This window comes from Lingula anatina, chromosome 4, assembly GCF_051362555.1.
Source record: "Lingula anatina isolate TDL-2025a chromosome 4, LinAna3.0, whole genome shotgun sequence".
In the NCBI taxonomy this organism is placed as follows: Eukaryota; Metazoa; Brachiopoda; class Lingulata; order Lingulida; family Lingulidae; genus Lingula; species Lingula anatina.
Window position 1 is genome coordinate 14,796,066 of NC_141770.1, and position 108,283 is coordinate 14,904,348.

The window sequence follows — 108,283 nt, forward strand, 5'->3', positions numbered from 1 at the left end:
ACCATGGATATATGAGAAGATGGCTATTATTGTTATGCATGGACTTGTGATTTACATAACAACAGTATAGTGACGCCCATTCAAGACTCCCCCATTTAAAGTCACTCCGTGCATCTCAAATTGCTCTGTCTCAGTTGCTGTTATCCTCTTTTTAAAGTGAGATTTTTTTTCATTAGATTCATTACATTAATCATAGAATGAACAATATTAAACTAAAAGCATCCAATGTCAACAAGTAATGTCTCACCTGCTCACCCCTGTCATGTAAAAGGTTAAATATCGAGTTGACAGTTTGATGTCCAGTTGACGATCTATACATCTCAGGCGTATCAGAATATTGGTCATTCACCCTGTATTATCTTCTTGTTCAAAATTAAAAAAATACGAACAGCTCTGCACATTTACAGCTTTATTACCATTTAAAGTTTGGTGTTTTGTAACATACATTCTGTTAAGTTGAGAGTATTTATAAAACCGTTATTTCATTGAAGATGGTGTATTTGCAACCTATTTTATTTTGATCTTTTTTCATTAGCAGTTTATTTTATTTTATTTTATTTTATTTTATTTTATTTTATTTTGAATCAGTTCTACATCACCTTTCTGTAAGTACACTGCACTAAACAAAATATCGAGCATCTTATTTTGAGGCATAACAATCGAATTAGGAATACCCCGGGTTAATAAGACGGTACTTAGTTATAAATCCTTATTCTTTCACCAACGATTACATGTTCCACACTGCCGTATGTAACAAATACTAACGCCCGTTTAAGTGAGAAAAAAAAGTGATTAAACGCGTGGTTACACGTTTCATATCAGTTTTAACTTAAAAGAATACCGGACATCATTAGACCACCTGATCACTTAGCATTAATTAGGTCCGCTTCACGAAAATAAATTGAGCAAAAAAACATTCGGACCAAAATTTAAGTTTCCTTTGGTCCAGTATAAATTTGAACATTTATTAGTCGAATCAAACGATTTTTGTTTTATATCAAGAAAGACATGGCTGATCTTTAAAACCCAGTGATATAGAAGTCTTAGCCGCCCTAGGGAACAATTACACTTTCCTCCGGTCTATTTTAGACAAGTTGTGGGCACGTTTATTGAAGTGCACAGAATAGTGAATACGCTGAGGTCGGTTAACACGTCATATGATGAGCAAAGTCAGCAGTGCAGAACGCATCTTTCTTTCCATTTGAAAAGGCCTTGTACATTATACCAGATCCTTTTCATGAGACTCAGGATATTCAGCTTTGTGGTTGACACGAAAAATGGCGACGAGGAGATAGAGTGGTCGCGAAAAGAGATTGTTAGAACAGCTGTTTGACAAATAGACTTCACTAAAGTGCACCCATCTCATATCCGAGTTTGGAAGAAGCGTTACGTTGAGAAACAGAAGATGTAGATGCGTTTTTGAAGAGATGACGGTATATCGAATATAGAACTTATAGGCAACAGGTGTGTCTTCATTGCACAAGATGACACTGGGGATTCGATTCTAGGAATACGACTTGTCAGTTATCAGGAGTTTAAATCACACAACGTACAGACATCTAGTCATAGGAACTACAAAGCACAGATTTTAGAAATGAGGCCCGGTGTGGTAATTCTTAACGTATGTGTTTTGGTGGCGCTGTGTGGGGAAAGCATATGTATCCCAACATCACGAGTGGGCGACAAAGAGAAAAAAGTTGTAAACACATTGGAAAAAATTCTCCTTCATCTGAATTTGGGGACTAATTCTGACGTTTCAACGGGTAAACGGTCTGATGAAAACACAGCTAAGCTAAAGAAGGCGGAAAAAGAACTGAGTGAATTATTGGCAGACGACAAAGCTGTAGCAGACGACAAGTCCCAAAAGCTTAACACTGTAGACGAGAGTGAAAAGACGGACAAACTGTCACTTGATTTTGACAATATTGCTCAGGATAAGGACATAACCTTTAAAGATGTTCGTCTCAATACGAAAGCTGATATTGAAATGTCGGGAAAGGAAAAGGTAATGTTTAAACATATCAAGATGGCAAAATGGCTGGGCCTTATAACAATTGGTATCAGTGATTTGCTGTAAAGAGGTGTGGGTATATGTACACTTCGGAGACACGTTCATCTTTTACTAAATAGATAGGGGGGAAGTTGAAGGCTATATTATTGTTAGTTATTTCATTCATTGTCTTCTGTTGGCCTACCCTCTGATATCAGGGGTTCTAATATAGTGCGCAAAATTACAGTATGCCATACAACATTTTTTGTAACAGGTTATTACTAGAACACCCTATGTTCAGAGAGTAATGTTGACCCAGAAAAAACGAAACGCAGGTCTCTCTCTCTCTCTCTCTCTCTCTCTCTCCATAAATTGTCTTCAGACGTGCTTTTTTTTCGGGAAATGTGAATCCCCCCAATCCCCAATCCTTTATACTCATTTAATTAATTCCAAGGTCAAATCAAAGATGTGAAAGGTCTTCTTTCCATTTCCGGAGAACGTAGAGGTGGCCATATTACGTATTTACGCCCATTTATTACATTATCATTGTGGAATAATTACCCAACGAATTACACTTCTACGTGGCGTGAAGGAATACCTGAATTCTTTAAAGGCGTATATTTTTAGGTTGAATAGCTGGCAGTATATTTCTCATGTATTTTAAGATAATTAATAAAGTTAGTATTTTTAAGGTAAACGTGGCTTTATTAATAACGCACTGATCAGAAAATAAGTATAAGTCTTATGTAACTGGTGATTTCACATTTTATTTTACTCACGTACAAACACTTGACATACATGGCTTAGAATTGTTCACATTGATAACAAGCCATGGAATACTAGTACTATGCTTAGCACAGAGAAAATGAAAACCATAACTGAGAACTAAAATGCAGCTACTTACAGACCAGCTGTGAATTTTAATGGTGGTATATCTTTCAACAAGTAAATTTTCTGAATTATTTCAAACTGTAAAAGTGATCTGTTGGAGGGCATTGTTTGTCCACAGAAGTCGCTGATTATATGGGTTTCACAAAGGTCAGTTTTTTGCATTATTCGGGGAAGGGGGAGGGGGAGGGCACATCCACAGCAAGAAGCGGAACATTTAGAGTGTATGCATTATATCATTTCGTCGCCTGGGGGGGGGGGTCTTAAATCAAGATAATACAAGATAATTAAAGCCCCATGAATTTCAGACTTCGCATCTCCGTGTGATGTATAATTACGTTGTGAGGAGGCGGTATCACGTCAAGAAAGCCCCCTGTAATACAGGGTGCAGTTCCCATTTATTTGAGCAGCTGACCCCCGACCAAATCACTTATCCTAACCTGTTTGTATAGTATTTATTTATTAACGTGGCATGTGAATATATAAATATATTATATATCAATCACCTGGCTTCATGGGCCTACCAGTCACTGAACTTTGTACATATATTGATATATATAAACAAAAAAAAACAGACGAAGAATGAATATAATGAAAGGTGGACCCTCTGTTGCTCTAAACCCATGTTTCTTTACAGCTGTCTACTACCGCAATTTTAAAAATAATGATATTTGAAAATTGTGTATTATAGGCGGCATTTCTCAGTGACTTGGAGGAGTACCTGCACGGGCAGACGCTAGAGGAGCGTATGAAGGTATGGGAGGGGATGGCCAACCTCCGGGATAAGATGCTGGAGAAGAAAGGCGGAGTAGTAAAGGTAATTAAAAAATGAATATTTTTAAGGGGGGGGGGGGGGGGAGGGGTTAAAATTAGTCCCAAGATGAGTTACTCAAAAAACAAGGTATGAAATTTCTGAATCATCGAGAATATGTTGACTAATTATATACATCTAACACACATTCAAGTTTTAAAACTGACTTATACGTGTATCAAAGATAACATAATTTGTTTGGACTTTTCTGCAAAATGTTTGAATTAAAGCAACAGCCTGCCAGCTTATGAGGAATAAATTCTATCTTGCCATATTTCTTAGACAAGTATTTTTGCTGGTTTTCCGATAACATTTGTGTAGGGAGGACTGCTACTTATATTTTTGTACTAATTACATGCACATCCAATATATTAATGATGGTAATTTAAGTTCTTTCTACGTTTTGTTAACCATTTACGGTATTATTAATTCTAGAAACAGCTTGGTACATTCGACATTGAGGATAACGATCTCTTCGAGGGTGACATTGTTCTCGATACAAAAGATATCAATGATATAGAAGACAATCTAGAGCAAGAAAGGCTTGCAGAAGACCCCAATGCTATATTAAAAACAAAGGTCAGAGCATTAGTGAAAAAACTGACGAGCGGTGACTTAAATGACAAGGAAGAAAAGCTGCTGCAAAGCTTACGCGAAGCAGAAAAACACACCCACTCGGAAAAATACAAAGACGCTGCAAGAAAACGGGACTTTCTGGATGACGATGTTTCGGAAGAGGACGCTTTGGCGGACACTTTAGAAACCGTTTTATTGTCAACTGCAAAATTTATGGACGCTAGAGATGAGCGCGCAGCAGACGATATTGACAAAAAGATGTACCCCGAGGAAAAATGGGATATGCCAATACGATATCGTTTTGACGGGACCCATAGTAAGTATTGGAAATCTGGCTGATGCTTTAAACTAACAATCTGCCTTATGCAGAAGCAACTTTGCCAGAAAAAAATAAACATGTAGTTTGTAACATTAGACAGTCTTTTCGATGTAATCTGCTCAATTTACATTGTCTCCCACCCACTGTATCTGTATTGGAGATCTAAGGCCTGTTGGAAGTATTCGGTTACCCATCCGCCCCTAGTATTAACTTACCTGCTTTAGTTCGTGTGGTAGGGCATAAAGATAAAATGAGAAAAAAAACAGTTGACGATGGTCATTTTGCTATAAGTGTAGGCTACAGGTTTGAAATAATTGCTTGGTTTTGTCTCGGCCCGTTATACTATTTTTTTATTTATTTTTGAAGGAGTGATATACATAATTGAAGGAACGGGGTACCTTTGAAACCTAAATGCCCGGTGTGCTCCCGGCCCCCTCCCTCCCATTAGCCGTAGTCTGAGCCTGCTGTGACTGAAGAGTAGCAGTTTGGCGCTATCGTGTTTCCTTTTGATTCCATCAAAATCGATCATCCTAATTTCATGTGTAATGCTGATACCGTCCAAAATTCGTTGAAAATGATCATATTACTATAATATTTAAATTTGAGCCTAGTGAAAAACACGCCAGTTCTTTTGTTCTAGGATTGTTATCAGTTGGTGAATTTAGAGGCTGTAGGAATCATATGTCAATTTACAATGATTGATGTATTTACTTGTGGTTTGCTTTCATCAACAAGTCTTTAAATAATTCCTGTGAAAAAAGCGTTTTTTGGTGTGATGTCCGTGTTAATGGTGGGTGTATTTGTATACGTATAAAACATTATTTAAAATAAGTATTTGGAAAATAAATGACACCATATCTTTCTAGACGAAAAAGAACAGCATATTATCCACCTGGGCATCCAACTTTGGGAAAACAACACGTGTGTACGGTTCAAGTTTGAAGAAGGCACTGATCATATACCGGGGGACAATATAAGGTTTCACAAGGGAAAGGGGTAAGTACGATGAAATTTTCGGTTAACTTACTGACTTAGCCCAGGTCTTTTCTCACAGATGCACTTATATAGAACCGACAATTTAGTCAACTTTGACCCGAGATAAATCAGTTGTCCACTTAAACCAAATATTGTACCTGTTATGTGAACTATGACAGCTATTATACTGGACAACATACAGGGTCAAACAGAAATGAGTCCGTCAACACTTAATTCCTGAAGGACGGCAAATGCAAAGGAAACTTTCTTAAATTTGAGATGGTATACTTCGGATTTCCATAAAAGTTTTCAGTCTAAAATGTGAGGCAAACCTTTGATTCTCGTGAATCTGGCAGCAGATTGCTCAACATAAGGTAATGATTGTAAAGACATGAGCGCTTCTCTGGGAAAGCCTGTCGCCTGGTGGCGTCATTTAGTCTGTATCCGGTCATAGTTAGAACTTTCGTGAAAACCACCATGGTATAACTGAGGGAAGGGCAGCCAGTAACGTGGTCTTAGCAAACTGGAGTTAATTGAGCAAAAACAACCTGCCAGAAAGTTGGTCGTATTCAACTCCACTGTGATTATATCCAATTTTAAAGAAATGTCGCATCGCCTCGTTGCAGAAAGGGTTTATGGTTTCAGACCTTCACCCCGATTGTTCTTCATATTCGAGCCTCATTGCACGTGTAAACAAGGCCACTTGGCCAAACGATCTTGCCAACAACCGTTGCATGTTGCTGGCTTTTTTTCAATTTGAAACATTAAGTCCACTTCTTATGATGGTGTGTTTTATTCCATTTTTTTATAGGTGCTCATCATCGGTTGGTGAAAAATCGGGAAGTAACCACATTACACTGGGCGAAGGATGCTTCTTGGTAAATCTATAAAATCATTCCTTTTTATAGTGTTCGAAATATCTTATACAGAAAAAAATGAATCTAGGAATATATTATTGTTTTATTGGTTGCTTCTATAACACAAAAAAACTCGATCTATAATTACTACCCAGTAATTACCATAAGACAACAGCAGCGTCTTACATTTGTATTATATCTCCAGCCGGCGAGAGTTGCCCACGAGATCGGCCACACCCTGGGGTTCTGGCACGAGCAGAGTCGCCCCGACAGGGACAAATACGTTTCCGTCAACACGGACATCCTGAAGGACGACAAGTACGAGATCAACTTCCTAAAAATGTCCTGGAAGATGGAAGACCCGAAGGGTGTCGAGTACGACATGTCGTCTGTCATGCATTACGGTGGAAATGTTAGTATATATAAACCACTTAATTGGTTGAATATATATTTATTCTTTATATCTGTAGTCGATTAACACACGGCAGTAAATATTTAAGTTCCGGTTCTGAGTAGATAATTCTCCGTTCATCCCTTATGTAATAACGAGATTAAGACCCCATTCCCAGAGATTAGATCGATCCAAACTAGATCGACCTAACTCCCTGGGGGTTCACGCTAAATAGATGTCAGCCGACCGGCCCCAAAAATTAATTACCCCCTTACAGCTTGTAGTAGGCGGGACGGACATTTAAGCCGGATTATCTGACAGTAATTTAGTGAGACTCCCCACGGGGATAGATCGATCTAAATGTCTGGGAATACGCCCTTAAACTACTCAACTTTAAATGCGATAGTTAAATCATTCTGCGCTATAGATCACTGCCATTGTCTGTAAATGTATTAGGATGAAGAGTTGTCAACCTCCTAATGATGACCTTCACTGGCCATGGATCTGTTGTTTAATGCACATTTTATCAACAACAGCATTTACATGTAAATAATACCTGCCAAAAGAAATTAATGAGAAAGTTCGGTTGCACTGACGTCACATTAGATACATTGTAGAAATAGAACATATCATTTAAAGTTTCATAAGTCCTAAAATGGAAGAATAAAAATGACAATCGTTGAGGGAAATGTAAAGAGAGATTACTTACACTTGTATATCTACTATATTTCAGTACTTTATAAAGCCCGGTGCTCGAGGCTTTACCCTGGAAACCAAGAACCCGGATATGCAGAAAGTGATTGGTCAGCGGTTTTACCTATCCTTCCTGGATGTAAAGGCAGTAAACTACCGATACTGCTCAGGTAAAGTGTGTGATTTGAGATTTGCATAGATAATAAAAACCAAAGAAAGTTAACCAGTACTGCATTTGATGGACATGTTACTACTACAGGGGTATGAACAAGATTCCCCTTACGCCTTCGCTATAAGTGTTTGATTACAAATCTTATTGAATTTATACTTATAAACTGATTAAATCGGGATTTTTAGATTGAAAACAAAGAATCACACTTACAAACACGCACTCGCACGCGAGCACACATACACAAACACACACACACACACACACACAATCACATACTAGTCACGGAGAGTTGACCTATATTCCTAGACACGTGCAGTACTCCCAGTCTGATATGGGACAAGTGTGAGCACGAGGGCTACCGTGACCCAAAGAACTGTGACCAGTGCAGATGTCCGCAGGGATGGACTGGAAAGTACTGCCAGGACGTGGACAGCGGTCAGTAGAAAATTGAGATGAATATCTAGTAACATGGTATTGCTTGTAACGAATCAAACTGTTATTCATTTTCGTACGTATATTTATTTCCTTGATGTCCCGTGTTCATGACAAAGCATTTAACCATCAGAATGTATTGACACTTTTGTCACTGTATAATCCCAATGATTTAAATGATTGTAATCCCAGTGATTTACCCAAAAATATGCAGTATTACTAAGTTGTCATATCCGGATTTTCCTCTTTGAGTTCTTTAGTCGTATATTCATTTTCTTGACAAAAATATATATCTACATACAACAGCAGTCTTATATAATCATATAATACTAGATCACAACCATGTTTTTTACTCAGAATGGCTTGTTTTATCTTCCACTTAGGCTCATGCTCTGACACTTCATTGATTGCTACAACAGAACCCAAGTTTCTGACGTCCCCTGGGTATCACGACAGCGGCTATTCTAAAGGGCAGTACTGTGCCTGGTTGATTACGGTAATATCACTTCTTTCCAGAAATCGTAACTTAGTTGATCACTTTTGTTTATCACGTCGGTCTGATCATCAAATCATCTAGGGACAACATTTCATTATTTCGCAGGTCACTGTTGTTGTGCCTACTTATTTTCAGTAACTTTTTGATGTTATCCATAACTGCATTTTAAACACTAGAAATACTTACAAGTAAAACCCCAGTAGTGTTAAAATACAATGGTTCATGTGTGTACCTTTTAAAGAAAGGTATAAATATCAACAAAAATAATTAGATCAAGCTTCTTATCCAATGTCTTTTAGTAACGTCACTAACCACGTTCTTTTACTAAGGCTCCAGAAGGCATGCGCGTGACCGCCAAGTTTGTTGGAGATTTCGCTGTCCGCTCTGACTCCAACCTGAGCTGCGAACACCCTTTCTGCCAGGACTGGGTGGAGGTGAGATACCTGTCTCTGGCGCAGACAGGACCAAGGTAGGGCCTGCCAGTATTACACCGCTCTTATTAACTTAATCCATGATTAATTGCACTGAGAAAAAATACAAAAAACACGGAAAACGGAGAGTTCCAAGTAAAAGTTAACTGATCATTTGGGAATGATTATAGTTGACAATACCTTAGGTTTGGGTTTCTTAAATGACATTTTGATTTTTTCATTTATAACTCTCCACATCAACTGAAACCCGCAACCGCTCCTGCGTTGTGCAGCCTAGGGTGCATTGTTATAACCTTTTATTTTTCACAGATTACTATATACAGTGTTTCGCTCCTTTCTACATTGGCTGGGCATATCTATTCCTCCACTGACTGGCGCCAAGTTGTCTTAAGCCACCCTGGCCTTTCTCTCTGTCCACTGCCAAATAGCAATTCTTTTTCTAAATGAAGTTTGTTCACAAGAAACAGAGGCAAAATACAAGAAAATTAGCAACACCAACAGAAATTCTCCTTAGGCTATAATCACATTGACTTCTACAATAGGTTCTGCTGTAACGAGGCCCCCGAACACAGCTTCCGGTCAGCTGGCAACCAAATGATGGTGGTATTCAAATCATTCCTGGGCGACAACATCAAAGGTTTCAAATTGGAATACAAAGCAGGTGGGTGAATTCAGAGGAGAATTCCAGAGATATTTTCTTTTAGTCTTCCAAATTATCTCTATTGATCCATCCTCCATTTTTGACCGTCTCCCGACAGAAAAAATTAGATGCCTGTCACTGTAAACTTTAAAATCTAACCGTCTTCTGGAAGACCCAGAAGATGGTCTCAATCCCCCATGAGAATTTCATCAGCTGTGTTATGTTATAAAAATTAAGTAATTTTTTATCAATCAGCAGCTCAATATTGAAATAGTTTGCCTACAATATTTCGATGTCTAACAGAACATCTTCATCGATAATAAACTGATGATTGAAGAAAAATTACGTAATTCTTATAGGAGGGTGAATTAAAATAGATTCATCAACAGTTACTGGGGCGGGAGGAAACTTGTTTCATTTAATTATGTTGTCATGATTTCTACACAATATTCAATCTTATTTCTGGACATTAAGGTGTTTTGTCTGAAAATAATTTCATCAGCTGTGTTATGTTATAAGAATAAAGTAATTTTTTCTTCAATGAAAATATTGGAGGCTAACTATTTCATTATAAGCCGTTGATTGAAGAAAAGGTTACTTTATTCTTATTAAGGTGTTTTACGTGTACGCGCTCCAGTAGTTCTGATTAGGTAGATAACTTTTAACTAAGCGATCTGTAACTTCAGAAAGATGTGGTGGGTGTTGGGAGGAGAAAAAGGACCTGGAAAAAACGTGTAGCAAGATCGTGAAACACGACTGCTCTGGAGTTTATTATGTGAAGTGTGGGCTGCTACACTGGGCTAGATGTAGCCGGTAAGTAACCTCTCTCCCTCTCTCTCTCTCTCTTTCTCTTGCTCTCTCTCTCTCGCACATACACACAGACACGCGTGCACACAAGCACACACACTCTCTCACACAATCATCCTCACGGACACGCACAGGCACACACACACACACGCTACATATAAGCGTCCGTTAATCAGTTTTAATAGATATTGCATAACTTAACTATAACTTCCATAACATGATAATGTGCAACTGTAGAACATGAGTGGTAAAGGTTTCGAAAATATTTGTTGAGATTCATTGAAACAAAATTGGAAGTAAAATAGTGAAATAGATAACATATCGCTTTTGATCTTTTTTCAGAAAAAGGCTGGATTACTGTTACAAGGAACATGAATTTTGTTGTGAAGGATACAAGAAAGTTGGATCACATTGTATCAGCGATGATGCCAGATTAGAACTGAATGAACTAATGAAAAAAATTGATTAACCCATTAACCACTTTAAGACTTAACCAGTATCCTATGTCCAGTATCCGAAGGGTTTGGGTGTTGGTGAGCACGACTTAAGAGTCACAGTTAGTTATTACATTCAGAATGCTTTTGATGTTACAACGTAATTCTGGGACCGAAGGGAAGGATTCTACAAACATACACGTCTTTGTCAAATTGCGAAACCGTGCACCCCCACCAAGAAGGGGTCCCGCACCCTATTGAACCTAATGGTATTCGGACCTTAAATTAATTACTTCGATTAAAACCTACTTATATATTTGGAATTGTCAAGGGATGAAAACAAAGTATTCAGATGTCAATTAATTCGCGTTTATAGTTTGTTATAAAGGCTTTTTCGAATATGACATATTGAACGAAAAAAAGATATTCAGAAAGGCACTGATTGCATTTAAATATGTATTAGATCTAGGAGAAAAGGCACAATTCGACATAATATAAGATTGATATATTCGGTCACGCAAACGGACAAAAGGTGGCGGTTCAATCGTTTTATGATTATTCCCGATACAGACTGGGCATGTGCAATAGTTTAACGTAATTATATACTCATGCAGACACCTAATATAGAGAGAATGAAATAGAATAAACGTAAATAAAACAAGATAAAACAAGTCTTTTATTGTGCGTATCTATGGACAAAGGACTTAATACTGTTTTCGTGTAAAGTTAAATGTTGACAATGTGTATTTAAATTTTATCTACTTGGAAAACTGAATTTTCATAAATAAAATTTGAGAATTATCTAAGCATACATGTTTCACAGACCATAAAGATCACAAACGCCAGAAATCAAAGCTAAAAGATGCGTTCCCAAACCTAGATCGATCTAGCAGGATCGACCCATCTCCGTGTGGTTTCTCGCTACGGCGAAATCCACATGATTCCATTGTTATGCCCGAAACCGCTATTAGATCCTAGTCCACTGCAGAAGTAGTCGGCGGTACTGCTCTATCGACAGAGGCTTCCTCAGAGGTCGTCTTGCACAGCCTAGTTGAAATTTTGTTTCATTATCTGAAGTTTTTTTAATGAAATATATCAGTACGGTACATGCATGTTTTTTTTTCTTTTCAATTCGGTTAAAATACTAGCACTTGGCCACATTTGATAGTTTATCTTTTCACTTTTCATCTATTCAGTTCTATTTTAATAATGGGTTTATTTATTTTATCATAACATTTTTACATTATGGTAGACTGGTGTAGTATTTTATGGTCGTTTTCGGATTCATATAATGAACAGATCAAAAATTACAGCTGACCGTGAGCAGAGGTGATGCCCATACAGTTTGTAGATAACATACATTGGTGTTATTTTCATAAATGACTAGTACTTTATTTGTATATGTGCCAGATCGAATTACATTATTATCGCCATTTCTGTGGTGCCAAAGATTAAGCGCGCGCGCGCGCGCGCACACACACACACACACACACACACACACTAAATCAATTTGCTAAGCTATCGATTGCAGCAGAGAAGATAATTTCTGTTCCCCTCCAGATGGCGCTATAGAACGGTTTGGTTTGTCAAACCTGGCAAAAACTGCTCATATTGCAGCATGCAGTAGACCATATAAGGAAGAACCAGTGACCTACATAATGTCATTTTACTTTGGGGTGTGTAAGGGTCTGAAGCTTAATTTAATTTATTTAATCTAGTGAATTTTGAAATATGCGGGAAGCAAAAGCTTCCTGTGCATTACTATTTTAGTACATTGCTAAGCAAATTTTGTCTGTCAAATTATGATAATTGATAAATAGAAAGGGCGGCCACCTAGCTCTTCCTGCCTCCTACCCAGATGGATCATTTGAAGACTGAACCTTTGAAAGAGATGTCACTTCTTCTTCAGTTCTGAGTGACCTGGGTGTGGATGCGAGGCATGAGGATACATGTACAGTACTAAGTATATGGATATTTCAGTTTTAACCTATTCAACGAAATGTCCTTTAAGACAATGAGTTTAGGTATTTGTCGGTAACTTATCTTTGATGCATTTAAAAATGGGTTTGACGCCTGCATGTTGAACACTGGGCTTTGCCATCCACCAGTATTTTCCCCACGTATTTTATGGCTTCCATGCCTCCTTCATTTCATCACGTACACGGTACCTCTTGACAGTGATACTTGCAGTTGTGCCTCATGTTAACTACACAGAATTTTAAACTACATCGGTAGAATTAGTAGTGGCAGTAAAGTTGTACATGTGAAATAGTCAAGATGGGGGAAATTCTGTTGAATGGCTCTTAAAAATTTGGCTGTTGAAATTAAGAGAGAGAATTTTGTGTTTGTGTTATGTGTTATAATTGTAGTAGAGCAAATTAGTCACAATTGAAAATTAAAGAACAGGATAAAGGCTTGTTGATATACTTCCATTTCTAATTCTCGCATGTTTTCACAAATAATACCATTAAATGTAATATTTCGATCCAGTGGAGTATGTGACCTAGTTAATAGTTTCACTGCTTCCTGCGTAACTGTTAATGAAAGCAGTCATTTTCAAGGCATAGGGGGGGATTGCTATATCCAATTTGCAAGTAATGCTTGAACGTAATTTTGATATTTCTTATTTATGGCTAATGCCAATATCATGTTATCTAATCAAAACGCTCTTTCCAAAGCAATTTTTCATGATTTTTTACCTCCAAATTTAAAAGTCTGTAAAATATCAAAACGCAGCAAATTTAGCACCGCATAGTCATTAATAACAAAACTTGTTTTATATCGCCAAATAATCCCCCCCCATTTCGATTTCTGAAAAAAATTACACAGATATTCCCTTTTGAAATTAGAATTTTGACTAGCTGAATCATAATTCTAAATCGTACCAAATGGCACCGTTTGCCCTCCAAAAGACCAAAATTTCCGTGCCCCGAATCCCACGACAAGGGGGATCGACTTCCCATCCGCGGACCCCCCTTCAAAAATCGTGTATCCGCCTCAGCCCCCCTCCCCTTATGCCTTTACATGCGTTTTTCTATAATAATATAAGTTTCAGTTTTCCTCCGTGGTGTTTGTAAAACTATTTGCGATATTCTTCAGCAAGACAGCAAATTGTTACTTTACGTTAATTTCAATGCAAATATAATGCTCAAAATACGGAAAACTTGTTTTTTTTTAGTCCAGGAAAACTGACAAATGAAGCTCAATTTGACCTCTTCATCAAAAGACGAAAGAAGGCTACCTTGAAAACTCTGTTCACGTAAGTTTGCACATTTGTTGATTTATGTTACTTTTTCATGTCCTTTACCGGTAAAATAATTGAAGAGAAATAAATCGTACTGAAGCAGTCTTACGTTTTTGATCTTACAAATAATACATAATCAATGCAATCCATTTTAAAAATTGTTAAATGCTTAGTTGCCAATATTCTTTCAAAAGATTAAAATTTCTCAGTTTCTAAATTTCTCAATTTCTAAATAGCAAGCATTTCACTCGTCACTTGGAACTTAGCATTTACAATATTTTCACTCGCTCCTGGAATTAAATTCTTAATTTTGAAGGCATGCAATTCGGGTTAGACCAAAGCAAAAAATCGGAAAATTTCAGCAATTTTCCTTTTAGGTTTAATTTATTCAAAACCGTTACGAAAACTACGATCTAAAAACCCATTTGGGTTTCCAAATTTCTATTATTCTATCGCCACGTGTGAAAGTCACAAGCCTTTATCTCCATAGCGAGATTACTTAACACGTATCTGCATCATCTTTTGGACTTAAAAACATAAATGCAAAGTGTTAAAAGTACCACCATGATTTGTCCCTCCATTTTGTCTAAGTTTGATAATAACACACGTTGTAATTAAATTGCTAAAATGCATTTTTTCAATAATCATTGTCTCTAGAGGATTATTTCTTTCACATTCCTCACTGAAGTTTATCTCTAGTAGAGTATTTGAACGTATTGGTTTCTGTTAAATGTTGATTTAATATGTAAAGGTATGGTAAAATTTAAATTAAAATTGAGACAGTGGTGGATTTTTGTTCGATACACATATATGTTTAAAAAATTGAATACAACTTTGAATTAACTCAGTTTTATTTTTGGACACTTCAGCATGTGAAATGCACCTCTATATTGGATTTGGATGTAAAGCGTTGTCTTCAGGGCAGATTCCACTAAATAGACCAATCACGAATGTAGTGCTGTGAGAAAAATTAATAATTTTTTTCCAATTTTTCCTGATATTTCTTGTGTGTTTTGCTATGGTTACTTCTGGTGTCAATTAGCAGGCTAAGATGTTAACTATGCATTTTTTTTTCAGAACCAGACATGGGTGTCGTGCAATGTGGGTCCTCTGGCGGAGGGAGCTACTGACTGTGAGCGGTGCAGTGGTTTGTTTACAAACAAGAGGGCTCCACGTGATCAAGTACTGCCGGTAAGAAAAGAAGCTTTTCAACAGTAAATATTTGTGCCATTGGGAGTTATGTAAGTGTGTCTGCTGTCCATGGTGTTAGGAAATATTTCATTAAATTATTTTGTTCATGCAGTTTTGCAGGCATTTCTTAGTATGGCCGTCAAAGGGAAATTATTTGGTGGTTTCTGCCCTAAATTCCGAGGGCGTGATGCATAGCGATAACATTCAATAGTATGCGTTTTTTCATATGATTTTTAAGCAAGATATTCCTAAATGCCTTCTGCATATTTTGATGAAATTTTCAAGAGGCACATATATTCAGATGAGAAAGAAATTATTACAATTTCGAATGAATCTGGGTTTCCTCGTATTTATATATATATATATATTTATTATTATTATTATTATAATTATTATTTACCATTAGCTTAGAGGTCTGCATTCTAGGAGTACTCTAAGAATATTATTCATTCATTTTGGATCATGTTTAAGATAAGACAACCTCGACTTATTTCCTGCTTGCCTATATTTTGGACAAGCCAATGCGTGCTTAAATCACTATATCCCGTTTGATTTATTATTCATTGGTGAAAATTTAAGAGCCGTTCAAATTAAATGAAAAATTGCTAAAAATAATTTTCTCATTTCAGAAACCCACCAAGGTACAGTTCAACATGCGTCTGCTAGCAGCCTTACCTTTGGTTCACATTCAGGAACTCTACGCCTATTCAGGCATTTATTTTATGAGAATTGAATAAATATATTTGTCTGGGATTTCTTTTTTATATTTTTACATGAAAAATTATGATAATGATAATAGTAATAGATAGAAAAGGAGTACGAAGATATAAATATAATAACTGTTTCAGCAATTTCAAATTCAATCTACCTAATAAAATCTGTAAATATTGCCCTTGGTATTGCTCTGACAATTTGCTTTGGTACATGGTATTTGAAAGTGAAATGGTTTAAAAGCTTTGCAATTGTACCTTGTATTAAAAAACGATAGTGTTTGAGTACTTAAAATTCGAAAGTCTGCTGCAAGGCTGTAGACGAACCAAAAGATTTTCTATAAACACACACAAAGTGTAAATACAAACCAGCTTTTTGAAGTTAAATTTTGTTTCTAAATTTTTTCCATATTTTCAATGTACTTTAGAACAAATTTGACCATCCTCTGGAATATCATTTCCTCACTTTTCATGATGTAATTCATAGCTTTTTTTATAGTTTATTTTTTTTACTACCGCCAATTTGACTATCCAAATACTTATATATATAATTCAATTACAAATCTGAATAAAATGATCAAGTGAAAAAGACTCTGCCGCTTTTTAGTAAATGACTGGCTGTTCCAGGAATTGGGACGTTTTATTTGATGATATAGAACTGAACGAATGCTTCCGAGTCCTATTTTTTTAAAATAATTTTTTGTTTATATTTTGCTTGGTCTATGCAAAATAATATTCAAATTATTTTCAATTCCTTCATGTATTTTAAACCAATTGCGAATTCCAATGGGTCCTATACAGTAAATGCTCTTACAATCTTTGTCTCACTTATCACCCCTTAAAATGTAATTGACTGGCCCCACCTGTCACCCCTCAAAACGTAATAGACTCTTCCAACCTGGCACCCCTTAAATTTAAATGGACTCTCCCCACCTGTCGCCCCTTTAATTTGAATGGGCTAGCCCCACCTGTCACCCCTTGAAAACAATGGACTCTTTCAACCTGTCACCCCTTAAAATCTAATGGACTCATCCCACCTGTCACCCCTCAACAACAAAATGGACTCTTCCCACCTGTCACCCCTTAATTTGAATGGACTCGCCCCACCTGTCACCCCTCAAAAACAAAATGGACTCTTCCCACCTGTCACCCCTTAAATTTGAATGGACTCGCCCCACCTGTCACCCCTCAAAAACAAAATGGACTCTTCCCACCTGTCACCCCTTAAATTTGAATGGACTCGCCCCACCTGTCACCCCTCAATAACAAAATGGACTCTTCCCACCTGTCACCCCTTAAATTTGAATGGACTCGCCCCACCTGTCACCCCTCAAAAACAAAATGGACTCTTCCCACCTGTCACCCCTTAAATTTGAATGGAATCGTCCCACCTGTCATCCCTCAAAAACAAAATGGACTCTTCCCACCTGTCACCCCTCGAAGACATAATGGACTCTTCCCACCTGTCACCCCTCAGAAACAAAATGAACTTGCCCCACCTGTTACCCCTCGTAAACATAATAGACTCTTCCCATCTGTCATCCCTTAAAATTGAATGGACTCGACCTACCTGTCACCCCTCAAAAACAAATGGACCCACCCATGTTCCAAATAGAGTACTTAAAATCCAGAGCATATCAATGCTACTACTTTCACTTCTGTATCTATAAGATCAAACTGAAAAACGTTCTCAAAAAGCGTATTTATTCAGGCAAAAATGATTGTCGTTCACAAATGTCACAGTTACAAATGATAAAATAAAATTTTCTTTTACAGTGTTCATCATAACAACGAATAATACAGTATTAAATTATAATAAATAATCGTACTTTCAACTTGTGATCTGATAAATTGCAACTTTACCTTTAAATTAGAAAGTTGTGATATGTTAGCACTTTTCATATTATAGTATAGCTTTTTATTATGAAACATAACATAACCGACTGGTCAAGTGGAATCAAATTAAAATTTTATCAAAAAATCATATTTTATTATTCATATTGATCAATCCTTATGGTATAATTTGATAATTAAAACAAGGCAGCAAAGCTGTCAAATGTACAGACAAAAAGCAGAAAATAACGCACAAAATAGGATACTGTCAATTCTGATACAATAATACATTATGCTTAACCCCATAGTCAACATCAAATTTTAATTATGCACAACTGATAATACTGATGAAAATAAAAGCATAAGGCTTCAGGCCCAAGAGAGTTCAAGTTCACAGAAAATGCCAGAATGAGAAAAATGAAAATTTCACAAAAAAAAAAAAAAAAAAAAAAAAAAAAAAAAAAAAAAAAAAAAAAATGTATGTCACTCCTAAGAATCATTCTTGTAGGTTAAAAAAAAAATAAGTAACACAGTTTTCTTTTTGTTTTACTTTTGTGGTGACAGTGCACGAAGTAGGTTTTTTGTCAATTTTGATGCAATATTACATAATGATTAACTGTATAATTACCACCAATTTCTAATTCTCTACTATTAATAACATGGACATTTTGTAAATTTGCTGATTACTGGGCTCATGCCCGTGGAAATTGTAAGTCCCCCATTGAAAATGCCAAAATGTGAAAGATTAAAAATTCACAAAAATGTACAACAGAAAAAGAAGCCAATTTGACTGCTTTTCCAACTCAGGCTGCCTTTTAGACCTATGTTTCTTTCCTGTAAGTTTAAGAAAAGTAAGTGATATGGTTTTTATTTAATGGTCACTATGGAGGCAGTGCACAAAATAGTGTTTTCTTCAATTTTGATGCAACATTACATTGTGTTTAAGAGCATAATGACAATCAATTTTTAATCATAAAATAAGAAATACATGGATGTTCAGAAAATGTGACAAGCAAAAGTCTTCAGGGCCATGGAAGTTCACAGTCACACCTTGAAAATGCCAAAATGTAAACAAGAGATATCTGTACTGAAATGGTTTTATTTCCATTTTCAACACCTTTTTTGCATAAAACAATATAATCAATTTACTGTTTGCAATTTACTGTTTTTATATGATCAACTAAGAAAATTGTTGACATAGGAAATATATCAATAGAACAATTTTAAATGTCCAATTTGCTCCATTCTGAGATTCTGAATATAGTGAATGATTGAATCTGGAAAACTGCAATGCTATGTCTTTCCATTTTTGACACTTTATTACACAATATATAATAACAGGTTTACCATCATTTTAACTAACAATATTGTTAAGATGCAGAGAATGTTTTAAGAACACTTTCACATATCTAATTGGCTCAATAATGAGACTGTTAACATGCCTAAGAATCAAATCTGATGAAAAACTTTATCAAAACTTAATCGATCAGGCTGATTTTCAAACTCAACCTGTATTTTAGTAAGATTGATCACTCCAGTAATTTTCAAGACAATAGGCCTATCAGTTTCCCCTAAAATGTGTTATTAGTGTTGCATATATGCTGAAAATAAAACGAAAAAACATGCTGATTTTCAAACTCGACCTGCGTTTCATGAATGTTTATCAGTTCTGTAAGTTTAAAGCCAAAAGGTAAAACGGTTTTCCACTTATCGGGTTATCGGTGAAGTGCACGGCGACAGCGACGACAGACGCAGGTGACGGCTATATGTATAGACACATCTGTGTCTGTACATAATGACTGATGCCTGATTTTAAGGAAAATGAAACACGATCAATCTTAGTGCGCCATTTCAGTATGCAGAAAATTTAATATAAAGCTATCATTTTGAAAACCATGAAAGATTGTCAACATGTAACTTTCGCATGTGCCAGTCCGTGTCCTGTTCCAACATACGGAAGACTAGGGCAGCTTCTATCAGTCGTTTGCGCATTTTGCAGTATCTTGGCAAAGGGAATGGCAGTGTTCTGAAATATGAAACTATCACAGGTTAATGGCATAATTAAATATCGCCATGTCATTTAAACTTAGTTTAGGTAAAACGGTAATGGAATAGGCATGCAGTTCAAGATCCAAAATTCTCCGATATTTCACAAATTTCAATAGATGTTGTACAGCCATTTCTATTACACTACGAGAATGACACGGAAAACACGACCAATATTATTGGAAAGCTTTCTCAAAGTAAAGGTTAAATGAATACGAATAATTCCGTCAAGGAACTGAATATATAACTGAACAGAGTAAAGGGTTTATAGAAGGCAAATGACAATGCATAACTTAGTTTTCTCGTGAACAATTAACAGATCTAATCATGTTTGTAAGATTTCTGGAAGTTTGCCAATCGATATTTTTAATCTTTGCTTTCTTTGCACTAAATCCGAAAACAAATATACAGTATGTAATTGGGGTGAAAATTTACATTTGCAAAGCATAGGAATCAGGAGCGACTTAAAGACATGGTTTACAAGATTATCCAAGTCTTAGCCAAATTCAGAATAATACACAAACAAAACTGAAAAGAGTACTCTTGGCTTTTCATATTCACTTAAAATTTACTCTGGTTCTCGGTTTTCAGTGATGACACTAAGCACAAATAACACAGCATGGGAATACAGGACTGATATCTAACCAAGCCTGTCTTTCTCAATCACTCTTTGCTCCCCAAAATAAATCAAAATATATTAGAATACAAAACAATTTTAATTAGAACGCTCCTCTGCACGTTTTAGGCATTTTTTTTACTTTAAAATCAAAACGTACAATTAGGTTGAATATCGAAATTAGCGATTAGAGGAACAAAATATTTTGTAACAACATTTTTAGATGATAATTCCGTAACTTTCTTAAATAAGTGACCAAACGGTAATAATGGACTTTAGTATAACAGGTCATTTAATAAACCCTATAATCTGATATTTAAAAAATCCATAGATTTTTTAAAAATAATGAATTGTTCACTATCTTTTTGAGCAAAATTGACAAAAGTTGAAGGTCTAAAATTTCATTTAATCCTTTCAGATCACTCATTACCTCTCGAAAATGGGGTTTTGCGACAGCTCAAGTGATTTTCAAAATATGGAATGCAAATTAATGTCAGTCCTACAAAAAAATCTTAATGGACAAATGATATCTAAATGCCATTTCCGTATTTGTTTTTCGACACTACTGTTTTTTAATAGAAGTCATAAACGGCATATTAATGATCCCAATCCTGGGAAGTTTTTGTACCCAACTATAGGAATTGTTTTCTTATCTTATGTACAACAAACATTTCCATCCTACTACTGCAATATTAAATTAATTTTTATTTCGGGTGGCAATCTTTACCCCACCCCATGGTTTAACTTTGTTTCAGAAAACAGATGTTTGAGCCCCACCTAACACTGAAAACATGGAGAACCAGAGGAAGTTTATTCACAACCACAGTGCCAGATTCATAATTGTGAAAAATCGTTACAGTAAATGTAGACAATTCGGCAGTAACGTGGGTACATTTTGCCGCTATATATTGTTGGGATTTCTAAGGAGTTGTGCGTTTTATTAACAGTGTTAATTGTAGATTTACATTTCTTCCTCTTTTTCGGCTGAGCACACGATAAGTGTAATAAAAAATGGCCTATATGCATTTTACGAAACGGGGTTACCAGAAATCAACATCATTTAGAATGAATAAGAGTATACCTTCAAGTATATGATAATTCTAAAACAATCACTTTATCATTTTTATACAGGCATAAGCACTGTTGAATAAGAAATTCAAATCTAACGTTTCTGGTTCGAAAAAGAACAGGTATTAAACCCGACACAACAGTATACATAAATAACCCTCATAACACCATGATCAGATAGAGCACTGTACTATAACACAGTAATATTATAATTACCAAAAAAGAGCAAACCAGCGACATGCAGGGTTGACGCGTAGTACAGAGGTAATTACTGGCAGAAGTTTCATAAATAAAAAAGCTCATTTTATTCGACTTTAAATTTGATATACGTTATGGAGCAGAATGCTACAACAAAAAGCAAGCATAAAATTCCTTACTATTGTCGTCACTGCAAATTAACGAGCAGACAAACGTTGACAGGGGAATCAATCTTGGCATGGGTATGGGGCTGCATGTGTCGAACACGAAACGTATCTCTGAGTAGGACGCTTCTTGTTTTCACTGGAAATAAAGGATATGATTCCCATTCATGAACCAATATCTAAACATCTGATGAAGCAGCACATGTTCATTGCAGCTACATGTATTCATGTCAGTATCCTTTGCGTTATAATTAACAAATCGCAATTAAAATTATACAAATATATATTCATATTGAACCCTCATGGAAAGCTAATGGTATCAATAACAAAAGGGTGCCCAAAAGACCATGAGGGAAAGCTAAGAGAAAGTATACTTCACGTCAGTTAGATGTCCACATAGTCATTATGCCTAGAGTGCACCATATCGGGAAAATATCGTCAATGTAAAACATGGGAATGGGGCTGCATGTGTCGAACACGAAACGTGTCTCTGAGTAGGACGCTTCTGGTATCTTCGTAAACGGTACTTAGAGTCACTGGAAATAAAGGATATAATTCCCATTCATGAACCAATATCTAAACATCTGATGAAGAAGCACATGTTCATTGCAGCTACATGTATTCATGTCAGTATCCTTTGCGTTATAATTAACAAATCGCAATTAAAATTATACAAATATATATTCATATTGAACCCTCATGGAAAGCTAATGGTATCAATAACAAAAGGGTGCCCAAAAGACCATGAGGGAAAGCTAAGAGAAAGTATACTTCACGTCAGTTAGATGTCCACATAGTCATTATGCCTAGAGTGCACCATATCGGGAAAATATCGTCAATGTAAAACATGGGTATGGGGCTGCATGTGTCGAACACGAAACGTGTCTCTGAGTAGGACGCTTCTGGTATCTTCGTAAACGGTACTTAGAGTCACTGGAAATAAAGGATATAATTCCCATTCATGAACCAATATCTAAACATCTGATGAAGAAGCACATGTTCATTGCAACTACATGTATTCATGTCAGTATCCTTTGCGTTATAATTAACAAATCGCAATTAAAATTATACAAATATATATTCATATTGAACCCTCATGGAAAGCTAATGGTATCAAAAACAAAAGGGTGCCCAAAAGACCATGAGGGAAAGCTAAGAGAAAGTATACTTTACGTCAGTTAGATGTCCACATAGCCATTATGCCTAGAGTGCACCATATCGGGAAAATGTCGTCAATGCATAACAAAGAAATGCTACAATTCATTTTCTATCATCAGTAGGGAACTTACGATATAGTGCAGCCGGTTTCAATGCAAACTTTTCGGCCTACATGTGGCAGTAGCAGTAATATGGCATTTCCTTCCTCTCCATCTTCTACTGACCTCGGTCTTATCTGAACGCCTATCACCAAAATGGTCACCTGATTTACATAATAATGAAGAGGTCATCTACTTTCCGTCCGGATGCTTCGTTTTGAATTATAGTCTAGTATGGTTGATGAGCAGGCAGAAGAGTCTCCATCTCGAAAAGGAGGATTGGGGTTTGATAAAGTCATAATGATACACAAAGACAACAAAAATAAATAGATAAAAATAAAAACGCATTTTAAAAGTCAACATAGTTTATATTGCGTATCTGGGCATATAAATCAGCTTTCATAGGTCGAATGAACGAACTGGGGTGGGATTGTGATAGATAAGACAGGATTTTCATTCAATCTTACGGTACAGCGTAACCGTTAGGTTATTGATATTTCTTTCTTTCTTTCTCTCTCTCTTTCTTTCTTTCTACTTCTTCAAACAACGATGGACACTTTTAAAGGAAAACCTTTTAGTTACATGTTTATTGAATTGTCTTGTATGTTACACTCATTGGTAAACTCTACAGAATTGATTTTTTAACTGCAGGAAACAAACATATAAAAACTGAGTAAAATACCTGGTCAGTCGCCTAACCCTCCGTCCACTCCTGTTTCCCTCCTCAAAAACGATTCTGGCTTCTCAGAATCGTTTTTCTAAAAACGACACTTGTTTCTGGTTTCCCCCTTCTCACCCTCATACCCTGGTACACAATAATATTCACAGTCATGTCATGTATTTGTAGTACTTTTAGTTTGATAATTACCCACGCTATCACAGTGATCTGCTAAAGGCATTTCACATCCAATAGGGAAATAGTAGTGACAGCTCAATAATTATAAATTCGGGCAAGAATGTAATAAAGCAGTAAAATACTCTATAAATAGTGTCAAAAGGAACACCACGCTGGCTAGTACTATCAGTTAATATACTTAAGAACATATACGCCAATATCGGCAATATCACATGTAAACTCAGTGGTCACCACCAAAATATCACAGTTTGTAACCCAAGATGACAGGGTCGTTGTCAAAAGGGCAAAGGTTTAAATGCACAAAAAATGTAATAATACGACCATGGTTTAAAAGCTGCATATGTGTTTAAAAACTGGCGCTTGTGTTTTAATTATAAGAAACTTATGTCATATTCGTACGCATTTACTCTCTTTAAAAATAAATGTCACAACGTTTAAGCAACGGTGTATTTGAGTAAGCCCGTGAAGGAAGAATCCGTTTTCTTGTAAACGCTGACATCTCCTTTGACGCCAGCTGTCTGAAGAGTTCCCTCCCAGATGTCGTCTGCCCCCTTTTCCAGATGGTTCCAATTATTCCCTGCAACCACGGCGACGTCTTCCGTGTTTGGAACACGGATTCTGAACTTTACTTCAGAATCTGCAGGTAATTGACCTGTCATTGGCTCGAGGAGTTGACATTCATTGAACGCTGTGTAGGTATCTGGAAATGTCGCTGGCGTTGTAGGCGTGACATTGCTATCAATCAGAAAATCGCCGACATGCTCGTAAGAGGCACCTCCCTGGTCGTCGGCTGGTTTGGCAAAAAGAGTGAACTTATAGTACTCTGCAGCAGGAACCGCTGCAAGATACGCAAAGCCGTCTTCGGTTTCGGTTCTCATTCCACCGTTACCCACTACCGAATTTTCAGCCGACTTCACAGAAAACGTAGTTAACAGGGGCACGTTCTTATTGGATTTAAACTCCAGTTTTGCAATGCCCGAGTTGTCTGGTGTTACGATTGGCTTGGTTCCTTTAAATGTCAATCCCATGTTTATCCCCTTGGCGGTGAGACCCCAAACAAAACTTGTTGGGAAAGGCCCTTTGGTGTTAGCCACAACGGATGTGCATCTCAAAAGGAATTCTCCCATCCAACCGTATTGGCCATCCTCGTCCACCTCTTTGGCAAACAAAGTCAATTTATAATCTCCGGGAGAGGGTGGGTTTATCAAGACCGTTGCGTGTTTAAAGTCCTCCTGGTCCATGTAACAACACGTGAACTGTTTATAGTCCTGTCCAGAGGCTTTATCAACGAGAGTACACATGAGGGCCAGAGCCCTGTCGGCCTTGAAACAAAATTCAATGGGACCCTCAAACTCCACGACAGCATTGTGGTGTGACATGCTCGCGGGGTCAATGCCAAGGTCAAAGAATGACGGTTTCAGCATTGGAGATTCTTGAAATTGTGTCAAGGTCCATGGAGAAGCAAGTAGCTGCCAGTCGTCGCTGTTGCTTCTGGTCTTCTCGTGTGGGAAATGGCTGTATACAAATGCCTCCGGATCCGTTAGGAAGTAAAACTCTTGGAACTTGAACTGTACAGAAAAAAAGGGTCTTTGATAATTTCATGAAAGAGTTGTACTTCAGTCTGTTGGGATTAAGGTTTAAATGAGGGAATTAGTCAATATTGTCCCCTGTATTTAAGGTTCTAATAAAACCGCTTTTACGATAGGAATTAAATATGAACAGTTATTATGTATCTATCAAATAAAGCATGGTAACTTATAGAGGTATATAAAACACATATTTATATATATGTAGAAGTAAACTAGTTTTTGACGCCACCGGCTTGCGTAAGTTATTTAAAAAAGTGCTGCGGTCCAGTGGGAGATCACCTGGATAGGTTGGCTCATAACAATGACGTCAAGAATCCTAGCTACTGTTTAGTTTAGCGTTTACCAACGTAAATTCACCGGGTCCTATTTCAAAATGAAATTTTACATTTCCTATTCGTTTTGATTATTTGGCTACTTTAAACCTACTGTAAACTGATAGTCCCCGCTGAGATTCCCCGTGGCCCAGGTACAGTCCACCAGACGCCAGGCGTTATCCAGATAGATGGCGTTCCAGGCGTGGTTGGTGTCTTTACCCTCGAGTTGGTCGTCTGGAGTACTGCCGAAACCCTTGGCGTATCCCGATATCACCTCGCAAGGGATATCTGCAATTCTATAAATATAAAACACACACATATGTATTTGTATATGTACCAGCATCTCTCTCTCTCTCTCTCTCTCTCTCTTTGTGTGTGTGTGTGTGTGTGTGTGTGTGAGTGTGAGTGTGAGTAAACAGGAGAGAGAGAGAGATAGAGAGGGGAGAGATAATGCTTGATAGCAAAGCTAAATGGATGGAGCTTTTGTATTATGGCGATTCAGGGTGCAATGGAAGTTAAAAAATACTATATACAGTCAGACATTTATCGCTAGTACATGTAAAATGAGGTAATATGGTCAAATTATGCAATAAGAGCTTTATTTGTTTGTTTTATTCGAAGAAATTTTGAATAAATGGTCAAAGTGAAAACATCAAGGTGATAATAAATATGCATTTTCACATATTTACAGTCAAGTACAAGATAAAAAAACTTGCTTACCTGCACATGGCCTGATACAACTTGGCATATCCAGTGCACACTGCACGTCTCCCCTTCAACGCGCCCTCGGCTGAACAATTTTCATCGCCTGAAACACCGTTTTTGAAACCCTCCCCGTCATACCTACGACAAGAAATTGAATTTCCAAGTTATTGACAAGTCTTCCCTCTTATTTATTTGCTAACATGTATCTGTTTGCCTTTAACACAGAACATTTTAATTGAACATTTTCTTTCCACTTTAATACCATTACTTAACTTTAAATCTGATGTAATCCTTTCAACTTCGTATTTCATTTGTAAAGTCTACGGAACATACTTTTGTGGATTTTATTCTCTAAATAAATACATTATTATCATTGTTTTGAATTCAAGGTGTGTCTCAATAAATCGATTTTCGTTTCTATTTGTTTTATTCATCAAGTGTGTTCTTACATCATGTTGACAGTATACCAAAGTCGTCTATATTTTTATTATCAAAATCAATTAGAGATATTTCGATTAGGTTCTAGCCCTATTCTACGAAACTCTTAATATAATTTTCAGCTCGCCAATTTCTCAACCTTTTTTCATTTCAAATTTGCATTGACTTTTTTTTTTATTTTAAATTTGTTTTGAATTTTTTTTTTATTTGGCCCTCCTGGGATTCCGTAGATTACAGTCTAATTAAAAATAAAATTTTCAGTTCACCCACTTACTGGATATTGTTGCTGATCCATCGGAACAAAACACGCGCCTTCTCCAAGTTGTTACAACACACCGGTGTCAAATACTGGACCAAGCTTTCCATGGAGTCAGCTGCTGACTCCGGTGCCTGATAAGAAGACATCATAAGACAAAAGTTAAACAAAATCCTACTGCAATGAATATCCGACACAAAAATGATGATAAATAGGCCTACAACAAGGAATTATATGGAAATCTCAAAAGTACAACGTTATTTAAATTTTTATAAATTGTGGTGGATGCAACAAGTGGATACATTTTTTAACCCGTGAGAGATTGTCAACTTTCGTAAGCATTATTTCTTGTGAATTCCACGCATATGTTTATCAACTATTGTTCACAACTTGGTCAGTCGTATATTGACCGGCAACTAATTATTTTCAATCATCCGTACTTTAAAAATTGATTCAACATATACTCACCTGTAGTGCATGTTGATCAATGGTATTGAATATGGTCAAATCTGGGATGTACTCTTTCTTCTTGGTGGCTGGTGGACAGGGTTCGGGCGGGGACCCGCTCTCGTTTGACGTCGAAATGTTCCCTACCGTCACCGGTAAAGATCCCACGTCATTTTTGACAACAGCCGTGTCAGAAGTGGTGGTCAGGGGTTGTTGTTGTTGTTGCTGTTGTTGTTGCTGTTGTTGTTGCTGCTGTTGTTGTTGTTGTTGCTGCTGCTGTTGTTGTTGTTGTTTTTGCTGATCTCGTCTTTGCTCTGCCTTTTGATAATGAGTGAGCTGTCGCCCAGCATTTTCATCGGCTGTGGTTTTAGACGCTCCACACCCCATTGCTGTGGTGCTACAACCCTACACTGAAAGAGAAAATCCCTCTGAGAAGCAATGTATTGACAAACCCTTATATACAGCATGTCTTGAAACCACTGTTCTTTATCTGCCCTCTCTCTCTCTCAACCCCCACCCCCCCCCCCCCCCACACACACACTCACCTACATATTGTACATGTACATCTACATGTAGATAAGGTTTACAAAATAAACCTATGATCGTCTGTACCACACAAAACAAATCCACACAACATACCTCGTAATTCTTATCAAATTGACGCTGTTGCCAGTCAGTTTATCTTAAAAACCAAGTATAAAAACTGCTGCAGATATAACCCACACCCCGTTATAACCACAGCAGATTTGACAGCCTGTGCTCAGGCCAAGTACTACTAAGACCCTGCTAATACGATAGCGCATGGAAACTGCTTACAACAAAGACTGGCCGTCACAATGCCCACAACCGATACGTTATTAGTAACCACAGGTTACATATGCTACGTTTGACCTGTACAATTGTTGTTGATATAATATCAAGAACGTGTAGCACGACCTAGAGACCGTGTAAACAGAGAGTCGGTGAACTCTCTGTTTCAGAAACCAGGGTCGTGTTTCTGAAATTAGGTGTCCTCATAATATTACCCCCCCCCCCCCCGACATGACACAGTCCGTGTTATTCAGAGTTCAGGGGGGGGGGGAGGGGGGGGGGGCTTTTGTTATAGAAGAGTAGGAGAGATTAACCAACCATTTTGGATAGCATTCGCACGCTATTTTAATATTAATATTAATTTTTAATATTTTATTTGTTAGTATTAAAATACTTACAAAATTTTGACTGACCCGGTACTTAAGGGGTATTTTACGTTATTTTACTGATTCATTTTGCCTTCAATATCAAGTACATTTTTCACAATGTCTGATGCATGCATAACCCAGGGTTTTTTTCCATCAAGGGCTCTAAAATAATTTGTACTCTTTAAACATCATGTTTATAGAGCACAAAATTATCTTAGTTTTATATGATAACAGTTAATAGCTTGAGAGGGCTATATTACTAGAACCAAAGTCGTATCTGATATGAGACAATTATTGAAAATGAAGATTTACAGTAGTCGTAGCACTGTCCAAGATTTTTGTTAATTTAAAACCAAACAGCGCTTTAAAGGTTGAGAAATTGGACTTAATACTCAAACCCTCTGATGTGCAAGCGGTTACGCAAACTACTGGACGAATATATCGGATCCCAACTACAGCAATCAAATAATATTGTACGACATACATAGCATCAGGAGAAAGAGCGAGCGATGCGATTCAGACGTTACGCGCGAGAGGGTATGAAAGGGCTTCTGATATAAGTCTTGTATTTGCATAGAATAAATAAATAATATGCTCATCTATTGAAGAGCTGCTATACACATGCGAAGGGATACTTTGTTCCGCCTGGGGTTCCCCATCTAGATGCTGATTGAATGAAACGCAAGCGATGCTTGGTGGAATAGGAGAAAGGGAAAGGTTTACACTTTATAGAGATCAATTTATTCACCCAAATCTCTTGGTTGGGAAAATTATCACGGGCATAGGTTGACTGCAATAATTTTGGCCTTTTCCCAAACTGACAGAATTAATAAATGCCGTCTTTCAAGGATACGTGTGACTACAGTACTGATAGGTTCATTTTTGGATTAAATTCTATAAATATAAAAATAAACAGTGATATTCTCGTGTTTTATTACCATAGCCTATTAGTAACATGTTTCACACACACATCTGAATAACTCTTTACTACTGCTTTAAAATAAACACCGTTTCTGAATACCACATTTGAACCCATTTAACTTCTGAACCAATCTTTGGCAATTCTGCTGATTACGACAATTTTCCTGTTTCTGAATACGTTATATCTTAAGTTTTAGCCAGAATATATGAACGGGTAGGTTTAAGTATTTTAATATAAATTCCCCACACATTTTAAAAGCAACTGTTTTAGTTCAAAACAAGTGTCACTTTTACTTGGTTTTCTACATATTCATCTAACCAGCACCTCTGAACAAATAAAATTATGAAATATTAGAAACATTTGCTAAAAAATTCTAAAATATATAACCACATATAACTTCCACAGTTTGAAACCTGTATTAAGGATGGGAAAATACCACCACTTTCTGTCAACAAACATTAAGTTTCTACTCTCTCTCTCTCTCTGCATAAAAAGATCTTTCTCAAGATCTCGAGATGTTTACATTCTAATTTGTAAACCTTCATAACGATTAGAAATACATTTAGTCTCCTTTATTACATATGGAAGCCTTAGAATGCAATATATTAATTATAACCTGAATATTGCACAGTGCATTGCATAAGCATATTATAGGCCTGCACCTCCCACCGCCCTAAAAAAAATATGAAATTTGTTGGGGGAAATTAACTACTGTAACAGTTTTTATATATATATATATATATATGAAACGCAAGCGATGCCTGGTGGAACAGGAGAAAGGGAAAGGTTTACACTTTATAGAGATCAATTTATATATATATATATGATTTTAAAGAAAATTAAAATTCTTCAATATTTTCTAAGTAAGGGCATAGAAAGGAAACTAGGAGGGAGTGCAAATTAATCGTCCTTATTTTTTTTATCCTATATCCCTTTACGATATTATATTATGAAAACTTAAAAAATAAACAGTTCTCTTAATTTACAACTGCCAGCTACTGTAACAAAATATAGATATAATTTGACAAGTTATATCTAATGTAAAGGATCAAATTCTACCAACATACATAATGCATATGTTCCAAATACACACAATCACACACACATTATTTCTAACATTTAAGTTTATGACAAATAGAAATTAAGATGAAAAAGTATTTGGGTTATGTTCAGTTAAATATGTATAGAATATAAGGAAAATACACATTTACAGCTGCATAAACACAAACAAAATTGTGGATTTCAAAAAAAAAAAAAAATTAACATCAAGGTCAACATGACACAAACAGAAAAAATTCAAAATGAAAACTGAGGAAGCCCTTTCAAATAAAATTTACACATTTTGTTTACAAATAAAACTTGGCATTGAATACAAGTTCAGAAACTCAAAACAATGACAAAGCCACTTCTTAGATTAAAAACTATGAAAATATAATACTATATTCTCACATCCAAAAACAACTTGATACTTTGTTGACCTAATTATCAGATCACATCACATTATTGACTGTTAAGTCTGTATGCTATTTAGATTTTGAGATTCTGCATTTTCTAATTTTGGCGGGATATATATTTTTTTATTTGTGAAAACTCAGAGATATTATGACCACTTTCTTTCTAAACACTTTGATACTTTATCACTACCTATTGGTAAATAACAGCACTCTTACTGTCTTTATTCAATAAATTCAAACAACATAAATCAGATAATAAACTATTAACCTACCCCAACCAAAATTGTAGGTGATACTTAAAATGTAGATCCAAGAGTTGTGAAAAATTAGTTGGCAATATGTTAAAAATGGACAATGTTGTAAGCATTTGGAATTCAAATTTTGTAAAGTAAGAAATATTAGTAACAGTGAGATGATTCAACATATTGAATAATTACCATAAATTTGAGTGCATAACTTGAAATTTGCAATTTCATCAGTAACACTTCTTTGCCTATACTATTCAACACTGCCCTATCCCAGGAACTTGGAAATCATTTCTATTATTACACTTCTTCTTATAAATAATAAGGAACGGTTGTAAGGCATCAAATAGCAACCAAATTCCTGTTAATCTTTTGAAACATCATTGCTCTTCATCGCTATTTACTGATAAACAAAACGGACGTGGTTTAATTGCTTATCTTACACCTGATCAAATAGAAAATCTTTCCAAATAAATGTGGCCAGGCAAATTATGCATTTTTTTTAAATAAGTTATCAAAATAATATCATAATGCTGTAACCATACTGTCACATGACCATGAAGTATTGACTTCATTAAATCATACAGCATCTATACCATGCTTAACATGGTGAAAAATAACAAATAAAAAGCTTGCTAACACAAAAATTTAAAATCAGATTGCAGTCCCTCCTACAGAAACTTTTAATGCTTTCTGCAAGAAGGCTGCAAGTCAACTGTATGTTTGCAATATGAAGACATATCCACCAGTTTGTATAAATATGTCTCATCTTTTCCTTTGGAATGTTTTTAACATTGGGTTTAGTCAAACTCTGACCCGATTGTGATGCTCATGTCGCTGCCTTCGATCAAAGTGGAGTGAAACCAGGCATTTGTGTCCAGGACAACTGAAATATAAATTAAAGATTTGAGTTGATTTTTAACTTACATTTAACACTATACAGGATTGTTACTTTATATTTACACTTTCTACCTAAACTGGCAAAAAAGTAATGTAAACTGGTATAGCTAAGTGGATAAAGAAAAATTGATAAAATTTCCTAGAAAATTATCCTTTTATTTCATTTAATTAATTTTATTATAATTTTATTATTTTCATTTTAATGATTTTTTTTTGCTTTATAAAGTCTAATGTGAACAGTATGCCACTACTAGTAACATTTTTAACTACAAAATGTGTACAGAGAAATATTATTCAAATATGATATGAGGTAACAATAAGGATATGTACATAGCAGTAAAAATCTTAAGTAGTAGAAGATATCGATATCTGTTAACTATGCGTGTGCATGTGCCTGTATGCGTGCGTCTGTCCCTGGGTGGATGTGTTTCACTTATTTCAACGTAGTAATTAACTCACTGATGTCTCCTGGTTTGACGACCACCTCTATTCGGGGAACGCACTCCTTGTAACACTCAGGAGGAGGCTCCAGGGTCCACCGCTTGGTCCCCGTAATCTGGGCCTGCCATGACGGGTTCCCCACATTATCAATCTGAAATACAAAACATAGACACTTAGTTACTGTTTCTCTTAAAAGAGGACGCCACTATCCAGTGACACTGTACACAATGACATCAGCAAAGTACCTGGACTGATTACCAAATTAATCAGAGTGAAAGACTTATTTGACACTCTTTTAAAAAACATCATGAAAATTCAAGTACCCAAGGCCATAGCTCTTTATCCAGTCCAGGAGAATTTCGATTCTTATTAACATCACTCAAAGATTTGTCAACAGACAAGTTCATGATGAAAGATGGCATCTTTAAGGATAGTTTCTCTTCAATGTGGGCACCAGTATCTGGTATCAAGTAATGCTAACACAAGGCTATTGACTTCTTTATTCTCCTTTTATTGTACTTCCAGACTGTTTACATTATCATGAGGTTGCCCACAACGTAAAGCATGATTTGGCTCACCAACATAATTACCTGAAACTATCCCTCCCTTTCCAGTGCTTAAACTTAAAATGTAAATGAAATTGATTAAACCCGTGAATTCAGGTACAGAATTGTTTATGGCAATGTCATTTTACTTTTCTAATAATAATCAGAACTGAAATGAAGCAGATACTGTACAGGTTTGAGACAGACACCACCGCCATCTTTTCCCAAAAATTGCGAAGAAATATCTCGGCAGGTTTAGTGCTTGTCAACACGTTTCCCCTTTCACTGACAACATATTATTAGGTAAACAAAGAGAATGTCCCTTTAACAGCAGCATGTGGGTCACAGACTGGTGGAGAAGAGAGTGGAAGTATAATAATAACAACTGTGGATAGAATTTAGCTGCCATTTTCACACTATACATTCAGTCGGCTTATTCAGGGTCAGTCATGCATCCGCTGAGGTGTTCATCTTCGCATTCAGGCATTCAGCCTCACCATCAGTGTGTATGTCAATACCTGGTACTTCACCATGTTAAAAGACCCAGAGGACACTGCTATATTATGGGGGCATACTGTATTTTTTTTTAATTATTCTTAGACTGTTTTATAACTAGGAAATTGACAGTTGCAAAAGTCCTGTTTTCAGGACGCCTAAATAATCCCTTCATGTTATTATAATTAAATCTTTATTTGTTACTTCTTATGAACAATCAGCACAGCTTTTTTTCACAAAAAAGTTTTTGGTCGAACTAGGCACCAGCATCACATTGTGCAACCACTTAAAAACACAACCGATTATCATACCGCGGTATATTGACAAAACCATGAACCTCCTACATGATCTTTTTTTGAAGCATACCTGTAAAAGCTTACATCCTGACTTCATCAGTCACACTGATGTCAAAAGAATGCCCATTGTGACCAGTGACCATCTAGTGAGAATTGCACTCGGACTAGAAACAGGTTGCAATTCCCAACACCTTACCCAGGCCTACCCAACTACCAGACTCGGCACATAAGGATCCTGAATTAACCGGTATATTGGACCACACTACCCATTTTCAAGGTGTGTGTCAGATCGCATTTCGGAGTATCAGTCAGAACACCGACAGGATGAGCCTGCAGTCGTCCTACAAAAATTGTTCTAGGGTATGATACTCCGAAATGCGATCTGACACACACCTTGAAAACAGGTAGTGTGGTCCGATATACCGGTCAATTCAGGATCCTTATATGCCGAGTCTGGTAGTTGGGTAGGCCTGTTACCCCCACCCTCCTTGTTCAGAGATGGTCATATTTTTCTAAATATGATTGACAATACTACACAGATTAACATCCATCAGAACAACAGAATATCTTCTCCCAGTCAATACTAAAACATTCTTGATTAAAACAGACCTGACAACGGCCTTTGTCCATGATACCATATGGTGTACGTAGTATTGTACTGGTAAGTGAATAACTTTGTTTCACCATTCTAAACAAAGAGACCATTGTAGCTTAAATGTCATTTTTATTTGCTGTCTAGCTCACAAAACACTAGAAATCATAACATTCAAAACTTGCTCAAACTTGTTATAATTATAATAACTATGCCTTCATTATGTGATGCTTTCTTTACTTATGATTTACTACTGATTAATATCTCCTGAAGCTCAAAAGTAGACAAAACACAAATGACTTTGGTTATGAACAGTAAAGAATCCATGGCTGTTGTGGCAAACACTTCTATGTCTTAATTTACACTGATTAACACAACATCATAATGCCAAATTTAGAGGAGTTCTTATCTGCAGCTACATGTATCTTTGATTACTTTACTGCATGCTTCTGAGGAAACAACAAAAAGACAACTTCAAAGAGTCAAATTTCTTTTTTGGAATCTTCTATTTTTTCTATTCATATCTTTCCCTTGAAATACTTGATATCAATTATTTATCATATTTCCTCCTTGGAAAATGTAAAATCAGTTAATATTTCTCAAGTTTTCCATAGAATACTTAACAAACAGTATTCTCAGGTATCAGAAAGTGTGTGTGTGTGTGTGTGTGTGTGTGTGTATGTGTTCAACAACATATGCCTAAAATATTTTTTTTAACTTAATGTTTAAAAATATAATTTCTTTCACCATCATTTATTCTTTTCAAAATAGAATCACAAAAACAGTTTTAAAATACCACTGCTTTCATAATTTGATTCAAAAGACAGTTTTTGAAAAATTAAATGTCTTCCTTTTAACCTTGGCTTAAAATATACCCCAAAAGTGAGTAGAAAATACTCAGCCCAGACAAAACTTAATTGAAATTTCACACCTTCATCTTTACAGGTAATTTCCGCTACTTTAACTGCAATCAATAACAGCACAGAGATGGTGCCCCGATCTACTTCTGCTCACATATCGTGTTTAAAACCAATAATGAGTTTTTTGTGTGACTCTAGTACTTGAAACAGTGTGGGATATTTTGGCTGTCAATTTCTCCAAAATATTTTCCAAAATTGACTGAAAACCTTTAATTATTAATAAATAGCGGGTTTTCCACTGAGGTAATCCAAAATAAAGATTGGTATTTCCAAATGGAGAAAAAAGCTACAGAAAATATTCATATATAAATGAGCTATAATATATCAAGAAGGTGCAAATGTAAAGGAGCAAAAGTTTCAGATCCAAATGGACCCAGCTCATTTACAGGTTTTCGTTTTATGCCTGCTTAGATTGAGATATTGATATATGAAGGAATCTTGCATGTGTTAGAGTATGGTTGAGCTTAAAAGCACTTCTATCCACATTTAAGTGCACTAGCACATTATTTCAAGCAAAAGAACGTTGGGATTTATTGAAACGTGATGAGTATGTACAATTTGTGAATCTGAAGTTAATTGAAATAACCCCAAGATAAAAAACACATTTACTTTTTTACAAATATGCAAAAAGTACATTAATTTTTTTTATAAATATGTAACAAAATGCATATCAAAACATAACATCACTGATTGGTGTCAGATACTTAGGGATCTACTTTTAGTTACACAACTGAATCCACAGTGCATCATACACATAATAACCAATACAAACACTGCCATTTCAAGAAATAAAAAAGCAACTTTTATTAGTAACATATAGAGCAGAGACTATGGTCAAAAAAAGTCGTAGAACTTTCGGTTTTCAAAAGAAGGTGCATGTGACAGTGAAAGTAGTGGACATATATGCATTCCATTACATTTAATTAATATAAGCACCATTTTCTAGGTTTTGGGGTGTGTGAAAAATCCATGATTCTCTACCCCCAGTGAAGTGTTATTATAATATATACACGGGTTTCTAAATTTGCAATATTATCATTCATTTTTGACAGAATGGGGTTTTGACCCCCAACCCTCTCTCATTCACGTTACACCCCTCCCCTTCAGACCCTTCACAAAGAATTATCTTAACATAGAGACGTGAAAATATAGTAGAGTCTGCCTTAATCTTCACTTGACACAAAAAATTAATTGTTTATCTTAAACAAAATCTTGCAGCAAGGGTGTTTTCTCTGGCATAAGTGGAAACATTTTGCCTGACATAAGCTACAGAACTCTAGCAAATGTTCTGGTCTTAAAGTGCCTGTATTAACCCCATAGAGCCTGACAGCATCTGACCTAGAAAGTGCTCCTGGTCCTGAGCCCTCTACCATGATGCACTCAATTTTATAGGCGGTCTCATTTAATCAAAGATAATGTATTCACTTGTCTAGAGAACGCCCAAGAACTGTACATTTTTAGAAAGCTAAGATTGTAAGCTTTAAAGTCATATCAGTTTTATTCACATTTGCCAACTTAGGTAGAAAAAGCAGGAGTTTAAATATGAAAATTGTTTTTCTCGAAGAGAAGTAAAAACCAAAACTTTAATTTCAGCATGCACATTCTTTTTCATTTTACCAAATAATTTGTTGAAATTTTCTCATAAACATCTGAAATATGTTTTAAACAATGTCAGAAATTTTCAGAAAGATATCTTATTTAGTTTTTGAGTTATAATAAATTTCCTGGCATGCGTACTGTACCTAAAAAACCTGCATCACGTCAGAGAGTTGCTGACTAGAAGACTTCCACCTAATTACTTTTATAATTACAAATGGATTGTAAATTAAGTGCCTTTTTCAATGGTTTTTCATAGTTTTTTTTTTTAATCAACTGAACCAGTATACTCAAAAAATTTTGTTTTGCACTCAAATCATATACAAGACTACAGACATTGTCATGAGCAAATATTACACTTTCATGAATAAAAATTGCATCATAAAAATACGAGTAAACGTGGCATTTGTATTAATACACAAGCAGGAAAAGACATGTTGATACAGCACACAAGTAAACATTTGTCATTTGTACTTATACATAAGCAGGAAAAGACATGTTGATGCAATATAACGCAACATATGACATTTGTATTTATGCACAAGCAGGAAAAGACATGTTGATGCAGCACACAGGCAACATTCAGCTTGACTTGTGCCACGGTTACAGTCATTTTATCAGCAATATAGCCATTCCAATTACTATTGTCGTCTGCCTGGTTACTGCCATTAGTGTCATCAGCGTTTTGCATAAATTAAGCCCCCCGTCCGAATCTGCTCTCTGACAATTATATATATAGCCAAAGGTGTATCATCTCTGAAGTTATCGGAGTATCAAAATCTATCAAAGACTCTTCCCCGAAGTCTGAATTTTCTAACAAATCTAGAACATTTCTCAACCCATAACTTCCGCTGACTTCGCGCCGCCATTTTGACTTCTTAGCGCCTTGACAATGGTTGAAATAAATCGCTTTTTCATTATCTAATTCTCGCTACACGTCTTTCAAAAGCAGGTAGTAAACAAAAAACTAACATTAAGTTAGTCTTGTGACAGAAGCAGGAATTGTTACAAACGATAGGGGACAGTACAAGCATGTAAACACAGAAACCGCGTATATGCGGTTCCCGGCACTGAGGACTTTTTGAAATGAACTGCATATGTGCGGTTCCCGGCGCTATGGGGTTAATATGCAGAGTAAAATGGAGTTGTAAATCTAATTTTTAAATATTTTGACTGAAGGGGGTGGGTGCAGAACCCCTCCCATCTTGGAACCCAAACCCTTCCCCACCCACACACCATAACAGTAATGTTCCCTTACATGCATGTTTGCTCCATAGCCTGGGCTGCCCATGAATATCCAATCTGTCTTGCTGGACTCAGCCAGCTTGGGGAGAAAATAGGGTCTTGAGTAGTGCTTCCTTAATATGTTGGCTGCCATTGGGTCGCAATTACTCCTGCAAAAATAAACAATATAAAGTGTGAAATACATTCAGATCACAAATAAATTAAACAAACTTCATTTTTTCAGCAAAATGTTTATCTAGCAACATTTGCAATAATGTGATAAAAATGCACAGATCTAAAAAGTAATGTTGTGGTGGGTTGTGGTAAACTGGTAAAAAAAAAAACAACAAATCACCACCATATAACATGCATCTACAATATGCCAAGATAATTGTCAACAGGAAATTGCACCCAACAATTTTCTTTTACTATTGCTGAATTTCTAAAAAGACTTTTTATTTAAAACAGATTTTTTCACTATAAAAGGTGAAGTCGGCACAATATTCAGGCTCTTTTAAAAAGAGAATTACTCAGAAAACACAAACACTGTGCTTGCCTCAATGCATATTACACCTTAACGTTTATATATAAAAATAAACATTTGCTAAAAAAGATCTGATGCTCATTGTGTCTTTGACTTCAATTACTAGCACTTTCTTCAGTTTCTTTTTGGCTGGAACCTCTTTTTCTTTATGCAGTCATTTAATCATCTTTTTCAAAAGTAACTAACAAAAACACTGTTCCATTCATTAGTAACAAATCAGTTTGCTCAAATTCAGGGAACAATTACAGTTATTGCATTCAAATCTGGTAACTACAGGCTAAATAATTTAATTATCTTTTGCTAACAAAGTTATGGTATTGAGTTTCTGTTTCGTTCTCATCAAACATCTTCTTCAAGTCTTTTGGGAAATATTAGTGGGCTCAAACAGATGTCTTCACACCAACTGAGACATGGCTGTGGTGAAAAGTGAATTAACTGCTCTCTCTCTCTCTCTCTCTCTCGTTCTATTCTCTCTCTCTCTCTCTCTCTCTCTCTCTCATTCAATTCTCTCTCTCTCTCTCTCTCTCTCTCTCTCTCTCTCTCTCTCTCAAACAGTTCCATTCTCTTTCTCTCTCGCTATCTACTACTTCTCTCTCTTTCGAACCCACTGTATAATTGCAAAGACCAACAATATTTAAGATCAAAATACTGAAAACCAGGCCCCCTCTCTACTGCATATACATACAGGTACATGTACTACACAACTTGACAAGGTGTGCATTTAGTTTGTTCAATGTGTGTTTTGTGGAGAGACAAATCTTTTGGTGATCAGCAAACCATGACACATTGAAGCCATACTTTTGTTGAAAAGGTATAATATTAAACTTACTTCATTTAAATGAACCTCACAGCATGCCACAAAAAAGCATTCTTTATGTGCTTTATATATATATATATATATATATATATATATATATATAAAATTCATGGCTGGTTTTCTATTTATAAATAAATATTCTCTTGGGTGATTAAATACACAGGTAGGACTTTCCAGGTCAACAAACAGGCAATTAAGATACTCAGTAAAGAAGAAAGCAAAAGAATTACAGAATTTAATGAGATGTTTATAATTTATTTTCTCAATATTTAACTCAACTAAAAAAAAACAGGGACTTAAGACAATGGACAGGGATCTAAGACAATGCTATTTAAACAGGTGAAAAACTTTTACATGTTAGGTGACATATGGTACTTGGTGAAAAAAATATGTTGCCATTGAGATGATCTTTAAATATATTGAACATTGTAGTTGTGTACATTCTAGTGGAACAAAGTCATCATACTTGGTCAATAAAAATGTACCCTTAATAAGTTTTATGTCTTCCCCTTTAAAAAGCCATCTAGAATTAACAATCAGATTCTGAGAATAATTTACACATTAGGGTTAAAAAGGCTTCCTTGTACAAATAAGAACAAAAACATGGGGATTTCAAAAGGTCTCATAACTATAACTTAGATGGAAAACGGGTAAATGTTTGTGTGTATGTGGGGGTGCATTAAACCTCCGTATGTTGAATACCAAATGTGGTGGCCTTAATTGAAAAAAATTAAAAAGTGAAGACGGGGGGGGGGGGGGGGGGGGGGGGGGGGGGGGGATTGCGCTGAAAGGGGTAAGATAGACAGACAGTCAGAGAGACAGACAGACAGACATCAAAGTATAAATTTTGGTTCGACTTTGTGCCTTACCATCCAATGTACCAGGGCTCGGCGTTGTCCTTCAACTGCGCCCTCTGATCTTCCATCTCAAAGACCTCCCCGAGGTTCGTGAAGCTCGTCTGGTAAGGGAAAAACTGACAGTCCCTGGTAGCGCTTTCCAGAACGGGGCTCCCCGGGGCGTAGACATTTTTGAAGAAGGAGAAACTGAACTCCGTCTGCGCCGTCCAATTTGCCGTCCCATCCGTCACAACCACCGGGTGGCCGGAGTACGCGTAGAGTCGCTCGAATTCCTCCTGGGAGAGGTTCGACACCCGAACAACTTCAGTGACGTTACGGCAGATATCGCAGTTCGTCGGCGGCCTGAAGATATCGAATATGAATTCGTTTATTTCAAAAATACACGGTTCTTGTTCAATGTCTTCGCCCCACGCGCTGTAGAGTAATCCCGCTACTGTGCGGTTTGTTAGCGGCCAGCCCGTGCCCAAGAAAACTCCCAAGAGTACGGACGAAATAACCACTGTCACTGCAAAAATGATAGTCCAATATGGCTTCTTGCTTTCTCGCAGGTAATCTACAGACTCGAGCATGTCATAGTGATCCCCCGTTATCCCCAAAGTCTTTGCTTTTTGGTGAATTTTGCGAAACAAAACCTTAGGATCCTGTTTGACGTCCGCCATGCTTGGTTGTGTACGTGATAATAGGGAAATATTGACCTAGTTTTAGCTTTGACCTATTTTTCATCTTGTGTTCTGATTGGTCACATAAAGTGGAACTAATTCTACCCTCCTTCACAGTTTTTATAACGAAGGATTTGAAATTCACGTACGTTTTCGCCGTGAAAGATAAAATTTGTGAGGTAGATGTCTTTATTATTCATTTCCTCATCATGAAAGGCCACGTTCGGCTTACTAGTACATCATATCTTTGGCCTTGAAGGTTTATAAAGCCCACTCTGTACACTGTACTCAGTAATTTATATTTAAACAAAGGTGCCGCATGTAACAAAAACTCACTGATTCAACATACATGCATGTGCATGTACTACCAGTAGAAACAAAAAAAAAAAAAAAAAAAAAAAAAAAAACAATGCAGTACCGTACGTGTCTGTAGGGTGTTAATATCAAGGCCCAGCTTCAGGATTTGATTTTTTTATCTCAATTCCGGTAGATGCCTATAGGCCTATACCGGTAGGCCTATATCCACAATCTTGTCTTTTACATGTAGCCTACTCCCAGTGCTAGTACCTTGTACACTGTAAAGCATGAGGCTTATCTGTTTCTTCTTTTGACTTCTTTTTTATGTACATGTAGCCTACAGGCCCGTAGCCAGGGGGGGGGGGAGGGGGGGGTTCAAGGGGTTCGAAAGAATCGCCCCTTTTGGTGGGAAAAGGTCCACTCTGGGTAAAATTTGATCTAAGTTCATGATGTTTTTATGGAAAAAGGTCCGCTTTTTCAGAAAAAGAACGCCCACCCCCCTTTTGAAATTGCTGGCTACGGGCCTGAGGTATCATACTTAATTCTTGATATAAAATTGGTGGAGCGTGAAACACTAACACTCATTCTCAATATAGGCCTATAGGTCCATTTGAAGAAAACAGAAAAGTGAATATGCGGTTAAAGAAGTAGCCTATTCTCGAATTCTACTTTTTCTAAATCGCTGGCGACAGAAAGTGATTAAATGTAGCTTTTTGCATTAGGTTGCGAAGGTTTCAGTTGTTTTAGTAACGGAAATTTTGAAAATAACAATCTCTTTGATCAATATTTGATATACATTTTATGTATATATATATATATATATATATATATATATATATATATATATATATATATATATATATATATATATATATATATATATATATTAATACTAACAAAAATTAAACTGCGCTACAGGGGTATTACGAGATTTCCTTTAAAACATTTAACTGTGTCCTGTCACCATATCGTCTAGATACTCATGGATGTAACTGAATTGAAGTTATATTAATGGCTAAAAACAAAAAGTGGTGACCAGCGCCAAAAGACGAAACGAAAGTTTGTCAATTTTTAAAAAACTCGGCGACACCGCGAAAGTAGACGCAAGTTATTTGCCAGCAAGTTATTTAAAATAAACGTTAGACATCATCCTCGCTTCCTGGCAAGTTTGAGATTTTGTATTATAGTAAAATAAATTTGATACATTGCAGATTGTGAGATGGTTCTGCGAGCGACAGTAACGAAGGTTTAACAATTTATTCCGTTTACGTTTTTCGTGTGAGAACAGATAAATCTAGCAATTATTTTTAAGTGATTTAAGTTGACTGACGTCTGTAAAGTTCCATTGGATAAATAATTCTTTCTTTCACTTATCTTTAATTATATAAAAAATGTTTAATGGACCTGTATATTGAGAGTGAGTGTATATGCAAATTTTTACCAATATAGCCTACATGTATTGCTGAAAATGTCGAACCTTTCTTGGAAAATGGGCCTATAATTAATGTTGCCACATGCCTTTGTCTCATTAGTGCAAGATTTGTAAATAACATAAGTTGCGAGTTTTTAATTGCTGTATAAGAAAAACGGATAATAGCCGTACGCCAACTTGACATGATTCAGACCTTCAGAAATAAGCAGTGCAACCAAGATGAATTGTTGCGTTGGCCACCTAACACATTGTGGTCAATGAAGCTCTTGCAGGATACGACATAAACGTGCCAACAGTCACTTTTGAATGGGCTCCACGGTTTATAATCTATATTAGCATTATTAAAGATGAGAGATCAGTTAATTTTGTTTCTGATATGCCGGAATAGATGCAAGATGCCTATTGTTCTAATATAATGTCTTTAATTGCCGTTCGATCGTTTTCTTTTCAGATGTAAACCGATACAGTTACCGGTATAAATGATCCAATGTTTGAATTAGTATTAGGGATAAAACTCATTAGTTGTCAGTTTTAACTGAAACGTCAATATCTCAACGATAACTTCGTTCATAAGACAAATATAGATTGCACCCCCATCTTACAGCCTAAAAGAGTCTTAGTGAAGGTCATTTTTAAGAAAAAAAATATCTTATTTGTTTACCCACTAAGTGCCGTCGGTGCGTTATGTGTTTTTCTTCGAAGAAATGGTGTGATTTTAGACATTGCGCTACCTTTAAAACATCTCCTTGCATCTTAATAACGCTTATGACCTAAAGCTTAAACAAATAATTAATATCTTAATTTTACCTCAATGTCAGAGCACTTGACGCAAGTCACTTCACTGCAAGTCACTTGGCTGGGACAAAACTGAAGCTTGTTTGAGCAGTAGATATACATACTGAAAAAAAATAATTTCCCAAAGGGCGGTAATTCGGTTACCCTTTCAAGTGTTTTTTCATTTGCTAAAAGTTCATGACTCATACACGTATTTATGCATATGATTTAGTAGTCAAGGAGTTGAAACATATCTGAAATTTGCTCACACTTGCACACCTTCCATTAATTCTAGAACAAGAACATTGTGTCTTGATATACAACAATTCCATTACAGGTCCGAAAAGTTGAGGGTGTCGGGTTGGGGGAGGGCAGTGGGTTACCCCACCCCACCATATCTAGGGATACATCCCGTTTTAATCGCTCAAAAACAGCATGGCAACTGAAAAAATGCAATCCTAGGCCTTCAATATCTGGACCCTTCATATTCCAGTATCATTGTTTTAGTATACTACATTTGCGTTGACTCGCCTTCAGCAGTATATTTATCCTCGTCTCTCCCCCCCCCCCCTTGTCGCAAAATTATCGATAACGCCAGGGCTATTAACTGTCACTGTGTAGGTCTTCAATTCATATAGAATTCGATGCTATGGATGTCATTTAAAAAAGGCTCCATGAATAAAAATAAAATAAAGAACAAAAGGAACAAAAGAAAAGAAAATAAGCATAATTCAGGGTAAACCTCAAAGGTGAACATCCACGTGCACCGGCACGAGAACCCTATCTGCGAGAGAGAGGTTGAGTCCCTTCAAATCCCCCAGATCTTTACCTCAATGTGTGTCACATTTACTCAGGATACATTCTGTCTGTGTTCATTAATTCTCTCATCAGCTATGTTGTATACCATGCTCTTATGAGTCCCTCGGCGTGTCGACACACACACATAAGCACGTGCGTTAAGTGTGCACGAGTACCTTTTGTTTTGGAAATTGTTTCTCTTTCCTTCCTTCTATTTCTTTCCAAGTATTAGTTTATTCATTCCAATTTGATTTTTTCGTTCATATATCTGTTGTTATTAAGAGTGTTATTATTATTATTATTATTATTATTATTATTATTATTATTATTATTATTATTATCTTTACTATAGTGATCTCATTCAATTTCTTCAATTTTTATTTTATTATATTGAAGTGTTTTGATTCGAATGAATCACACCTTCTTATGTAAATCTGACGAAATTCATGGATTATGAAACAATCCTGAAATTCAGCTTGCTCACGTTTACCGCAACGTGTACTACTTTCTAGGGACTTCTTGAGGAACGGGATGGTGAATTGCGCGCGAAGGCAATACACCGTCTCTCACGCAAGTTGTTTTGACGAAATAATGCTCAGTTTTGTTTCAGATTTGATACTATCGAATAAGGAAGGCCTTGCTATGCTTAAAAGTACTCTTTATACGGTACGATGTTTATGCGTTCGGTATGCTTGCGTACGGGTATGTGTGTATGCGAGCACTGTTGCCCATTTGGGCACAATCAACTCTCACACATAGTCACGTTGGTCGATTAAAATAATAATGTGAGCGCCACCCCAGCAAAATACCACTTTGGTGTGCCTGTGTCAATCAGGAAGTTGGTCGAATAACCTTAACTCGTTTTATATACCTATGTTCATATATGTACAGCATTTTCATTTTGCGTAGAAGATGGTGATAAAAACTTAGCAATGAAACATCATTGTATATTGAAGATGCATTTTAAGCCTTTTTTTGCCACAAAACCCGATCAAACGCTACTATATGATTTAAAATAGTTTAACTTACAGACATACCAAAGGACATCGTTTCACATTTCCCGAAAAATGATATTTGAACGGATGCTTTCTGCTTTTTTTCTGTGCTTCCAGTATAAATATCCCTCAACAGTCTCATTAGAAAAAGTTTGCAATTGCTACACTGTATATACCCATACATGGGAGTGAGAGTGATGATTATTGCACATGTACATGCACGTCATTTAGCGGACCTTTGTGAACTGGAGGGACAGATAAAATGTAAATTTAAGGCCAAAAATTTGAAGAAAGTGCAGTTTAAAGCTATTTTGAACTCGACGAGAGATTAATTAATTTGGTTTATGACTTGGCATGTCGAATTTATTTTACTGGTAGTCGTAAAAGAAACTAGTAGAAGTGGTTTATACCGGTATGTGTTTTATATGTTCTTTTAGCTGAAAAATACGACAGTACTATTGCTTGTACGAAAAAGTCTAAACTCTCCGAAACTAGAATTCGCTGTATGTTTATTGTTATATTGTCCACAGAAAAAAAAGCAAAATTGACCCATTGATACATGAAACGCATAAGATGATACATGAACACTATTAAATCCTCCACCTCTGCGTTTCTGCCTTCAGGTAAGCCCCTTTTCAAGTCGCTTTGACAGAGTAATTCAGACTACAGTTACAGTCAATTCCCTTTTTCTAGTTCTGTACATTTTTCATAAGAGATTATTGGTATTGTTAAAGACCAGGCAAGTATTTGGCAATTTTAACGCTCCTTTTACTTCTAAAGGACGCCATTCATTTCTGTTCTGTTCATTTATCCAGGGGCTTATGAAATTACCGTTTGTTCACGATTGTCGCACATATACTAGTAGCATCGTTTATTGTATTCTTTTACGTTCGACACTGAATTTTAGCGAACGGAGGGCGCAAAGAGAGGCTGTAAGCTATCGAGGTCATTGTTAAATTGATACGAGGTCCTTTGTCACCCTGTAGACGCACTTGGCCTACTTAACCCCGACGCCCTAGTTATTCCTTAACAGACAGTGGTAGACGCTGTTGCTTCCCTCTTCGAGACTGTCATGAATACGGCGTATTTTCTCGTTTTCTGCGTGCTCCTGGCCACAAGTTACGGGGACGTGTGGCAGAAAAGTGGGGATTTTTATATACACCAGGGAAATGTGTCGACACAACTGGTATGTTTTGTCTGTCTATTGCCGTCTGCTGTGTGTGTGTGTGTGTGTGTGTGACTTTTCATCACAATCACAGTATTGATCTTGTCCAATGAATAAAATAGATTTCAAACTCATCTATTAAGATCAACTGTAATTGGTATTTCACCCGAGGTTTCAGCTTGTGTGCCTGCTTCAGGGAATTAAAATAAATAATCTGAGTGCTTTTCTTATTGCATATTTATTTTTTAGTCCCTGGAGAAGGCACAGAAGCCGAAAGCTCGGGCGGGCTATAGTTGATCAAAATGGGTGCATTTTAAATCTTATTTATATGCACATGGGTGTGTTGAAACGTATACACGTATACAGGTACAAATAGCCCACCCGCCCAATGTACAAAGACAAAACATACATTAACTGTTAATTACAATATTTCGACCGTTCAAGATTTACAACTTACATGTGCGGACAGTACGGTACTGTTTATAAATATAATTACAGGGTACAATATAACTTATTATTAATTAATTAAATAAGTACAGGGTGCAATTTAAGTTATATATACTTTTAGTTAGAAGTACAGGTGTACTGTGCTGAGTTGAAATTTTATCAGGTTAGAAGAGGTCTGCTGTCTTACATCATACAGTTTTCCATCATATTTAGTTTTTTTGTATCAGTTTGCATAATAATAATTACATGCATGTCATAAACCCTCTAGTAATGGGACTTTTCCCCTTTTTCTAATTCACTGAGGTGCTACGTGCTTATTTATGCTGTAATAGAAGGTGGTATAAGGTTCGCTGTGAGAGGCTTGGCTTACAAAATGACCTCATTAATAGAAATAATCCAAGATGGTCTAAATAACAGAGGTTGTACACACTGCGTCGCATGTGATACGAGTGTAGAAAGCATGCGAGGATTAACCTTTAAGCGATAATGGTGAAAATGTATACGCCGGGAATGTCATCTAAGAATGCATTACAAAAGCAACATGCAAAACGTGATGAATACATTCTGTTGCAAAAAAAAAAAAAAAAAAAAAAAAAAAAAAACTGCCAGTAATTCTACAAATCGAAACTTTAGATAAAACAACCAGAGTAATGTCCCAGGATAAATTGCTTAAATGCTCTGCCGCACCACATTCGCTAATCTGTCATTGTTTTTGGTCTCATTCTCCTCCAAACCTTGCCAAACTTCGCTTGATTTTATGCAGTCTCAAGAATTCTGGGATGATTCCCATTAAGAATGAGAAAAAAAAAGAATGAAGCGAAAATACACTGATGCCATGAAGCAGCGTTTATGGTTAACACTGATGACTGCTGTTATGTTCACCTTAAAAAGAGTTGTCACCCGCAAAGGAAGTTGACATCGATCGATATGGCTAAGGGTATTTATGTTTGCAATTGGCAGGGTAACCGCTGAGAAATAAAGGAATGCAGTACCCGAAGAGCATTTGTTGTTAGCCCCCTTTAATTGTACAAATGAGCTCCGTTGGCGATTCCTAAATTTTGCTTAGGGTAGGGGGATTAAAAAATACCGAGCGAAGTAAGATATATTTAAAACAGAAGACAATTATACCATTGTACGCCAGGCACAGGGATGGAAGAAATTGCTTGGCTTAATGAGTCTTATTTCGCTCGTCGTTCTTTTTTTTTCTTCCCCCTTTTGGAAGATGGGGGGAATCGGAAGAAGTACCAGGTGAAAGGGGCTCATGCCCTTTGTTCTCCCCCACTCTGTTACCGCCATTCCTGTTTTTAATTTTAAATCTTCTGTTTCAACATGCAAAAACGTTGCATGCTCCGCAAACACGTTAGGGTTCGAGCCATTTGTGTTTTTGACCTATGTGCGCAACTTCTGATGCCATATGCCAACAAACAAACGAACTGTGCCGACTTTATTACAAAAATATGACGCGATACTGGAAACCTAAGATGTACTATTCAAGCGTCCTTGATGTCACCCGTAAGACTCCAACATAACCACCGCCCTTTGGTCAGATAGACTTGAACTTTGTGAGCGAACTGAGTTCTTTGTACATGTCTGCTGTATATTTGCTCTGATTTTCCATCACCCTGAGGGCCATAGATTGTCGGAAACTCACCACACTGAGCGCCATAAATTGTTGGAAACTTACTACCCCGAGTGTCATAGATTGCTGTAAAAATTACTCCTCTGTCCTTGGTAGAAACGACACTGACGTATGATAATTAATTGTAGTTTCCAGTTGTGTCTTAAACTTGGGGTCCAAAAGCATGTTGATAGGGACCTAATAAAGATGGCATGAATAATGGAAACTCAGGATATTTTTTCATGGCAATGGACTCAGGACCGGGTTACACGTATCTCGTCATAGGCCCCCTACCATATCCCATTATGTTCAGATCATCTTAACAATGTATTACATCTGGGGTTAAAAATCCCGAGTCATGATAACCGCTGATAACATTGTTTGGCTGTTTACTGTTTGATTTAAGGTATCCTTAATGAGTCAATTTATCAGATAAGGTAGTATTCAATTATTTGAAGTGGGATAGATATGAGTTGGAATGAGCGCAATTAATTCACAGATAAACTGCACGATTGCAAATCGTCAATGCGTTTGTACTGATATCTGGAAAGGGAATTTGTAGCAACATTATATTGAATATCTGTCGTTTTTTATATTTTATCTTATAATTTCACAAAGAAACATTGAATTAATTTTCATACTTAGGTGATTTTTGGGGTTACTGTCAAACAACGCTCACAAGAACAACTCTTAAAACATATTTACATTATCGATTATCCGGGTGACACTTGGTGATAATAAGAACATTGTTAAAACGGCAGGCCTAACCAACTACCAGAATCAGCACATAAGGACCCTGAATTAACCGGTATATCGGACCACACTACCCGTTTTCAAGATGTGTGCCTGAAGCAATTAAGTTATGCGTTGCCGGTGTCGCTTTTAGTACTGTTCAAATAACCAGTCCATCAATCTCCCCAAATGTTGGACTGGATAATGAATAGCTAAACAAAGAGTTGGCCCCTGGCTGTTTAGCATATTTCCCCCAGTCTATAATATAATATAATATAATATAATATAATATAATATAATATAATATAATATAATATAATATAATATAATATAATATGTAATATGAGATGAGATGAGATTAAATACCATGGTTAAGACACTGTACGACTTAAGAATGTCGGGGGCTTCCAAAATCTTCTGCACTGTCCTCCATTCTAATAATCTACATGTACCGGTACCTTGAACATTGTATTTCAATCAGGTTTTGCAAGAGAGAAATGCATTGCTTTTACGATATTCTATTCATTCCATTTCAGAACTGGTTCCATTTCTCAGCATTTTGTATGCGGAATAGTTCCAGTGTCAATTTTGAATTTTCATTCCCAACGGTAATCTCTCTCTCTCTCTCTCTCTCTCTCTCCACAGTTACATGAATGCATTTACAATTGGATGGATAGTACACAGACAATATACAATATATTCCTTCAAAACTTTAAAACTTGCAAATTGTCTATACAAATGTTATTTCGTTTGATAAGAAATATTGAATGTCACGTGTGTTGAAAATATACTGATGTAAGTAATTTTCCAGTCTTATAGCCCGGAATCTCTTTACCTCTACCCCGTCAATGATTCTACATGGGAAGACATACAGAAATTACAGGTACTCATTTCAATTTTTGAGAGAAGATTTACAGTATGTCAAGTGTTATATATCTCATAGTTTGCATATGCTTTGTTAAATTATTTGGTAATTTTTTCTGTTGTTTTGGAAAGCCTTCGCAGGGATTTACTTTGAATTGTGTTTTGAAGTTACTGGTTATGCTTGCCAATTGTCTAAAATACGGTGATGCTTTTATTAAAAGAAATGTTTTTTTCCATAATGAAAGGCAAAGCTAATAGGGTCTTTTTGCTTCTTCTTTTTAATTTTTCTTTTTTCTTTCAGACGTGCGAGGAAAAGACCTCCACTGCCGATGCACAGGCTAACAACATCATCCCGCTATCACCAAGTTCACCATGGTCTGGGTGTATGGAGAGAGGCGATGACATTAGCTGCGTTCTCGGCCGAACCTTCAGGTCCGTCAGACCACGGTGTTGGAGATTTGTGGTCGCAAATTGCAACTCTACACAGGTATAACATAGTGAACTTTAAATAACTTTTATTAAATTAAATAATTTTTTATTAAATAAGAACCCCCAAACTCACATTCACCCACCCACCCACATTTTTCAAGCACGTCAGTGCCCCCTCCTCCCCTAATCGTCGCAATTTTTTTCAAATGGTAACAACAACATCCCAGCCCCCCGTACTACATTTACGAGCCTGAGTAAAGACATTTTATATAACAATGCATTGTAAATGACTAAAGCATGTACAGGGATGTACACTGCAGGTTGCAGGGTGAAACGTGGGGGGGGGGGGGGGGTCAAGAGGGGCAGCGTCCTAAAGATATGATATAGAATTAAGTTGAGTAATAAGCTTACAATGTACCCTATAAGGAACCACGGCATACTACTGATACATGTACTATAACGCCGATGTTAGTATTGCTTAAAATGAAAATGACAGCTTTTATCCCTTTTTTTGACCACGCTCATCTTAGGGCCCTTCCCGGAGCGACTCTTCAGTATCTTTCAAGGGTCCCTGTCAGCTTTTAAAGCAAAATGTATATATATTTTTAATAGTTAGCCCTTCCCACTTAAAATTTGTTTCCTTATAGTATGAGAATTTAAATGCCCAAAAATCACATCGAATTTTACAGCTTTGCATATGATTGCTATGTTTTAAATATATTAAAAGGCAATTTATATTTCCTTGGCAGGGCCTGCAGTTAAATTTCAAGCTGAATATTACTGACGGCGATTACCCTGTTTTCCCAACAAGAGCACCAATGACATCTGGAGTTACCCCAGAATCCGCCTGGACATTTACTGTTATTGTGTATGCCTTAGGGTCTGTCTTGGCATTCATGAACATGAAATTATAGTTTATCGAGGCGGCATTTGTCTAATTGGAGCCAAAATAGAGCATTTGGAAACGTGTTTAAACTTACAGCGTAATAGTTCATGAGATACCTGTTACATGACAGGGACATATGTCATATCACGATTTAATAGCAGAGACATGAAAAATTTTGGTGTTTGCTTTATAGAGAAGTATTCGAGAGCCTTTATGTTTTTTTTTTAAATAATTTCCTCGTTGAAATAAACATTTATACATGCAAACTACCGGGTTTTTTATGTACATTTCAAATCGCCCACGAGTAAAAATTGCCAAGGTCTCGACGAGCGTAATGTTACAAATGCCAAATAACCACAAGAGCTAGCTTTTCAGTGGAAGATACACTACAACGGGCTTTTTTCTCAAATCCTACCATTACATTAAGCCAGATAAAATCTGAGTCGGTTCAATAGCGCAATGGACAATAATTCTGAGAACATCAGATTTTTTGCACCTATTTTTCCTTATTAGTGAAAAACGCATTGGGTTATGTATGGTTTAGTCTACCGATCTTGTTTACAGAGAGCCGCAGCTCGCCTACCAAATTATCAGTTTTGTCTGATTTCATGTTAGTTTTTTTTTTTTTTTTTGGTTCAAACGCATTGCACACTTTTATATAGGACTCGTAACTCCAGTGATACGAAAGACTAAGCATAGTTTAAATCATTCTAATGAACAAAAAGTGTTAATTTACCATTACATTCTACTTTATTGGAGCTAAGCGAACAGAGCAATAATATTGCAATAAAATCAATTTTTAGACATTAAGTAAAATGTTTATTACTTTTTGTTATTTTTATGCATAAAGTGTCATTGTTATTGTGTACTTTTACTGATTTACATGTAGAGTGATTCGTGCACTGGATTAAACTGCCTGTCTCTAAGTCCCTTCGTGAAGCAGCTTCTGATAACACGAGTCCGGCTGACTTTCTGTTCATTATAATCCCGTTTGAACGCACCTCCTAAGACATATTTCCGGTTTATTTTGGTCCCGTGTGAACACACCTCTATGCCATCCATGCCTTTTCACCGCACGGTTTAACATCTAAGCTATTTGAATCAACATGTTGTCAAATGACCTGAACCTGTTGTTTGATATATAGGGATTATAATCAGTACGCATTTTTAAATGTAAATCCGTTCGTTGCAATATGAAGACCTCGTCATTCATGTAAACACCTTCTGTGTAACCTTTGGTTTTAGCACCATTTTTTCTTGGCCTAATCAGTGTTTTAGACGACATGTTGGGTAAGGTCTTAGACTTTTTCCAATTCCAGCTGCGCTGCTAGAACAGCCTCGGTCTGGTTACTAATTGATGATGTATTGGGATTTGGAGGAACACAAATGCAGGTGTACCTCTGATATCCAGTCTTAGAGGAACACAATCAACGTTAGAATTTTTTTAAATTATAAAGCACTCTTTTTTTTTTCCTGGCACTTTCAGCACTTTCAATCTCAACACCAAGGTGTACACTGTCCAGAATCGTTCAAATATTACAATGTACTGTGCACAACCATTGTTTCCTTCATAAGTTATTATATTTTCCGTCATAATGGACGCTAGTTAAATTAACCAAATTCCAGCCACATTTCGAGACTGGCTATATTGAAATAAGAAACCTACAATCGCCGATTAATAGATAAAATTGGTATTGGATATGGCTACGGCTTGGTGATGAGGGGAATAATTCTGATCATTGATAACCAAAGCATGTACCGTAGTCTTACTCCAATATGAACAAAGACTCCTGAAATAAATTGATATTAATCTCGAGTTGCAATTGGACAGTACTTAATGCCCACAGAAACTGTGTCTACAATTATGTTTTGAATCTTACCCTATTTCGATTGAGACACAGCGGTCTCAGAAAGGATGTAGACCTTTAATTACTCAACCCCTATAGCGATCTTGATTATCTTGGTAAAAGTTATAACTCTCATTGGTGACAGTAGCTAATCTAGGTTGAAAGGATGTCGACTTTTAATTCCTTAACTCTTATAGCGATCCTGATTATCTTGGTAAAAGTTATAACTCTCATTGGTGTCAGTAGCTAATCTAGGTTGGTCAATTGCACTGATTGTGGGTCAAACATTCTCTGACGTTTTTAGACCAATGTCCGTAAGTCGGCTTTGCGTAGTTGACTATCTGATTTTAGCATTCTCTAGGCATAGCCCATGGACGTGGACTTTTTGCTCAAAAGGCCTCACGGTGTGACGTCGATTTGTTCGAATGTTCGGAAAGCATGGTATTAATTTCCAGGGGCAAATTTTGGTGTTCACCAAATTATCACTAAATGATGATAAACGACAAGATTGCGTGTCACAGAGAGCTTGAGCTAGCCCTATAATCATAAATTTTCATTCAGTTACCGTGGATGTATTGGTTTCATGTTAGCACATTTTGAATTTCGCTGGACAGAAAACTGTAATAACCAGCCTGTTGGTTGTTCAGGTTCTTCCGTTGTTTTTCACCAATAAGTCAACTGGGACAGGCAGATATAGTTTTCTGCTACATAGTTTATTTAACTGCAAAACTCAGGTCTCTGCAACTATAAGTGTGTCTGTCCATCTAGCTATCTGTCTCCTTCTGTGTGGCTCTTAATTTAGATTTTTAATTAACTTCCATAACTGACATGCAACCTGTCATGCTATATTCTTCTGAATAAATTAAAACTTAATTGCACATGCATTCCACACCTTCCATCTATAACAGCTTGCATTTTAAATTTACTTTCCTAGCTGACATGCAACTTGCAACATACACATCTGTAGACATTAAAGCTTTTAAAATTGTAGATGCATTTTAAATAAACTTGTTCGAATTAATATGCAAATCACATCCAAACTATAACAACTATCAATGGTTCAATACCAGACGTTGTTTATACTATAGTATAAAAGCGAATTGAAGTATGCCTTTAATTTTTTTTTTACTGTAAATCTACATTATTTTATGCTAAATCCAATGTGGCTGGGAGTGAACGTTTTGCGACCAGACCTTGGCACTCAGATTTTCTCGTAGTCCTTTAAAAGAATCCTTCATTTGTGTTAATGGAATGCAAGTTTACATGAACTCCAAAATTCAGATATATGCTGGTCTTTTTTATTTTTCTCGAGTTAACAAAGACACAAGTACAGACGAAGTCAGAGTCAAGAGTCAGCAAGAGTCATGGCAAACACATCTTCCACTGTTCAAAATTCAACCCACCTTGTTAAATTAATTAATAATCAAACGATCCTACGATTAAGATTTATAGACGTTGACAATGAGCTGTAAAGAAGATTTAGGACAATCTAATCTTCTCTCGACGGGATGCGCACGACTCTGATGGTTAAATAGCGAAACGTCACCATTTCATCTCGCTTTTGCGTCAATGCACGTCTTGGCCATAGTTAATACTCTTAATCAGCTTTATTTCGAGCAGACTCTTATTGATGGCAGTTCTATTATATAGGCAGTTACTGATATCAGGACACATGGATTTTCACGCGTGATGGAATGTGTTGTCGACTTTAACAACAACCAAAATTGAAAATAAAAGATATTGTATTAGGTGGTATCTACGTTAGAGCTACTGAGCTATTGTTGTTGAGCTTCGTGAACTCCATTGCCTCCAACGCTTTGTTCGAGTCTATCCAAATTTCCTGCGATTAGTGCCGATAAGGTATTCTGTGAAGCAGGGTACCTCACGGTTATTTAGACGACCCAATCCATGCTGTTTGTCTCTCAGTAAGGTTAAAGGAAGGTACTCCTGAATAAAACCAGAATAACCAATTGAAGGTTTAAGGAGTTCGTTCACGTACGTGTTTGTGAAATTTTCTTGCCATCTCTCTCTCTCTCTCTCTCGGACTTTTAATTTAATATGTTTCAAATCATAGCACAAGTTATCTCCAACCTATCAAGCCGAATATACCCTGACTTCCACTTTCTTTTGCTTTTACCAATTTTCACCGCCAAAACAGAGGTTGTCACGATTTTTCTGGAATCTGTGCTTCCCATCGGAGACACAAATACAGACACAGTATAGTTTTATAGAAGAAAATGCAGGCACACCTCGCAGCAAGAGTTGTAGCAAATAAGTGTTTCACTTTTCAAAATTCAACCTTGCTTAATATGTTAAATTGATTGATAATTAAGTTCCTACGAATAAGATTTATAGGGGTTGACAATAAGCTGTATAGAAAATTTCGGACAATCTATCTTCTCACGATGGGATGCGCACGGCTCTGATGGTCAAATAGCGAAACGTCACCATTTCATCTCGCTTTTGCGTCAATGCACGGGTTTGTCTGTACCTATTACAGCCACTTTTGTCTTGCATCTACGTCTTGGCCATATTTGATAGTCTTAATAAGCTGTCTTTCGAGCAGATTCTTATTGAGGACAGTAATTATATAGGCGGTTACTGATATCAGGACACATGAATTTTCACGTGTGAAGGAATGTGTTGTCGACTTTAACAACAACCTAAACTGACAATATGAGATATTGTATTAGGTGGTATCTACGTCAGAGCTACTGTTGTTGAGTTTCTTGAACTGAATTTGATCAATTTAATTAAAAATTTCTACATTACTTTGCCCGAGGTTACAGACGGCTTGCAGTTACATACATGTACATGTGTTTACAGTAGTGCAGTCAAAGAAGATGCCTTGTACCAAATTTTGAATTTTTTTCAAACTACTTATAACTTTATCGATATTATACTCAAAATACTCAAAACAAAATCTTATGCTTAAAAGGGTAACAACTCTTCACTTTGGCGGGAAAAGTGTCATAAAATAGATTTTCCTGGAGTATAAGACGATGTTCCCATACTAACCATTGGTACCTTCCGACATTCAAAGTTAGTTGATTGTTTGTGTGTGTGTGTGTGTGTGTGCGTGAGTGTGTGTGTGTGTGTGTGTTTATTTTAAATAATCTTTTTTGAGATTATTCCAGAGTATAACCATCTATGAAGGTTCACGTGGTCCAATGGCAAGCACAGATTTCAGAATAATTGCGATAACCACAGTTTCGGTGGTAAAATGAATTTATTATATTTTTATGTGTTGTTTGCAATTTTTTATTGTTTAATTTTGAATCTCGTACGAAGAGCTGTTATCTCTTTAACTTTCGTCCCTATATTAATTTTCAGGTTTAATAATGCACCAGAACATGCGAGTTATATCGTCGACAAGAATAACAGTTTCTATCAATCAAAAAAGTTCACCTTGCCCATAAAATATTTTATCACCTGCTGTAACAGGTAATACTGATTACGGGAACAACCGTCCAACATCATAGACAATGAACGATATGACAATCGTCCAGGAAATCAGGAGTGTTTTAAAACTAGTTTTTATCGTTCCATTTTTCAACAAGAAAGTACTAAAGTACCTGTCGGTTTGCTGAATTATTAACCTCTATTGCCTCCAATGCTTTGTTCCAGTCTATCCAAATATCCTGCGATTTGTGGTGATAAGGTATTCTGTGAAGCAGGGTACCTCAATGTTGTTTAGATGATGTAGTTCATGCTGTTTGTCTCTTAATAAGGTTATTAGCAAGGTACTCCAGAATAAAACCAACTGAAGGTTGAAGAAGTTCGTCCACGTACGTGTTTGTGATATTGTCTCGCCACTCTCTCCCTCCACTCTCTCTCTCTCTCTCTCTCTCTCTCTCTCGGACTTTTAATTTAATATCTTTCCAATAATAACACAAGTCATATCCAACCCTTCAAGCCGAATATACCCTTACTTCCACTTTCTTTTGCTTTTACCAATTTTCTATATTTATTTTTCATTTGGTCAACTACATGTAACAACCACTCTAACGGCATTTCATCATTACAAACGATTCCAAAAATGTAAACGCTTGTAAATAACCTTACTTGAAACCTAAACTAATACTTCATTCCATCCAATATTTCGTCTGGTTACAGTTGGATCGTTAATTTGTTTGTCTGGAAAAGTATCAGTTTATTTCTCAAGCCACTGACAAAACAGTACATAGCACAAATTTTTGTAATTATGGAAATGATTTCATCATTATTTGCTCATGCTCTTTCACTTAGGCGACTATTATCCCATACAAATATTTAATTATATAGGTAGTTATTGATATCAGAACGCATGAATTTTCACGCTGTGAAGGAATGTGTTGTAACAATAACCTACATTGATTGTACATGTATATATAAGATATTGTATTCAGTCTTCCCTCTCTCTCTCTCTCTCTCTCTCTCTCTCTCTCTCTCTCTCTCTCTGTGGTTATGGCAATTATTCTGAAATCTGTGCTTGCCATCAGATATATATATATATATATATATATATATATATATATATATATATATATATATATATATATATATAGACCGGGTAGACCTTCATTCTCTTAGGAGAATATTACAAAAATACACACTTTTCAGAAAAAAACATGGACTAACTTTGAATGTCCGAACGGATTCCTTAAATGTTGGTTAGTGCGGGAAAATCGTCCTTTATCCCAGGAAAATCCGTTTTTAGACCAAAACGAACAGTTGTAATACCTTTTAATTACCCATAGCTCATGGATCATACTGCATTGTGGACAAGAGGCCGAGAGTAACTTCCAGACTAGTCAGTAGTTTTCAATATGCTCCAAATGTACACCCCGAGTAACCAAGATTACTAGAAATGAAAATCTAACTCTGCCAATAAAAGAAGGACCGCATAAGGCGTGTAGACAATAGCGTTTATGTTCCAGTAACCTCTGAAACGCAGGTTGTAAGTGCCAGATTCGCACCCAGATAAAAGCATCATAAATCACCTAATGTCTAGGGGTGCCTAACCGCTTGAAAAAACATAACATTGATTTAATTCATCGTTAATTCCTCGTGGATGGCTATTTTGGTATCTCATCTCGCCATGTAAACATAAGGGCAATGTTATTTCTGAACTGGAAAGAAGAACCTCGTCAAAATATTCGGTGGTTTGGCAATTCATTTTAAGTTTTGCTAAAGACGATGCAAAAACAACTTGTGATTGCCCAGGGCAAAACAATGGCAAATCCCAAGACGCAGTTGAAATTAATTTGACCCTTGCAGTAGTTTTTAGTAAACCCATCACTCATTTATAGACTGGTTGCGATTGCTAATATTATTTTTTTTATTCTTTTTATTTTTAATAGCATCACTGAAACATTGCCATCGCAATTTGTAACTAATTCAGCGTCTCAGAATTTTGGTTGCTGCACTCTCGAGCACCCAGGGTATAAGAGATTACTGGAAACTTTTCAAGTCCGGTAACACGCAGAGGTGCGTTTATGAACGCATTCATAACAGCGGACTAACAGATCTGCGGATCAAATATGGCCACCTATTAAAAACTTTGCCTCCTAATTCCCGATTAGACACTGAATAGATTCCCCGCGGGGATTACGTGACAATCATTCAAGTGAGTTGCCATATTTCATCCGCGGATTTGTAAGTCCGCTGTTCTGAATGCGATTTATATTCATGGTGAGTTTCCGGTGACAAGTGAAACTCAGGGTTCACGGTAGACGAAAATAAATTAATGTTAAATGACAGCGCCCTGCTTTGTCGGCAAATTAGAAAGTTTGTGTACGTAAATATATAAATATTCATCCATAGCAACGAACTGCAGGACTGTGAACCTCCATATTGCAATATACTTAACTTTTTCTAAAGATGATATTATAGTTGTCCGTTTTAACGTTTAAGCTCATGCTTACATGTACTTGATAAGAACTACACATACCAAGACTATGGGCGCATTCCCATAGATTTTAGATCGATCTATCCCCGCGGGGAGTCTCACTAGATTACTTTCAGATAATCCGACTTAAATGTCCGTCCCGCCTACTACAAGCTGTAAGGGTGTAATTAACTTTCGTGTCCGCCCGGCTGACAGCTATTTAGCGTGAACCCCCAGGGAGTTAGGTCGATCTAATGTATGGAAATGGGGTGTTTTACATCACTACAGGTAAATTACAGCAATTCTCTTTGTTTGTTAAACTACGTGTATAAATACTTGAAAACATATCACGATTAACAGTACAGATGAAACATTTGATGTTGAAAAATACAAAACTATGGGAAACATCTGGTCATTCCCCAATTATTGAGAAGCCTGGATAAACAATAATTGAGCAGAAAGATTTTACATTTACACCTCGTACAGAACTGCTCTTCACCCGGCTTGAACCACGGGTCATTGCTCTTCTTCTGTGTTAATGAAGTTTTCTTAAACGACAAACGAATTCCTTCTCTCGAGAGTCCTGCATGGAAATTCATTATTACCAGACACTCCGTGTTGAGTCATACATATTTTAGGCACGCAGTAGTGTTCGGTCGTGATACATTTGACGTAACGAAGAGCTATGAGTCATAATACCGTATGTTAAAACAGCCGATGATTTTCAAATAAAAAATACATGTATTTCCCATTTGTATATTAGAAACGGGAAAACCGATGTATTTCTGTAATCTACAATTCATACAGCGTATATAATAAAGGGATAATGCCCTCTCGACTCTCTCTGATACAGACAGAACGTACCAAACGGGAAGGCGAGCGTGTGTACGATTCGTGATTGCAAGGATTTTTTTCCTTCGTTTCATAAAATCGTGGTTTGGCCCGTTTATTCGGTGCTTGCAATAAGCAAGCCTGTGTTTGACGAATTTGATTCTTTCTTGCTTTTTACTGGACTTATCCACATATTGTTATGCAAATTCTTCATATATATTTATTGACTGGTTTAAAATTTTAGAAAATATTCATATCTCAATGTTTAAAGTCATTGAAATAATTGAATAAGTGCTATGGGTGAGACGAATACCAGGATTTTATTGATTGTAGTGCTTTATTTATTTTAATAGAATAACTTTAAGCTTGGGTAATCTAATATTAAACCAAGCTTGGCGACATCATGTTAAGATGGCTGCGAGGTACCAGAAACAAGAGGTCCAGTCTCGTTTCTCGTTTGAGAATCATGCTCATTAAATCCCACATTAACGTCCGGCAACCCCACAGGTCAAATATAAACTGAATATTTTAGATATGACAAAAGTGGGGCAATTTAGAATTTTTACTTTGTTGCATCATACAGAATCGGACATTTGGCCACACATTTATGTAATGTGACGAACAGTGGATACTGAACTAGGATTTCCCAATGCCATTCCCAGACGACCACTAGATTCCTTAACACGCCACAAGTCTCAGGTTACAGACGCCCTCGGTAATATAATACAATAAAGCAAATTAATAATGGATTCCCTATAAACGCGGTGTATTAATTGTATATGTCACAGATCCTGCCTTCTGGTTGACATTAAAGACGACACCAATTTTCCCAACTTAGACATGTCAAGACCATGAGGTTAAGAAAAGTTCAGTGATATCAATATCAACTATTATTCATGAAATTTGCTTCCAGGAAAGTAACAAGATCTTTAATGCGAAGAACACCGATACAGGGTATGTATTCATGTTTTACAAAAACTCAGTGTATTTTCTATATATTCTTACATTACCTTTGTCTGTTGTCCGTATTGTGTTTTTCTGCTCATTTGATCGCTGCAGAGGTTCAGGATAAACGGTCGGAGCCTGGAAAGATCATTACAATGTGAATTTCATTTGTATTACTACACAAAATCCAATGAAGTGGTTGGTTTTTATTATTAATCTTTGATTTTATGAACCTTTATTGGTAAAAAAAGTTTTTCCATGTCTTTTATACCTTTGTACGTCTACAGATGGGAGTTCTTTGCCTGTGGAGGACTCAATATCCAAGTAATAAAACAATTTTATGACGCAGTTTGCTTGATTCTCTAACGCAATTTGCCTCGGCTATCTGTTCCTTTTCCCACATTCTTTCCTTCAATCATTTACGAAGTAACTTAAATTAGAGATACCATCGCCCCAAATCACGAGAATTATATTCCTAATAAACCCCGATTGCCCTGAGCTTACTGGAACAGATTGGTATTGGCTTACGTAGACGAGGCAGGACGCTTAAACAACATTTAATTGAAAAAATTATGTAGTATCGATTGACATATATCTACGTCACTATCTATCTGCGAAAGGTCATGGTTAAGCTACCCGCAGCATTAAGTACTCAATGTTCGCCGTGTAACGGTAGATCGAGCTCTGGCAGCGCAGCGAGAACAGATCGCTTCCTAAGAGTAGTAAAACACTGAATACTGGTTGTGCACGAGGAAGCTGACAGCCGTTGTGGACATTTTTTTTCCTGTCATGTCTCGCCCGGTCTCACGCTCCGGCAGTGATCGCTCTCGGAAACGTTCACCACGACCAAGCGTCGACGAGGGGGTGGTTGTCGAACACAGTCCCAATTCCAGTCGCGGATCGTCCTCCAGCGCCGACAGCCTGGCACCGCCGCAGTACTCAGCGCGGGAGAGACTCGGCTTGTCGCCGGGTATAAGGCGGGCGCATCACGGGAGTGTTGGCGGCTCTGGAAGTCGCAGCCCCCTGCTACCTGCGACCCGTCTGCAAAGAAAGCAGCCGACGTGGCGGTCGCAGTCCTGCAGAAAACCCAGCAGACGACACCTTGAAGTGCCCCGTGAAACGTGCCAGAAAAGGCGCAACAGTCTGCCGGACGCATACGACATAGACGACGAAGGGCACATCTCGGATGATGCAGGAGGGGAGTTTTACCGAGTCAGAAATTTCACAGTTTCGCGCAAGGGTTTATTCAACAGGGGGGACTCCTACAAACGTAGGGTGCTTCTGCCTCAGCCGACGCTGGGAACCGGTGAAAGCAGTGACAGTGTTTTCGCAGACGACGAACCGCCGGTTTCGCCACGTGCATCGCCACGCGACAGTCGAACGTCAAGCACGGCGGCAGACCGTGTCTTCAGGGTGGCGGTCCTGGGGACCCCTGGAGTAGGAAGAATGTCCCTGGTGCGACAGTTTACGACTTCCGAAGACGTGGCTGCAAGGGGAACGCATTCGGGTAAGTTAATTGACTTTGTGCTCTAGGCTGACGAAGTTATACTTAAAATCGGTCAAGCATTGGACACTTTTATCCAAAAGGCATCGGTGAAATAAATTCATTTGTCGTTATGCAGTTGTACTCCTTTTGGAGTATGATTAAAAGAGAACAAAAGAAAGTGCGAAAACACAGACACATTTTAGCGGTTCCTTTTTTGAGATTCATTATTTCTTTAATTAATTCATTTTTACACCGTGTCCATATTAGTGGGTCTTCTTGGGGCGGTGCATTATTCATAGTCCTTAATTTTATATATAATATTATCTATATCACCATTAAGTAATTTCAAGTTATCATTAAGGTTTTTGCAAATAGGACATCGCGATATATATAGGCTGTTTACATTAATTGGATTTTCACAAGAAAGGAGAGCACCTGTAAAATGCTTTCTTTGCCTAGGTCAATTGTACCCAATCTGATACTTTCATCTTCCAACACAGCAGTATATTTTGATCTATTTGTCAAAAGATTATGCTCATCCGTGCACAAAAGACACTTTTGCCGCAAGGAAATGGTTGATAAATGTATGTCATACGCATGAGTTCAATAGGAAATGTGCGTTAGAAAACACATTTGTTGCCCATCGATAATTCTGTACTGAAAAAAAAATGCAGCAGCAACAAGTGTACGAAGCTCGCGGGTGCAAATGCCCTAGCAAAAGATTTTTCAAACACTGCCCGAAAGGATCTGATCAGAAAGTAGGTACATTTTTGTTTCCAGAGGGCAAAATATCGATGAGGAGTTTGACCCTTCCGATTAGCATGTGTCTAAGTAAAAAACACGTGAAAATGCTAAAAGAGTGAAGTGTATGCATTATTGATAAGCTGTGTATTGAGTTCTTTACCGTTGTCTGTCTACGGGGTATCGCAATATTTTTCCGATTAAAGTTTGTCGCAATGTGTTTTTTTTTAATGGTAACGGCATACTTAAAATGATGTGGGTTCCGCGTGAAACATTCATCAAGCGTCTGCATGGATATTATGATGTTTATAGAATAACGTGAAATACGTAAGAACAGCTCTAAAACAGAAGCCATAAAACACATAAATTTTTCATTTATAGTCCTCGGAGTGCATCTGAATTCCCCTTTCGAAAGGATAGCTATCACAGCTAAGATAAGACATGGCGAAATCGAGAGAAACCAGACAGACACATAATCAGGGGGGAAATTCGTGATCTGTTAACTAAAATAAACAAAACATTTCCCTATTTTCAAGTATACACTATCTTGTATAGGTATCGCTGCTGTAGGCAAAGCTGGGAAAGGATTTAAACGCAGTCAAAGCGGATTTACCATGAGACGCGATGCGGTACAGATTAGTTAGATGCCCAGGCAGATCGCTGTCCCGGAGATTACACTATGTATAAACGATACCGCATTTCCTAGCAATATATTTTTGTCGAGTGTTCGATAATAGCTTTTATCTGTTGGTAAAACGTGTAATTTAGCGGAAAGGGCGTTTTTGCATCAGTGCTTTTTTATCAACAAAGGAATTTAATAATCACCCAAAATGACTCAGATCATACTAAACAGGGCATAAAATTCATCTTCAGAGGAAGGGTATTTTTAACAGTCAAAATACTGTACAATATTTGGGGTAATACTGGACAAGAACATCACCGTCTAACTAAATCCTGTTGCAGGTGAATCAAAAGGCAAAGCAGTCGGGGAGTGGGGGGGGGGGGGGAGGGACTGATGGGGCACCCCAAGTGCTCCTCTGTCTTGTTTTCTCTGAATCTGCGAGTGAAAAAACACCACTTTAAACACCTGTTCGCAATTAGGTTCACTTACCACCCCCGCTCTTGTTAGTCACATCGAATCTTGTTTATTACAAAACTAACCAACTCTTATTACACACATCGATACCAAAATAGCAGCAAAGTATCAGATAAAATAGCTGAATTAGAAATTGACCTTTTAAAAGTGTTCCACTTCGCTTCAGTGGATAAGTCTAAGTTCGCAATAAAGTCTCACTGTTTATTTTACCCTCATGGGAAAGCAATTTATACATGGCATATTATCATACAGTCTCACATCTGCGAATGCGAATGTATAGCGCAAATAGATAAATAATTAGTAAAAAAAATAGCTAACTAGAAACGTTGCACCATGGTATGTAATAGACGGTTTTGCAGGCCTACATTTTTCGGCGCTCTGAATAATGGGAATATAATCTGTTTTTTAATTATTTTATTTATTTATTTATTTATTTATTTATTTTTGTCGATAAATTCCCGTTTATACATGTATGCACAGATAGCGAATACAAGCTTCAAATTGGCATTCTAATCAGTAGCCTATAGCATTTTTTAATTACACTGATCTGGCTTGAACATGTATTTCAAGATTAAATCGTATATCCACTTTTCAGAAGTCCCGTAGCGTCTTAGTTCTAATTCGTTTTTGTTCAGAAAATAGAATGCTATTTTTTCATAACTTCGGTCAATTAGGAACATTGGTAGATAGATGTAACTCGAGTTCAGACGAGGTGCACCCTTAAGAAGTTATATAAATTCTTAGAAACCTCAAGTCGCACCCAATAGGAAGCGAGATTATTAACGCCAGTCTGTCTGAAAGTTGTTTAAATCTGATATATGACAACCTCATCGCACCTTCCATCCAACCTTCTTTCCAGGAAATTACTCTTTCTGCATCTTAGATTTAGGAAAATGCGCTTACTTCAACGTAACATAAGGAGATTAGCGATTCGATATCATTTTTGTCTAATTGAAGGGTTGCTACAGCGAAGTCAGTAAAGTAGCACATTTGTATAACAGCAGACAAAAATAACATAGTTGTATCAGAATTACGGTCTTTTTTTCAATCGAAAGCAACAGCGAGTGCAGATAGTAGTAATTGCTTGAAACCTCGGTGCATTTTCTTAAGACTGTTACCTCAAAAGTCTGACGCAAGGTATTATTTTTAGTAACGCCAATGCTGTGAAATGTCTAAAGTGATGATAAAGAATAGTGCGTTTTCTTACTGCCGCCATTTTTAATTTTTGAGCATCATGCATGGTACACTTATTTTGAAACAGGGAAACAAAGTTGTCCTGTAAAATGTAAACATTCCTTTTTCAATTAAGTGCTTTCGAGAGAAAAGGGTCATTTTTATCCTTTAGCAAAGTGTCACATATTCAACAAAACAACATTGTTAAGGAACCCACTGCAATTCCTCGGATTTTGACGTTCGCCAGACAGCCTTGTGTCTTTCAGAGAAATGTCCTTTTTGCTTGGGGTGTTTAGCAAAGTGTTACGTTTACAGCAAAACAACAATGTGAAAGAATCCATAAAAGGACAATCCCTTGGATCTCAACAATCGCCAGACAACCCTGTGTCTTTTTGAGAAAGGTACTGTTTTGTTTAGCAAATTGTTTCGTGGACAAGAACCCATTGAAGAGCAATTCCTTGAATTTCAACGATCGCCAGACAGCATTAGGTGTTTTTAAAATTGGGTCATTCGTACAGGCTATTTGGGTTATTTTGCAAAGTTATGTTAACAACAAAACAAAATAATGAAAGAATCATTGGAAGTGCAATTCCTTGAATTTCAGCATCGCCAGACAGCACTAAAGTGTTACGTTTACAACAAAAGATAACTTCAAAGAGACGCGTGGACGCGCAATTTCTTGATTCTCAAAAAAAGCCAAGAAGCGCTCAGTTAGTTTTTGGTAAATGTGTTTTATGGCTTCTGTTTTAGAGCTGTTCTTGCGTCTTTCACGTTATTATAAATGCTGGTTACTCAATATCACTGACAACGTTATCAAGTTGAAAAGTCGACAGAAACTCTCGGTTTTCGACAAAAAATACTTCCGTAAACAAATATCATTTAGTGACAAGAACTTAAAATTGAGATCGGTTTCGTAAAAAAAACATATTCTCTGTATTTGAAGTTTTGTCCAGGATCCGGTAGTGTTGTTTGTGGAGGATCGATGCTTCTTGTTTATCACCCCGATTTTCAGCCATCACTAGAAAACTCACGTTAAATATCGACAGCCCCATGCCGTTAACAGTGATCTTTGAAACTCCGGGTGCCACCATTTCCGCCGTGCGGAACAAGAAAACGAGCATGGTGAGTGATAACACTGAGATTTATGGGCGTGCTCTAAATCAGGTTCGACATCCACTTTAACAGGTGTGAGGGCTACTACGCTTGGCTATGCGTTAAGAACCCAAATACCAAGCTTGTCTATCTGACTATGAAGACGTACAAGACTGACCGCTACATGGATTCTTTAAAGGTTTGACCGACATGTGATGACGTCTGGCCTTATTATATGTGGCATGAGTGACCGCAAAGATGTTTTCAGCCTATAACTCTCAGAAATAAATGAGCTGAGTTACGGATATAAAAAAACTATAACCACTAAAGAAAACTACTAAAACGCCAACACATAATTTTATGGGCTTCAAATGCATATTCTGTAATCTTTGGAGTTCGCAGAGAGTGCCATTAAATATAACCAACATGTACGTTGCATAAAACACATCTATGCTCAAGGTATGAGCGAAAAAAACCAATAGCATGAAATTAATAGGAATAAGGCCACAAGAGGATCTGTCTTTTCATTTCAAATCAGCCAATTAGAGCCAATCCAGAACCTGTTCATCCCTATTGATGTCAACCTTCATACGGAAGGTAAGGCAAGCAAAGTAACGAGTATAAGTATGAAACTTGCATCTGTAGTTCCATGACAGTCATCTTGGTTCCGGATCGTCTTGGCGGGGGCATCCTTATATTTCGGGGGTTTATTGTTCCGAGGGTCCAATATTCCGAAGATTGTAGGAGCCTAGTTAAAAAAAATAGGTCGCTGTGCCGGGCTCCGATATTCCGAAGGGTAGTGGGTCCGATATTCCAAATGCCTCTTAGTCCGAGGGTCCGAAAGATGTTATTTAGTACCATGATATTGTTGTTGAAATTAAAGGAGGGCGCACGAGGTCTCAAACTGAAGCAGATTTCATTGCTTGCGATGTCAAATCCTTTTTTCACCTGCAAGGTCAAATGATGAAACATTTCTCTCTCTTCTATTCTGTACGAAAGACGTTTGAAGCGTCTGTATATTGTTTAAGACAAGCTGGCTAAATTTAGGTACCATGACAAAGGCCACTAAGAAATACATTTTGTCGTGATAGGTGACTCAATTATGGGTTGAGTGTTATTTCATACGACATTCATGGCCGTGGAAAAACTTATTGCAGCTATCATATATTAAACTACATTTGTCACGAACGCCTCTGTATATGTAGATCAAGTGTGTTTCTCTTGTACAGCATCAACATGGCTTAAGCGTGAACATTATTTCTTGGCCGTGAACGTTTTTGTTGAGATTGGAACAGTATTCCAGACACAGCGTGCAAATGATTGCACGAGATACATGTAAACTGGCAAAACGTCAGTATTTGATTCGCGAAATGAGGGGGTTTCACTTTCATTACTTAACAGGCCGTATGATACCTTTGGGTATCAGTAAAGGATATGAGCATTTTAAACAATGGAAATGTTGTACGTCGCCTCCTTAAATTGTTGATTGCAATGCATTCCATCGTCACACTCGCGCCATTAGTAGATTGCCTACATGTAAAAGACGTTCATTTTAACCAAATGCGCGTAATTGTAATTGGCATACCCAATAAAATCAATACCCTCTGGAACTAATGGTTACACTGTATGGCAAAAAGGTCTTTGGAAATCGCATTTACAGGGCTTCAAAACGAGATGTCTCTTCTACGACATGTTTCGTAATGAAACATGAAGCAATTATTGAAGAAGAAACGTGTCTAAAAAGAAAGAACCTATCAAGCGATTCAGTAAAATTAACGCCATAAAGCTCCGTGCAGATGAATCATTGCCAATTGCCTCGATTGCCAGTTTGATTGCACCAATTAAAGAACACGAGTTGCAACGCGTGACATAAAAAGTGATCAGTTGTCAACAGACGGGTTTTCGTATATAATTTTGCATGGCGTATTGTTGCAAACCGCGAATAATGGCGTGGATCGGTGAATATCAGCAATTCAACGATAGCCAACTACAGAAATGCTCAAACTCGTACAATTCATTGAACAAAAGTATTGGTTCCCAGGGTCTGTCTCGGGCCTCAATTTAACGGTTGATCCGGTGGAGCGGGCGCAATGGGGCACAAGGCTATTCTTTAGCTTCTATGGCACCCTGTTCTCTCTCACACACACCCCAATCCCATCTCCCTTGTCCTACCCTCCACGCCAAAAATCCTAGATCTGCCAGTGTTTTTGAAACTCAAAGTACACGAAATACACGTCGACGTCACTTAATAGTGAAAAGGGTTGTTATGCGGTTCTGCAAATGTTACTACAGGTACATAAAATTGATGCTGCAAGCGGTCTAGTCTAGTCATATGCTTTCGTTTTTGATTTCATTATTGCCCTACGACAACCTCAGTCTATTATCAGATACAGGAAATCCGTTAGGAAACCCCAGCTAGAAATATGCATCTTAGATCTTCTACTGATGCTACGCAACACATCTTGGCATCCGCCAATAAATCATATCCTCTCTCTCTCTCTCTCTCTCTGTGTGTGTGTGTGTGTGTGTGTGTGCTTATTTTTGTTTGTGAAAAGGCAAATAAAACAGCGTTCAATGTACCACCTGTATGTACATGCAGGCAATACAGCTGATATCTATATCCTTTGATCTTCTAATTACCCGCATGTTTTTCTTATTATCTATTGAGTAAGGTATGGAACGCAAACCTCATTTTATCATGAAACCAGATCACGTGCTGCCCTTCACCAATTCCTGTTTAGAATCCAATTTTTTTCCTATATTTCAATTAGGACAAATTAAAAGATAAAGTCTACAGACTAAATGCCCTCTGCTAGCAAAGAACGATGTACGTGACAAAGCGATCAATATAATATCGAATATGTTTGACGTCCAAGACCATGTTAGTCACCTCATTCGGCTTGTAGGGAAAGCAAGAAAGTGACCGTTGGGCAATAAAAGTGGTTTAACATTTAGTTATGTAGCTTTGAGCTTCCCTGCTCATATATATCTCTCTTTTTAAATCCCCTCTCTTCTCTCTCCCCCTTGTGTGTGTATTTGATGAGCACCAAGACGTAAAAAAAGGCACACGAGGGTTTTTTAAATTGCGTTGAACACATGGTTCCTACGTCCAACTGTCACAAGGGATGGTATAAAGCTTTAGAGATAATTGAAAAGCAACGGGCTTTTTTTTCGATAGATAATTAAATTAAGTGCCTATTATGCTTCCTTTCCAGTTAGTCCGAACAATGGCTGACGATTATTTAGAGCATCTGCACTATAAGACTTGTAATGTAGGATTTATCATTACAGAATTAGAATAAAAAGGTGTGATGATTGCATATGGCAGGATAAAGCTCTGTCCCGAAATACATTGCCTTATACGCTGAACCAAACGCCTCTCTGGTGGTACATGTACTAATGATAACGTGGCTTTCGGCAGTCTTATCAAAACATCAGTGTCTCCATCTCTTAAAACGTTTAGATTACTTACTGTAATGGGACCCATGGTGTAATGGCGGATTATAGATTTGACGTCAGTAATTTTGTTCTATCGACAAACATAACATCCACCATATTTTCAAGCTAAGGCGAGTCTTATTCCAAAGCTATTGCTTAACGTTTGTTCCTCAGATCGCATTGTTTGCCACCTACCCCCACACAGTCACTCAATCACACACACACACACAAAAACACACACACACACACACACATAAACAGATACACACTCAGACGCACATAAACAAAGGCACAGGGGTACGCGTAAGCCGCTCTCCCATCTCCCATCACCCTCCCCCTCCCTCCCTCCCTCGTCCTTAAAGCTATTTGGGTTTTTGGATAATTACAATTTGCATCAGGTGCTTCGTTTACCTTTGTCTACCACCTTAAATTAGGAGTGAAATTAGTCAATCAACCTGAGTAATATTCATGCACACTTTAAATTAACAAGTGGCACGAAATATATGACGTATAAAGAACAATGTCCTGGAATAGTTCGTGCAGAGACTCAGTGAAATTTGCTTTAATGTTTGAAACTCGAGAGGAAGGAATGACATTGTTTGCGTCAGTCAGAATTATTTTATAGAGATTCGTTCAAAGAGTTTTCGGCATTGCTTTTGATGAAAGAGAAAAGCCACGAGACGGAGCCAATGTCTCTGGATCTGTCATGACGTAAATACGTGTACCACATCACGAAGTTTTGGGATTAATTTACAACAGTGCGACTGTCAATTGCTTCTCTTTTGTCATTATTTCCTAAAATTAGCTAGTGTGTGTTGCTGTGTAAGAGTAGCGATACCGCAAATGGGTGCTCAGATAATTCTACCAATTTGTGAATCATTCGAAAGAAGCTTAGTTTATAAGCTGCTGGTTGATCGGATTCCTTGATAGTCCAAGTTATTTTCCTATTAGTACGTCATATAGTACTGATGATTAGCAAGCAATCAAAATAATTGGTATACACATTCGCAAGCGTCCATGTCAACAAGATGACAGACCAAACAGACAAGAAGACGTACTTTACTATTTTCCAGAAACCTAAAAGTTTAGTTCGTTTACGAATAGGTTACATTTTACTGGTCAGTAAAATAAATAGACGGGTCCTGATGTGGGTGGACAGTAAAACGGACAGCTAGACATACCAGCACAGAGAGACAAGTAGGCATTAAGCAAAACAGACAGACATAAACAAGACAAAAGTGTGATAATATAAATACAAGTAGGTCACATTCACTGATAAAATATTCTGTAATATTATATACGTGCAATACATTTGTCTTTACTCACTATCACAGAAATGCATCGTAAGGGTTGTTAATATTTCAAAATCGCGCATGTTGCCAGAAGTGTAACTTGAATCATTAGGTACAGCCACAGTGTTAACGTTGATAAGCAATCAGACAAAAATATCTCTTTCCGTACTTTTTACATTTCAACCACAGTAGAATACGTCTTTGAAGCGTCATTCCGCTTTATATTTCAAATCGGAAAGGACATCTTTTAAATATCCGAGTTGCATGGAAACCGCTAAAATGTTCCCGAAGCACATAGAAACCCTATGCATTTATACAACCGCTGTGCCGCTTTACATAAACAGCGAAAAATTAATCGAAAATTTTTAGATGCATGTTCCCCATTGGTGCATGCTGTTCAGATACCCATTTATGGGGTTTGATTAAATCGAAATATAGGCCTACCCACTGAGATAACAAAAAAATGCATAAGCTGCGTTTACGCCGCACGTCGGGCGATGAGCGGTTAGCTTTCACTAAACCTTTGGGCAACTACATCATCGCGCTGATGGTTTTATTCGACGAGAGTCACATTCATTGTGATCTCTTGTGCATATCAAACTTCGTTAGATCAGTTTGATGAAAGACTCGACTTATTCCACGCCAAATATTTCAACAGGGTTTGACCTTGAGAGCAGATGAACGTACAGCTTACCACATGTTACCACTTTTGGCATTCCAGGTTTTTTTGACAAGGCAAATCATAAGTATGGCCTCAGCTGCAGGACAGAAGTAGTTAGCTGATTTTTCGTGTAAATGGCTGCTCTCTTTCAACTTCTTATTTATTTCCTATAAGTTTTAAAATGTTATAGGCTAGAGGGGGAAAGGTTGCCGTTAAATTTCACGCTATAGGCCTCCTGTTACGTTGGAGGTGCGGGATATGTTGTAAATCACCTCGACCTTCTACCAAAAGGTTAATATCGTATGACTACTGTTGGCGCTAGTTTACAGAATGTATGTTTTAGATTAAGTGGGAACACAGTGCTTTTTATATTTTTGTAGACGCTCTAATGTGTTAGCTACATAGAGGTGATCATGTAGGCCTACGTTGGGCGTAAAGGGTTTAATCCCTGTATGAGTTTCCGTCCTTTATATCATGCCATACGTAATAATGCTTTGACCCAAAAGACAGAGTATGGACCAAACCGTTGGTGAAACAAGTTTCTTCTCTGTCCAGACACTGTGCATTTGATTTCCAGACTTGTTGCACATTGGGAATGTACTGACCCGCAATGCTAAAGTTTAAGCAATAAACTGCCCCTATAGCACCTCTTTGCGTCAAGCCACACACGTAATATGGTCAAATATATGAGTCGGGGTTGAACCACCGAGTGTTAATGATCTTTTGGTTGTAAACATATATATTTCATTACCATTCCCATAAACCTCCAATTACGGTCTATACCGTAAGCACTACATACAAGATTGTCTACTTGTGCGTTTTAATTAACTTTTCTTTTGTCAAATTTATTAAGGTACGTACCCATAGGTTACATGCTATTAATCCCAGTGTTACAACGGTGCCTTTTATCTTTGTCTATTAACTCTGCACATTGATACCTTCAAATTGCGTGTACAAGACAAATGAATATTTAAACATATAGAGTTATAGATGACTTACATGTATCTACACTTGATACGTTGATGTTGTAACCTACACACGCATGCACATAATGAAGAGACAGTTTGACATAAATTCGAAGCATACTGTACATTATGCAGTAAAACATCCTGCATTACAACGCGTTGTTTTTCTAAGTCTCAGAATTGCCTATTACTACTGGTGCCAGTTCCATAAAGAAACTTAGACCCGAAGCTGAATTGTTAATGATTTTTAGGCTCCTGATGATAGTCTTATGCCCCTAACCCCATTGGACTTGGGGTACTAACTGCTTCGTACCTAGGATCGCATGCAAGCACTTCTCATATAAACACGATTAAGGTCCAAGCACTAACAGGCTACAACCCATTTTGGGGTGTCCCACTAATACTGACATAGCGGTTCCCACAGACATACTCAACAGGGACCCACAGCGGACCCACACAAGATTCTCAGCTCCTATTTTTTAAACATCACGGCTACTCTTCAAATTATTTCTTTTGACCAATGAGAAATTATTTAACTAAAGCTGCTTCTCTGAAGCGCCCTCTTGTTGTTCCACCCCTGTCCCGCGCCTCAGAGATAAATGGGATAAATGGGAATTGAAGGCTACCATCTACATGCCGTTACCAGTCACGCTCTGGGTTTCAGCGGTCACATGAACAGAGGTATACTGATATTAGGTGCACATGTAAGTTTCCAGAAATTTCTGAATATCGGGCATCCATAACACGTCCTTGCCAGAAACTCTGTCGAAATTGGAATATTATCGTTAAACATTCAAAATACACGGAGAAGTGCCTGTGTGTGTTTTTAGAGAAAACCGGGAACTGAAACCGATAGTGGTCTGTTAGAACAGATAGAAACTCCTTAGAAGACCCATGCGTCACTTAATTCAACATGTACAAACCGTTGTAAAGACAGGTGGTTAACGTAAAGATTGAGTGATATGAGTCTTTTAAGTAATTAAAAATTAACTACGGTGATATATCATGAGCAGTTTCAAATTATTTAAGGAAAGTCAGTCAAAAGTGAAGTCCTATTTAATATTTCAAAAGGTGCGTTGTTGCATGCGGGTATTACAACAGCGCGAATGTTCAGATAGATAAATTGGTGTAAACGACCATGATGCCCTAGTAGTGCACACGTTGGTATTTTAAAATTGGTATTAAAATCGCCAGAATGTCCAGATGCATAATACATTAGTATAAATATCCAGAATTTCAGGATAGATAAATATGTTGAAACTGATTGTGGTCAAATGCGTACCATTCTCATCAAAAAGCATAGTAATTGACCATACCTTAAAAATTAGCAATGCAAAACATATAATTAAGTTCCACAAAACAGAAAGAACGGTGAATGTACTTAAAGTACTTCCGCCAATGTGTATTGGGACTAACTCGTTTCTATCTTAGGAATATGAAGGAACTGTTAATATCATTACGTCTGTCGTCTCTTTTATTCACTATTCTTCTCACACTTTATTCTATGTGGGCCATACTAGATTTACACGGGTCTCACTGGGATTTGTTGTGACTATTGGGTAATACCCGTATGAACAGAGCACTGCGTGTAATAATACGATAACTCGAAGCTGCTAAAAGAAAATATAGTGGCGACACCTTTGGGAAATATGCAGACTATTTCGCAAATAAGATGACGGAAAAACATCGTTTTGTATCGAAAATCTACATCAACATATGTGCCCTGGTGTACAATAATCGTGATTTATACGTGTACATAGGCGACATTTATTTAAACCTGGGCATGTGGTGGGTGCAGTGAGGTTTTGAATAACACTCAATTCAATCTAAAAAAAGCAGGTAATTATTGACACAAAAGAGATATAATAAAGCTTACGAATTGATGAATAACGCAAGTTATATGTTTATTTTGTATTTTAGGGAACAAAACTTCAGACCTATCAGTTTCAGTACTTTTAGACGGACGGGAAACAGAAATGCAGTTCGTGACATCCACGCTTGAAGAGGTAATGGTCTCTCTCTCTCTATTTCTCTCTCTCGCTCTCTCTCTCTCTCTCTCTCTCTCTGGAACATTTTGGTATTACATAATGCGTGTCCTACCATGTTACATTCAGGCTGTGTATTGCACCTTTTGCAGGAAAAAATAATGTTCTGTAAAAAAAGATATCGTAGAAATCCATTACAGTATGTGTACCTGAATAGTGACAATGTAGTCATTAAATATACATTAGAGAAATGAAGAGCAACACAAAATACTGTGAACTTCATTAGTGTGAACAATTAGTCCACATGACTTTCTGGCCCAGTGAGTTATACTGGCTTGTGTTTAGTAAAAGGTTAACAATGCCCGTTACACCCGTATGGACCAACACATTAATTTTCCTAGAAGTTTCCACAAGTCTCCTTTTACAACAAGGTATTTATGAGAAGAACAATGCATAAAAAGTTTTTTTTCGAGTTTTGAAATGGCTAATTTTACCAGCGACAGTGAAATTCACCAGTCCCCGTCTCCATTACTAGGGTGGCTAAAAATTGGACACTAGGAACTAAAACCGGGTTCATGGATTGTAATTCTTGGACAGATTCTGTATGTTTGTGGGAATGAGTGTTGCAACCCACAGGAAAATTAAAGTACGTTGCATGCTTGTCAGTAAGCTAGAAAAATAATGCACAAACACTTACCTACAGGAGTTGGTCGATACTTTAAGAACCAAATTGTAGCCTACTTTGACAAAAGAAAATTCTGTAGTTACCCTTTTAAATGGCCTGTTGAGGGTGTCTTATTAACACAAATAAATGCCAAATGTTTTGGTCCAGTAGTTACTTATCTTAGTAAAGTACTACGGATTTATCTAGAATATAAGTAGATCAAAATCAGTGGTCCCAAAGTTGAAGCCAACTTTCTCTCTAAAGGCTTTTTGTGTGAAAACGACCCTTGAAGAAAAAAAACATACTATGGTATAGGGATTAGGATATTTCTCCTGGTAACCGACCAAACCAGCGCAGTAAATCTGCGGAAATGCCAGACCATGTCCCTCTTCTGTCAAAGCCTAGCCAGAGCTATCGAACTAAATTATGAAACTCTCTTTTTTGTTCTTATCTGGTGAGCAAACTGAGGAAATGCACATCACGGATATCCTGCTTGTTACGATGGCAGATCCAGGGGGCGGGTACGTACGACCTCTCGCCCCTCCTCCTCACCCCCAAGCTTTCAGCACATTTCTTTCTCCCAAAAACATAATCGAAAATTAAAAAAAAAAACCTAAGCCATTTTCCAGACTTGTGCCCCACATAAAATTGTTATATTGCCCAGCGAAACGAAGCAAAACTCCCCTTTAGGTATTATCCCAGATTCCATAGCGTATTTTACTTATTGTCACCAGCTGCAAATGCAACTTATGTATAATTGACAAACTATTTCATATTTTTCCTTTTTTATTTTTATCAATATTATTTTTTGTATTTCAGTGCCGCGATAAAGACGTGGACGCCTACATTGTCGTCTACGCTATAGCCGATAAGTGTTCATTCCAATACGTCTCTGAGATCCTTCAACGGTTACGCCAGACGGAGGGCGAGCACTGCGCTATCATCCTCGTGGGGAATAAAAGCGATCTCGCGAGAACGAGAGTTGTGAGCACAGATGGTAAGTTTTTCCTTATATTCTGTCCGCGTGTGCAATATGATGGTATTGAAGTAATGTTAAGAAGAAGGCATTTAAGCTAATTTTGGTAAATGAATCTAATAATCACATTTGGCAATGAAGCCCAACGATTTACTGTATGCACGGGTTTGATGTTATTTTACAAAAAAATATGCGTGACCTGGTTTGTAGGGCCTACCCAAAACACCTCAAATTCAGGCAAACAGGGGGGAAATACACATAAAGAGAATCTGCGCTAGTGAAGGTACTTGCTTTTTATAGCACAATCTATTAAGATGATCTGACAAATTAGAAGAGACCGAAATGCGTGTTTTTCAGAAACAAGATATCTAATTACTCACAAATCGTTCAAATGCATCAGATTACACCGTATTAATCATTTTGATTTACTCAGTGCATTGTTGCCAGCGCTATACGACATAATTTCGAGACCCTCGTTTCAAAAGGTACTTCCGCAGCGATCGATTTGCTGCTTTAATCACTAGCTGTAAAGAACTGTGCGAATTGGAAGTACTTAAGTATTGCATGGCGGTTCGTCGGAGATAGCGTTCATGTTGCGAAAAAAAGCTTTAGATAGACACAGTCCTCCAGTGTAATAGCTGCTGGCCCCACTGCATGTGTGCTGTTAGTAGTGGCATAATATCTTAATAAAAGAGAGAGAATTAGATGGTTGCAAATGGATTTTTGCAATAACGCTCGCTGTTTGACATGTAATAGTCGGGTTTCTAATAACTTTGGAAGAGGGAAATGTGTGAATTATTTCTATGCTGAAAGTGCATTACGGGTAACTAATGCTATCAATCATATACGTTATCTAACTGCATGACTACATGTAATTACTCAGTTGCGTAGGAAGCAGTTTTAAAGTGGGCACTGCCATTCAGAACAGAGATTAACGACGGGGACGTCAATTTATCCCTTTCCCGCTAGCTGTTTCTTTCACTTACATGACTGGCGTTGTTGCAAAAACTGGGGAATAACCCCCTCCCACCCGTAGAGGACGCCTTTAATCCACCTACGTGTACTTTGTAGTTACCAAGACACACAGATGCCTAACATTTTAATGGCATATTCCTGCTGCCGTGTGGACTGGGAAATCAGGGAGACCAGGACCCAGTTTCACAAAAAAAAGGCTACATGGTCTAATGGGCACATTTTATCCTATCAGAACTGACTTAAGTTTGTTTTTTGTTTGTTTGTTTGTTTTTTTTTTTTTTTTGTTGTTGTTGAGAGGCATCAAATAAACACATAACCTACTAATGCTTAGGCAATGTCATGATATAATGGATATTTTGAAACACTCTGTAGATACACTGAGACCAGTACACCCTTAACGTTCAATTCCACTGACGTATGACGGCACACTTTAAAGGGGGCACCTTGGTTGGTTGATGACTTAACGACTGAATTAATGCAGGCAATCAGGAAATGTTCTGCGGTGTCATTTTATGATTAGGAAATGATTTGGGTTAATAATTCTGGTATTTGCAGTAACTACTAAATAAATTCGACGGCATGAATTGGTTATTTTCCCGCTAAATTTGTTTCGCAAATTTTACTGAAGAGCGTTTATTCGAACGTTTGGAAAGGTAATTGGCTTCGTGTCAAAAAGCTCATCTTTGTGACTGCCTGTAAAACTTGAAAAGGTAAAATATTAGACAAAATTTAAAACAAATTATAATGAGCTACCCTAAATTAGTTCAAATGCCAAGCAGTGAACATGGTTATCATTACGTATGGCTAGAGTCGATATTGTCATAGCTGACTTCTACAATACGTATGTATGTGAACCTGATAACAAAACGCCCTCGATTGTCGTCAAATAAATACACGACAGTATGAGCTAATCCTTTTCCCTTCTAATTGGTGGGGGTAATCTGTTAATCTGCTTTTTTCCAAAATGCCCTCAATCAACACCATAATTACCAGTAATCGCATCTGTAAAATCTAGACATTCCTTTGGCGTGTATTTCTAGTACAACCAGTTTGCGTTATTTGCTAGTATTAATAATTAATCACATCAGTTGCCAAGCAAGTAAAGAGTGCCATTATGTGGTTGAGAAATCAACACTGGAACACGTAGAAACAACATTTGCGTGACGTGAGTAAGCCAGAAAACACCTGAAAACACCTGGGAAATTCTCCACGGGCTGGCGTAAACGACACTTGTTGTTCCCAGTTATGTTTTAGCTGACGCAGGTGTTTATTCACTTTTTTTTAATTTATGATCGAAAATAAATGCTGGCCAGAGAATTCGTTTCATGGCCATCACTACTTTCTCCTCTCCAAACTTGTAACTTTAGGCATCATTAGTTGTACGGATGCGGTAGTTTTTTATTGTAATTGGTTTGTTCGTTTATATACAGGGGCATTTAGCTTAGGTCACATTACAAAACCAATATACTTAAAAGTCGTCAGCTGCCGTAAACTTACGTCACATATAGCAAAACGTCTTCAAATAAAAATATAGGAAACTTCATTAATGGTAGGTCGCATATGTCAAGTCCTGCATTTTCCGTTATTTTAAAGAGGGCGTCACTTTCTGGGGCCTAAAATAAATAAAATGATAATTTCAAATCATTTGCAGTTATTTTTGACCATTTTGATCACAAGAGTTACGGGTGATGTGATCCTTGTATGGCGGGAATATTGCAGGTGTATACCCTATACCTCCGTCAAGAACAGAGTGCAGAAAGCACCAATGACGTTACTTTTGTAACAAGCATTACATTGGGCGGAAGACTACACTTGCTCCGTTGGCACCAAGCTGAAAATCAGCTCATTTTAAGTAAAACTTTATGGAAAATGAGGAATGTTATTTTTGTTATTGCTGTTAATTCGTATTTTTTATTCTTTATCTTGGTGGATCTTTTTACCAAAGTGCCTCATAGAGTCACAGGGAAGATGAAATTTAGGTTACCCGTATTAAATAAATAAATAAATATCCAGTTTGTAGCCAAATGCAAATGGCTTCAAATGGTCTTTCAATTCATTTTCAGACCTCAGAAATAACTGTTCCCTTAAAGTCACAAGGCAACACCTTCCAGTTTCCGTAATACACTCCGTTGCAGTTATCGACTCGCGCAGTGCATCTGCACCAAACACGGTTCCTCTTAGCAAACAGAACAAATCCTGAGATTATAATGATTGATTATCTGCTTCATGTACCAAACAAGTTTTTGCGGGTTATTCCGGTTGCAACTTGGAAAAATCATGTTCGCTGCTTACAAAACGGCTATAGCCTCGAGATTGTTCTACTTCAGTTTAAGATGAGGCTATAAAGGCTTTGGTAGTTTACCAAGTGCCCAGTATAACCATGTATCTCTTCTTATGATACAATATTTCTTTTTTTAGACAACAACCAGTCTATATCTTGTTGCAAAGTGGACAAACGTTGCTATCATAAGTTTAAGACCAGTTTTCGGCCTATAGGTCTTTGAAGCAGGTCCCAGATCCTGTCTCGTAATCTAGACCTAAAATGTGTGGTGCGTTTGTGTTTGTGCGCGTGTGCTTGTGTGTGTGTGCGTGCGTAAGTGTGTGAAACGGACAGTGGTTACTGAGAACAGTTTGTGTTGACTACAAGTACACGCCACTGATTCAAATAATTTCAAAATTGAAGCCAGGCGGTACACACTATTCCAGATAAGAGGACTATACTTACTGTGTGATATCTGCCCAGTAACGGACCATTTATCCATTCGATCACTAAAATCGGATACGGCATTGTGATATTGTTGGAGAACAGTTTCAGCAAATCAGAGCTGATCTGATGGTCTGACTGGTTAGGCAGCTGTGTGCGCGCTATCTAGAAATCGATAGAAAACCACAAACAATTATCTTCATAGTGAACTGCGTTAAACTTAAAGCTACATGTATGCCTGCGTCCGCTGTGTGTCATTAAGACGGCGATTTGCGGTTATATTGTAGATAACATCGAACTTCAGTCAGTAATAATCAAATTACACCAGAGATACACCAATCAGATAGAACGGCAAACCCGGTTTCTTACAAATCGCTACTATATACAATGCCTAGTTGGAATTCCAAGTACCTATTGGTAACGGCAATGATGAAAAATAGCGACACAAAAGGCAATCCAGTTTTTTCAAATAACATAAATGCCTTAATTCGAATCAATTCGAAAATCAGAACAATCAAATGATAACGTGTATTAAATCAATGAACAATGCATTCAAATTAATTAAGGGCATCTCCAGGGATGTAAATTTGAATTGACTGACAATGTCGTCAGTTTCTGTGAATAACTAATTTGAATTGACTAGCAATATCTTTAGATAATTTTCTTGCTCGAATCCTTAAACGAAGTGTGCACTGGATCGACAGTTATAAAAAGCTAGTTGGATATGCGCGAGATTAATAACAAGGGTTTAGGTAGATGCTGTTAGTGAGAAACGCCTTATTTTTTATCTGAGTACGGATTAAAATGCATTGTGTTGTACCAGCAATAGGTGTCCCGGTTTTAATATTCCACCCAACATCACATCCTTGCATACCAAAGCGTCATGTTGGTTTTGAGGTTGACGTTTGTGTGAAAAACCACACTCTTAAATAGAACGATAATGAACCTGTGATTCACAGAAATCCGCCTTGTTAGGTAATTCTTGGAGACAGGTATTTCGTTTGAGTTAGATAATTAGAGAAGCGTTTATATCTTTGATAAGCAAGTCATCGCAGGGTACAGGTAGGTGGAATCTGGAAATGGCGGCCGTAAAGGAGTGTTGAAGACTGTGTGGCAGTAAAATAACACTTAAGCAAGTACCAATGAAGGCCATTAATTATCAGTGGCGGTAATTACTTACCGAGGGTGAGATCGTATGGACGAATATGAGAAAATTTCCGCTAAATTAAATTGATGGTGATACCTGTATTTCCTAGAAGACTTCATTGTTAAAAAGTATTTGGGCATGTTCGAGTTTATTGTAAATCCCAATTAAAATATAACCTTGATATTCATGTCATATAAAGTTCTTATGGTTCTTCCTTTTTTTTAAATCTCAGTTCCAAGCAAGATATTCGCACACGCAAACAAACATCATTTCATGACGAGAAACATCTGAAGGGTGATGTTACCTACTTCCTCTCACAGATGGGCTCTTAATTAGTTTGTTTGTTTGTTTGCTTGTTTTGAAGGTTGATAACAAACCACTGGAAAATTCTATCATGTTCAAACATTGGCTAGAGCAATATTAATTTGTACATGTTTCCGACCTAAACTCTGATCCTTAGTACAATAAAAACAGATAAGTTCCTGATGTTCTTCAGTTTTTGAATTTTGGTGCGAGTAACAATAAGTAATACTGAATTCACTGGACCAAACATGGTTCGTACCATAACCGTTGTCAAGGGCCTGATTGGCCCCATTCAGAATAGGGGACTAACTAGTCCGAGGGTCAAATAGTGTCATGTTTTCGTTTTTTTCTTTTTCAAGTTATCATTTCTTCTTTGGCCACGCCATGTCGCGAGTTCGTAAACTCCATACGCGGGTATCATCTAGCTTCCTATCAAATTGATAATGTTATAAATTAATCTGGTATTTTATAAATCAACTTTGTAAACTATTTGTTTATCCATTATATTTATTAATACATTTGGTAAAGATATAATGGATATTTACTAAAATAACCATTTTTCTTTTTGTAGCTGGAAAGAAACTGGCGTCAATATTCAACTGCAAATTTATCGAGACATCAGCTGTCCTTAATCACCACGTTGACGAGCTGCTAGTGGGGACGCTGAGTCAAATTAACAGGAGAGAAATGCAGGTTGACGCCATTGTGAAAAGAGACGCTGCGGAGGAAGACAAATCTCTGAAAGAAAAAAATCGCATTTTCTCGAGCCTTAAGGCCGCCAAGGGACTTCTTAATAAACTGTTAAGAAAAGGACCCTCCTCTAATTCATCAACGCCTTCAGACACAAAACTCAGCATGCGATGAGAAAGGCTATCAAAGTCTTATCAATCCGACAGTACGCTGTCGGGTTCTTGAGAGATTGATTGTTAACGTTATTATCAAATGCATTATCACATCCATTTATCACCGTCACTTTTACATAACTTGACAGCATCCACAAAAGACACATTAGTTAATTGACTGCGTCTTCTGCCTAATTATACTTTAGTGTCTTTTTACTGCCTTAAGTTTTACAAAGTCTACCGCCGCAGGTACCTCCATTGCCTTTTCCTTCGTTATCGATTACCTATTTCTTTGCAACTCACCTGAAGTGGTTACAAGCGGCCCTTCTTTGTGAGTGCCCGGATGATTATCTTGCAAGCAAGATAAAGTGAACTTAAATTAGCGAACACGGAACTAAGGTTTTCACCAGGAATTCTATTTTCAGAACAGATACAGACACTTAACCGTCATCTGCATTAGCAACATTAGTGAAAGTCATATGCACTGTAACTTTACTAGCTAATAGGAAGGTCCATCTGGTATATGGAGTTTTCTGACGAATGTCGTTACTCCAGATTTACTGACACTCGAGTTATATTTTAGAACTTCCTTCTTTTCTGTTGAGAAATGTAACTCTTTCCCAGCATTGACTCTGTCCCTTGATCTTTTCTTGGATTATACATGTGTCATTTGTTTTTCATGAAGTGTCATAAACAGTGACAATGAAAGACACGTGATTTTGCAAGATTTTGAGAAAGCTGACCTGGAAAATCCCCAAATGGATAACTGTTTGTGAGATAAAGCTCGGACAAGCTTAATGGGACCGTGAAGAGAAAATGGTATAATATAAATAATATGATTATAATATAAATATATAAAAGGATTCAATAAGCTTTACACCCGCAAGGTTTAAGGGGAGGTTATTTTTCATAAAGTTGAACATGTACATATTCCAATTGTTATTTGGTTAACTTATTATTCCGTGTTGTATTTTTAAAACTTTCACCGTCTTCTTCTGACGGATTTGTTGTTATCATTATTTTAAACACAATACGCACGTTGTCGCGTTGTATTATTTACATATCCATGTAAGTTTCATTAACAGATCATTCACTTTATTATGGGGCTCTGTACATACTAGTTTTAATCACACTGTCATTTATTGTGGGTTTATTTAAACTAGATATTCCACCTACCGGTAAAGGCTCTGGCGGACCCAAGACCATGTCTGTCTGATGGGAAAACATAAAATGGACACAATACTATAAATGTAGGGAGCCCACGGATGGTAAAATTGAATGGCTTGCTATACTACATGTAGCACTACTTGGGGGAGGTAGAATGGTGGATAGGCTTTTTTTTTATAATATATAGAAGATATAAGGGGTGAGTGACCCGCCGTTCCCTTAATTCCTGAAACAGCCATCATAGAAATTGCAGTATATACTTATTCACATACAAGTGTCAGTACAAGTACAAAACGTGTAGTGAAGAGAAAGATTCAAGACAAAGAAGCAGACAAAATATTTTTATTTTTCTTTCTCGTGTATAAACGGAGCTATATGTTTTACCTGGTATTGTATTTTAATGATCATGGTTGCCCATCCACTGCAGGCAGATCCTGCTGGGGTTTTTTAAAGGTTGGATGTAAACAATGATATAATATCACAAGCCTCAAAGGGATAGTCAGTGATTTGTTTTTGATCTGTTTTTGTGCTTGTTACACCACTGTTTGGGGTGGAGGGGGGGTTCGAGGCTATGGAGGGAGGGGGGCGTGTCACCACCCTGGAACAAAATTTAACGTGTTTGGTATGAATCTACGCTATGTTTTCGTTCACTGGGACTAGACTTTAGTTAACCTGACACTTGAAAAAAAGGGGCAAATGTCGGCTGTTATAAAATTGTATCTTGCAACCTCTCGTCTTCTAATTTCTGATAAGCACACATATATTTATGTTTACAAATATATATACATACGAATATATTTATATTCTGCAATAAATGCTCAAATGTGTTCACACAATCTTGTCAGTTTTATTTAACCTTTTTGAAAGTTAATATTTATGATTATAAATATTGTTCAAACCATTAAATACGGATATAATTTAACACCAGCTGAAATTAATTTCATACCGTTAGCTTGCGACCGACATGGCCTTAATCAGACTGATCTGACTTATTACTCGCTGGCCGCAAGGTTGTACAGCTGCTAGGACCCTCTTGTAAATGTCAGGTATATCGCCCCCTGCCCCTAGCTTCATGAGTGGCTGGTGACGGCTGCTGTTGATTGCCTCCCGTATCTTCCGTGGCCGCTATACCACCCAGCGGTCAGCGAGTAATAATAGTTATAATTCTGATAAAGGCCTACGTCCATGTTGGCCGCGAGCTCACGGTATGAAATTATTTTCAGTTTTCGTTAAATAATTATCATATATGATCCAACTACCGAGCTAATACATATGTTTGTTCAATTGCTCAAATTATGAAAACGAGATTAAAAAAAAACCCATGTTGATGCTTGTTGATCATTATTTTTATTCGGCATAAAGTAAAATAAATAAATGAAATGACGTTTACCTTACGTGGTTGCCAGTGGAGAAGAAATGATAAAATGCCTCAGCCTAACGCGTTGTCTTTCACAAATAGTGTTTTGTATCATTTTCAAGTAGAACGGATTAAGGTCAAACTGGCCAAACAATGTGTTTGTTTTATTTTAGTTTAAGTTCAAAAGCATGCTCTGTATTGTTAACTTTTTTTAACTTGTTATAAGTTAAAAGATGCAGATTAAACCATTCAAGGGGACTGGTCTGGATGATAATGTGCATCACATATATTTGCGTGCAAACATGCGATTCAGGCACAAAAGAATCTCCATGTAAATTACATTCTTCTATGGCCTCTCATCACATTGATTAAACTGTCAACGAATCTTTGGAATAACACTCAATTTAACACGGCGTTTTTTGAAGGTGACAAATTGTTGCACGGCTGCTTTGCTCTCTCTCTCTCTCTCTCTCTCTCTCTCTCTCTATATATATATATATATATATATATATATATATAATCATCTGGGGGCTCGGTCTGATGTGTCGCTTGTTGTTGATAGAGTGCCAAATGACATCTGAGGCGTTTTGATCCAGGCACGCTGAAACGCCATTATTCATTTGAGCTGGTTGTTAAACAAACCCAGCATTGGCTCTGTTTCAAAAGACTTGAAATATCAACCCGCAAAAAGACTACCAATTTAAAGCGTTCATCCAAACACCTTACTTACCTTGCTTGTTTTTCGTTTACTATCATGTCTGCATGTTTTACCCAATAATGAAGAAAAATCTACATGTACCTACTACGAAAATAAATTCGGTTTAGAAAGGAAAACCTTTTTACAGCAACAAAGCATATGTTTTGCTTGGTCTAATCAACAAAAACACAGAATGGCAAACGTTCAAAATTCGATATCCTCAGATCTCGTACTTATATGAGGATTTCTTTTCCGATTGAAACACTACGGAAGCAGCTTTGAAATGAAAGGGCAATGGAAGAAAGTAGATGAGCTTAGATACAGAGGTTAACTAATGTTTCACCCTTGACTGTAAATAAAGAAGAGAGAGCTCCCAGACGTCCGATAAGCGATGAGATAAATTAACTGGAGTTCTTGGTGCAGAAAGGTCATCTTGTTTAATTTACCTTTTTTTATAAGCAACGTGATAAATTTCACTCCTACACCTAACGATAAATAGCTTGCTAGGCAAGTATGGTTGTGTATATCAAATAATAAAGCAGGGGATGCGCTTAGACTTAATGCAATGCCATTGCTTTATAGCTAAGAGAGTGAAGGTCTGTTAACAGTCAATTATTATTATTATTATTATTATTATATTCAGCTGAAATTTGATTAATTAGATTAACCTAAAAAAAGTAATTAAAGTCACGCAGTACTTGTTGGACCTTTATAGAGTAAAATAATAATTTACTTGATAATTTCGACAAGTTCAATTTATCAGTATACTGCATATGTAAAATCAATCCAAAATTGTTCAGAAGATATTATCTAGAAACCCGTTCCTGAGTTCTTAAATTTCTAGTTTTACCGTCAAGAGTGAAATTTACCAGTCCCCGTACACATTTAGATACTGGTATGGTGTCTAAAAAACTAAAAACACACGAGGAGTGTATAGATTGTAACTTGGTAAAAAATATCTTTGATTGGCGATAAAGGGAAAGTGGTAACTTTCACGCCAATGTATTTCGCTATATAAATCCCAAGTCTCATGAGTGCGTGCCTTAATATTTTGTCAACTTCCGGTACACGCTGAGCCACGACCACGGAACTGAGACTCCAGTGACTGTTTAGGTTATTCCTAAAACAAGAATTCATCCATAAAACACCCCATCTGCATTTCTAACTGACCGTTCGTAAACCCCAAGTCTGCTATGCTAATATACGGAATCCTTATGACCTGGGAAGTTGCAAAAGGTCTTAATCGGAAAACCTGCGGCAAAGCATGTCCATAAAAGGTCTGTCAATCAGCTTTAAAGAGGAACTAAAGCCACCAAAACGTAATTATGATTTCCAATAGCTTTGGTGGCATCACCGGACGATTTAGGTGGCTTCTTTCACACTATGCATATTTGGGTATAATAATAATAATAATAATAATAATAATAATAATAATGATGATGATGATGATGATGGTGATGATGAAGTGTTTTGGAAAAATGTGCTCCGCATTGGCGTCAGCGCTGTACATATATGGTATAGAAATAGAAGTGGAATGAGTTTCCAATAGATTCCACAAATCGGCGCGAAGCTGGACACCGAAGGACCAAAACTTTCACACGCCTGCACACATACGAAGAGGGTTAATGGCCTTTTGAAAGAGACAAGTGGCAAGTTATAATCAATAATCCTCACCATGGGAGAGGCTAAATTGTTTTGGAACCACCAGTTCATCAAAATGAGGTGATAATATTACTGCACAATTCATGAGAACACAGTGAACATATGTCTCGCAGCTGTGGTGGTTCAACGCACTCTTGATGCAGCCACTGCAAAAAGGTCCAAAATGTATTTAAGCGTATTGAAATAAATGAATATCATAATCTTATATGCATATTATATATGAGTTAATGTTTTTTCCACTCCATCCTAAAGGAGACATTGGCCAAAATCCCTGCTGTAATTTGGTATAGATATTTATACTGGCATATATCAACAAATTGCAGCGTTTAGAAGCACAACTTCTTAGGTAGCTAGTTTACCGCAAAACGCAATTATTCTTATTTGTCATCTATTATTGGAATATTTCTTTGGATATATGATTTGTTCTAAATACCACTCAGAAACGGCAACCAACGAGTGTCACTACCTGTGCAGTTAACAAAGACAGTACCACTGTTCGTAATACCACAGTTCAGAGTACCGCATTGATGTTTTTCAGATGGCGACGGCGATTGCATTTTCCCTGGAATCACCAAGATTCTAAAAAGCCATTTAGTGGATTATAGTAGTTTATCGTATCATGATTTGTTGAGTGACCAAACTTAAGTCATTTTATTCTTTATTTCATTTCATTTATCTATTGTGAAAAGGGGGTGCTGCTGCTATTACAACAATTTGTAGTGGGCATTTTGCAATTAAAGGCAAAGAACACAGGAAAAGGATGCCCTTCACTTGCATTCGGTCCCACACCGAACCTCCTCGTTCTTGCATGAGAAAAGCTTGTTGTTATTTCATCGTTATCGAACATCATAGTCATTGCATAAATTTGTCGTATTTTCATATATTATTAACTGTTTGGTCACTGGAAGCCATTGAATAGTCGGCTGCCGTAGATTGGAAACCGTGGAACGGTTTGCACATGTATTACCCTAAGACTTCAGTAGGATAAAGATATATTAATACACAGACATAAACCATAGAGCACTGAAAGAATGCAGAGCCCCTCCATAGGAAAATGAAAATGATAATAAAATTAGATTAAGATAATATGGCGACCCACTAAAAATTTTGGCGTATGTGTTAGTCCGCTGTTCTGGATACGCTGCACTCAGAACAGTGGACTAACTAGTCCGCGGGTCAAATATGGCGACCCACTAAAAGCCTGTCGTTTAATCCGCTAATAGACACTGAAAAGATTCCACGTGGGGAAGTATTCAAATCGGTTTGCCATATTTGAACCTCGGACTAATTAGTCCACCGTTCTGAATGCGGCCATACTTTAGTCAAAATTAAGGTGCTAGGTCTGTTTTACAAATAGAAATGAATTATGTTTTATGCTGATGGTTATTTGGTTTTGGTGAGATACTGCTGATTTATCCTCGATAAAAGTAGAGCAAAACTACAACCTTTCAGCACCCAGCTTTTTTAATAGCCAGTAAAAATGTAACAGAAGCTATTGTTTGTTTTATCCGCTGGCTATAATTTGCAAGTCTTACTTGTTTTGAAATGTCTATTACCAGGTATCGCTTCTGGGAATCTAACCTTTGGTGAGATCCTTCAATTAAACCCTTGTCTTACATCAGGAGCACGGTTTCTGAGAATTCGAAGCAGGTAAATAATTACCTCGTGCACGTATATTATATTTCCCACCAATTTTTAGTGAGTGAACAAAAAGCAGCTGTGTTAACCGTAAGACAGCGAAGGGACACTGTTAATTAAAGTAAAGGAGATTGGAATCCTGTTGATTGTCTATCAGGTTAAAAGATAAACACGCCTCCTCTTGTTTTTAACGCACTCATATACTACCAGCTTTTCTGTTTTTCTGTATTCTACTCAACGTCCTAAGAAGGGGTGGTAATCTGTTAATCTGATTACATTCAGCAAGAGTCCCTGTAGAGATGTGCACACAAGAGTGCACACAAGCTGGTATACGCTAGGTTCATCTTTCATCGTGAACGCTCCCTAAGTCGATGACAGTAATGGTCTATATCCCATCAAGCACTGCGCTGAAGCCACCTTATACTGGGATCCATTTCTCAAATGAACATTAGCCAATAGGCCCTCCATATTCTAAACACATAGACTAAATTTTTAGTCTAATTTGATCCAATATAAATCAGTGTTAGTAGTAAAATTATACGAAGCAATGCCCGTTTTAAAACTGGGAAGATGCGACAATGTATTTCAGGTAAAACTTAATTTATGAAGACCGTTGAAAAAATAAGACCAAATAATTGATCCAAAAAGTACGAGCAATGTTCAAAGTAAAAGATGTCTTTGAAACCAGCCTATGTTTCATACCAACAGCGCTGCCCCAAAGGTTTTCTCCCTAATCACAAAAATAACGCCCCATAGCTTTTCCCGATTGCTTCCAGTAATCAAGTCATAATGTCATTAACCTACCAAGGTACCGTATTTGAAGTGTGCATGCCGTCATACGTCAGTGAATGGGACATTAGGGTTACATCGGTGCCAATGTAACAGCATTTATATCTATACGTTTACAGGGTGTGACGACCCGATATGTCTGACAGGCCAGATATGTCCGACAAAAAAGAGCCAGTTGTGTCCGACACTTCTGGCTCTTTTTTGTCGGACATATCTGGCCTGTCGGACACATCTGGCTCTTTTTTGTTGGACATATCTGGCCGTCTCTGGTCGTAGGACATATCTGGCCTGTCGGACATATCGGGTCGTCACACAGGGTGTATCTAAATATCAGTTTTATATCACAACATGCTTTTGTACCAAATGTGTGCTTATCAGATACTTCTCTCTTCCCGTAGTAGTAGTAATCTACATGCAGCTGATGGCAATGGAAGATGTTTTGCTGTGTCAGCCATGGATCTTTTTCACCAAAAGGTTTAAGTTCTTTGCTTAAGCTTAGACTGCTAAAATCGGATATTCGATTATACAAGATCGACTCTGCGATCTTTCTTTTTTATAAATGGGCTGTAGGTCAGATATCCTTATTATTTATTTATTTATTTATTTATTTATTTATTTATTTATTTTATCTGTTGATTAACGCCTCCACATGGTCATTTTGTTAGAATCACTTTTGTTTAGTGGCCACATTCAGAGTTTGAACTGATTTCGTTTAAAAAACGAGTCTATATTTTCAACAAGGATTCATTTTAAAAAGCTAAGTCTGTACAAGTGTACCATTACCAAGGATAGGGAATGCGTTGTATAACAAGCAGACAGAAAGTTAAAGGGAGCTATGACTATTTTAGTCAATTTTTACAGGTTGTGTAATTGAAAGCATTCTAGCGTACGGAATTATAATATGGTATAGCGGAACAGCTGGGGAGGAAAGGAAGAGATTAGCAAACGTTGTAAAAACTGCAAGCAGGATTATCGGGCAGGATCTCCCCAAGCTGGAAGATATTTTTAAAGACAGGATGGAGAAAAGAATTGTCAACACCATGAAAAACTCTTTCCATCCTGCATCATCTCTTTTTACGTTTTTACCAAGCAACAGTAGACTTTTAACTTTTAAAGGCAGTAAACGCTTTTTAAACAGCTTTTATCCAAGTGCAGTGACGCATTTTTAATTTGATCTCAAAACTAAATTCTTAATTTATTTATTGTATTATTTTATTATTTTACTCTGTATACTGCTCCAAAAGGAAAATGATTTCCGATTTTTATAATTGGCTAAATAAACTCTTATCTCTTATCTTATCTTATCTTATTAATACAGTGCAGCAAGAATGCTGAAACTGATTAAACAAGTCAAACGACCCTTAAATCGTTGATTTTGAACATCTTTTCCCGTGTGAATAATTTGGATAGAAAGCCTTAGCCAGTTAACAAATAATCTTAATTGCAAAATTCGTGAGCACTCCGAGTGCTTGCCAGACTTCAATAAATCCTTCAGTGTCTTTTTTCCTTGTTCTCTTTTTAAAGTACTGCTACTAGAGAACTTGTACAAACAACGCCCAAAGGTGAAGTTACGTTAATGTGGTATCAATACCTTAGATTTAAATAGGTAATAACAAGATTCATGGCAACCTCGGATGAGGAAGTAAAGGCGTTTCTAGGAATTCCAATTACACGTCTACTCTTTATTCGTATTGCTTTTAGTTATCAGATTCATGTTTTTCAGTGTTTCCAGTGTTTCCAGAGATTCTTGGTCTACTTTAGATTAACGTGTAATACCTGCACATGATAAATGACCCTATATGGAATGACTTTTTTTACCGATGAAAGGGGATCGTATAAGTTCAGTTATACAACATTTCAATGTTTAAGTTCATGTCAAAAAAGCTCACTCAGCACATCCTATCTGGGGTTTCATTTTTTTCTCTTTTCTCAGAATTAAGACACGTCAAATAACGGCCATCTTATTCAACACGGTTAGACTTCTTCTTGGCAACTTTCCTTGGCAGGTGAATCAAATGAACAAGTGGGTTAGTACATTTCCATTCGCGTATAGGTCTTAACGTTTCTATCGGGAAGTTTTCCACTGGTACATCTATCTTGAAATATATGTACTAGATTAAAACAGGTTGTGAATAATTAAAATGTAAACAAATAGTTGTCATGCACTGTGCGGATTTGTAGGAAGGCATTTAAAATACCTACAATGTTTAAGAGAGACGAGACCAGATCTGTCTATTTTTCTTTAAACACTTTTTGACATATTCATCATTCCTACACAGCGGCTAAGATGAATTCTTACACTCACATTTATTCTCATATTTCACCTAGAATGCTTGTATATTGTGCCCTAGATTATTCAAATTAAATCAATGCAATATGGAATAAATCCAGGTTCCAAGCAATCCCGTTCAAACTAACAAAGACTGATTTGGCTGTCGGTCACATAAACACTGCCATTACAGAAACATTGCATCTGCAACAGTGCATGGGTTCATAAAGTTTTATCAATTATGTTATACTTTTCAGTTATCACTCTTTAATGTGCTTCTGTAGTCCTCGATAAAATTTTTTTTTATCATTAAGCTTATTTTAGCATAATTCTTCCCATTGTGTTCGAGTTTCCAAGTGCGTGTATCAGACATACTAAAACTTCGTGTCGTCCTTCACTCATGCTCAAGGGCTCTACTTCATTAAGTTTCAAAAAGTTGGATCGAGACAAACGCAATCATTTTTCCGTCCATGTGTCTTGCGCGTTATATATGTGTACGGTTCTTGTTATTTGGAAAGAACGAAATCGCTGCCACCAACAAAACAGGGTTCTGTTTTGTAAATCTTTATTTCTAAGAATAATTCTCAAGTCAAATGTACATGTTTCTGTATCTTTTACTAAACAATGTCTCTGGTTATCTTGCTGTACTGCTGTACTTCTAACTTAAACAACTACTCCAACAACTCAACTACAATAAACTAACTGGAACTATATTTAGTAGCCTAATATCCAAATGTCGAAAATAATTGAAAGGATGGATATCATCATTTACATCGTAATTGAGTTTACCGCGCCGTCATTGGGTTTGTCATACATAAAAAACCAGTCACATCGTAATTGAGTTTATCACGCCGTCATTGAGGCTGACATGCATACATGCTTAGTGTGCCAGCGCCTGTATCCTGCATTCAACTATCACCCCATTTCCATAGATTAGATCGACCTACTTTAGATCGACCTAACTCCCTGGGGGTTCACGCTAAATAGCTGTCAGCCGGGCGGACACGAAAGTTTTACCCTTACAGCTTGTAGTAGGCGGGACGGACATTTAAGTCGGATTGTCTGAAAGTAAACTAGTGAGACTCCCCGCGGGGATAGATCGATCTAAAATCTATGGGAATAGAGCCTATCAGTAGCCCTAGGTGATTTTACACGTTATTGCATATGTTCCAAGCGAGCCTCAGTCAACACACAAGGACGGGTCCCGTTTGTGGCCGATATGAGCTGTGGGATACCAGATGCATTTGTCCATGAGCTCCATGGGACAATGCGGGTCTCTTGTGGGCAAGCCCAGATGGGCTAAAATAAGGGTCCCATATAGGACCGATATGGTCCAACGTAGGCTAATGCATTTTTTTTTTATTTTGCTGGTACAAGGCAACCTTTTATCCAACCAATCTAATATAATAATAAACTTCAGTTTAGTCCAAATGGGCTTAAACATAACCAATAAATAGTTCTCGAAAACAGACGCCAGAAGTCGCCACGTTTACCAGTACACAATGCATTGATCACCCATGAAACAGGCCCATGTGGGGGCCCATCAGGGACCCAGATAAGATCAAGGAGTTTAACCTCTGCCCAGATCTGCCCAATAAGACCCCCACCTACCCATCTGGGCCCGAGATTAGTGCGCTGACTTGGGTGTTATCTGGACGATGATGTAGTGGTCTTATGCAAAACATGAGACGTCTCAGCATACTACAGTGTAGACCCAGTTTCATCAACACTGGATGGTACTATCCTATGAAAAACAATGTCCAGTGGATAAAATCGCTATCTTCTGGACAATTATTCTTACAATTAAGGTCATTTTAATCTCTAGATAGCAATTGGTAACATGAATAAGTATCTAGTGTTTGTCCAACTTTTGTTTTATTCACTTGATAACTGTCCAGAGGATAACATTACTATTCCATTCAATGGAAAGTGTTGTAGGATATCGCTATCCAGTGTCGATGATTTTGGGTCCTGTTGAATGTATTCACCATTTAGCAGTCACTGAAATCACACGGTCAGGTCACGCCAGCTCTGTACATATTACTTCTAAAATTATACCCGATCAATCATAAGTGAGCAGCTAGCAAGCTGTCTTGGGTTTTTCAATTTCGGTTCTGTTGCTTGCCCACGTAAACAGTAATTATAAGAATTCACTGGTGGATTCGGGATTTCGCTTAGATGGTGAGATGACACAAGGATGAAAATTTGTCAGTGCGTACGGCACCTTCACTATGGGTGTATTCCCAGAGATTTAGATCGATCTAGAGATTTAGATTTAGATCGACTTAACTCCCTGGGTGTTCACGCTAAATTGCAGTCAGCCGTGCTCGCACCATGGTTAATTACCCCCTTACAGCTTTTAGTAGGCGGGACAGACGCTTAAGCCGGCTAAGCTGACAGTAATCTAGTAAGACTCCCCACTGGGATAGATCGATCTAAAAATCTATGGAAATGGGGTCTATGATACATGCATGAAGGGCCTAGGGATGGAAAATGGCTTTTTTTCTGGTTTTGCTCATTTTATTAAGAGGGAGAATTAGTTTAATACTATTTCTAGGGAATTAAGCTGATACTTAAGTAGTATGTCCCCGCTTTGCTCTATCCTCCATATTCACTTCATTTCACTTAAATATTTATTTTTAATTCTTCTTGGGTTTATTTGTGACTACGGGATTGATAAGTTAGTGTCTTAGCCTACATAGTTTGTTTTACATGTACAAGTACCAGTATGTCTCTCTCTTGGACAAATAATATTATTATAAACTAAAATCTGCCATTATCTCAACACAATGAAAAACGGAGATAGAATGTTAAAATCCGCACTCGACCCTAACTCCACATCCAGCCTTAAAAGCTTACCTTTTACATATAAAAAGCTATAGTAGAAGAAAATGACTCGATGCTCTTTATCACGACATGCAAAACCGAATATTTGTCGTTCCTATTGTTAATTTTACGTGTTTAGTTATTCAGTCGTGATGGACAGATCCAAGGGAAACGTTCAAATACATAACAAGAATGATAAAAGGTATTTCCTTATTTCGTTTGAATCACCAACGTTTGTTTGTGCGCGTGTAAGCATTTGTGTATTGTCCGTGTATAAATATATTTGCGTGTCCTGTGAATGTGCTGTGTTAGTACGTGTGCTGTCTCTGTACGTTTATGTTTGCTGTGTGTTTGTTAGTTCTGTGTGTGTGTGTGTGTGTGTGTGCGTGCACGTGTGTGCGCACGTGCTGTATAATGCAATTTATCCGACCTTTACCGGCAGCACACATTCTTAAATTTTGATTGTGGTTCAAGTTCGCAAGCTCTCCTACTGCAATTCACAAATCTTGTAGGAAAGTTATGAAAAAGAGTGGCATGTTTTACACAGTTTTGAATATAGTGAAAAGGATTTATAAGCGAAAAAATCAATAATTTCGTACTGCTACTGCGTCTAGGCTTTTTTCAAATTGTGTGAAAAATAACAATACTTTCAAATAAGCATTAGTATTTGACCTTCAATTTGAATATGATAGATATTTGTAATTTTTGTTGATATCATTAAATTTATAGTAAAGGCAGTTTTATGCTATAAAATTTTAACTTTTGACCTCCACCAATGCAAATTTTAATACTGGGGCTGAAGTAGTGACATGAAGTAGTGCCCTGATATTAAAAAATAAATCGAAAAGATGTTAACATTATTTTTTGTTATTGAGATCGTCTTGTACAAAAGGTGTCCATCTAGAAGCTAGCATCTGTAGATTTAAGTCTACTGCAATTTATACCTCATCACCTCGTGTTTCAACGACTACTGGAGACTAACATCTATGATGCTGACAAAAGCTGATAAATTTTCTGTGATCTCTGAATCTCAGGGTCTGTGTCATAAGCCGATGGCAGAATATACGTGGAACCGTTTTGTAGAGGAATTCCACACCGAGTTTCCTGAGGCCCATTTCACTGAATACAGCTATCTGGCACATAAGACCAATGTCTGTCGGTCTTGGCATGACTTCAGCTATAGTTTGGCGGTTGTCAGAACTCATTTACCCCAACAATCCACTGCCTCCGAGACAGGGTGAAGCATATCAGCAAATAAACAAGCTGCCTCACGTATCATTTATCAAGACCGATGACGGATGGTTTAAGGCACAGTGAGAAATAGAGCTTAATTTTACATAAACTGATTTTCATAGAAATTTAAGTAATTTTCACTCAATCACAGAGGCACACCTTATCCAAAACAACTACCAAGTATTTTTTAAAGGGATAATAACTCTTCCGTATGAGATCTATATTTCACAATAAAAACATTGTTAACAAATCATAGAAATATAATACATTCTGTTTTACCACGAAAAAAGGTAGTTATAGCTATTATTCTGATATCTGAGCTTGTCATCGGACCAAGATAAAAAGTTTTTTTTTGTTATAATCTCTTAAGGGACTATAATCTTAAGAGATTATAACAGAGTATAGCCATCAATGGAGGTCACTTGGTCTGAAGACAAGCTCAGATATCAGAATAATTGCTATAACTGCCGTTTCTATGGTAAAACAGAATATATTATATTTCTATGAGTTGCTCACATCGTTTTTATTGTGAAATACAGATCTCATGCGAAGACTTATTATCCATTTAAGAGATTATTACAAAAAACGAACTTTTTAGAAAAAAACACAGGGACTTACTTTGAATACGTAGAAATGGATTCATTAAACATTGGTAAGTATGGGAAAATTGTTGTTTACTCCAGGAAAATTCATTTTCTGGCCAAAACGAAAGAGTTATTAGTCCTTTAATTAAGTTCTCAATTTCGTCTTTTCTCGCATCAAAATGTGCTTTAGGAAAATTGGTTTACCTTTAAACTGCAGCTTCTGCAGTACAGAAGAAGGGAAGTTAAAGAACACTAAATGCACCGTATACTTCAGCAATTACATCAAAAGTCTAAACCCAATACTGATGACCTATTCAGAATATATCACTAGCGATCGAAATTACAATTGTGATGACGAAACCGGCAGGCAGTTTATCTCATTTTTCAAATATAATTGGGATTACAAAATGAGTGTATGAAACTTAATTCTTTCCTACAAATTGTTCATACTGCTTGAACAAGCATTGTTCCAAATTGGGTGCTTGCTGCTGGGCAAAATACAGTGGAACTCTGTCAGTCGTAAAGATCTCAGGAATTACTTGGAAAATACTACACATCCTGCTCTTGATAATTGACGCGTTTTGTAGGGGAGACTGAAGCTAGTTGGACCCCGGGGTAAGTTCGCCCCCATCAAGTCTCTTTAATAAAGTTACTTTAAGATACTAAATTATTTCATTTGGACTCACTGCCGACGCTTTATTAGCACTATTGGATACGGTCACTTTACAAAATGATGTGATCATTTCTTTACCCCACAGTTACTTTGTCATAAATTGAGGGGGGGGTCAACTTACCCCGGGGTCCAACTAGCCCCGGTCTCCCCTATTGTATTGTATTGTAAATGAACAGTCACGCCCATAAGGTATATTTAGATACCAACTATCTCTTACCGGTATCCATGGTCTCCCCAATAATTCACCAGTTTCTGTCTGGCAATTCTAGACAAATTCGCTTCTGTGATGGAAATTGAGCTGTGTAGTAATGTAATTCATAATTCTGAAATTAAAAAAATTTAAAAAATTAAAAAATTAAATAACGGTTCGCTATAATTCAGTTTTGCCATTTAAAGATATGACACTCAGTGTAGCACTTAACCATATGTTTAATTTCTTTGTGAATTATTTATTGTGATAATTGTTGTTGAAGTGTGATTCAAGATGCTTTCAATTCTTCAAAAATTGAACACGGAGTTGAAACATGTATTATTGTGATATTCACGATCTGGTCAAGGCACGTTTGTCGCTTTACCCACCGAATGTTTGGCCCTCACATATAGCATAAGATATCTTTCAGCGGAGGAACCTCCACAGAAAGGACTGCTCTCCCTATTCGCCGGGTAGGCACCCTTATGGGAGCACAAACCGGTACAATTTCACCCCCCCCCCCCCCCCCCCACACACACACACACCAGTAAATATCAATGAGCTCGCTCAGTGGCTCATCCAAGAAGAGTAATAAAGGCGTTATGAAGCTTGTGTGGTTTCGAAAGGTGGATACACAATATACTGAAAAGACAGCTGTGAATTTAAATTTTGATCCCCTTTCCTTTATATGCTCACTTGCATAATTAAAGGGCCTACTTGATAACTAAGTCCAAACACAATGCACAAGAAATCTAGAAAGCGATTGTTGACAGTTATTTTTTTAAGTTTCAAGTAATTTAACAGTAAACGTAACTGCTTTTCTTAGTGTTTCCTAATTTCTTTTGAGCAGTGTATTTTAATAAAACACATTACGTGCAACGTGAGTCTCTACAAATATTAACTTGATACATCGTATTCTGCAGAAATATATATACGGAAATAGTTAATTACACAAAAAGTTGGAAGGAAACATTTTTGTCGCTTAAATTATCACACACGAGAACAACACGTTAATCACTAAGATGCCTACATGGAGCCATGTACTAGGTTGTAATAGGCTTAGAGAATCAACCAATACAATGAATTCCTAATGTATAATCAGTCATGCCATACAGTGTATTACGGTATAAATAAAACACGCCTTTCCTTTCTTCTGTGCACTTGAAAAGTTCTTCTTCTTCTTCTTCTACTTCTTCTCATCTAAAGCTGGAGTCATGGTGTTTTTCATTTTTCCTGTTTGCATCTTGCAACTGACATTTTTTCAGATAAAGAATTTGTTTGGTGAGAACCCTATTTCGCGGCGAGTGGGTAATATTCAAGTCCTTTCAGGATGTCATTTAAATCTTACAAGGCAATTGTACCACCAGATGACATTAACATCTGGATTACCAATTGGCGCAAGGGAAGTCGCACTGAAAATGATGGGCTCATCGTGTCTTTTGAATTACACCACTATGTTGGACACGGGACGTGGGGTTATTATAATAACAGGAGTTGAAGGAGAAAATTGCACTCAGCTGAAAAAAATTGCAAAAAGAAGCACTTTTGTTGACTTCAGGAAAACGGTCGACGGCTTGATACTAGCAGGCCAAGAGCGCATATCTCAAATCGTCCACGATACCGATAATGAATGGAAAAGTCTTTCAGGCGATCACTGGAACCTAACACAAGGTAATAACTACACGGCTGACTATACAGAAAACAAGCGTGTGTGTATCAAAGCGTCACCCAAGAAACAACATTTAAACGTTAAACTTGACGGTTATTCATCAGTTTTGAAAACGGTTTACGAAGACCAATATTTCTTTTGCTCACCAAGTGTTTCAAGCCGACTGACGGACAGTTTTCGAATGGCTGACTCTCTGTTCTCCAATAGCACATATTCTGAATATTGCGGGATCGTGAAATTGCCGAAAGTGCTTTTCACGGCCATGGTGCTGTACGGGGTGAATGAAGAAGAGTGCCTGGCCGGAAATACACTAGGCAATGAAGAAACCAGCAATAAGTTGTATCTTTGCATACGGCAAAATTTATCAGAGCGTTTAAGTAGTAACCACGAATCAGGTCACCTCTGTCCATTCCGACCCAGTGTACTTCCGGGGGAGGTTTTAAACAACACGTGGGAAGTAGCAAAGCGCGTGTGCCCAATGGATGTCGATGACACCAATGGGCGTATCCTGGAAATGGTTGTAAAAAGTGATCCCCTTGAGTGTTTAATCTGGTTGTCCAGCGGTTCAACTTTGAAGATAAAAAAGATTATGGCAGCTTTAAGAGTATATTTATATGCTGTTTATGCTCTCAGTCCGTTGTCCTTTTTGAGCAACATTATCCTCGTCGTTGTTGTTGTAAACGGTGAAAAAAGACTCAAAGGAAAGTCAGAAACCAAGTCATTCCTGACCTGCACCCTTGGCATAGCACACTGCCTTAGGGCGTTGAATGAGTTAGTGATTGCAATAGTGACCCAATCAAGCCAGACAGAAAATTTCGTCGGAATTACGGTTGCCGTTTGCAACGTGCTGTCCAGTACAAACATATTCACCTCAGACTGGGCCGCAGTTCTCATCTTCACCATAACACTTGACAGGTTTCTTTTCGTCTGTTTCCCGTTTAAAACCAATTACATATGCTCCAGAAAAATTCTGTTCAGATCGGTAAGTTTTAGAGACTTGATGTAATGAAAGGTACAATTCGCGGCTCCTCAAATACCTTCGATATTTTTACTTTCTTTTTGTACGACTACCCTTAAATATCACGTAATACATCCTTAGATTAATGGATTTGCCAACTTTGCTTAATAATTGCATTCATTATCATTACGATAAGACAATTAAGACAACGACAAGATGGGATAAATCAAAACAAAGACCAGTGATTAATCATAATCATAGGGTTATAGTATGTCCAAAAGTCGTTTTCAAGCTCTGAGATCCTTGATTATACATGTATACACTGGAGAATTCAGTATTAATCTAGACCACACAATGATAAAAACAATTCAAATAGCAGATAAAAACAATTAACCGTAATGTCTTGTTTTGCTAGTTAAAGGGATAATAACTCTTCGTTTTGACCAAAAAATGACTTTTCCTGGAGTAAACAACAATTTTCCCATACTTACCAATGGTTAATAAATCCATTTTTACATTCAAAGTTAGTCCCTGTTTTTTTTTTTTTTTTTTTTTTTTTTTTTTTTTTTTTTTTTTTTTTTTTTTTCTAAAAAGTTTTTTTATTATAATCTCTTAAGAGATTATAACAGAGTATAGCCATCAATGGAGGTCACGTGGTCTAAGGACAAGCTCAGATATCAGAATAATAGCTATCACTGCCATTTTATGGTGTATTATATTTCAATGAGTTGTTCACAATGTTTTTATTGTGAAATATAGATCTCACACGAAGAGTTATTATCCCTTTAAACTTAAGAGACAAGGAGTGCGGATACTCCCAAAGCGAGGTGGAGCGTGTCCAATGTTACCACTTAGATATGCCTTTAATAAACACTGCATGATGTCTTCCTATGTTTATCAGCTACCATAATCTTATATTGATAGAAAACGTAACCTTCCTTATATTATAAACCAGTATCTGAAACTGAAACTTTTTCATTTACGCAGATGGTTTTTGTCGCAGCAGCAGCATCTGGAGCCGTGGCCCTTGCAAGCTTAACCTACACCGACGCCCCGTGTGTCTTAGTCCTTGATGAATACAATGAATGGCAAAGGCGTTTGAGGATTATAACAGCAATACGCATCACCGGAAGAGCCATGATGTTACTCACCATTACCGTAATGAACTTCAAGATAATACGTTTAATCTGGTTCCAAAGAAAATGTCGAAAAGAACTCACATCTGGAAGAGGGGGTGAAAAAAAGGCAAAAGAAATAATAAGCACTCTGTCTTTGTTGGCTTCGTCTGTTTGTTTTCTGATTATGTGCACGGCAACTGTCATTAGTATGGTTGTAATGCAATATGCAGAGGGCGACAAAATCCATTATTTTGTGAACTTTCTCTTTTATAGTGGTAGAATTGGCGAGTTGTCGTACCATGCTTTCAATTTACTTGTTTTTCTGATAAGTGGTTCAGAATTTAGATCACAGTTCAAGGAGTTATTCAGTCGAAGCGCAGCCAATGCACGAACCTAAGGCCTGTTTACACTACACCCAATACGGTACTGCTCAACCTAGGTTAGAAGTCTGGCTTAAACAAAAGAAGTTCGTCTGTTAAGTCATGCTGTTATATAGTTCTCTAAACTAGCTAACAAGAGTCCATATTTGACCCATATTGTGTTCATTTGGATTTCGAAAGTTTCACCGAACATCTTTGTTGTCAAGCTAAGTTCAGATTCCTGAATATTTGGAACTTAGCACCTACTAATTAGTTAAAATGACTATAATCGTAAGCTTTGGTGGCTAAAAACGTTAGTCATAGTCATGTGATTGAGAAATAAACTGAGGGAATCATGCATCTTCGTTCCCTGTATATCTGTCAGTAGCTACTTTTGGTTTTCCTTTCTTCAAAACTTCCATATGGACATGGACTAAAGGTTATCTCTACTCTCTCCACGCTATTGTGTGTCCTTTTTGTAAACAAAATTAAATGAAGCTAATTACTATGAATACACATTTACTTTTGTTACATGTATACAGTATATTACTTTATTGCTACATGTATATTACATGTATATATATATATATAGGTTTGATTAAGGTAAACATGAATATGCTCTCGGGGTAGGAGCTTCTTAGACCTAGGACTGGCTTGAACCAGATAAACTGTGATGTCGTGTGTAGGATGAGAGACATTGAAAGGCCTAGAGACATTTAATGAGAGCGAGATATTTCCATCATCTTAAACCGTCATTAGGTTTTGCCATTTTCTGTCAGCATTATATCTGTGTAAATTTGTTATTCAAATACATTGGTTCGAAGAGAATTTCTTCTGTAATTTACAATAGTGATGAAATGCAGAGAACTTATTATGGTCGGATTTTTTTTTTTTGGGGGGGGGGGGGGGTGGAACAGATGGGAGAGTTAGTTTTCATGAAGTCAGCAGATTATTCTTACTGATAAAGCTGATAAAATGTGTCAATATCTCGCAGTCCCTAAAATTTTACAGTATTGTTTTATGGAAGCAGCAGTAATGTCTATGTTATGATTACGAGGCTTTGGATGACAAGGGGGTAATAAAGGTATTTATAAATCTTTTTAAGGCTCACAAATTCTAACTATAGTTTTAATTGGTTTTACATTATTAGCATAGGTAACTTAAATTCGTGTAGGGGCACACAACTTTTAAATGTATATTGTTTGTATTATTCCAGACCACTTTATTAATAAAATAGTTTCAACCTTTAGACATGACTTGTTTATCCTTTGTTTTTCCGTCGACACCAGCTATGAATGATTTATCATCACATTTCCACGCCGTGAGTTGGGATAAATACTCTTGACCAGCGTAGGAAGTTGCATGGCGACCCATTATAATTTCTGCACCTGACCTATCTTTAAACACCGGCTAGCGAAATAAAAGACAACCGTGCTGTATTCGACATACGGGCACCTCATGTACGAATGCGTTCTACGCCTCGCTGCGCTCTCCGTAAACGTTAATATAACCTAAAAACATAACGGTATAATTACGCGCTGTGTTTGCTGGGAATGTTAACTGAAAGTTACGGCCGAATTACTGCATATCGAGTCCAAACTCACATCGTGAATCCTGCATGATTGAAAATCGGGTCGACTTTTTTTTCAATTTCTTTTCAAGTTTTAATACTATGAAGCAGTATCTACTGAAATCATGTACCATGCTAAACTTATAATTCTCGATTTTTTTTACTTCAAATTGCAATTTACAATCTTCTATATGAGCAACAAGTAACGTCTTGTACAGAATGTGAAAATTAAGCATTGAATATTTACTTTCAAAGTGCTGGACAAAACATCTGTAATATTTCAGGACGATATTACGTAGAAGTGGACTTAATGAATGGAAAAGTCTTTCAGGCGATCACTGGAACCTAACACAAGGTAATAACTACACGGCTGACTATACAGAAAACAAGCGTGTGTGTATTAAAGCGTCACCCCGGAGGCAAAACTTGACGGTTATTCATCAGTTTTGAAAACGGTTTACGAAGACCAATATTTCTATTGCTCACCAAGTGTTTCAAGTCGACTGACGGACAGTTTTCGAATTGCTGACTCTCTGTTCTCCAATAGCACATATTCTGAATAAATAAATATGAACACTTCTATCATTTTCATCTTCATAACATTTTTTTTTTTCATTTTATATATACAGATAGAAAGTAATTTCAAATTTCCCAGGGAGGGGGGTTCAATCATTTTTCCTTTGCAACTATTATTTTGAGACATTTTTTTCAGTCGTTATAGTGGAATATGCAGAGAGTGCACAATCATGGAGCTCATAATTTTTTTACCTCCGCCAAGGAGGTTATGTTTTCAACCCTGTTTGTTTGTTTGTCTGTCTGTCATCAACACAACTCAAAAAGTTATGGACCGATTTTGCTGAAAATTTCAGAAACTGTCAGAAGTGGGCCAAGGAACAGATGATTAGTTTTTGGTGGTGATCCGGATCAATAATCAATCAATAATCAATAATCAAAAATATCGAAAATTTAGGGGTGAAACGGCATTGGATGGAGACTTTGTTGCCTTGGCGGAGGTCTGCGCTCTCTGAGTGCTTTTCAAGTTGACGCTTGAAATAGATCATTTTAATTCACAAATTAGTTTATTGTCAGGGATGTTTCTTTCATCACCAAAACACAAAACATACAAAAATATATAACACCTTATCCAAAACCATTGAGAAAAGTGCCATCTATATAAACCTGTTTTAAATTAAATAATATGTTTACTGCTGTATTTCTCAGCAACATTCAGAGATAGAAACTGGTGCATTTATGGCGAGATGCTAAACAAGCGTTAATCGTTATCGATAACAAATTAGTCCTTAGGGACGTCATTCTTCTTTAACAATACAAAACATAGCAAGTCAAATTACAAAAGCAAGATGTATAGTATTATGAAAATTTATATGAGTAAATTTAAGCTACTAGGAGTAACTCTGACCCTTGATCTCAAGTGGACAGAACATGTGCAGTTAATTTATTCAAAGTCTTGTGCCAAGCTTTTTTATCTCAGGCAGTTGAAAAGGGCAAATCTGGCCACTGAGGATCTAATAGTTATATATCAATCGATAATTAGATCAGTCCTAGAATATGCATGTCCTGTGTGGGAGCCTGGTCTTACAGCCGAACAATGTGAATGCTTAGAATCTGTTCAAAGGAGAGCTCTTAGAATTATTTACCCATTTTATACTTACAAGGATGCCCTACAGGCTAGTAATCTCACCTCTCTGAGGGAGAGAAGAGACGTTTTATTTAAGAACTTTTTACAAATATCAAGAATTTTAATAAGCTACACCATCTGTTTAAACAAAAGAACCCAAGAAATCTCAGGGTCAGCAACAAATTTTTAATACCAAAAGTGAAAACGGAGCGTTTTAAATCATCTTTTATAATGCACAGTTTTTTAAATTTCATGTAAATTACTGCTTCAAACTGTCTTATAAGTCTTGTTTTAAAGCTTTGGTCCTTAAGTTTACAATTTTTAGTTAATTTTAAAATACCTTATGATTTTACTATTTAAGACACATTGTAAAACTTCAACCTTTAGGTTGCGATTTTAGCAAATAAATTATTATTATTATTATTAAAGCAGCCTTTGGGGTTTTACATCTGTCGGGATTTCACTGCCTTCTTCCAACGACAAGCAAGCCTTTTGAGCCGATGTTTGTTTAAGTGTTCCAGCACTTTAAAGTTTCAAACATAGATTTAATAATCTCGTGATGAAAAATTATTTGTACCTTCGCTTGTATCGTCATCAGAATTTGTATGATGTCAATCATTAATAATAAATACTAAGTAGTGTTGGATTTAGATTAATGTATACATTATATACTAGATATATTAAGGCATATTTAGTATTATTTGGACTTGTCTTCCTTCAAAAAACCTCAAGTTTCGTTTTCATTTTCTAATTTCCATAAATTATCAATCTTTCATCCCAGGTTAAAAAATTGACTGACTTTTCTGAAGGGATACAATCACAACCAGGTACGTTCAAGCACCACCCCAAACGGGCTTTTTGACGCATATAGATCACACTGGCCGCTTTCATAAACACACAATTCAACAGGCATTATCAGATGCGAATTCTCCATTCCTATGATCAAATCTGCGTGAAAATTCGCCGCAACTTGACACAAATCAATGCCCGACAAATGAAGGTGTGAACTAACATCAACCGGTTGATTTGCTCTTACACGAATATTGGGCACAACTAACACACTTGCCTGCGGTGTCATCACTAGGAGACATAAATCTATACAATAGCTGAATGAATAGTTCTAAAACTATCTAAAGTGTTTAGATGCCATTCTAAGCTCTCACTGGTGTTTAAACCGAGACAGGAAGCTAATAACTGAGACTTAAAGGTTGAATTCGATCCAGTATCTAATAACAGAAAACAATTAAGACAGAATTAGCATAACGATTAAGACATAAACGATGTCTTCTTACAAGTTCAAGACGTCTACGAACATCCAGTACCTTAAATTCATTGCATCGAAAAAGTCTTTGCAACGGTCTACACACAACACAAGGAGAAAGCTTGTTGGTCACACTGGATGGGCAAGGTTGGGACTGATTTGACTGATATCGAGCCGTGCATGAATAGGTCATGGGTTAACCAGTGGCCTTACTAGTACTACTCAAAGCATAAACAGATTTGTCTCCATAAACTGGGTCATTGGCAATGCCGGTGTGACAGGAATGGTAGTCCTAGGAATGAAAGTCCGGGGTCCCATATGATTAGTAGAGGGTAGGGTTAGTTGGGGTATTGGGGTTAGAATATGGGACGAATGTCACCTGTAAAAAGTAATGGGAAACGGACTACGGTACCTAGCGGACTTCAATTCCAGTCACACAGGCCATTATCTAGATGAAATCAACAAATTCACAAAGTCTAGATATCTACCCATCACAGTTTTCACTTTCAAAGCTTTCTAACGCCATTTCTTAGAAATTTTGGATTTACGCCTCTTTAAAAATTTCCAAAATAAACTTTTGATTGTCAACTTCGGGTATCAAACTAATATGGCTACTTAAATTTAGCTGCAATTATGAGGGCCAGGATAAGACGGAAACATCTAAAAGGATAATGTACATGTCATTTTAACGAAATATCGATATAAAGATGATGACTTCAATTAACTAACATATATCACCTGACCTATTTACTCCCTTAAGGTGACGACGATTTACTTAGGTGACGACGAATTACTTATATCTTCCATATCGATATAAATTAACAACTAAATTCACATTTACAAAATGTTCTATAAAGTTACTTTCTTACGTACTGAAGAGAACAACCTGATTGCGTCCAGCACTAGTATGCACTGGCTTATATGGCTGCTGCAACTAAAAACTACTCAAATATTCATAAAATGATGATATACGATGATATGCGTTAGTTGTGACTGCGTGACTAAATTGTCGCCGTCAACAACAAAGCTGACTAATGCCCCTATTTCACACAGACCACGAATCCCATGAATCGCCAGGAATTGACAAATTTCAGGATTCTTGAGATTTTGCAAATTTTCTGGCCTAATTCGACACGCTGTACGATTCAGTTACGATACAGGTGCGATATTGTTACGAATATTCGTGGGATTCGGCTGGAATCGCACGAATATTGTCAAAAATTCACTACGATTTTTTGGAATCGGGAGTTCGTGGCCAAAATTTTAAACAGCTCAAAATTTTACCACGAATTCCCGATTGATCAAGAATTGCCAGAACTGACTACGATTATATACGAATCTGTTAAGGACTTCACGAACTGATTACGACAACCACGAATCCTGAAATTTGTCAATTCCTGGCGATTCGTGGGATTCGTGGTCTGTGTGAAATAGGGGCATCAAAGTTTTTGCCACGAATTCCTGTTGGTCAAGAATTGCAAGAACTGACTACGAATATATACGAATCTGTTAAGAACTTCACGTACTGATTACGATTCAACCACGAATCCTGAAATTTGTCAATTCCTGGCGATTCGTGGGATTCGTGGTCTGTGTGAAATAGGGGCATTAGGCATATTGATATTTT

At 37.1% G+C, this 108,283-nt stretch overlaps 5 protein-coding genes and 1 long non-coding RNA gene across 14 annotated transcripts; 4 read left to right on the forward strand and 2 right to left on the reverse strand.

The window, feature by feature from the left end:
• Positions 1 to 1,131: 1,131 nt before the first annotated feature.
• Positions 1,132 to 11,583, forward strand: LOC106156393 (zinc metalloproteinase dpy-31). Its single transcript, XM_013531618.2, has 13 exons — positions 1,132 to 2,005; positions 3,570 to 3,695; positions 4,125 to 4,581; positions 5,451 to 5,580; positions 6,371 to 6,437; positions 6,622 to 6,828; positions 7,541 to 7,670; positions 7,979 to 8,107; positions 8,488 to 8,600; positions 8,930 to 9,069; positions 9,574 to 9,692; positions 10,358 to 10,484; positions 10,821 to 11,583. The coding sequence occupies exons 1-13, from the start codon at positions 1,595 to 1,597 to the stop codon at positions 10,945 to 10,947; spliced, it is 2,283 nt and encodes a 760-aa protein (XP_013387072.2). The 5' UTR covers positions 1,132 to 1,594; the 3' UTR covers positions 10,948 to 11,583.
• Positions 11,584 to 12,617: 1,034 nt separating this feature from the next.
• Positions 12,618 to 16,100, forward strand: LOC106156379 (uncharacterized). Of its 3 annotated transcripts, none has more exons than XR_015333891.1 (4): positions 12,618 to 12,875; positions 14,091 to 14,171; positions 15,234 to 15,347; positions 15,977 to 16,100. It is a non-coding gene; the product is annotated as an uncharacterized LOC106156379 (long non-coding RNA). The 3 variants fall into 3 exon arrangements; XR_002886305.2 differs by having other exon boundaries at positions 12,625 to 12,863; XR_001237701.3 differs by having other exon boundaries at positions 12,729 to 12,936.
• Positions 16,101 to 17,744: 1,644 nt separating this feature from the next.
• LOC106156357 (kyphoscoliosis peptidase) lies at positions 17,745 to 28,815 on the reverse strand. 7 transcript variants are annotated; one of them, XM_087010949.1, is made up of 10 exons: positions 28,660 to 28,815; positions 27,865 to 28,253; positions 27,415 to 27,530; positions 26,718 to 26,840; positions 26,110 to 26,293; positions 23,272 to 25,662; positions 22,754 to 22,915; positions 22,362 to 22,518; positions 22,033 to 22,121; positions 17,745 to 19,916 (listed from the first exon to the last, which is right to left on the reverse strand). In XM_087010949.1, exons 2-6 carry the CDS (start codon positions 28,228 to 28,230, stop codon positions 24,529 to 24,531), a joined length of 1,923 nt encoding a protein of 640 aa, XP_086867075.1. In that variant the 5' UTR covers positions 28,231 to 28,253; positions 28,660 to 28,815; the 3' UTR covers positions 17,745 to 19,916; positions 22,033 to 22,121; positions 22,362 to 22,518; positions 22,754 to 22,915; positions 23,272 to 24,528. The 7 variants fall into 7 exon arrangements, with proteins under 7 accessions (XP_086867075.1, XP_086867077.1, XP_086867071.1 ...); XM_087010951.1 differs by lacking the exon at positions 28,660 to 28,815 and adding an exon at positions 28,483 to 28,653 and having other exon boundaries at positions 22,759 to 22,915; XM_087010945.1 differs by lacking the exon at positions 28,660 to 28,815 and adding an exon at positions 28,483 to 28,653.
• Positions 28,816 to 29,937: 1,122 nt separating this feature from the next.
• LOC106156398 (uncharacterized) lies at positions 29,938 to 41,562 on the reverse strand. The gene is made up of 4 exons (XM_013531627.2): positions 40,882 to 41,562; positions 38,686 to 38,821; positions 33,002 to 33,134; positions 29,938 to 32,528 (listed from the first exon to the last, which is right to left on the reverse strand). The coding sequence occupies exons 1-4, from the start codon at positions 41,526 to 41,528 to the stop codon at positions 32,443 to 32,445; spliced, it is 1,002 nt and encodes a 333-aa protein (XP_013387081.2). The 5' UTR covers positions 41,529 to 41,562; the 3' UTR covers positions 29,938 to 32,442.
• A 5,214-nt stretch (positions 41,563 to 46,776) lies between these two features.
• Positions 46,777 to 52,858, forward strand: LOC106156378 (transmembrane protein 145). The gene is made up of 5 exons (XM_087010350.1): positions 46,777 to 47,010; positions 50,323 to 50,394; positions 50,598 to 50,669; positions 50,952 to 51,137; positions 51,829 to 52,858. The coding sequence occupies exons 1-5, from the start codon at positions 46,897 to 46,899 to the stop codon at positions 51,991 to 51,993; spliced, it is 609 nt and encodes a 202-aa protein (XP_086866476.1). The 5' UTR covers positions 46,777 to 46,896; the 3' UTR covers positions 51,994 to 52,858.
• Positions 52,859 to 62,121: 9,263 nt separating this feature from the next.
• Positions 62,122 to 84,991, forward strand: LOC106170940 (GTP-binding protein REM 2). Its single transcript, XM_013551007.2, has 4 exons — positions 62,122 to 62,964; positions 75,322 to 75,407; positions 76,870 to 77,047; positions 82,727 to 84,991. Exons 1-4 carry the CDS (start codon positions 62,247 to 62,249, stop codon positions 83,017 to 83,019), a joined length of 1,275 nt encoding a protein of 424 aa, XP_013406461.2. The 5' UTR covers positions 62,122 to 62,246; the 3' UTR covers positions 83,020 to 84,991.
• The last annotated feature ends 23,292 nt before the right edge of the window (positions 84,992 to 108,283 follow it).

Excerpts from the sequence above, each read along its gene's own strand:
- LOC106156378 (XM_087010350.1), top strand. The coding sequence starts at position 46,897 with ATGAATACGGCGTATTTTCTCGTTTTCTGCGTGCTCCTGGCCACAAGT. Across the intron at positions 50,395-50,597 it reads TTGAATTTTCATTCCCAACG|TCTTATAGCCCGGAATCTCT; the intron begins GTAATCTCTCTC and ends GTAATTTTCCAG. Across the intron at positions 50,670-50,951 it reads AAGACATACAGAAATTACAG|ACGTGCGAGGAAAAGACCTC; the intron begins GTACTCATTTCA and ends TTTTTCTTTCAG.
- LOC106156357 (XM_087010949.1), bottom strand. The coding sequence starts at position 28,230 with ATGGGGTGTGGAGCGTCTAAAACCACAGCCGATGAAAATGCTGGGCGA. Across the intron at positions 26,841-27,414 it reads TGGATCAGCAACAATATCCA|GTATGACGGGGAGGGTTTCA; the intron begins GTAAGTGGGTGA and ends TTCTTGTCGTAG. Across the intron at positions 25,663-26,109 it reads GCGGGGACTATCAGTTTACA|TTCAAGTTCCAAGAGTTTTA; the intron begins GTAGGTTTAAAG and ends TTTTCTGTACAG.
- LOC106170940 (XM_013551007.2), top strand. The coding sequence starts at position 62,247 with ATGTCTCGCCCGGTCTCACGCTCCGGCAGTGATCGCTCTCGGAAACGT. Across the intron at positions 62,965-75,321 it reads TGCAAGGGGAACGCATTCGG|GGAACAAAACTTCAGACCTA; the intron begins GTAAGTTAATTG and ends TTTGTATTTTAG. Across the intron at positions 75,408-76,869 it reads TGACATCCACGCTTGAAGAG|TGCCGCGATAAAGACGTGGA; the intron begins GTAATGGTCTCT and ends TTTGTATTTCAG.
- LOC106156393 (XM_013531618.2), top strand. The coding sequence starts at position 1,595 with ATGAGGCCCGGTGTGGTAATTCTTAACGTATGTGTTTTGGTGGCGCTG. Across the intron at positions 6,829-7,540 it reads TCATGCATTACGGTGGAAAT|TACTTTATAAAGCCCGGTGC; the intron begins GTTAGTATATAT and ends ACTATATTTCAG. Across the intron at positions 8,601-8,929 it reads ACTGTGCCTGGTTGATTACG|GCTCCAGAAGGCATGCGCGT; the intron begins GTAATATCACTT and ends TCTTTTACTAAG.
- LOC106156398 (XM_013531627.2), bottom strand. The coding sequence starts at position 41,528 with ATGGCGGACGTCAAACAGGATCCTAAGGTTTTGTTTCGCAAAATTCAC. Across the intron at positions 38,822-40,881 it reads GAGCCCTGGTACATTGGATG|GAGTAATTGCGACCCAATGG; the intron begins GTAAGGCACAAA and ends TTATTTTTGCAG. Across the intron at positions 32,529-33,001 it reads CGTCAAACCAGGAGACATCA|TTGTCCTGGACACAAATGCC; the intron begins GTGAGTTAATTA and ends TTTATATTTCAG.